The sequence below is a fragment of the Myiozetetes cayanensis genome, unplaced genomic scaffold (assembly GCF_022539395.1).
Source record: "Myiozetetes cayanensis isolate MyiCay16 unplaced genomic scaffold, myiCay2020 scf4, whole genome shotgun sequence".
Taxonomy (NCBI): domain Eukaryota; kingdom Metazoa; phylum Chordata; class Aves; order Passeriformes; family Tyrannidae; genus Myiozetetes; species Myiozetetes cayanensis.
Genome location: NW_026087631.1, coordinates 19,667,404 through 19,787,951, shown reverse-complemented (window position 1 = coordinate 19,787,951; position 120,548 = coordinate 19,667,404). Strand labels below are relative to the sequence as shown.

General features: G+C 38.5%; 1 protein-coding gene across 1 annotated transcript; it reads right to left on the bottom strand.

Moving 5' to 3' along the window:
- Nucleotides 1–22,292: 22,292 nt before the first annotated feature.
- Nucleotides 22,293–80,886, bottom strand: TMC1 (transmembrane channel like 1). The gene is made up of 20 exons (XM_050329309.1): nucleotides 80,853–80,886; nucleotides 72,520–72,582; nucleotides 72,017–72,386; nucleotides 70,410–70,550; nucleotides 60,796–60,886; nucleotides 59,579–59,660; nucleotides 57,632–57,738; nucleotides 53,908–54,006; nucleotides 47,786–47,928; nucleotides 45,050–45,194; nucleotides 43,178–43,372; nucleotides 36,169–36,348; nucleotides 35,704–35,856; nucleotides 34,311–34,439; nucleotides 30,743–30,810; nucleotides 28,480–28,719; nucleotides 26,579–26,704; nucleotides 24,791–24,869; nucleotides 24,566–24,695; nucleotides 22,293–22,561 (listed from the first exon to the last, which is right to left on the bottom strand). The coding sequence occupies exons 1-20, from the start codon at nucleotides 80,884–80,886 to the stop codon at nucleotides 22,293–22,295; spliced, it is 2,844 nt and encodes a 947-aa protein (XP_050185266.1).
- Between the last annotated feature and the right edge of the window lie 39,662 nt (nucleotides 80,887–120,548).

The window sequence follows — 120,548 nt, the reverse complement described above, 5'->3', positions numbered from 1 at the left end:
TGTGGGTGGTTGGTTCTCTTGTCTTCACAGCATCCTTTGGCTACACAGGACTGCAAATCCTGTCCTAGTTATGCTGCCTGCAACTGCAAGCCCAAGTAAAAAATGATTGAAATATAATACAAGGAAAGGGAAAACCCAGCATAACAGAGGGGTATAGAAGAAGGACCAACTCAACCTTTGCATGCATATATACATTCTGTTTAGAATGTCTAAACTATTTTAATGGTGTTTTCAGCAACATTGTAAAGATATGGTTTACTTTCTCTTTGACAGTCTTGGCAGGTAAAAGAAAGCTTGCAATGGTCTTGTTTTTCAATTTTGATGTTTCAGTATGATCAAAATGTAACATCTAGTAGGCACTTTTAAGTTCCCATTTTTTCAAATGCCTTGAGATTTGGTTCAATCTGATGACACACTGAACCTGTTCACAAGAGATGCCAGTGTAAAGAGATACATCCTTTGGCATCCCTTAAAACAGCACATTAGTTTGCAGTGCATGACAGTGACCAAACCAGAAAAAAAATCAGAATATGGTCCCACTTGTTCCGCAGCTGCCAGTTTATTGACTCAGAGTCGAGATCAGGAGGGGATTTCTCTCCACAATGCACACACTATTAGTAATAACACAATATCTCTGTGAGTTCAAGAATTGTCCTTTCAAAATTAAGTGTCTTTGTAACTATGTTCATAGTATTAAAGCCTCCATCTGATAGGGAAATATCTGCTATATGTCTTTCTTTGGATTACATCTGCACATGGTTATAGTGACTTGTGATCTGGACAGTAATAAATGAAGACTTAAACTCTGCAAGTATTACACAGGTAATTAAGGAGGCCCTTTCTTTCTGGGCTTTAATCATTATTATATTACTCCAGCTACATGCTAAAACAGTACCACTGAAATTTACTGGGACTAACCATAAGAGTATTAGTTGACCTTTTTATGAATATTACTTGAAGTGTTAGTAAAGTTGTAGTCGGTATTTCACAGAGAAAGAATTTTAATAAGAGAAATGAATTTGTTCCACAGCCTTTCAAAGTCCCTGAAAATGGACTACTAATAGCAGTAGCAGTTACTACTATGTTTGGATTGAAACAATTACATTTTTTCATATAGTTCTTGAAGGCAGTGGTTGACTAGGTAAATAATGTAGAGAAAAATTCCTACAGATTTAAGTGGGGCAATTTTTTTTCTAGTGAAAATCCCTTTAACACTATTGAAGATACAACTTTAATTTTCATGAAAGTAGGATGAAGGAGAAGATATTGCAGTCTTATTGGAAAATTGTCTGTTTCAAGGAATTTTATACTATATACAGAAGCAATTCCTAGAAACTTGGAGTCCTTAAAGTCATTGTCTTACCATCGGTGAGGTGATCCCTGCCCCGTCCCCTGCCCTGACACAGTATTTTTTTTTTAAAGAGGGGAAGCTTTTGAATAGCAACAGAGGGATAAAGAGACCCTTAGGCTATATTTCAGCCAAAATAGTGAAGTTGTAAGGAATTCTCATTCTATCTCAAGAAAGAAAATTAATTATAATCCTTGACTACTAGATATCCAGGTCTTAAGACAGACAAGAGAATATATGGAGAAAATATTCAGAGAAAGGAAAGCATCTGGCTTGGATAAAGAGTGAAAATTCCCTGTTGAAGTAGGTTTTAGGAAAGAATTTAAAAAGATGTGAGAACTTGGCAGCCAAAAGGATTTTGGGGAAGCAAGGTAGGCTATTCCATCTGGGACACAAAAGATAAGTGAAAGAAAAAAAGGGAGAAAGGAAGGGAGCAGTAACAGAAGTACAAGAAATATGACGAGGAATGAAAGCAAAGCTAAGGATCACCTTGAGATTCTGACAGATCTCACCATAAAAGCTCATTATAATTTTGTAAGATTTAACATGAAGGACTTTAATAGATGAACTGTGCTTCTCCAGCCCCTTTATCGTATGTTTGCTATCAGATTGGTTTTGAACTGCCTGATCCTTCTGCCCTCCATCTTGTCATTCAAGTCATGCTCCAGTTCTCTTGGTGTTAATATTGTCTTCCAAGTGAGATTTAAATAACTCATTATTAGGAAAAATCCACTTCAAATTAAAGTAGCAAAAAAAGGCTCTTTGAAAATTTGGAAATAATAGTTTTCTGTGAACCTAGTAGAAGGTCCTAAGGAATGAATTATAACCCTTATTATGGTGACAAAAAAACAGAGCCTTGATGAATATAGTGCTCTGGAAACAAAAATAAAAGATCTGGAAGCACAACATAAACTGACACAGTCAATAAAATGTTGCATGAAAAATTGGACAGGCATAATGAACTCATAAACGGAACTGAGTATTGGGTGATTTAACTGCTGAAAATTCACTTTGTGAAGTAATCCTCAAAGAGTAGCAACAGAGAGGATACATACACGGTATAGTAAATTGTCCATGCAAGAGGAAGACCATAGCTACACATTACTAGGAGGCGATGTAGTGAGATTTGGCAGAAGTATTAACCAAAATACCATAAAATTGCCCTCAGTGGAAGTAGAATATAAGTATCAACTCTCTCAAGAAAAATTACTTTTACTGAGGATTTTTTAGAAGTAAGCAAGCTAGAATAGAAAGCAGCAATGAGAGGGTTTGTTGTATTGTTTTAGTTTATATTCTCATACGGCTTATAGTTCCATGTGGGATATAATATTATAAATAAGTAATAAACTGACAATTACAAACTATCAATATGACCAATCCAAGATGTCTCTGGACATAAAGAGCAATATGACAAATCCTGACAAGCATTTCAAGTTGTTAAACAACACGCTGCACCTGGTCACCATCCTTTCACTGTCAGCACAGAAAAATTTCTTATTTTTCATGTACTATTATGCAGTTTTGGTAATACAGCATGATCCATATGGCACAAATCCTACTGCTGCAAATGAAACAATGATCTTTGATCATGAAACCTTGAGAAATGGTACAAACTGTCGAGGCCCTACCTATGGGCTCCTAACATGTTGATAATTCTGGTAATATGGATTCTACATTCATTCTGAACTCCGTATTACATGTAGTGATTACGCTTATGATGGAGGAGTACACTGTGGTGACAGCAGGAATGAGACTTGCAAAATTAGAGCAACATTGGCGTTGTATTGTCCTTGGAAGACAAAAATGTCTGAGAGGCAAATAAGTGAACCAAGTAACACTGTCCACAATTACCTATATTCAAGAACCAAGAAAAACTTTGTAGGAATGTGAAATGAAAAGTGTCATGTGAACATTGTCATCATCATGGCTAGGCTTCGCGAAGATTTGAGAAGGGCTCTACCCAAGCTTGCTACAAGTACACTGATGGCTAAAAAGGCCAACGTGAGATAGACAAGTCTGGTTGCAGAAGGCACAGCAGAAAGACTCCCCAGGTGATATCGACGAGACGCGATTCTTTCTGCGTTGTCTTTTCTCCTCGAGAGTGATCCTGCGTGTGTTCTCAAAAGCAGCAGCAGCGTTATAGATGGTGTGTCTCCAGGGCTCCCGACTGGAGGCCAGGGTAGACCATTGGTGGTGATCAACATGGCCAAGGCTGAGGGATTGTTTCAGGCAGTCCTTGGATCTCCTCTTCGGGGCTCCTCTCTTGCAGCAGCCAGTGGCAAGTTCCCCATAGAGCACGATCTCAGGGAGGCGGTAGTCCTGCATCCTGGAGACGTGCCCTGCCCAGCGCAGCTGTGTTCTCAGCAGCATGGCCTCAATGCTCGTGACTGCTGCCTGTTCAAGGACAGACGTGTTGGTCACATAGTCAGTCCAGTGGATGTTTAGGATTGTACGGAGGCAGCGCTGATGAAAGTGTTCTAAGAGACGCAAGTGGTGCCGGTAAATGACCCATGATTCAGATCCATATAAAAGACCAGACAGTACAATGGTTCTGTAAACACTGATCTTTGTACTTTTCTTCAGGTGTTTGTTTTGCCACACTCTTTTATGGAGTTTACGGAAAGCTCTGTATGCCTTTGCTAACCTGTTGTCTATTTCTGCATCAATCTTACTGTCTGAGAAGATGATGCTTCCCAGGTAATTGCACTGCTGGACTGATTTGAGCTCTGTTTCACCAGTGGTGATATGGGGATGATGGGAGACTTCCTGAGGTGCAGGCTGATATAAAACTTCTGTTTTCTTCAAGCTGACTTCCAGTCCAAAGAGCTCAGCAGCCTCTGCAAAGCAGGATGTTAAATGCTGCAGAGCTGCTTCTGTGAGGGCGATGAGAGCAGCATCATCAGCGTAAAGCAGCTCACAGACAAGATAATTTTAGGTCTTAGTGTGGGCCTTCAGTCACCTTAGGTTGCATAGGCTCCCATTGGTACGATATCGAATGTAGACACCGTTTTCATCATCGAGGTCTGCTGTGGCCCTTTGGAGCATCATGCTGAAGAAGATTGTGAATAAAGTTGGTGCAAGAACGCAGCCTTGCTTCACACCATTGGCTATTGGAAAGGGCTCACAAAGTGCATTGCCATATCTGACTTGACCACACTGGTCCTCGTGAAGATGATAATTTTAAGGAACTTGGGAGGACATCATAAACGTTCCAGAATCTGCCACAGACCTTTTCTACTCACAGTATCGAAAGCCTTGGTGAGATCAACAGAGGTAACAGAGAGTCCTTTGTTCTGTTCCCTGCACTTCTCTTGCAGTTGTCTGAGAACAAATACCATGTCTGTGGTACCTCTGTTGGCTCGGAAACCACACTGGCTTTCAGGTAGAAGATCTTCTGCTATGGTGGGTATTAATCTGTTCAAAAGAATTCTTGCAAGGATTTTACCAGCAATGGAGAGCAGAGTAATACCTCGGTAATTTGAGCAGTCTGATTTATCTCCTTTCCTCTTGTACAAGGTGATGATGACAGTGTCACGAAGGTCTGAAGGCAGTTCACCTCGTTCCCAGCAGCGCACCACAAATTCCTGAAACTTAACACAGAGTGCTTGGCCACCGTGCTTTCAGATTTCAGGTGGGATTCCGTCAACCCCAGCTGTATTTGGAGTTTAAATATGTCCCATGCATAGACACTTGAACACCTACTTTAGAACTCTTACTATAGACACACATCATATATTGCTAAGCACTGTGTCTGTGCTAACTCTTACAAAAATAATCTTTGGCCATTTATTATCCACTGCATTGATAGCAATCCTTAAAAAGCGTAAACCTCTGTGAGGGAGCAATCACACCTGAAATACCAGTAAGGAGGTAGAGGAGAGGAGCATTCCCAGTTCACATACACCAGTTCCATGTCAGAAAAAAACCCCAAACATAGCTTTGTTAGTCTCCCCTTACGACATCTATTGTACAATAGGAAAAGCATTAGGCTTTCCACTGCTTCAGTTTTCTTTGGTTGATGTACATACTCTCCCATGCTCAATTTCTATCTCTCTGTTAACATTTAAGGAGGTGTTTAATATGAAGTTAGTTGTCCATGCTGAATGTCATAATCATAGTAATTTTAATATAATTGAGAAATACAACTGTGAAGCTATTTACATGTAAATTAGCCATGGTATTACAGAGACAGTCCCCTCTATACAGCTGATGATACCTTGCAGTCTGATAAACATCTTGTTTCATACCTTGTATTTTGCTGATTTGATGACAAAAAGGTTATGTTTCATTATGTTTCTCTCTAGACCTCAGCAAACAAATGGGAGGTCACAATTGAACTCGGTGATCTTAGAAATCTTTTCCAATATTAGTGTTTTTATGATGCCTTAAAAAAAAACAAAACAAACCACCAAAAGGGTGCCATTAACTCAATTGAGTGGTCCAGCTCCATAAGAAAGTACCCTAGGAGCCTAAACCTTACACTCAGCAAAGCAAGATATGTTTCAGTTACAATAGGTTTCCTCAGCCTGCACTGTGTCACTGTACTCCTCTTCATAAAGGTCTACATTATCTTTAACAAAATTATCTTCAACAATAAGAAAAATGTCCCCATTACACAATTCACTGATGCAAGAAAGAATCTCAGGAATTACCTACACTGTTTCCTTTTCTGTATGTGGTGTACTAGCCAACACTAAGACAGCCCTTGTAAAACCTTCACAATTTTATCTTTGATTTTCCCCCTGCCTCTGTGAATATATAAGATTTGTAGCTAACCTTCACTGGCTTATTTACTGCTAGAAATTGGTGTACTTAAATATGTGGTTTTATGGACAGTGGAAGACACTTTTGAACTTTATTTATCCAAATGAATAATTTTTTATGAGGTGTGTTTTTTACACATGTTTACTGCCCATTTATTTCATTCTTTTTTCCAGTAAATACTTTGCTGACAGAAAAACCTACCTTTAAGCACTAATCCTGTGCAGCTGACACAAAAATATGAGCCCCTATGTAAGTCATTCTGTTATGGAGTAAATTTAAGAGAATATAACACAGAAAAATTTAAGCCATAAAGGGAGATCATGAAAATTAAACACCTTGATGGAGTGGACATATAGGTAGCAAGAGTCTACGGCTTCTTCTCACTGAACACTCCTGTCTGAGTCAAGATTACAGTGGTTTCATTGCCTCCCCCTGTGCCTACCTCCCTAGCACACAAGCAGCTGCCTGTAAGAAGAGTGGGTGAGTCAGTTTGATGCAGGGTTTTGTGTGGTATTATGGCACTATTGCAGGTGGAAAACATGTGAAAAGTTCATTAGGAGTTCCTTCATGTCATATGAAGAGCTGTACGGGAGAAGGTAGATCTGTATTAAAATGACTGATTTCTAACAGTCCAAAACTTTTCATAACCACCAACTATCAGAGTCTGATGTAATTTTTCACTGTTAAATCTTGCGTTCAGAATTGTCCAGGCTTTGTCCACGATAGAGACCAGCCTGAACACTCTATAGCCTGTACAAAAATTTCAGTCTCATCTACTAAAAGATTTTTTAAACAGAATACTTTTAGAAGTGTCAGCTGCCACTAGCATCAATTTTGACAGCTCCAGATATGCATATGATTCAGGTAAATATCTCCTATGAGCACTGATATGCTCTGAATAGAAAAGTCAGTATTCATTGTGGTCTGGTGCTTTACTGCCTCAGGGCTGCTTGTGTGATGTTACTGCTTTAACTTCCAAAACCATGTTTTCATTTCAAAGATGCACTTTAACTCTGTAATACTTAAACAAACCAAATGCACAACTTTAAAACTAATCCTTCTCTTGAATCATGCATGAAATAAATTATTTTGAAGGTGAGATTTCTAACAGTGGTATTCAACCAGGGAACTGTAAAACAAATACAGGGACAGAATAAAGACCACATCAGTTTAGAGAATCCAGAAGTAAGTTAAATATCTAAAACTAAAATTCTTACTGTGTAAATAAGACATTACATGATTAAACAAAAATATCTGCTTACTTTTTTTGTCTCTGTGTTCTCTCTGAGAAAGCTCGTTGCTATTAAATACTGATGCTCAAATCTGTAGATGTGTGTGGCAGTGAACTACAATCACCCAGCAAAATCCATAATTCCAAGATCAGTTTTGTTCATAATAATCAGATGAAGGCAGAGGGACCCCCGCAGACAAAGTGGACAAGATTTTGTCTTCCCAAAACTTTATGGGCTTATAAAGCAAAGCTCAAAAAAACAATTAGGAGCAAAGACATAAAATAAGTTAAGAATCCTTGCTTAGAAGGGAGAAGATATTTCTATGCCAACAGAAAAGCTGTGTTGTTAATAGTTTGATGCAGAGTAACAAACTGAAACTTTTGCAGACATAGGAAAAAAATGTCTCATCCAACAGGCTGCAAAATTAAAGCAATTATGATGTTTTAGCATTTGTAAGAATGCACTTTTGGTTAAAACATTTGAAAGTGATAACAAACTAAACATTCTATCCCAAGGTATTTTTCAACCATCATCTAAAAAGTCCAGTTCCTAAGCTTTATGGCTCTTCTTTATATATTTCCCTAAAGAATAAAATTCTAGAAAGAGTAGAGATGAGCATACACATATGAAATGCTAGTACTTAATGCTGAAATGCCTGCAGACATCAGTAATATTTACAGTGATACTTTGTAGCTAGCAAAGGAGAAGATGGCATTTGAGAACCTATGCAGAAAGGTAGAGGAAATATTTTATTTAATTTATGTTGTATCTTATTATATATTCTCCTTTCTTGCCAATGCTTATAAAATAGCTGCATAAAAGAGCAGAATAATCCACGGATAACCCGCTAATGGACAGATGTCATTCAGTTCAATCTTTGGTGTAGTCATTAATCTGGATTTCAAGAAGGTCTTGAACAAAGGCTTATCTGTGAAATTAATTCTATTGCCATGACATTTGTGACAGATGGGTCTTGTTTTCTCTTCACAGTAAATACATTTTTCACTTTCCATAGTGAAACACAAACACTTCCTCAACAGTAACATAAACAAAAAAATCTATATATGAAGAAAAATATACTGTCAAAAGAATACCTGCAGAAGGATGTATATAAAGGAAATGTTCCTAGCCTCAAGGAGGTAATTGCACAACAGTACTTCAACTCACCTCGTCTCTCAGTGCAATAAGAAACATGATGCAATGAACAAACAATGATACAGTTACTGCAGAACCAGGAAGGATCCTGTTTTAACCTAGGACTGAAATATTCTTTATTTCATAATTGACCTGGGAGAAAATCATAAATTTTATATCATAATCCCATATAAATTATATGTAGAGCTAAAGTACAGTTGAGTTAAAAGTTTGTGGGGTTTGGGTGGGTTTTCTGCCTTTTTTTTTTTCTCTTCATTGAAATCTCTCCTAGGAGACTGACAAAATAGCATAAACATTACCCTGCTCAGGACTGCAATCCAATTGGAAGGCATCCTTGTTGTCTGTGAACATCTTCAGGTTCTCTGAGCTCTTGATACTCAAGTGGACATATTAAGTGCATTGAAATGAAATCTGAAAAAGTTTGCATGCTAAACACCAAGCAAACAATTGCAAAACAATCATGAGTAATAGGCAACCAGTTTCCTGCATTTACAGGGAATATCCTCTAAAATCACTGGGCTCTGGAGTCTGTCTCTGGCACAAGGATATTTTGCTGCCACTAAAACAGTAGGTAAGGAGAAACTGACAGAGCAGGCTGCTGTATTGACATCTCCTGGAGAGACAAAAGACACGACAAAAAGTCTGGTATCAGAGATTTGTCACTGGAGTCCTGTACAATAAAATCCATGTGCCACCAGAACAGAAAAAGGGGACCACCACTCTAACTGTTCACACAGTGTTAGCCACGTTCTGCAATGCTTGCATCTGACAGGATTTAAACCTGAAACTGAATTTTTTACTCTCCGTATAATTTAGGCATATATGGGGTGACCCAGCTTTTGGTACTTGAAACAATCAAGTTTTAGGCAGGTCCAGGCATGCCCAAGCAGAAATATGTGTAGCAGGGTAACTTTGCTGGTGGAAAGATTTTTTCACAGAGATTTCAGATAATTTCAGACAAGGCAAGGGGAAAAGTTTTACTCTGATATTTTAAATGTATTCCACCATGAAAGCCTATCTTGTGGATTCAGGTACTACCCCTTATTTTGTATCTCTCAACTAGGTGGAGCTGACACAGTATCCACCAAATCCTTGACCGTTCAACAGAGATGTCTCAACAGAATCACTTTGGATGGTGGTGTATTTGTTTGGAGACTAACCTTAGCAAAAGAAGCCAAACTGAAAGATGAGATCCAAGCAGCCTTGATGGACTGTAACCAAAGCTCACCAAATGTGCATCACTTGACATGTGAAATGAGCAGTTCTGCTTTGTATCTTTGGCACATCATAAAACAGTATAGAAAAATAATCCTACATAAGTAGTAAAACATGATGCAGTGAAGAAAATTGTCATGATGATGACAATGAGGTGGGTTGAGAAGTGGTTGAATGGCAAATCCAAAAAAATTGTAATCAGTGGCAAGGTCGAGTTCGAGGCCTGTCACTATTAGTATCCCTCAAAGTTCAATACTGGACCCAGCATCAATGATGAAGGGTTAGATGCCTCCTCAGCAAGTTCCCGGATGATATGATATCCCAAAGGGTTGTGCAGCCCTTCAGAAGCATCTCAGCAGGCAGGAGAGATGGGCAGAGAGGAACCTTCTGAAAAATTCAACAATTTACAGAGTCCTGCACCTGAGAATGAAAAACCCCAGGCACCAGCATAGGCTGGGTGCTGACCTGCTGGAAAGAAGCTCTGTGGACAAGGACCTGGGGGTCCTGGGGGACAGTAAACTGTCCATGAGCCAGCAGTGTCTCCTTGTAGCCAAGGTCAGTGGTATCCTCGGGTGTACTAGGAAGAGCATTGCCGGCTGCAGGCTAAAGAAGGTGATTCTGACCCTTTACTCAGCCCTGGTGAGGCTGCATCTGGAGTGCTATGCCCAGTTCTGGTTTCCCCAGTACAAGGCAGACATGGAGCTTCTGGAGCTTGTCTAGGAAAGGGCAGCAAAGATGATTAAGGGACTGGAACATCTCACTTGCAAGGAAAGGCTTGAGGGAGTTGGGCCTGTTCAGCCTTGAGAAGAGATGACTGAGAGGAGACCTCATCAATGTATATGGGTATATGAAGGGAGGATGCAAAGAGCATGGAGTCAGGCTCTTCTCGATGATGCCAAGAATTGGACAAGAGGCAGAGGGCAGAAACTGATGGACAGGAAGTTTCACATGAATATGAAGAACAACTTTTTTACTGTGCAAATGACCATGCACTGGAGCAGGCTGCCCAGAGAGGTTGTGGAGTCTCCTTCACTGGAGGTATTCAGGAACCATCTGGACACAGTCCTGTGCAATGTGTTCTAGGGGACACTGCTTGAGTAGGAAGATAGGACCACATGACTCACTGTAGTCCCTTCCAGCCTTACCCTTACAAAACCCACTGATGATGCTGGATTTTGTATTCATACTTTCCTGGAGTTAATTTTCCTTGTTTCTTGTTGTAACATTCCCATACTATTTTAGTCTGCTTGTGAATTACAGAAGACAGAAAGAACTTAATGTGCATTGCCTAGTGGTAGCTGAAGTGTAGGTCATTTTGGTTTTTCCTGGTGCACTATAAGTTGTCTAGAGGTATTATTGTTTTCAGATGTACATTTATTTGTTGTAGTTAGTTGAAATAAAAAGTGGTGATTGGATATAACACTGTTGTGCATGGAACCTGGCTGTTCTGTCTTACACTGAGATGAAAACATGTTCCTTTCTGTGTTTTCATGCTTGCTTTTTGTTAGGGAATGGAAAGGTAAAGTCTGAAGTATTCTTGAACTTATTCATCCATGATGTTAAAAATGAAAGGATAGGTACCTGTCTCCTTCTGAAACAGCTTTTGAAGCTGTATTACATTTACCTACATGGGTAGTTTATGTGAGGCAGGACAATACTTCTGCCCTAATCTGTCACAGCTTATAAAGGCCATGGATTTCTCTTTAATCACATCTCTGTATGTGATCTCTGTCGTGGTATTTAGGCCATTACAGATTCATTATAATATGGATTTGATGAGTTTGCAGTTTGTCTTTTCTATATACTTATAATGTTGGAAACTGGCTTTTTAATAAGCATTTAACATTGTCATATGATTATAAGAGAATAGGTGGAGTATTTTGGTTTGAGAAGTACCTGTGGTTCAGACTATATGATTCAGCAATGCTGCTTTAAAAAGCAGAAAGCAAAAGACTTATTCCCAAACAGTTATACTACTACTTATTTTCTCTGAAAAAAAAAAACAAAAAACACACACAACCTAATATTGGAAAGGGGTTTTTTTCCCTGAACTTTTTCATGAACTATTTCAAATTGGCTAATAAATTCCTTGTTTCTTTTAGATAGCCACAAAACAGCAAAGCCTGTATCATTGGCATCAATTAAAATATACTATGAGCAGACTTCTGGCATTTCCATGAATTCCCAGTTGATTTGAAACTCAGCAGCCTTGGTTCTGTCACTTTTTACAGGATCAAATAGAAAGGATTTATTCTTTCTTAAGGCAGTTGTTCACATGGATGATGGGAAGTATCTTATGTTGTTCTGACCTCTACTGGAGATAAGGCCAAGGCACATGTAATTTTGGGATTTTTCCTTTTCAGGAAAAAGGAAGGGAAAGGAAAAAAGCACTTTTAACTTCACTGTAAGTTTTAAAACTATTTCTTATTATACATACAGGTAATAGATTCATGCATATTTGGTGACCCATATCAATATGAAACTAATCATTAAGTACTCACACCCCTGCATGTTCACTTTACTAGTAGCACTCAAGGATCCTAGTAAGTTTTGGAATAGGTCTGCAATGGGAGCCTCAGTAAAAGAAAAAAAATCTAAGGTACCTCAAAAAGTTTACATAAAGCTCAGGATATGATGCAGTCAGTAAATATGACAAAGTAAAATAGCTGAGAAAAAAATGGTTAGGTAGAAAAATGTAATATTACTTTTTCCCTATTTTCTTTTTTAATGATTTAAATTTAACATAAATTCAGCAGTTAATAAAGTGAGCACACCAGGAATCCATTTTTTTTACTAAATTCATATGTGAATGCTGGATTTTGATCTCTTTATCTATAGTTTGCAGTGATAGAGTGAATAGGGTAGAAGCTAAACTACAGATGAGATCCAGAGTTAGCAAGGAAAGGCAAAGAGCAAGATTTCAGGAGAGGGTTGAAGATCGAGAGAAAAACAATTACCTCTCTCAACCAGCTGGTGATGCTTTGCCTGATGTCCCCCAGGACACAGTTGGCCCTCCTGGCTACCAGGGCACTGCTGACTCATATTCAGCTTGCCATTGACAAAGATCCCCAGGTCCCTTTCCATGACACTGCCTTCCAGCATCTCAGTCTCCCATCTGTATGAACATCCAGGGTTGCCTCACACCAGGTATAGAATCCAGCACTTCACCTTGTTGAACTTCCTATGGTTGGTGATTTCCCAGTGCTCTAAGTTGTCCAAGTCTCTCTCCAGGACCTCCATGCCTTCAAGGGAGTGAACAGTTCCTCCCAATTTTGTGTTGTCTGACAATTTGCTTAGTATCCCTTCCTGTCCTGCATCCAACTCATTTACAAAGATACTGAAGCGCTCAGAGCCTAAGATGGAGCCCTGTGGAACCCCACTAGTGACAGGTCACTGATGTTACATCATTCACCATTACCCTCTGTGCTTGACCCGTGAATCAATTGCTCACTCACTGCATGATGTGTTTATTCAGATGTGTGCCAGATATTTTGTCCACAAGGACACTGTGAAAGACAGTATCAAAAACCTTACTGAAATCCAAAAGGATTACATCAACTGGCTTCCTTTGATCAGCTGTGTGGGTTACCTTGTTATAAAAGAAAATCAATTTTGATAAGCAGGACTTTCCTCTCCTGAAACTGTGCTGGCTGTGACAGATGACTGCATTGTGTTTCAGGTGTTTTTCAATACTTCCCAGAATAATCTTCCTAACTTTATCAGGCACTGAAGTGAGACTGACAAGTTTGTAGTTTCCAGGCTCCTCCTTCCTGGCCTGCTTGAAAATCAGGACAATGTTCACCAGCTTCCAGTCAGCTGGGAGCTCTCTGGATTCCCAAGACTACTCAAAAATCACTGAGAGAGGTTTTGTGATGACATTAGCAAACTCTTTGAGGATTCTGGGAAGAATCTCATCAGGTCCCATGGATTTGTAAGGATCCAGCTGGAGCAGCAGATCCTGCACAGTTTCAGGGTTGACTGGGAGTTGATCATTCTCACAGACACGATCCCTCAGCTCAGGGCACTGAGACCCCCTTGGTTCATCATCCATGCCGAAGACAGAGGCAAAGAAAGCGTTAAACATCTCTGTCTTGTCTCTGTTCCTGTCTGGGAGGTGACTATTCTCCTCCTGTAATGGCCTGATATTATTTCTACACTGCCTATTGCCATTAATATATTTGAAAAAACCCCTTTTTATTGTCCCCCACACTTCTTGCTAGCTGCATCTCAGCTGACCTTTGGCCACAAGAGTTTTTTCCCTACAGTGGCAAGCAGCATCCCTGAATTCATGCATTCATTCGCTTGGCCTTGCTTCCACAGGGCATAAGCCTTCTGTTTTGCCTTCTTGTTTCCAAAGAAAAGCCCTGATCAGACAAGCCAGCCTTCTGCCTTGTCTGCTTGACTTCCAACATTTGGGAATTGCCTGCATCTGTGCCCTTAGGAGGTGGTTTAAAAAGTGACCAGCACTGATGGACCCCAGCACATGTAACAGTTAAAAAAAGGTGAACTACTGAGGTAAACTATCTCCTAGTTCAAATACTCTAGAATATAAAAATGCAAAAAGGATTTTACCAATCTAATTTAATTTGGTTGAGAGGCACTTCAAATAAAGAGACTAAAGGTGGTTTTCAAAGATTTAATGAGTACATTTCAGAAAACACTAGAGTCATGTCAGAGATACCATATAATCTTTTAAAGTGAATTTATCCACCTCGTGTTTGCTCAGATAAAGGCCTAAATAATCCCAGGGGCACTTTTCCCTAATTATATTTTGCCAAATTGCATCATGGAAGCGAATATAAGACAGTGAGGTAAACTCATACATTAGGTAAGCAAATATAATTTTAACATCTGGCTCAATTAAATGTTGCTGTAAACTGTGAAGAGAAACAGCAGAAATAGAGCAAGAAGAATTCTGTGATTTCTCTCATCTGTGCATCAAAACAGGAACTAAACACTGGATTCTCCCATATGGGAATTACTTGAAGATCATTGCAGGCAAAGAAACCACTATCTGTGTGTGAGGGGGTCAGTGGATAGGGGGAAAAGGGAGTAATTTCTGGTTTCTTCACCAAAGTGGAATCAAAAAGAATCTCCCTTTGTTGTTGAAATCATAACCTGCATATGAAAGAAGGAGAAGAGAGACTTATATGAAACTATGTAAACAATCACTGAGCCCTTAGTGCTGATCCCATGTGTAAAAGAAGTCCTACAGTCAGAAAATGATTGCCTGGCTGGGCTGCACTTTCAACAACACTAATTAAACAAGAACACCTCCCCTCCTGCCTCAGTCACAGTATGACATAGTGTTATATGCGCACCTAACACACAGACATACATCTCATATTTCACAGAAAGCAGATGGATATGTTGTATGAACAGAGAGGATATATAAACATGCTGTGCCTTTCCTGTCCCAGCTACGGGGCATAAAGGAGCAGCAGTTGCAGGTCTGGGAAAGGGTGGGAAGCCTCTCACCTCTCAGGCAGGTAGATAGGATGGCAACTCACACAAAAAACAGATCCTACTTCTGCTGTGACAAATTCGTCCCATGGGACATGGCTTGTCACCAGGGTAATGGAACTACAGCCACCCATCACAGTGCTGCACAGAGAAGGGAAAGAAAGTCAAATCCCTCTTCTCATTAATATCTGTCTGCTTTAGCCTGCTACATCCTTCCACTGAAATATCACTGAAAGCCTGGCGCAAAGGGGAGCCAAGGTTAGAGACAGCTCTACACTGACCATTGACGTGTTCGTATCTCCACTGAGGCAATCTGCCAGGAGACAGCCCAGTGATTTAAGCCCTCCCTGATTTAAGGCAAAGGTGGAGGCCTGCAAGATGTTGACCAGGAATCCCAGTGCCATCAGCACCCTGGTGAGGAGGGATTTGCTGGCATAGAGGTGAGCTGTCTATACAACCTGCCTTAATCACAGGTTATTCAGAAAACCCCTGGGAGACCATACTGAAGCAGGAGAGAAAACCATATATAATAAGGCAACACATAAGGTGCTTTCTTTATTATAGCTGATGTCCATTTTCTAAGCTGTCACAGAACCTAGGGTATACACTGTATATAGATATGTACATAGACAGATAAATAGATAGATGGATAGATTTATTCCTAGTCCTGCCTAATGATGAAAGTAACATATAACAGGTAGGCACTCAGTTTCTCTGAAAACTGCTGTTTACAGTAAGTTGTCACCATATCTCAGAGTATCTCAATTCCAGTGCATATTATACTACACTCCTCTGTGTGAAAATGACAGAATACTTGCTTTGTACTGTGCAGCAAAGTTCATTTGGGGAAAGGAAATGCCGAACACCAAGGATCTTATTTTGGCATATAATATTAGACACCAAGTTTACAAACTGAGAATACGCATCTGCATGATGCTATTCAGCAAGCAAGAGCAGCAATGGCACAGACAGGGTTGTCAGTCTGCTATTGCATGGTAGGACTGAAGCCAATCTTGACAATAGGAAACTGCTTATCAGAAAAGAGAAGTACACTCCCATAACTTTATTCTAATTGCAGCTGGAACATAGCCGATTTATGCTTCACCAGCATTGTTCTTTGTGGTCATCGATGTTGCCTAAATGGCTGTGGGGAAAAAAAGACTCCAAGCCAAATTAGGTAGGAGATAATATAAGGATACAAAAGTTTTAATGAGCCCCCAGGCTTTTGGAATACCCCAGCACATGCTCTAAATACAGATGTCCACAGTTTTTATAGTGATTTTTGCCCAATCCCCGTCCTGTTACCACGCAGGTTCTGCCCCCGCCACGCCTCTTGGGAATTGGGTCTGGGGGCGTTTTGGGACCCCCTCTTCTTCATCTTCATCTTCCTCAGAGCACGTAATGTCCTTGGAGGCCTTCCAGAATTCTAGACCTGAAGGTTGTTGGGTCTATGGCTATATCTTGTTCCATAGGGTTAGGGTGTTCTTCTACAATTCTACCTTGAAAAAGAGACTAAACAGGCTATGGAATTTAGGGAATTGATATGGGAATGGGTAACAGGGGTTTGAGCTGGTGTGTTAAGGGTAAAGGGATAATATGCTGCTACTCTAAAATCTACATTTACTACATAACTACTTCTAAGGTCTACAAAAATAAAAAAATTAAAACATCAAAACTCCAAGGTATCATCAAAGACAGTAGAAGCTGTCAGAATGGTGTTATACATGGGCAACAAGTCTATGCTTTTAAAATTACATAAGACATTTTAGAGTTTTGGTTATTTACAACTGTAAGGACCAGAAGAGGTCAGCTGCCTGTCTCAAAACACTGTGAAGCCACAGAAGAAACTTGTCATGAGATAAGCCACCACAGATAAGAAATTATGACAGGACAGTGTTAATTCCAGGCCTGCTGAAATGAGATCTGATTAGAACATCCTGGTTAAAGTACCCAGACAAAAATTCCCACTGTGGCAAACTGTGGGAAAGGAATGAACTGCTTATACACATACCACTCCAAGTTATGGGAATGGCATCTGTTAACATCCTGTGGATACACAGAACTTGGACTGTATACAAGTGGTACCCCCACCAGAATGACACAGGGACCCTCACCACCACAAAGCCCAGGGTGAAGAAGGACTGATGGGATGCCGCTGGATCCACAGTTGGTAACTGTCTTCTGCTTAATCTGTCTCTCTGTCACTTTGTCTGCCTCTGTCTCTCTTTTCTATTACTTTCTCTCTCCCTACCTCGCATTTTACTGTTAAATAAGATTGGTACTATTGACTTCAGCATATGGTGTTCTTTGCACCTTAATTCAGGCATGGGCATCTGTTGCACTCTGGATTAAGTTGTAAACTGCCCAGAATGGTTTCATTCTAATTTAAGACTTTTTAAAAGCCTTTTATTTCATTATAATCTCTAGTTAGCATCCAGAGAAAGAGTCATACACTCTTCTCTAAGAGAAATTCTTTTTAAGTTAGTGGGAAAAATAAGGTATTTTGGCAAAAGGTCTTTACAGGAGTAAAATGCAACCCAGAAAAGGATTTCACTAAAACATTCATCAGAAAGACCCATTCCACAGGAAACACCCACTGAAGCCAATCCACATACCAACTTCAGTAAAACACAGTTCATTGGTTTTAAGCTATCCACAAGAGAAGGAAAGGAGTAACAGAAAAAACAACTTCAATGGGTTAAAGAAAGAGAGAAGGAGGGAGAGAAAGGAGAGAGAGAAAGAAGAGAATAGTTACCGACAAGATTCGAAGATTCTCATGATGCCGGCTGGAGAAGAAGGGAGACTGCATGGAGTCTCGTGTATTTATAGAGTTCAGTATTCCCTCCCAGGCAGGATATCCGGGCAGTGCCTCCATGCCAGAGTGAGCTGTGCTGTAGCAGTCACAGGCTGCAGGGGCGCAGTGTGGGTGGGCTGCCAGCCAGGTCTGCCTTGACCGACAGCCCGGCTGCAGGGCCTGCAGCTCTGCCCTGCCCTCTGTGTGGCCACCAGCCCTTGCGTTCAGCTCTGCCCTGTGTGCTCAGCACAGCCCTGATGTGCAGGTTTTACCATGTTGCTGCAGGTCCAAGGCCCAGCCCTTCCCCAGACACACACTCACAGTGAGTTGGTTCCAACACATATCCAGATCTCACAGTATCTCTCACTAATTGGATCATAACAACAAGCAATGCCATGGCTTACAAGGTGTTGGGAAAAAATGTCATCAATGTTTTTTATATGATTCCTTTAGACCAATGAATGCAACTTGCAGACTTTCTAAAAATAGCCTTTTTCCAAGATATCTGGACGCATGGATCTATTTGCAGAGTGGTCATTAGGTAATCGAAAAAAAAAGGTAGGCGAATTAAAGTTTTTGAAATATCACATTTACCTTCAGCTACCAAGAAATTAACCCCATGTTAATGAAAATGAAATTTTGCTACATGTTGTCACACTATAAGGATCAAATTTTTACTTTATAAAATTATGTATTAGATTGATATCATCTTATGAGTGGATATTGGTGTTTTCCTGGAGCACTGGTCTTCACACTCTAAGAACTTCTTAAATTATTTTATAAGATTTTGTTTCCTACAGTTATTACATATCACTTTTTATTTTTCTTCTACTAATTTTTCCAGGTCTTAAAAAGTTTTTATCTAGTTAGAAAACTAACTAGTTAGAAAACTTCCTTATCAGAGATGCACACTAATGGCCTTAATGCTTGTTTAGCCCGTTCTCTCTCTTTTGGTTAGCTCATTCATAAAAGTAATTTTTAGTTTGTGGATTAATCACTTGGCATAACTACCTGTACAGTTTTGTAGTCAGAAAGTTCAATATTTTAAAATTATTGTTTTCATGGGTAGAACTGATATTGATTGAAAACTATTGCTCTAAGATTTATGCAATTTTAATATCTCCAATGTTGTTTTGTTCCCTGCTCCAGTGTTTTGAGACAATTGGTAATAAATATTATTCACTACTAATTACATACTGGATTTTTTTTTTCTTATCTATTTGCAAAAAAAGAGGGAAAAAATGTTCTGGTTCTATTTTTTAGGAAGTTCTTCACAATGGATTAAAAATTTGCAATATTAAAACCTCTACAACTGTGGAGAGCTGGCAAGGACACAGACAAAGTCAAATGGTAAGCGATGAACATTATTTACTGAAAACCTCATTAGTTATGTATGATATCATTTATACATGACAACAATGAATTTAAGCAGAAAATCAACCACAAGTTTTGAAAATTCTCTTTTCTTTTGCAATTTCAAAATTAAGTCAACAATATTTTTCAAAATGTACATACCTGTGACATTTCCAGCACAGACAATACATGAACAAAACCAAATACAAATACACAAAACTTTTCAACAAAAAGTAAATGACAAAAAACCCCTCCAATAAAGTGTACAATATTCTTTTTTATTATTTTGCTAGCACTTCAACAGATGTGTTTCATAATTTTCTATGACCATGCACTGCAACTGAGATATTCTATCTCAAAGGAAAACAAAATATTCTGATGTCATATATAAGTTCCTTCCTTTAAATCTTCACACTAAACAGGATAAAATAATCAGACCCTTGAAGTGCAGTTCTCCAGACAAGCAGGAAGACGATATTCATTTCTACCTTGAATTATTATTAATGTCAAACATCTTTCAGCTCTTTAAACTAACATGAAATATTCTAATAATGTAAATACAAGCAAATACTCCAAGGGGAATGTTTACAGCCAAATACGACACTGTAGTGCTTTTGAGTTCTAATCTTAGCAACATTTCTGTTTCTATTCTATTTGCAGTCACAGTTTCAAGAAACGGAGTGATGAAACACCTTTTCTTATAAGTACCAAATAATAAGAATAATATCTCATTTTCAGTAATAGCAGCCTGATGAGCAACATCTAGTCTTGTTATTGCTATTCTTATTGGCTATTACATGCTCTTCACTGCATATACAAGTGTATTATAAGAACACATTGTTTGCTGAAAATCAAAGTTCTTCAGAATAATTTCAACTAGTGGATTCCTTGCTGTGTCTCTCTTCTATTCATGATAGAATTAAATACTAAACCTGTTAACAATGAAAAACCTTTAATATCTCCATATAATTTTCACTCCTGACAGAACAAAAAAGCCCTTATTAAGGTCTGTGCATGGCATAAACATCCCTCTACATTTCAGGGAATGAGACTGCACTAAAACTGGTTTACAAATCCAATTTACTCCAACACTTCTTAAAAAACTGAGCAGGATAACCAAGCCATAAAACATCTTTAAAATCAGTTTCTTCACTTGTTCTATAAACAATCTTCCGTTTCCTAAGGAATATCCAATATTTTCTTATTATGAAATTCTAAAAAAGAGTGAGCTAAAATCTCTGTGCAAATCACTGCTTAAGGGTAGATCAATCCCAGCTTGTAGGAAAAGATTTATCTTAAAAGCATGGAAACATTAGAATACGGGGTCTCATGTTTTACTTCAATAAGACTACTGACAGTCTTTTCTTTCTGGTCTAGAGACACAAGCAGTTCTAAAACTAATCCTATTAGAAGATTTCAAATAATACACAGTTCAAATTAATGTACTTTTCCCATATCTGAAGTCCATAGACAAGAAATTTTATCTAAGAAAAATAGAACAACTTACACTGCATTCATCTTTACTTCCTCTAATTTATAATATAAACTGCACAGCACCCCAGTTGCAGATATGTCTAGCAGACACTTAAAGAAGCAGTACAAAAGTCAAGTTAAGTATAAAGCTAACTTTCCTTTGATTTATCCTATCAGGCTCTCGCAATTCATTTAAAGACTATTTGAGCTGGAAGTTGGTTTTGGATCATTATGGTTTATGGGGATGCATATATGCTGGGGAGTTTTTGTAAGCCTTTTTTTAGTAAGTGCCATGATTTAATTAGATGGAGGTTGCTTTGTGATGTCACAGAATTTTTTATACTCAGATATGGTTAATGTTTTTCTACTATACAAAATGGACTCCCATTATACAGAAGGTCCTCAGTGGAATTACATTTATTTTTTAGAGGACATTCCGTTGACTAATTTTGTTGTTATTACAATTGTAAGTTATTAAACTTCTGAATTATCAAAATCCAAGTTCTGAAAAAGGAAATAAAATCAGAACATAAAAATCAACGTATCTCATTGGAATAAGTGACATCAACTCGCATACCTATCGTGTTTTTCCTCAAGACCTGTCAGACTACATATTTGTTTTACCTTGGACCCTGTGGAGGCCAATGCAAGTATCCAGTGCTAAATTTACAGAGAAGATTATACAGTAGATATTCTTATGCAATATTGAGTGTCTCTATGGCATAACACAATTCTGGTGGCTATTTGAGAGAAATTAGTGCATAACTGTCTTACCTCTATTCCCCACATATGTTTTTCTGCACAGGAGATATTCCTTTACCATTCTGATTTTTTAAATTTATTTCTAGTCTTTAAGAATGTATATAAACCAATGCTAGCTAAAATGATATTGTTATAGCAGGTAAATTTTCTTCATAGTAACAGGCAAAATATTTCTTTTATTTTTCCTTGTTAATACTTCCACAAAGACTTTATATGGAATCATGCAGCTTTCCCTGGGTTTGGTCCTAGTTTCCCCATGTACAATCTGAAATCTTTGGCCAAGAATATATGAACCTGCAGAAAACAAGATATATGCAGGGTTTAAACATAACTGACTCTCACAAATTTTATATACATCTGTGTTTTCAGTGAACTGCGCTTCTAAGAAAAAGAAAAAGATATTAGAGACACAGTTTCAAGCTTTTAAGGAAACAGTCAACTGAATACAAAATGCTTTCTGTTCTAAAAAATATCCCCCAATAAATATCCATAATTTGAGTAACCTGTTGACACAGATAACACATTTTCACAGTGTCTTCAAATGCAAGACATATGCAATGTTTTCTTCTGAAGCTTCCATGACACAAAAACTGAAGCACATGGGCTACTTCCATGTATATGAAGATTTGCAACAAACCTGGTCAGTTCTGCACTTGCAGGAGCATGTTTGGGTTAAGATCAATGCTTCTGTCCTTGATCCTCCTTCATCATATCACAGTGTGCTCAAGTCTCCTTATCTGCAGTTAGGAGGGCCCCTGGGCATTCCTGGTTGAGGCCCTGGGAAGCACGGATTTCCAGGTGGATAGCCTGGCACTCCATTCCTTCTTGGCCCTGGGGGCCTTGTCACAGCTATGGATGGGGGAGGAAGGTTTCCTGCTTGGCTCTGTGGGGGATAGTGGCTGCCTGGGGCAGGGCCAGGATGCTGGAGTGCCTGAGAGGAACCGGCTTCTTGTGGCTGTCCTGTCTTCTTGGAGTTGTTACCATCCTGTCCTTTCTTGTTGTCTGAAAGGTGTTTGGAGGACAGAATTAACAAAAAAGCTTACAAGTCAGAAATTCCCTGACAGGGAAATTCTGCAGCTGCCTGACCCCCCCAGAGTGCAGTAGAAAGTGTGGGTCTCCCCTACCAAAACCAATACATCTTCATGATCTTTTGCTGCATTTTCCATTCGGTTATTTCTGCAATTCTGTGAGAGACTGAAATGGTTAATGGCTTAAACATCATTAAAATCACTGAAGTATTTGTCCACTGTAGTAAACCATGAAAAGAACCAACTGTTGGTCTGTGACTAGGAGCCCACCTACCCAATATGCCTCCTAACTGGAGGACTTGAGCTAAGATAAAGGTGATATTGTTGTCCAGTTATGCCAGGTAAACAAGGTTGGGAGAAGAAGGATGTATTCACAAGGAAAGCCAAACTAAGCTGAAGTTGGCTTTCAACTCAGCTCAGCTGAAAATCAGCTCTGGCTGGCTTTGGCAGAGGGAGGCCATAGGCCACAAACTCATTTGCTGAGGCAGGGTTTACAAACTCTTCCCCTCCTGTGAGAGACAGGACTGTCAGTGGTTAATGACTCAAATGGTTCAAATGGTTAACAACTCTCCCATTGGCGAAGGCACCAGGTTGCTTTGCTGAGGCCAGGTGCACATGCCCCAGGGGAGGCTATAAGCCAGATAAGAAGGAGACCCTGCAGAGAGGGGATGATGCTTTTTATCGGTAATTTTCCCTCCATCGCACAACTGGAAAACGTCCCCCTCTGCCCAGTGAAGGTCTGATGGGGCATAACTGGCTCAACTGAGAGGCTGCTGTCGTGTCTTAGAAGGTGACATAAACCATCAAAGACCCCCAAAGCACTCTCCAGAGTCATTCTTGAGGCATTCCACCAAAAAAGGACTGTATATGACACAAAAGTGTTGCAATAAATCCCGGGTCTGTTCCAAGAGACAGTGTAAAACTTCCATCCCCCTCCCCAGGGGAGGTGTTTGGGCATTCTCACCTAGCCTGAATGTATATTAATCCATTGAACTCTGTGTTTCATGAGACCCTCAACACCAAGAAGACCAGAGGAAGAGGATCAATGGGACACCACTGGTACCCACATGGTAGCAATACTTTCTGCCTAATCTGTCTCTCTGTCACTTGCCTTCTGTTTCCCTCTTTTTTATTTCTTTTTATCTCTCCTTAGCTCACATTTACTGTTATAATGAAATCCACACTATTTCAGCATAGATCTTGTTTGCACCTTAATTCAGGTAGAGTTATCCCTCTAATAACTTTAATAATCAGATCATACAGGGAAAAGTGGAGATTTTTCCCAAGATGCACTTAAATATCATCTGTCAGTGGTGATAAAGGCAGTAATTAGACACGGCTCTTCCAAAGACAGTCATCTCTAACCTGGGTTTCCCTCCTAGGGTTGAGCCAGTTTAGCAGCTGTGTAGCATGCATGCATGATGAAGAAAAGGAAATAGATGTAGCATCATGCATGCATGATGAAGAAAAGGAAATAGCCAGCAAAATCCCTTAGGACAGACTGAAACCTGCCTGCCCAAGCTATATTTTCTGTTAAGGACTGCTACCATACTGTGTTCTGGCTACACCTTCTCCAGGTGGACCTGGCACAGAGGACCAAAGTATCCTGAGTCTTTCTGGGTCAACAAAATACAACAGAAGGGTACAAGATTTAGACTTCAAATGATTTGTGGTAGATAAGAGGCATCACTGACATTCAGACCATTCTTCAAGTGGTATTTTTCAGTGGGACTGGGACCTCCAATTCAGTATAGTGCAGCTTTTTACTTCGGTGCTGCCTGGTGTGAAATAATTTTACAATATTTCTTAAACAAGCCAAAGAAAGAAAAGTAGACTGGAGATTAGGCTAATATTTGTGATTCAGTATTGTGAAGATATTTCAGGAGTTTAAGGCAAAGGGAGCAGTCAAAGCAGAGAGGAAGACTAATATCACACATGCATGAATTCCTCATACTGAGACATTCAAACCAGTCCTTACCTTGGTTTGGACTGGATTCATCTTGCTTGCCTTCTTTAGGCTTTGGCAGTTCTGTCTCAAAAGGATTTTCTTCTTGTTCATTTGATTTTTGTGCCCTTTGTTTATTTCTTCTTTTATTTTCTTCTGCTTGCTAATGACGGGAAGAGAGAAGGCATCTTTCAGTAACCCAAATGGCTTCTCTAATATTTAGTAAAATAAAAAAATCAATAATTCTCTATTCCTTACACTTTGTAACTTCTTTTTAAGTTCCAGGTTAGCTTCCTTGTAAGATTTGGATGTCGCGTTGAGATAATAAATACTCAGGCTAAATTTAAAGAATAATAATTTCTTGTTAGACAAGGATTTAAATATAAAGGCTCAGAACATTCCTATATACAGTTGTGATCATATAAAGTCTATATCTTTTCCTTATGTATCGTGCCTAATCAGTACTAGTATTTTGACAATGAATAATGAACGATGTGTTTCCTTACAGTATGAAGGCACTGTTTTTTGAGGGGGAAAAATAAAAGAAATTATCCTCTCTATTAATACTCTACCTTCAACCTTACAGTACGTAAGGATATTCCATAAAGCAGTGCTTCACTGTGAAGTATCTCTTGAAGAATAACTTATAATAGTTAATTAATTTGTATGATATACTTTAAAAATTACTAAATTGTATTTATAAAAGCTATTAAACTAATGCAGTAGGCAATCTGAAATACTGTGAAAAAAAAAGCATAGTTTTTTATTTTTGTTTTTAATTATAACCTCCTTCTTCTAGTAAACAAAAACAATACTGCATAACATAATGCAATTTTCATTTGTTAGTGTATGGAATTACTGTTGTGATAACTAGAGAATTAGTAGTTTTCACCATCCTGATTTAATTAGAAATTAATTTGATATGCAGTCTTTTATTGACATAATCAGTACATAATTAATTATATATATACATAATGGTATCTTAAATATTGTATTATCAAGATAATATGAATATGTGGTATATATGGATATATAACATTTACATTTTTATATAATATAATGTTTATATTATATTTATATTTTCTATGTATATAATTAAATAATAATAATGATGATGATGTATATGCTGTTTCCTCTACTTTGTCTCATTTTGCCTTGTAATTTTCCTATGCTTTTTTTTTCCCCCCCTCTATTTATTTTTGGTGTCTTTGCCCTTTATAGCTAAGGGTTAAAATAGAATACGGTGTTAAACAAACTCTGACAAAATTTCATCTAGTAATTTCGTCTTGCTCATTCAAAATCCTTCTGCAAATTCCACTGTATTCTGTAATCATCTCTATATTTACTTGCAGTTCTAAAATGCAAAGTTAAATCCAAACTCATGTCTATGTAGAATTAACTTTTAGTTCAACTGTATGTTAAATAACCCAATACATATATATACACAAGGCAGGTCAAAATGCCTTTTTAAAGCAAAACTCAATACAGTCTCTGAGGACAAATATTCTGGGGTCATTTTCTTTGCCAGGTATTGACTGACTTACAAAAATCTTTACCAGCCCTATTTTATAAAGTCTCAAAACCCTGCCTCACACCTGTCCCAATAGCATAGAGTAGTCTTTATAAATAAAAGGTATCAAAGATCAGACTCACTGAAAGTTACTGAGAATAACTCTGCTCCATGGTGTTCTTGTTTCTATTGAACTTATTAAGGATATATGATGCGCTATTCTGTGTACAGGACTAGCTGATCAGTGTTATAACACTTCATAGCCCCTACAGCCTTTTTATATTTAACAGTTTTGTCATTATTGTGGCAGCAACATTTTTAAAAAGAATAACAAAACCAAAAAGAAAGCCATTGAACAAAAAAGAGATATCAAGGTTTCTGCAAACAGACATTAAGAATGATCAAATAAAACACTCACAAATTCTTCAGGTCCTGACCACTGGACAATCAGTCCTGTACTTAATTAGATATTCAGGCAGTGAAGATTCAGAGTGAAAGAAACTTAATAGGCCTTATAGTTAATATTCTATACATACACCATCAGTAGTATAAAGGGTAAGATGAGTCCAGGGTTAGAGGCATAGCCAAATACCTTCCCAAACCAGGAAGGGAAGTCATGCTCCAGAGTTTCTGATATGACTTCAAACATTCTAGTCTTCCCACTATTAAACAGAGAAGTTGACAATATGTCACATACTAATATTATGGCAACTATGAATATATATGCTAATCACATCACATCAATCTTGGGAAACGGACAATAAACTGTATGTTAACCTTATTTAAAACTTTGCACTCTGGAAGGAATAATATATTAAGTAATATTTATTTATTCTAGAGGGAAAATAGACACCAAAATTCTTATTGTATGCTAGTAGTTTTCACCTGCAGTTGCCACCAAGATTACTCCTCAAAGAATCAGTTGTGAACTCCTTACCACCAACCAATGAATGAAGTGAAATTTGTGCTCTGTGAAGAGGGAAAAAAAAACCAAACCCAAAGAGTCACAAACTTCAAAACAGATGAGACACTGAGCTACCAGCAGGAAAATGTTTTCCTTTTTAAACACAGAGCCGTGTCTTAGCAGTATTTATCCACTGGCTGCTCAACTTTGGCATTACCCATATGTAGTTTGAATGAAACTTCATTACTTTGAAGTGTTCCCCATTAACAGTTACACTGAAGGTTTCACATTTTTTTATGAAGAACAGCTTATCTCTCATATGACAAAGTGGCAAGCATCATCTTTCTCATTTTGAAGAGTAATCTTACCATTTCATTAATATCTAATTGAATAACTGCTTCTACTCAGATCTGACCTCAGATGTCTCCCTTTGTGGTTTTTTTGCTATGACTCCAATAAAATACCTTAATTTGTATCTTTTGCTCTGTTATAATTACTTCTGTAAATTCAAAGGATTCTCTGTTCTCTCAAAATTTTTGTCATGTCATGCAGTTCTCCCTTTTAGATACCTGTGGCTATTGCAGTTGTCTAGACACAATCTCATTTTGCCTTTGGCCAAAGTTAATGTGTTGAGACTTCTACTCCTTTACAAAGTGCACTGGAAATCATGCAGATGTCATTTGACTTTACTTACAACAGTAATGTATTATCTAAACCTTTCATTGCAAACAGAATATCTCTTTTACTATTCTTCTACTGTTGCTTTGTTAATGTTTTGTTTAAAACCAAAGAATAAAGACTTCTAAAATTTTTAATTTCATATCCTGTTTGTTGTTGTGTAATCATTATATATATATATACATATATATGTAATCATATAGTTGTATTTCATGCTACCTGGCAGGTAAAGATGATGAAAATGGTCTCAGGTAGTGTGCATAGCAGGAGAAAGTGTGGCAAAATCTAAACTAACTTGAATGCAAGGCATATGTTTGCATAGGTAGGGCAAGCCAAAGTATTTAGAAGGAACTAAGGAATATGGAGATCTTGAAGACTTCAGAAACAAATTCAGCTTGACAGTGGTAATACAGACACATGAAATTCTGATTTGGAGAGAGTCAGGACAGTCGAAGACTGAAATCCCAATACCTTTAGCACACCATCGTACATTCTGATATGCCCTTCCTACATGACACAGACATTTCCTAAAAACCATCTCTTTTAAGCCAACAGACTGATATTCACAGCAGGTCATTGCTCTACTCCTTAAGAATAGTTTGTCTTTAGTGCAGTAGTATTGATAATTTTTATATTAAAATTAATTAAAAGAAAGGATCTTCTGTTCTACACCTCAGATAAAATTTTCCAAGGAATTACTCAGTTTTCCAGGATTTCAACTTTAAAATCATAACACTCAGACAATCAGGTGCTAATGCTTATTATGGAAGCACTTCTTTACTGCATCATTCACTGTAATGTGACAAAGCAGTTCACTACATCAATTACAAAAAATGGTTGTAAAATGCAAAAAACCTGAAAGGACCACAGTCAAAAGATGGTGGGATGGAGACAACGGTGTAGACAACAGGCAGTGTGGAGAGAAAGAGGATGAAAAGCAGCATGGCCATGTAGAAGTTATTGGATCTGGAAGCTTTGAAGACCCTCTCTTGGGGGACATTGCAGCACATCACCGCCCAACACTGCAGGTACATCGATGTGTGGAGGCGAAACACATTGATTGCTGGGAGGCATGGTGCATAAAAAGATCCCATCCTAGAAAAGAAGCAAATAAAAAAATAAACACATTGTTATAGGACTTCTGTCTTCCTACATATGCCATTCACGGCGTGCTTTGTAGCCATACAAACTGTGCACTAAGAAATTCATAAAACCATCTATCTGGGGTTTTGTTACTGGTCTTTGCTCTTTTTTTAAGAAGGAGAGAATTCTCTATATGAACCTTTGGTTTCAAAGTCCTCTTTCTCTGCAAATTAAATGATCACTTGATGAAATATTATTCTCTCTTAATTTGTCCAGTAGCATTTTGCTTGTTTCATGTAAAAACTAAGTATTACCAACCCCAACAGCTAGGAATAAACAAAATAATTAAGTTTATACTTTAGTATTTTCTTAATATAGTAACATCATTTGAGGAAGGATATTTTTAGCTAGTTTAACTTTACGTACTCTGTCTTTATTTTAACTTCTGTTGTCATGGTCATTTAGCCCTTCAGACCAACATTATGTTTATAGATTCTGCTAAACACTGGTTTTTTCCCTATTATATGTGGTTGCATGACACTGTGGTTATATGTGGTTATGACACTGACACAGTTGGCACCATTTTACTTTTATCACACTTTGTTTCTTGTGTCATGCTGACTGAAGAGCAGTTACATTCATTTGCTTGACCCTTTCTTCTATTCTGTTTGAGATGAGAAGAAGTATGCAAAATAGAAATTTGACAAGCTCAAATAAAAGAAAAGCTAATTAATCTTACACAGGTATTAATGATAAATATGTTTTGGGAATGTGTGCTTATTATAATTCAGTCAACCTTTTTTAACTCATCTGATATGCTTGATTCAGTTTAAATCATCAGATAATATTTTGAAAAACAACACAGCTCTAGTGGCTTAGCCCTGCAAACATGAATTAGCATGAAAATGTGGTCCCAGCTCTGCAATAATCAGTAAAATGAAGGATTCTGTATCTAAATAGCATCACAAAAGCACAAGTCACAATTTATGTGTCAGACAGCATATATTGGAGCATGGCAGCTTAGAAGTACATGCAGAGTCTGTACATGTAATGAAGTATAAAAATGGTAGACGTGTATAGAATTTTTGTTGGGGAATAATCAGGAATCAATTTCCTCACCCAGTCTCCAACATCTGTCTGGTAGACAATGATTTTCAGCCTATCTTCAGAAGTGTTTATTATAGTAGTCAAAAGTATTAGTGACATCAATTGGCAAGTACCAAACGGAAAATAGAGTTTATGCTGCAGCCTCATCATTTTGAGGACCAGCAGCTTGAGAAATGTTTCCTACCATAAACTGGAATGGCAGTTCTAAGGTAGATAACAAGGTGCCAGTTGCAAAGCTGAGCTGCTTTTATGAGATGCAGGACACAATGTGAATGCCTCAGATGCTAACAACAGGGCTGGACTCCCTCCAGCCCTACTTACGGCGTGCTGCTGCAAGGCCAGGGGTGGTGCCATGCTCAACTCCAATGATAAATCCTCAAATCCTCCATGTGAACAAGCCCACAGTGCCACCATCAGGCTCCCAGTACAACAACCCCACAGCGGCAATTGGTTGCAAGGACTGCAAGATATTTGCAGCTCTTGTCTGTATTTCTGTGGTATTCTAAGATTCTGTAGCAGTAGCATTGTTTGCACATTCACATGCCTGCAGTTAAGAGTAACTACATTCGTTTTAAGGCCTTTCTCCACAGGAAACATGTGAAGAGAGTGGTAAGGTAGTTGGAAGGTTGAAATTCAAAGCAAACAGTACAGCAAGCAGTCAGACAACATAAGATTAATCTATGCAGGTTTTTACTGGTTGGTTTTACCAATTCAGTGCAAAATCCTGAAGTATCTGGTCCCACAATCTTAGCCCAGAACTAGTTTTGAAGTGTTCTCACTGATTGCAGTGTACCAGAGTTCAGTGTACATTTCATTATACTTCCATCAAACCAAAGAGATGGGACAAGATCAGGATTTCAGAAGGATCCTTCACAGAAACAGCCAAATCCTGCCATCCTGCAGATGCAACATGCATTGTCACACCTACCATATCATGCCTTGGTTAAAGATCAGTCCCAGCACATTTCCACTTATATCAAACTCAGAATATGATGGCTGAAAGAAATGATACAGGAGTTTTAATTAGGTTTGCAGAAGGGTTTTTAAGATGACTTACACTAGATTAAAACTCTCAGTTCCAACAGCAGCAGTACACTGGTATCATTTTACAAGGCCTCTTGTTGCATCTTATCAGTGAATCACAAAATAAATGTTATAACTCATATAACAGTCTTTTATGTAGTTTGCAGTATTTTACTGAAAATCTTTTTTGTATTTGTTCAGAGGAAAGTGCTAAGAGAGAATTAAAAAATATTCTGGTTACTAGGTAAATTTTAAAGAAACAATTCAGAAATTTTCCATTGGAGTGGCTAGTGGTGGTCATGTAATGTGTCTTCTAATATAGTACCAGACATGCTATTTAATGTTATTAATGTGATTTAATGTGATTGAATATCTGATTGAACTACTGCATTACTTTTCATATTTCAGCAGTTACACTGTTGAGGAATTACTTTTAAGCACTGATAGATGTTGCCAATCATTGTTTTCTTTGTTTAATACAAATATCTTATCTATAAATTGAAGGTGTTTGATTCTAATTTTTACTTTAAGATTCAGCCATGGAGTTTCGTTATTGATTTGTCTGTTGAAGAAAGCCCTGTATCATATATTTTTTATTTCTGGTGTAGACTCATGCCACAAAAATTATTTAGTCTTATATTTCTGAACTGAATCCAAAAAATGCAGTAAAAGAACTGTTCAGAAACTTTGAGTCTTTTGAGCAGCGAAGATATTTATTTGTTGACTTCGGGAGCAAGCGTGGTTCACACCACAAGGAACTTGCTCAACGTGGCACACAAAAATAAGAGTTTTTATACAATCCTTCCTTCATGATTCTTTACATATGATTTACGTATGATTGCATCATCTATCTATACATACTAACAATAGGTGGAGTACAGGCAGAGTTCAGGCAGAGCTTAGGGCAGTGCTTTACACGGCCCTCAATTTTGGTGGTACATCTGCTCCTTCAGCCTCTGAGTCTGGGGGCGCCCAGAAGCCTTCCTCAATTTGACCTTCCTAACTTTCCATTGTCTTTGCCCCAGTCACTGAAGCGTGGAGAGAGCCTTGGCTTTAGGCCTATTTCTCCTATTCAAACGTCTACTTTAGCTTACTTTACCCTAATTTATGGCCCCTAGGTCCATTGAATAATGTTTCTAGCATTCTTCTTAAGGTTAGGTCAAATGAACAAAACAGAACAAATTTTTCTTTAGCAACATAGACAGAGCAGGTATGAGGGGCCTTCTCTCTGCCAAGCAAGACATTCTGGTTAACTCTTTTAGGCCTTGCTCTCATTTCAGTGCTCTTCATTTGATCCCGTCATTCTGTTTTTCCAAAGCTTTCATCATTTCTACATCTGTTCTTTTGCCCTAATTATTAATTTTTTATTCATGAACATTTCTGTTTGCAAACTCTGAATACACTGAATTTAAGAAACAATTGAAATGCATCCATACACATTAGTATGTGTGCATATGCACCAGAACAAAACTTTCTGGTAAGAAATTGTGGCTGTAAGCTTCTTTGTTTGCACCTAAATGTGTGTTTCAAACATATCGTTTATATTATTTAGATCACAAAATCTTGTTCACTCACCTTTCTCATAAAAGAGTATTGCTACATCACAGCTGGTGACTTGCATGAATCACCATACTAGTGCACAAAAAGACCATAATGTGTGACTTCTAGATACCAATTATACTGATGACTGATAGAAGGAGTAAAGAGTACGAAATGCAAAAATAACTATTCCCTTATGGCTGAACAACAAAGTTATTCCATTGAAATCATCAATTGAAGCCATAATTTTTGACTTATACTATGTTATGGTGTTGGAATATTTGAAGTCCCTACAGGTTTTCTGTGTACTTTTGCGTATGTATACACATATATATGCATATATTTACGGTGATCTGCTATACTTATGTTGTGTGTATTTATGAATCTGCTTCCATACAAGGAAGAGTTCAATATTCAACTTGAAAAGCAGTTGACTAATAAGATCTATATTGGATATAATATCAAAAGCAACATGGAGAGAATTAATAGTATCACACAGAATCAAATAATGTATGACTGCTCATCATAACATAACATAGGGTCTAGAAAATAACTGGAAATCTAATTTTTAAACAAATAAAAGGGAGTAGCTTTCCCACACAATGTATAAGTTAATTTCTGGAATTCTTCTGCAAAGAATCTTCTTGATTGTCAAAAATTTTTGGGATATAGAAAAAGTCTAAAAATTGGATCCATAACCACTAACCACAGAAATGCAGATATAGCTAGTTTCTAAGAAACCTTTTAAAATCAGATATTTACAGAAATTCAGTGATTTCCAGTTTCAACTTCTACTTCAGGCTGTTGTTTCAAGCAGTTTACTGGCTGCCAAATAAAAATGTCAATTATAAGCTGGTTCCAGGATCCCCTACAAGCAAATGCATTGTCGGCAGTTTTTCTGCTCATGCTGTATTCAAACTCCTCCATTTGATTTTGATATTGCAAGTAGGTTATAATTTGTTTGTGCACAACCTGGCTGGCTGGCAGTCTTTGTCTCCAGCCCTATACCAGTACTATTTGAGACACAATGTAAAACCCTTAAATAATGCTAAAATTTTGTAGGAGCCAGTGAATAACAATGCGATTGCAGTATCAGATACCTGAGTTTTTTAGTAGAAAATACCAAAACTTTCTCTTTTTCTGAAAAATTAACATTTCCCAAGGTTCACTTTTTAATAAAGAAAGAAATTTCTATGTGTAGGAAGGTAAAATTTGGAGGGAAGAAGGGCATAATTATGGCAGAACAGCTACAATGACTGTTCATGCAGAGGTACCTATGATAGTCTTAAATTACTTAACTCTTTTCTGTTCTAAGGAGTCTTCAGGAACTTCACAAGCTGTTACAATACTATGAATACTATTTAAGAGATGAAAAGCAGCCTTAAATCTTACAGTGTACATATCTTAGCAGGAAAATTTAGCCTAGATCAGGTCAGAGTAAAAGAGGGAAAGTCTCAAATCCCAAGTGAAGAGTTCTATACCTTCTTATGTTACTAACTTTACTAAGTTAACAACCTTATGCTAAATTAATTCTATTAAAAATATATATATATACATAAAATAAGATTTCTTGAACAAGATTTTTCCTATTTTTCTCAACAAGCACTGTGTGCTAAAAGCCACTATCCAAACTCCTGTAGAAATCAAGGTGATTGTATTCTATGGAAGAGAGAATGAGTCTTCAAACTGTAAAAGTGGGAAAAATATGTACTCAATGTTCTTACACAATCAAATAACTTTTAAAACTTAAGTTACCAGAATCTAAATAATAAGACAAATATTAGAGCATATACGAATTCCAAGAAAAACTAACATAGTGATTTTAAAGATAATGTGACTAGCCACAAATTAACTGTAGGATTGAAAGGAAAATGCAATTTGTTACAGAAATGTGAAGTAATAAATAACAAAAACATTTAAAATCAGATACTTACGAATCCATACTCCAAGTCCCAGCACCAGCAGTAATTGAAAAACCTAACAAAGACAGCTCTCAAGAAATCGCCAATTAAAATTGTGATGTATGTTGTCATCGTGTCAGATACTGTCAGGCGCACAAATTCCTGTTTAGAGCAATATTCTCTTTTAAGAATACATTTATGCAATTAACAGTTACAATAATAATGAAATACTGGACTAGATGTGTAACTGTGGTTATCCTGCTTCAACATGGAAAAGACTCCAATCCTCCTCTACAACCACTTATTCTGTAATATGCTGAGAGAAATACTGCTCCTCATTTGCTAGAGGTATCCTTTGCTCTAATTTGTGCTCATATTTTCTGATGAGAGTTCCTGGGTATGATTAGACAGGGAAAGACTTCCAGCCAAGATTTTTGCTATAACAGAAATATTAGCTGACATCTTAAACTGCTTTTGGTGCCTTTGACTTTGAGAAGATTATTTAAAAAAAAAAAAAATGTGACTATCTTCTTTCTCAGGTTGTTACTGTGCCCAGTGAATATGAAGAGGAAAGAAGAAAATCATGATGCAAATCCTCATTCCTCTACTTTAATATTGGTATGTTCCACTAAAGCCTCTTGTAACAGGCCTAATAGTCCAAAGCTTGCCCCAATAGTCCAAAAAGCTATTACCCTCCCTGATCTGAAATTAAGGGGAAAGCTAGTTCAGTCATGAGCTCTTGGTGTTCACTTATTATTCAGCATCAGTGAAAGAATAGAGGGCCTGGTGATTTATTCATTAAGGAGGACAAATTGTCAGATAGATGGAGAAACAGCAAAAGTGATTCAATATTGAATTTGTTTTTGTGGATAAAACAATAACAGCAAAGTATGATCAAATAGAGGAAAAGAGTATGTTAGAAAATTGTTTTGAAACCACATTGATGGGTTCATATGAATAAATACTCAACTGAGTCAAATAAAATAATTAAGCAGATTGACCACTAAATCACTATTGTTCTTTTACATTATTTTACTTACACTAAAGACAGAGACAACTTCTCAAAATCATACTGCTGTAAGAGCTGACTAACACACATGTCCTTGTTTTTCAAAATTGCTAAACAGGTTTTGCAAGACAAGTTGAAATCAGGAAGAGGAAGATTAGACAAGAGAACAGTGAAAAGGAGCGGAAAAAAAGAAACATTTTCAATGCTGTCAACTAACAGAAGAAAGAATTCCCCACTAGACAGGGTTCAAAATAAAATAAAACAATTTTTAAAAAAAATTTTAGTTCAAGAAGAAGTCCCACATCTGCTTCTGTTCACCTTTTCCCACCTTAGTGACACACTAGCAGAAATAGAGGTTAGATATCATATTCTGTAACTGACCTATTTTCAAATATGAGCTCAAAGAAGATATATTACCTGTCCCACCATTGTTTCCCAGCATGGCCCTCTGGGGACGTCAGCAGGGTCCACTTGTATTGGAGGAGCAGTCGAATTTTCTGGAATAGTACCATTGTACAGACTGGCTTCCCATATTGTCATGTTATACTTGACTATCTTTTCTTCTTCCAACTAAGTAAAAAAAATAAATTGGGAGGAAAAACAAAAAAAAACCCACAAAACAACAACAACAACAACAAACAAAAAAACCAAAAACCAAAAACACAAACAAACAAACAAACAAAAACAAAAAACCAAAACAAAACATGAGCTTGTTACAAACAGTGTGTTCTGTTTCAAGATTCCCATGATAGTTCAGGTATGGATGTAATTTAAGTATAGAAAGAAAAGTATGCCTTGCGCTGACATGTCTGTGACTGACTGGAGGTCCTCATTCTTACCCAGCTACATGTTAAAAATAGTGAAGGGTAGTAAATATCTTGCCTTGAGGTTGATTTCATCCATTAGGGCGATAATGAAAGTGTAGAGATTGCCAAGAAAAAGCGCAAAGATTCGTCCCAGCTGCCATCTTAGAGCTATTCGAGGGTGGTAATTTTCCAGGGAACTGATTACATCAAACAAAGTTGGACAGAACATTCCTAAAAGTGACATTACCATGTTCACCTATGGAGAAAGGGGAGAAAAAAGTTTACAGAGAAATGTTAGAAACTAATTCTTCTGTTATTGTTGATTTGGATGAAGAATCTATTACTACTTTATATTAGGGTTTTAATTTAATAAAAACCAAAATCCACTCTTAATATCACAAGTTGTTTTCACAAAGGAGGAAAGGCTTGAAAAGTCAGTTGCAACCTTATTTAGATGGATTTTTTTTCATTTTCCATTTCACAAAAATTTCAAAAATATTGTGACTAGAACCTACAATTTAACTAAAATTCTACTATAATAGGACTTGACAAAAACCTATTTCTAGCACTGGTTTACTCTATCATCTCTACCACATCTTCCCCAAAGACAGACAGCTTTCCTACAAAAATACTGCACTAAATTCAATTTATCTGAGATCTCACCCAAAATCAATTCTAGATGTCACAGAATCGTAGAATCACAGAGTATCTCAAGTTGGAAGGGACCCATAAGAATCATCAACTCCCTGCTCTCCACAGGACTACTGAAAAGTAAGCCAAATAAATAAGAGTGTCACCCAGACACTCTTTGAACTCTGGCAGGGTTAGTGCCTTGACTACTTCCCAGGGGAGCCTGTTCCATTGACTCAACACCCTGTCTGTGAAGAACTTTTACCTAATGTCCAGTCTGAATTTCCTCTGATGCAGCTTCATTCCCTTTCCTTGTGTTCTGTTGCTGGTCCCCAGAGACAGCTCAGCGCTTAGTCTTCTGCTGCTCCCCTTTGACAGGATCACAACTCGGCCCGTTCTTCTCCAGCCTCAACAAGTCAAGTGACCTCAGCTGTTCCTCTTTAGTCTGGCTCTCAAGGCCTTTCACCATCTTGGTCACTCTGGACATGCTCCAGTATTTTGGAGCATGTGTATTAAAGCACCCAAACTGCACACAGGACACAAGGTGGGGACACACCAGTGCAGAGCAGAGCAAGATAATCACCTCCCTCGACTGGCTGGCAATGCTGTGCCTGATGCACCCCTGGACACAGCTGGCCTTTTTGGCTGACAGTGCACTGCTGACTCATATTCAACTTCCATCTACCCAAACCCCTGAATCTCTCTCTGGAGCTGCTCCCCTGCCTCTTATTCTTCTATTGGCACGTATACCCAGGACTACCCTATCCCATGTGCCAAATCCAGCACTTCTGCTTGTTAAATTTCATGTGGTTGTTGATTTCATATGGCCCAGCTCTCTATCTTATATCCCATATGAGTAGTTCATAATCAGTCCTTCTTTATTCCTGACTTTCTTAGAAATCTCTAATAAGAGTAACTTATCATCTTAACAGTATGGAAATGGAACAATTTCAGCAAAATGAAACAAAACAAACAAAAAAGCCCCACACAACATAACTAGCTTTTATGGAAAACCAAAAATACACATAGCTTATAAATGCTACAAATGAGTGAGTCATTCCAGTAATGTAACATTCCTAAGTGATTGCTGAAAGTTATTTCAGGTCTACTCCAATCTTTTGGTTCTAATTCATTTTGCCAGCCATAAATGAAAACATGGAAAAAAAGTTTAAGAGTGCAGTTATTCACCTTCAATGTGAAATAATACTGTATTACAAAAAATGTATCTTTAAGGCCTAAAATCAATAAACAAGAAACAGGAGACATTTTCTCAATCTAAGTCATAAAGGTTGTTAGAAAGCATAAAGATGTTTATTTGAGATTAATCATATTAGAACAACTAAGAAAAATTACTTGATTTAGTCACAAAAAAAAAATTGTTTATAGGACTGTAGTCTTCTAATTGCTCTGCAACAAGGTTTTCTGAGCCATGTTTGAATCCATTTTGCTAGAACAAGTATAAATTTTTAAAAATTTCTGATTTCTGCCATCAAGAGGGTTAGGACTGCGCTTGCTTCTCAGAAATAATAGGGCAGCAGAAAGGCATTGGACCAACCAATGTATTCACTCACTTGCAAATGTGTCTCTTCCCTCTACTAAAAATTTACATAGATTTGACTGGTGTTCTTAATGAATAGAATTAAATAGTTTTCTTTTTGTTGTTTTTATATTCTTGGCTTTTTATGACTTCTAGAGACAATAAATGTGTTTGTTGTTTTTTTTTTTTATTTACTAGTAGGCAATTAGTAGTGTTTTCCGTGCATGGCTTGTGGCACGCCCTGGGAAAAATATGTAGATATTTTATTAATGATTACAGGAATTCACTGATGTTTAAATATTTATTTACTTAGGTAGTATTTTTGTAATTAAGATTATCTTGTTAAAGTAATAAGTCACTGTTACCTCATAACATTGAAGATAGAAACAGCCAATCAAAAACTTGTAGCTACTGTCTGTTGCATCACTTGGATTTATAACTTCAAAAGACAGGATTTACATTTTAGTGACCTGCTACCTTTTACCTTATTATATTAACAACTCTATTGAGTTTCATAAATTAGTGCTTTGAATAAATTTTCTCTTAGGAGAATTATTGATATTCATAATTTTTTGGTATTTATAGTAGATGATAAGAGTTTCATTGTAAAAGTATTCATTAATTTCTCTTTGTACTGAACTGCACAAGCTTTTTGATCTTCAGGTCTTCAAAGTATCTAACATTGATCTTCAGGTCTTCAAGGTACCTAACATAGTTTATAACACATTGTCTCAGTCACCATCAGACCTAAGAATTTATGCTCAATATGGCCCAAACGGAAAAGTTGCAGGAGGCAACTGCAGACAATTTGACTAACCACGAGCTCCTAAAATTCAGACTATTTGTAACCAGATATGTATCCTGTTTATCAATAGAAACGTTGGATCTTGTTGGGGTGCTGAAGAGTCTTAAATCAAAATCCTCACTGACTCTGCTGTCTCGTATTCTCCTGAGGGAACAAGTCCCAGAGGCATATGTGTGCATAACAGGAAATGTTCTCGGTCATACCAAGGGCTGGTTGAGGTCAACAGGTACCCAGGGATGAGCAATAACAAGGAAAACATATATGAATAAGACATAGACTACAACTACATTAAGTTTGGGAACTTGTTCAGTCTAGTCTGGTCATTATGCATCAAGTAACATACAGATGATTTCTCTTTCATGCTTTATATAAATCTTTCTTCAGACAAAAGTGAATTTCGGCACCATAGCACTGGCATCCACTATTTACCACTCTTTCCCTTTTGCTTTTTCTGAACCTGGCTTCTACTTAATTTATTTTATGTCTCTTAGTTTTCATACTGGAATACATAGTAAACATGTACTTTAATAGAAAAGATGTGTCCTTTGGGCAGTATTATATATAGTACCAGTTAATTTTATTGAAAGTTTTCTTTTTGTTGCATGTGAGAGGAAGGACAGAAGGCACTGCTTTTTTTTTCTCTCAAACATTCACTTTCTATATTTTCATTCTTTTCTGTATTTTTTACCACTTATCTGAATCATGTATGTTTTTTCTCATGCACTTTCTATCTCCATTTTTCCATGCCTTGACTACACATGGTCCCCATCTCTAAAGCATTTCTAATTTTGGAAAACAGATGTTATTAAGATAAGAAGTGAAATGAGGCACAGCAATTTACGAAGTTTAAAAGTGAGAAATTATTACAAATGAAAATGCAGAGCTTTAATGAGACAGAATGCAGCATACTGATTTTTCAAAATACAAAAACCATGATGGGATTCTAAATTTCAAAAGTATAAATTTTCTCATATATTTTCAAAGATATAGTAACATTATACTTTTACTGTGAAGGGTTTAACTGGCTTGTGGAGAGCTTTACTGAAAAAAACATCATCCATTAATTTTACCCACTGTTCTATTTCTAGTTCAATTTCAGAGAAGGACTTGATTTATATTCCGGGCTTCTTGTCAACTTGATTCTCTGTTGCAGATTTTCTTCCCCTCATTTTACCACTGACAGTTTCGCTATTCTCTGTGGCTTAAGAATTGTGGAATGATGTGCCAGAAGAGGGGCATCATGCCATCATGCGTACAGGATAGAGTTATTGTTAACAGCCAATGTGGTTTTATATTCACTATCTGCTGAGTGAATCTCAAAAGCCCTCTTTGCCCTACTGAGGCAGAATTCTCTTTAGAAAGGCAACAACAACCAAGAGGCACCCACTGATTATTAAAACTGTAGTTTGAAGGACATTTTTTCTCTCTTTATCATTATCTAGTCTGGGTACCAAGTCCTGGTATTATATTCTGAAAGCTAGGAATTTACTTCTTAAAGGGGCTTTTCCAGCTGCTCTGAATCTGGTAAGAAATCCTGTCAGCATTTAAATCACATCTAAATACCAGCCCCACTAGTATATCAAACTGTGCCAACACAACATTAAATATTGAACAGTCACTGCTTGTTGGTTGAATGATAATTTCATTAAGAGTAAGCAGTCAAGTTAAAATAAATCATAATTTCCACTAACAGTGATTGCAGCGGTCATTGGTTTGTCTAAAAGCTCCTGCAGAACCATTTAAAATGCTTTTCCAGTAAATAATTTCAATTTTAAAAAGAAATTAATTAAGAAATTATATTTCATAATAATGAAAGCTGCCTAATTATTCCTGGAATTAAATAGATCATTGACAACATGGCAAAATAATTTAGTATAAGTGTACTCCATACCAAGTTCTAGGAACATTAAATAGCAATATATTTTTGATTCTGATTCTGATTCAGAGGAATCAGTCTGTCTACTCATATGTTTTCTCAGTTTTTAAGTAGATTTATTTTCAAAAACTACAATAACATATTTGAGGAAAAAGGGTACTCAGTACCAAAAAGATGCTCCTATTACCTATTAGCACTGCAAGCTGTCTTCTATCAAATGAGAAAAGTCAATGTCATTCGGCAAATTTTATTTAATTTCAGAACACTTTGCCAAGGGAATTGGTGGCTTTATTCTGCTCTTTACCAAAATCTCCAGAGTCATGGGAAAATTGGCACACAGTGCAGAATCATCATTCATCCATGACCAACCACCAGGCCACAGCCACACAGCAGCAAGGATGCAATGGCTGATGAAATCCACCGACAGTCCCAGCCTATTTCCACTAACTTCCTCCTCTCCATGACACACAATGAAATGGGATTTGGACTGATTTCTGATAGAACTAGGTACTGCCAATATGGAGAGGGAGTTAAAAAATTTACAATATTATGAAAGATGAGGAGAGTCAGAAAGAAAAAAGTCTTTTCCACAAAGTCATCAGCAACACTTTATTACAGTGTGAGCTTCAGGAACCGGCAACAAAAAATATACCCTGGATTGCCCCATGGACACAATAATTGCATGTAAACAGTTTTCAATACCTGAATGCATCCAGTGTGATGAAATTTCCTACAAAAGGAGCTTAATAATTTTATGAAGAAGGTAAATTTTTACATTCTGCCACTTTTATTGTATGTAAGAGCTGCACTTTCATTTACCCTAAGTAGTACAGTAAGTGTTAATGGGATTTTTTTTGATTAAAATCTCCGTCTATTAATGATGTGAACATAAGGAAACAATCTACACAATAAGAAGAATGTGTAAATGTCTGCTACATAGAAGCCAAATATGTTTATGTAATTAAATATTAATATCCAATCTAGTGCAATATTTATACCTCATAATTATGTTAATTACGTGTCAATAGGAAAAATTCTTTAGCCAAATAATGTCAGTGTTGCTGTAATGATTCTCCTCTAGAGACATAGCTGCTCTGTAGTTTTGTAATACAGTGTCTCCTTAGCAGTACTTTTTTGTTATACAAACAAAACTAAAGCAATGAACATAAATACACATTACCTGCTTTCCAGATTGCAGTATAAACTAATATAACAGCTTTTGATAGCACAGGTCTTGTTAGTACAAGTCTGTTACTACACCTTTCAAATGATAGAAAACTGAATTCCTCCTGAACTGTTTTCCTCTGCTAATCTGCTGACTAGCCTAGAGCTTGTGTCGCTTTAAAGCAGTTTTGCACATAATTTTTCTTCCCATCAAATCAACATGTAATAACACGTAACTTAATCCTGTCTCAACAACCCTACTTCTCTGGATTCCAGAGGTGGATTACTTCAGATTTTAATGTTACTTTCCCAGTCATCTTTTGGTGTTGAAAATCCCAGATTGATTTACTTTGTTCCACTGTTGGCCATCTTATCAGCTTTGTGAGGCTACCTTATCTTAAATCAAGTATGTACTTTACACTCCAGCTCAGAAGGTAAGCTTTAAGTAACAAACTAATTTTACAACATGCTCAGCAGTACCTTTACTAAGAAAGTAAAACTTTTCCAGGTTTTAATACGACAACACTGACTTCAGATGCATGCTGCACACTGTCATGGCAAATGCAGTCACTGTCATCATTATACAGGCAGGCTGCATCTGCTTTAGAAGGAAGCATTAGGCACAGATTAGGTAAAAAGAAATGGTATAGACCCTTGGACAGGGCAGATGGAATTGGAAGGCTTTAGTTTCAACCAGCTGCTACACTGCAGAATTGTATCCATGAGGCCCCAGATAATTTTGTGCCCATACACGAGTCACTTTACTTGGACCAGTCTCAAAGAAAAGCATCAACAAACTGGGTCCCTTGAAGAGGGCTTGTGAATCCATAGAGTATCTGGAAAACAATCTTAAGAGCAGGAAACATATTGGCCTCAACCGAAAACTAAATAAATTGATATTTGAAAGAAGCAACCAAGAAATTTTATTAAGCAGGAGTAAAAAGCAATTCTTTTGTTAGACATTTACCACCCACACTCAGAATATTTAAATTATCAGGAAAAAAAAGGCAACATGCAAAGCAGAGGAACACAGCTTCAAACCACATCTATTATAGAAATGTGCTAGCACGAACTTCATTTCTTTCCCACCACCCGTAGTTCTCCAGACCTTCCAAGGCAAATTGCTGGGATCTTCTGACAACAAAAAAGATGAGGTAGCCACTTCCAGCAAGTGTGCATAGGGCTAAGAAGTTAGCAAGAACCCTCAGAAATCGAGTCAAGTGAATATTTTCCTCTTTTCGACTCTCCTGCTCCTCCAAGATTGATTCCTGCGCTTGTTAGAAAGAAAAGAATATTATGAATACTTTAATGGTCAAGATCCCACATTACTTCCTAAATTTTTAGAAGTCAGTTAAATAAGTTACAAAGCTGTAAATGCACATCTGCACTTCACGTTTTGAGATGAGCCTATATTATGTCATAAAATCTTGTTTAAATCCTGGCAAATTCTCGGTTTTGGCTCCCCATGGTTTGCTTTGCCTTTGTTGTGTGTGTCCCCACTGAGTTTTGTTACACTTGTACTCATGTGCCGAAAAGAAAACGGTACGTTCTGTCTGCTTGCAAGGTGATATGAGGCTGAGTGACACAGCAGGATACATGTGTGATTATTTGTCAGCAAAGGAACTGTCACACTTCAAAAATGTGCACTTGTGAGAAAAGGGGAAAAAGTTTTATTCTGAAAGTCAGCAATTCGAAAGGAATAAAAAGATAGTCCAGGCATAGGAGTCCCAAAAGAGGCAAACAGTGCAAACCTTCAGAATAAAATATTTGCCCCACATTTATCCTTGGCCATGACTGATAAATATTAAGACTGGTGTAACTGTAGTCTCCAGTTTTCGCTGCAGAAGGAGCTTTTACTGTGGAGTGTCCTTATGAAAGGGAGTTTGGTTACAGAGATCAATTGCCCAGAGGGGAAGCTGAACTCCTGCACTGTAATAATTGCCCTGCATGACTCTGCTCTTTTTACAGCTTGTGTTTGTCACATAAATGAAAGGAGATTGCAACAGCTTTTGAACAGAACTCCAATGACCTCACCCAAGCCAAGACTTCACCCTTTATCTGAGGTTCTTTGCTCATTTGCAAGTATCACTGTTAATCTTCATGAGTTTGTTTTTCAGAATTAAGCCTGTGTCTCAATTGATTTGTTATCTTCCCCAAATAGCTTTCAGTATCTGACCCTAATAGGCACACAGGGCAAGCTGACACAGTTTCAGCGCTTTCAGTCCCTACTTCTTCAGTATTTGTTTTCCTAGGATCTTTTCTTCATGACTTATGCTGATTTTGAGTGCATTTGTTATTGAGTTGCGTATCTCTTATGCCTGCAGTTGAGAAGATGGGCAGGGTGTGTTGGTAAATTGGCAATATCAGTACTGCAGACAGGAAAGGTGGTGAGTGCAACTGAGCAGTGCAGCCCTCCAGCTCCCCTCATGTGCGTTGTCAGTGACACTGCAAGCTTAGCATCTTCTTGCTGAAAAGCAAGTATACGCTCAAAATTCTGAGGCCAATTCTTATGACATGATAAATAGCCCTTTATAGATGATTCTTTTACTTTATTTTATGATATTTCTTCTCTGTAACAAGATGGTAATGTGAGGTTAGCAATATATGAGCAACATTCAAAAAAAATTTTTTCAGACAAACACCATAGAAATTCGAAGCCATCAGAGATGAGAAAAAGGAAAATAGTATTTTTACATTAGAATAATCTTTCTAAATCTAGTACTGTCAGCATAGGGGACACAAAACATGGTAAACATTTTCTTCCAAAATTAAAATGAAAAAATAGGATGGCTAAGCGTAAGACTCAGATTCAGAAGGGTATAATGCCAGTTCAAGTTGAGGTTTCTAGGCCCCAGGCACAGCTTACACTTGACCTTAGTTCCATCTGATTCACATTAATGTGAAAGACAGACAGTGTTACCTCTCCTTACTGAGCTCTGTTTTACCTTAAAGCTTGTTGTGATGGAGGCAAACTTATTATCTGCTGTCTCAGGATTGCCAATCAGGTAGTCCCAGCTTGTAAACATTTTCCAACTGAAAACAAAACTAGTATCATCCCCACCACCATCTTCATTTGCATTCCTTGCCATTCTACAAAGGCAGAAAGACACAGGAAGACCTTGTTAGAACTAAGTTCTACTTTGTGAGTATGATTTTTAAATTGCTCGTAAGTTTTAGCATTTTTCTGGAAAAAACCAAACAAGCAAACTAAGTCCTATATCGTTCTTGCTGTCAGTTGTTACACTAAATCTTTTCTCAAAGCAAAAACAAACAAGAGAAAAGGATGGAGGTTTTCATATTTAGACAATTTATGACCTCACAACACACAATTTGATAAGGAGGAATGAATGTACTTCATTAGCACCTTGACAAAACTCTGTTCGATAAGAAACACAGTAGAAAAACAATATCAAGAAATCTCTTAAATAGAAAGCTGCAGAGCATCCTGAACAGAAATAGATTTTATTAGAGACTTTGCAAAGAGAAAAAAGAGAAAAATTTTCATAAATAAAATATTCTAAAATAACAATAAACAAAACAAACAAATACAAAGCCCCAAAATAAATAAATATATATAAATAAATATATAATAAATATAAATATATAATAAATATAATAATAAAAATATATAATAAATAAAATAAATAAATAAATAATAAATAAATAAATATAAATAAGAGGATAATAAATATTCTAAAATAATAAACCAGAACAAAATCTTGTTATAGCATATAAAATACCACTACTAGAGCTTTCTGTGTCCTATACACATACAAAAGAAATTTATGATACTATGTAGAAACATCAGATTGTTTCTTCAGAGAAATATTTTTTTCAAATTTGACTTAATCTGAACTACAAAATTCTCTATTTCAAAGAGTTTTCATTCAGGTAATAACCATGGTCTTGCTTCTGCCTAGTTTGTCACCTAATTCAAATCATTATGCACAAGGATGGAGTGAATTAGTAGGGTAAAAATCACTTAGCCTTCAGTAATGTATTTATTTATCCGGGACGAAGAGTCAATATCTATTTTACAGCTCACTAGTGCAACAGAGTTACATTATTAATACTAATGTTAATGCATTCTACATACCACATTTTTAACAGTCCACATACCCTCAAATCCAGGAGGAGAATAATAAGTAAATAATACAGAAAATCCTTTTGAGCTGCTGTAAATCAGTAGCAGGGTTGGTACTATGCAGAAGGGTCAGAGATCATGGAAGATTCTTGGTAGAATCTGCCCTGTTTCTAGTTTATAGACCAAGAAAATTCCTTCTCAAGAGTTTCTAATTAAATAATGAACAATCTTGTGGTTAGAATATAATTACTTTGAGACCAGAAATATTTCAATTTTATGTTGTGCACTTTAAGAGCTGAAGAGAGTAACCTTTTATGTAAATATTTCCCCTAAACAGAATCATAGTGTTTATAATCCTCACTGTCTCTTTCACACAGATATTTCCTTTCCCAGTTCTCAGTCAGCAGCAGAAATATGGTAACACCTCCTGCTACACTGCTCTTAGTTTCTCTGCCCACTGCGCTTCTTTCTGGAAAAAGAGAAGAGAGCAGAAGTCTGCAAGAAATCTATTATGATTACCTAAATGTTGGTCAGGATTAGTGCCATAAGGCCAGACGGAAAATTAGCACATACAATGTATTTTTGACTCAAGGATATTCCTTTGTTTGGGCTACAGGGTTTTTCTGCTAGAAGGCATTTATTTATTTTTGTCTGAGTGACAGTCATTGAAATAAAATTGTCTGAGACTAAAACTATTCTAATCATTATAAAAAATATTTTAAAATATATTTTTGAGCTAAACAAATTGCTCTTTTATTGTGGTAGTCTATTTTTTCTCCAAATATACATATATGTGACTGAAGACTTTTTTTTTCTTTTTTTTTTTTTTTACTGAAATGCTTCTTGCCCTCTATAGGAACCAGTTTGAAAAGCAGAATATGAATTAACCTAGTGCTCATGCAAATGAAAAATACTGCCTTCAGCATGAAAGAGTGGAAATAGATTAACTGCATTTTTCTCTATATTTACAAATGTCTTTGAATCTTGACCTGCAATGCTCTGATTTTTTTTCACCATAGGCATTTTGTGAAGCCACCACTAGGGCTAACCATATTACTATGTTAGGTGGTCATTTTGGTTGAATCAAGGGTACTAAAGACTATAATAATTGGCAGCATTTACCTCTGACCGTGAGCTACACACAGAATTATTTGCCATATGCTTCTTTCTTGCTTTGTAAAGTAGTTTAGCTCACATAAGGTATCATTAAAGGTAGAACGATTGAATTTCCTGGATGTTAGCTGACAAGTATCATGAAAAGATGCCAAGTATTATGAAAAGATGGGTTGACAGCTGACAGTTCTTTCCCTTACTTTATGCATCCATTTTTCATTCTGAAGTTCAGGAGAGAAGTGGGTTTTTTATTTCATTAAAGATTTATTCCCACTTTCACAACACTGTAACACAAGCTTGTGGTGCAGAACAGCAGATAAATAATATAGGTTGAAGGAATCTTACATAACTTTGGCCTTGCACTTGATCTTGCATTGCCCTATCCTTACAATTACCATATTTTTAAAAAGACAGTCTCAGGGGTCCACAGCGGAATTATCTGCTTCTTTGAATATACTTTATTCCAGAGCCAAGGAACACTTACGTTCGAATGACAATCATAAAACTGTAGCCAATAGTCCCAACCCCAACAAGGAAATACGAAAGAGGCATCCTGAACTTCAGCCATCCAATTGTTCTCTGATTATTGTAATAACCATAAAAGAGTACAGAATACTGTGCAAGGCCCTGAAAAGACAACAAAAATTATAATGTTACATTTCTTAATTATGCTCATAGTCACCAACTGTAGCAATAGCAATGTACTGAAGCACTCATTTCAGTGAAATCAAATCAGTTGTAAGCAAAGCTATAATAAATCTCACAGGATGAAAAAGGTCTCCTTTTTTAAAAAAAAAAAAGATGTAAAATATTTCATAGCAACTTCAAAATCTTTTATCTTTAAAACTCTTTGTGAACACTCCATCTACAATTTAATGAGTCAAAACTTTTTCATCCACAAACTTCTTGTAAAGACAAAAGCATATTGGTTTACATAATTTATTTTTCAAATTTTGTGCAGATTAAATGCCAGATTTTTAACTTAATATTCACATTCCTAAAATTTACTTGCATAGCCTATTTGATATGGAATCCTTATATCTGTTCATTGTCTGCTGGGTGATCACTCAACATATATTATCCAATAAGTGTTTGGATTTTATGGGTGATTATTCAGTAGGTAAGGTTTTTACACACTTAGAGTAAACTCCAAGGCTATAAAAATAGAAATATGAGTGTACTGACTTTCTCAGCAATTATATCTTCTAAGTATCTTAATATGATCTGCCCTCTCTTCTACAGCTCAGACTGCTGATTTTTCAGAATAATTTATTATCTTATTATATTATTTATTATAATTTATTATCTTACTAAGTGTAAGAAATTGTTGGTAACTACATGGATAAAATATCTAAAACTTCTTGATAATTCTCAGAGTAAGAACTCACGGCCTAGAAGAAGACAAAAGTCAGAGCCTTTACAAAGGCTTAAAAAAAAACTTAGCTCAAGCAAGCAAAGGCAAAGCTCCAGCTGGATGTGAGGATTTTAAGTCAAATACATAGTATTTGAACATGTAATTGGAGGATGGGCTATGCATTATTTTGATAATAAGATGTGGGGGGTTGTGAATTAAAAGCCATTTGCTTCCCTTCTGTTTTTCAGTTGCCCATTTTCCTTAAAATGAATAACATCTTTCTCTTATATATTGTCATAGAATCATAGAATCAGCTGGGTTGGTAAGGACCTCTGAGATCATCAAGTCCAACCCTTGATCCACTACCATCATGGTTACTAGACTGTGGCACTCAGTGCCACATCCAGTCTCATCTTAAAAACCTCCAGGGACAGAGAATCCACCACCTCCCTGGGCAGCCCATTCCAATGTCTGATTACCCTCTCTGTAAAGAATTTGTTCGTAATATCAAACCTAAACCTCCCCTGGCAGAGCTTGAGACCATGCCCTCTTTATCTTACCAATACTTGCCTGGGAGAAGAGACCATCCCTCCCTGGTTACAGTCTCCTTTCAGGGAGTTGTAGAGAGTGATGAGGTCTCCCCTGAGCCTTCTCTTCTCCAGTGTAAACAACCCCAGTTCCCTCAGCCTCTCCTCATAGGACTTGTGCTTGAGTCCCTTCACCAGCCTGGTTGCTCTTCTCTGGACCTGCTCCAGCACCTCAATATCCTTTCTGAACTGAGGGGCCCAGAAATGGACACAATACTCAAGGTGTGGCCTCAGCAGTGCTGAGTACAGGGGAGAAATCACTTCCCTGCTCCTGTTGGCCACACTGTTCCTGATCCAGGCCAGGATGCCATTGGCCTTCTTGGCCACCTGGGCACACTCTGGCTCATGTTCAGCCTCCTGTCAATCCAAACTCCCAGGTCCCTTCCTGCCTGGTTGCTCCTCAGCCACTCTGTGCCCAGCCTGTAGCGCTGCAGGGGTTGTTGTGGCCAAAGTGCAGGACCCGGCACTTGGCCTTGTTGAACTTCATTCCATTGGAATCAGCCCAACTCTCCAGCCTGTCCAGGTGCCTCTGTAGAGCCCTCCTGCCTTCCAGCTCATCGACACTTCTCCTCAACTTGGTGTCATCTGCAAATTTACTAATGGTGGACTCAATTCCCTCATCTAAATCATCACTGTAATATTCATACATTATGAACTTTTTAAGTTGCTGTGTTCTGAAAAGTTAGAGATAATTCCTTCACTGTATGTCATTCAGTGTGTTGATTCCTGGGCTTTGTCAATTGCATTTCACCATAAGATTTGAAAAAACTTTATCTCTGTAAAGGTGGAAATGCATGGAAGACATCTTTCACTCCTTTCTGAGCCAACTATGAAAGAGTATTGATCAAATATTTTATTTTAATATGCTTTGAGAACATATCTCAAAAACATATGTTAAAATTAATTCCAATTAATTCTATTAAAAGTTGAAAGTGTTTCTCTTTACCATGTCAATAATATGAATACAATTTCAAGAAAATAAAAGGCAAAAGACAGGCTGAGCTTATCTTTTATATACTGTCTTAGAGACTAGTGGGGTTTAGGGTTTTTGCATTTTTGTTGGGTTTTTTACAGGAATGAAATTATGATTGGTAATGTGTGTTCATATATTTGTAACTTACATGGTAATATCCAAGTACTGCTAGCAGATGAAAGATATTATCTCCTGTGCTGTTTAAAATAATGTCATTGTCTTAAGGGAATATTTGTCAACCCATTATGCTTCAAGAAAATTCTCTTTTTCTCCTCAGTATTTCAGGGGATCCATCTCTTTCATTGATTGCCTTATTCTGTGTTTATTGCATATGCATTTGCTCCTTGTGTAAACTGTTACTTTGTTATTTTTTATATGTTGTTTTTTCAGAGCTCTTGTGTTCTGTTTCTGACAATTGTTATGAACTTCACCTGTCTTTCCACAGTGTCTCCATTCATGTTTTCTCAAACACATTTATTTAAAAACATTGTTCCGATTTTCTGTAAAAAGTACTTCTAGACTCTATGCTCTTTAAAAAATGTTCAAGTATGTCCTATTTACTCCGATATCTCCCTGACATTTTAATTTCTCATTTTACAATTTCATTGTCATTATTTAACTTCCTGGCTCCATGTCTAGATTTAATCTTACTGTCACTCAAAAATAAAGCTTCTTATGTATTAGATGCAATATCAGTTCATGAAGCAGCCATTGTAAAATGTAATATATGCAGCTTTTTAGAAAGATCTTTCTATCCTTTTTTATTATCGTAGAAGAGTCCATCACTGGCACGTAATAGAAGGGTTAGAATATATGGAACCTACAGGTGGCAATGGCACAGTTGAGAGCCTCTGAGTAGGAATCAAGGGACAAAAAAATGCAGATGTATTATGGGAGTCTGCCATAGACCTCCCAAACAGGATGATGATGCCAACAAATTACTCTTTGAGGAACTAAGGGACATTTGCAAGTCAACTGACCTTGTCCTTGTAGGGGACCTCAATCAGGAGCATCACACAGCTGGTACAACCCTTGCCAGAAGATTTCTAAAAAATTTGGATAACAACATTATGGAACAGGTCCTAAGGGAGCTGACTTAGAAAGATGGCCTCCTTGATCTGCTGCTTGTCAACACACAGGATCTTGTGAGAGAGGCAGAGACTGGTGGCAGTCTTGGCCACAGTGACCATGAAGTGATCAAGTTTAAAATCTCTGTTGACAGGAGGAGAAGTACCAACAAACCCTCAGCTCTGGCCATGAGGAAGGCAGACTTCAGGGTGCCCAGGGAATTAGTATGGAAGGTCCTCTGGGAAAATGTTTCTGCACCTGCTGAAATCCATCAGTGCTGGTCACTTTTTAAAGCACCTCCTAGGGGAACAGGAGCAGGCAATTCCCAGATGTAGAAAGTCAAGCAGGCAAGTTAGAAGGTCAACTTGGCTGAGCAAGGATCTTCTCTTGGAGATAAGGCAAAAAAAAAAAAAAAAGGGTTTATACCCAGTGCAAGCCAGGTCAGGTGAGATGAGGAGAATACAGAGAAGCTGAAAGGGAAAGAAGGGAAAATTTGTGTGGCCAAAGCTTGACTGGAGCTACAGCTGGCCAGAAATTTGGGGGACAATAAAAAGAGTTTTTTCAAATCTATCAATGGCAATAGGCAGTGTAGAAATATTATTGATCCATTACAGGATGAGGATGGTCACCTCACAAAAAGGGACAGAGACAAGGCAGAGGTGTTTAATGCTTTCTTTGCCTCTGTCTTCAACATCGATGATGGATCAAGGGGGTCTCAGTGCCCTAAGCTGCAGGACCATAAGTGCAAGAATGATCAACTCTCAGTTGACCTAGAAATTGTGTGGTATCTGCTGCTCCAGGCGGATCCCTACAAATCTATGGGCCTGAGATTCATGCCAGAATCCTCAAAAAACTGGCTGATGTAATCACAAAATCTCTGATGATTTTTGACAGGTCTTGAGAATTCAGAGACGTCAAGAAGAGCAAGAAGGAGTACCCTGGAAACTATAGGCCTGTCAGTCTCACTTTAGTGCCTAGTAAAGTTATGGAGAAGATTATTCTGGGAGGTATTAAAAGACAGTTGGATGACAACCCAGTCACTGGTCACAGCCAGCATGGCTTCATGAAAGTCCTGCTTGTTCAACCTGATTTCCTTATATGACCGAGATGATCAAGGGAAGCTAATAGATGTAATCTTTTTGGATTTCAGCAAAGATTTTGATACTGTCTTGTACAGGAGCCTTCTGGACAAAATGTTCAGCATACAGTTGGATAACTGTGTTACATGATGGGTGAGCAACTTCCTCACAGACACAAAGAGTTACAGTGAACAGGGTGACATTAGGCTGGTGACCAGTCACTAGTGGGGTTCCACAGGACTCCATTCTCAGCCCAGTTCTCTTCAACATCTTCATTAACAACCTGGACTAAGGGCTGGAAGGAACACTAAGTAAGTTTGCCAATGACAATAAATTGAGAGAAGCTCTCAACTCTATCAGGAGTGGAGAGGCCTTTCAGATAGACTTTGACAAGTTGGAGAGATGGGCAATCACCAACCGTATCAAGTTCAACAAGGGAATGTGCCTGATTCTGCATATGGTACGGGGCAACCCTGGCTGTTAGTATAGACTGAGAAATGAGATCCTAGAAAGCAGGGTCATGGAAAGGGACCTGGGGGTCCTGGTCAAAAGTAAGTTGAATCTGAGTCAGCAGTACCCTGGCTGCCAGGAGGGCCAACTGTGTCCTGGGGGATGTCATACAAAACACTGCCAGCCTGTCAAGGGAAATGATTGTCCCACTCTGCTCTTCACTTGGGTGGCCTCACCTTGACTGCTGTGTGAAGTTTTGTTCACCACAGTACAAAAAAAGACATCAAGCTATTAGAGACCATCCAAAGGAGGACCATGAAGATTGATAGAGAGTCTGGAGGGGTTGCATGTTTTCACAGATGGAGTACCCTAGGATGACATTGACTGCACGCCACAGAGAAACGTAACTGTCTTCTAAGCAACATATTGTAATACCAAATTTATCACCATCTGACTTTATGAAAAGTTGTACCACCTTTATATAAAGACGTCAACTGTAGAGATTTGCCACAATAAGATAAATCTGTTATTTTCAGGAAGAGAAAACGGTATGACATATTTAGAAGTATACCATTAGCTTATCAGTACAGGTTAGACTGGGAATCACATCTACAGTAAAGAATTATAATATGCTTCTCAATTCAGCTAAAATATCTACTTGTTCTGTAAGACTTAGAAGAAACTAAAAAGGCATACTTTGTTTTAGAAAAAAGAATACAGATGGGTTTCTTACACCCCCCCCAAGACACACTGCATTTTAAAATTCAGGATTTTAGTCATACAAAAGCAGAAGACCATTTTCATGCATAAGAAATGGAAATTCAGTACCCAGAGATAGCAAATCAGCTTTGAGATATTTCCCCGTGTGTCTTTGGATTGCTAGATATAATTGAGCTTATGAACATACAGCATCGTTATGTGCTTTGTCTGAAGTAAACATGTATACAGAGAGTTTGTGAAAAAAACATGTAAACTAATTCTATTGCCAATTATCTCTAGAAATAATTCATATTAAATCACTGAATATTAAACAATGAAGTATTTATGAATAAAAGAGTTATACGAAAATGAAGTATTGCAAGATTATGCACTTACACTAAAATCCCAGAGAGTAGCAAAGTTCATAGCAGTTGCTTCTTCAGCTCTTGGAACAGTTTTTCTAGGTAAAGAGCCATATGGCTTACCCATCAAAGCCTGAAACCAAAAAATGAGAGTAATTTACATTTTAAGGCAAAATATTAACAAAGGGAAGGAAGGGACAGTGATCTGTCATTTCTTAGGAAGAATTGTTTTATTCTCCTAAACTCCTTAGTGATAATGACCTATTGGTACAATTCCTTCCATGGATCCTCACATTATTGATTCAAACTGTGCCTAACATATACACTCAATTTAAATTTTCTAATTTCTAAATTTAAAGTTCCACTAGTATCAATGGATTGTCAAACTATGCCTCTTACATTTAAAGGCAACACAGAAGCCCAGATCTCTCTGATGAATGGGGTTTTTCTTGCAGAGAAGAACAGAAGATTAATTTTTCTTACATTATGGATTTTATTGGGTGATTTTTTTAATTGAAATAAATGGGAAGATGGCAGGGAATCAGTTTTCGGATTCTGACAGTCCCATTGCTACTGGAAAGATGCTTGCTCAGGCACAGTATATGTCCTTTTCCAGGGTTACCCTGAAAACTGTTGGGTGTTTAGTTTGGTTTTGGCTTCTAAGGAAAATGGATCATGCTATTGAAATGCTGTACTAGGAAGTTGTTGGAAATTCTCACCTAATCGTTTCCCATCTGCTTACTAGAAAATAAGAAAACCAAGAGGATATGGAATATTCAAATCAGGGAGATGGCACGTAATTTTAATTCCATAAAAGTCTGCTTTTAGGAGGACAACATGGTGGTTCAAAGGAACCCAAAAAATATTACATTTCATAGCAGTAATTTCCCTTTGAATTATATCTGCTCTAAGTACAATTAGTAACGGTAATTCTGCAAACAGTACAAAGCATGGTAGGTCTCGCGTGAATTTACAGCCTAACTGTGCCATCACCATGTGAGTATTACATCTGAAAATATCCTCTGAGCCCATAAAGAATCCTTTTACTGCAATGCACATTGCAGTCAAGAAACTCCACGTAGCTTCTTCTTAGTTTCAGTTCCTCTACTTAGTTCTCCATAAAATAATCACCCAAAAAAAAAAAAAAAAAAAGGCAAAACCAACCAAAAAAAACCAAAACAAAGAAACAAAACCATACCTGTGTCATCCCAGACACAGGAAAACACTTTCATCAGTAAACCCTATATACATTTTACCTTTTTCCGTCATGTCTATTTCAAGGCATCTCTCTGTAGAGACAATTTTCCACAAGGAAAGTACCTCTTTACAGGCTTGGTACACCTTAATACTTTCAAATGGATCACAACGAGATTAAAAACTTATTTAAGGGTCCAATCCTATGAAATCTCACAGAATCTCAGGATACACTGAGTTGGAAAGGACTCACAAGGACCATCAAGTCCAACACTTAACCCTACACAGGATCATCCTCAGGAGTCACACCAAATGTCCAAGAGTATCATTCAAACACTTCTTGAACTTTGGCAGGCTTGGTGCTGTGATCACTTCCCTGGGGAGCCTCTTCCAGTGCCCAAACACCCTCTGGGTGAAGAACCTTTTTCTAATATCCAACCTAAACCTCCCCTGACACGACTTCAGGCCATTCCCTCAGGTCCTGTCACTGGTCACCACAGAGAAGAGATCAGTGCCTGCCCCTTCTCTTCCCCTCATGAGGAAGTTGTAACTTCAAGGAGGTCTCCTCTCAGTCTCCTCTCCTCCAGGCTGAACACACCAAGTGACCTCAACCACCCCTTATTTGGCTTCTTCTCAATGCCCTTCACCATCTTCGTTGCCCTCCTCTCAACACTCTCTAATGGCTTAATATCTTTGTTATATTGTGGTGCCCAAAACTGCCGCAATATGAAAGGTGAGATTGCACCAGTGTAGAGCAGCGAGAGACAATCACCTCCCTTGACTGGCTGGGGATGCTTTGCCTGATGCCCCCCAGGACACAGTTGGCCCTCCTGGCTACCAGGGCACTGCTGACTCATATTCAACTGGCCATCTACCAGGACTCCCAGGTCCCTTTCCATTACACTGCTTTCCAGCATCTCATTCTTCAGTCTATACCAACAGCCAGGGATGCCCCATTCCAGGTGCAGAATCCATCACTTCCTCTTGTTGAACTTCATATGATTGGAGATTGCCCATCTCTCTAATTTGTGGTGGTCTCTCTGCAGGACCTCCTAGCCTTTGAGAGAGTCAACAGTTTCTTCCACTTTTGCACTGTCTGCCAACTTGCTCAGTATCCTTTCCAGTCCTGTATCCAAGTCATTTATGAAGATGTTGAAGAGCGTAGGGCCTGAGATGGAGCCCTGCAGAACCCCACTAGTGACAGGTCACCAGTCTGATGTTACCCCATTCACCATTACCCTCTGTGCTTGACCTGTGAGCCAGTTGCTCACCTACCACATGATGTGTTTATCCAGCTGTGTGCCAGACATTTTCTCCAGAAGGATACCGTGTGAGACAGTATCGGAAGTTTTACTAAAATCCAAAATTGTTACATCAACTGGCTTCCTTTGATCAACTAAATAGGTGGGTTACCTTCCATAAGACTAAATCAGGTTTGATAACCAGGACTTTCATGAAGCCATGCTGGCTGTGACCAATGACTGCATTGTCTTTCAGGTGTTTTTCAATACCTCCCAGAATAATCTTCTCCATAACTTTACCAGGCACTGAAGTGAGACTGACAGGCCTGTAGTTTCAGGCTCCTTCTTCTTGGTCTACTCAAAAATAGGAACAATGTTCACCAGCTTCCAGTCAGCTGGGACCTCTTTGGATTCCCACGACAACTCAAATATCATCAAAAGAGATTTTGTGATTACATCAGCCAGTTTTTTGAGGATTCTGGCATGAATCCCAGGCCCATAGATTTGTAGGGAACAGCAGATACCACACAATTTCTAGGTCAACTGGGAGTTGATTGTTCTTGCAGTTATAGTCTTCCAGCTCAGAGTACTGAGACCCCCTTGATCCATCATCAATATTGAAGACAGAGGCAAAGAAAGCATTAAACACCTCTGCCTTGTCTCTTTTTGTGAGGTGACTATCCTCATCCTGTAATGGGTCAATAATATTTCTACACTGCCTATTGCCATTGATAGATTTGAAAAAACTCTTTTTATTATCCCCTGCATTTCTGGCCATCTACAAGTCCAGTCAAGCTTTGGCCACACGAATTTTCTCCCTGCAGTGGCAGGCAGCATCTCTGAATTCGTCTAGTCTCACATTGCCTTGCTTCCACAGGGCATATACATTCTTTTTTTGCTGTCTGTCCAAGGAAGATCCCTACCCAGTCAAGCTGGCCTTCTGACTTGCTTGCTTGACTTTCTACATCTGGGAATTGCCTGCTCCTGTTCCCCTAGGAGGTGCTTTAAAAAATGACCAGCACTGATGGATTTCAGCAGCTGCAGAAACATTTTCCCAGAGGACCTTCCATACTAATTCCCTGGGCACCCTGAAGTCTGCCTTCCTCATGGCCAGAGCTGAGGGTTTGTTGGTACTTCTCCTCCTGTCAACAGAGATTTTAAACTTGATCACTTCATGGTCACTGTGGCCAAGACTGCCACCAGTCTCTGCCTCTCTCACAAGATCCTGTGTGTTGACAAGCAGCAGATCAAGGAGGCCATCTGAGTCGGCTCCCTTAGCACTTTCCTATGGCAATTTTCAATGGAAATTTAAAAGATTCCCACCTCAGGCACCATTACAAGTCCAAAGGTCAGTCCAAAGAGAATCATGTTTATTCCATACATCCAGCGCAAGAATATGAAATAAGATGCTACTGATGAGCCAAAGTGACCTGTGGAAACATCAGATGTGATAAAAAGGCAGAAAAATTAGCTGTTTGAAATTATTTTGCCTAGGGATGAAGATGCTCAAAGTTTATTTAAAATAAATGAAATCAGTGGAGGTTTTTAATCTTCTTTATTATCATAATTCTAATAGCTTTTTTTTTGAAGATTGCATACTAATATTCACAGACCCAGCTGAGAAAACAGAAATGAAAAATATAAAAGTATTAGTTATATAGACTACCTGGGATCATATAAAAGCCATGACACTTGCTACTGTTAAGTAACCTCTGTAAATACAATTCAGTGCTTTTTATTCTTTTTTTCTGTCTGATGTGGATTTTAAGCATTCTTGACATGTTAAGCCAGCACCTGCCCAAATTTAATAGGAAGCAGTACAGAATTAACCAATGGTGATAGTGTTTCCAAGGCCACAAGATAGTTATCAGTGCTCACCAGACTTTTTCACAAGGGAGGAACAATATTATCTGCAAGTATTTGTATCCTTTCTTTCTCTTACTTCACTGTTTATGTGTTCTACCAGTACGCAGGTGTGAAGGCAGTCCCACCACCAGCTGAAGGCTTTCTTAAATTACTGGCATTCTGGCAAATGATCCTTTCTGCAAGTAAAAGCAATTGCAGCTTTCCCTAGTAATATATTGAACAGAACAAAAACTTAAAGAAAAAGAGTAAACTTCGCAATCCTACCCTTTGAGATTACGAAACTATTCCATTGTGATTTTGGGACCCTTCAGCAAAAACTGAACTTGTTTCAAATGAAAAGATAAATAGATACAAAAGCAGGTCTGGAAAAATAATCTTGCTCCATTTTTGCATTCTTATTTTAAAAGGAAAGAAATGTGCCTGTTGGAATTATTAGAAGCAGAAGAGCTTATGCAAGGATTACTCCTTTAAAGAATCTTGTAGAACCCTTACTCTTATAAATCCTCAAGATATCTATTATGTATCCATAATAGATTACATGTTCTAAACTCCACCTCAAGTGGGTAGATAATCTGTTACACAGTCTGTAGACCATTGTTTAAGTACATTATATAAGTTCTCCTCAAAGGTTTTTTTTTCAGTCCAAAGCCCCATAAAATTCGCAATTTATCATTTTCCTGTTTTTCTAGTGTTCTGGTTATTCCTTTTGATGCAACTCACAGATCCTTTCAAATGCAGCTTTTCTAAAATCAGTTTCATTGCACTTTCATCTGCATTTCATCAGTGGCAGAACCTCACTCAGGTATCTATGCAGTTGAGCCAAATATGCTCCAAATAAAGGGCTGTAATTTAAATTAATCACTGGAACTGCAATGCAAAACTGACTGGTGACAAACATCTACTACAAACATACCTGTAGAACTAATTACATTGCCTTGTTTATACTTATGCCCAATACATGTGGACATCCAAGACCGCTATCATTTTTTCTGTGTTAAATTATGTGGCTGAAAATGGGAGAAGTACATCTTACATGAAGATCAAGATAATGAAAAATGGCAAAAATAATTACAATGTAGTCTGGACAGTATAATCTGTATATTATAAATACAAACAAAATAAAATGAAGGTAGGAAATAGCTAAATACCAATTCCATCTTTCCAAGATCAACACTGGCTGTTGAACTGTTACCTGTGAAATGAGGGTTTTTTCCATAAAGTGACTAATACTTTCTCAGGGAAATTTTCAATTAGCTATAATATCAAGCTCAACCAATATTAATGAAAAAATAAATACTCACGGATTTTAAACTATGCACTGAATACTGACACATATTCTGAAGTAATTTATCATTTTAGCAGACACCAGAAATATGATAATCGATACTATTCTTATTTACTTACTTTCAATCTCCTTAATTTTCATTTCCCAGGGTATGCAGGCTGTCTTAAAATTCTCAAAGTCTCTTTGAAATTTCATCCATTTCTGAAAAGAGTTGCAGAAAAAGAAAATAAAAACCAACACACCATCCTCTCAGTGTCCAGATGCTCAGTTCTCCCTTGAGCTAATGTAAGTCTTTAATCATGCACAGCATCCTTTGTCAGAGTCTACAAAGTAATAGCTTGTGAACAAACATCTCCTTTTGTTTGTTCTGAATATGTCTCCTATTGGCTTTGCATGAAGTTTCTACTTCTTTTTTTTTTCTTCCACAATAATTAACTAATCACTTCCTTTCATGTAATGCTTTCTCTTTTTTCTTTTTCTCTTTCTTTTCCTTTTACTCCTTCTTTTCCTTTTTCTCTTTCTTTTCCTTTTACTCCTTCTTTTGCTTTTTCTCTTTCTTTCTCTTTTCTGTTTTCTTTACTTTTTCTTCTTTTTTAGAAATGTTCCTGAGACTTCATTTCTTATTTCCTTTGCTATTCAACATTTAAATCTGGAGTTTAAGCTGTGACATTTACTTACAATTACTCTACCCAGTAGTTTATCTATTAATGAGTTTAACTTCTGTAAGTGACCTTCCTGAACCAAGCTGAGTTTGAAAATCTGATATTTTTTGTGACCATCAATGCTTAGGAGATGTGATCACACAGTTGCTTGCACAAAATCCAGTCTAACTAAGGGTAAACCTCGCCATAACAAGTAGTCCTGACAAATATTTTTAGCCTTTTTCTGCATCAGCACTTTAGTTTAGGGCAAAAGTGTGCTTTTGAAGTGAATCTCCCAAACCATTCCAATTCAACATAGTTAAATTTGTACTGTAAGGGAGTCTCAGAACATAAAACTAAGTCAAAATATGTGTTTGGGAGCATGCTAATCTCAAAAGAAAGACTAAACTTTAGATTCAGTCCACACAAATACCCAATCTACTCCAAGAGAAATTAACATTTACAAGATATTAAATTCTTGAAAACTCCTGTAAAACAGTTGATTTTTGTTTTGATTACAATATCCACATGTGAGCTTTCATCAGAGATACTTTCATGCAAGGGCAGTGGAAATAAAAGTTTTAAAATGCAAAGAAAGACAAGGAACTCTACTTTGGAAAATGAGTACCTACGGCAATAATTTACAAAAGGTTCCCCATTAGCTTTACAGTAAGTTAGTCAAACAATCAGTTTACCTTGGTCATCATCACTTTGTATGCATAGAATTTTTTTCCTTTTCCTTTTCCCAGAGCACCTTCAAACTTTTCAACAAAAAGCTGGGCTTCCCTGGAAAATGACAGCAAAAGAGAGATATAAAAAATGGTACAGTAAATGTTATGTTTTCTCTATTGTATTAATTTAATTTTTTGTGTTTCAGCTCCTCACAGAGTTTTATAAAATCTTATCCCCTTAGTGATGTTAGGAAAGAAACTCTCCGAAATTTTGCATTTCATAGAATACTAATCATATGTAGTGCAAACAGTACCAGCAACTTCAGACATCTGCTCTAATGCAAATGTATTTGGAGATCTGAGATCTGTCTACATCCAGTCAATGTTATCAAATATTTTTAGTCATAGTGAATTTAGCAGTTCAGCTACTGCCCATTTGTGTGATGCACAAACTGTTATTTCTCCTGGTCCCATTTAATATAAATTGTTGTCCAGCTACCTAAGGGAAATCTATTTTCATTATTTGTTTTGGAGATATGTATACACTAGAGCATTGGTTCTTTTGTGTCTATGCTACTTAACTCTTGAGAATTTCTGCATATATCTTCTCTAGCTGTACCATTCCCAGAATCATTCTTAGAAGTGTAACTTTGCTAGCCCCCAAAAGACTAAACTTTTGCTTACAAATACATGTAAGTTAAATAATTCATTTCATGGCTAGGCTTCACGAACAAAGATTTGAGAAGGGCTCTACCCAAGCTTGCTACAAGCGCGCTGATGGCTAAAAGGGTCAGTGTGAGATAGACAAGTCTGGTTGCAGAAGGCACAGCAGAAAGACTCCCCAGGTGATATCGATGAGACGCGATTCTTTCTGCGTTGTCTTTTCTCCTCGAGAGTGATCCTGCGTGTGTTCTCAAAAGCAGCAGCAGCGTTATAGATGCTGTGTCTCCAGGCCTCCCGATTGGAGGCCAGGGTAGACCAATGGTGATGATCAATATGGCCAAGGCTGAGGGATTGTTTCAGGCAGTCCTTGTATCTTCTCTTCGGGGCTCCTCTCTTGCAGCAGCCAGTGGCAAGTTCCCTATAGAACACAATCTTAGGGAGGCGGTAGTCCTGCATCCTGGAGACGTGCCCTGCCCAGCGCAGCTGTGTTCTCAGCAGCATGGCCTCAATGCTCGTGACTGCTGCCTGTTCAAGGACAGACATGTTGGTCACACAGTCAGTCCAGTGGATGTTTAGGATTGTACGGAGGCAGCGCTGATGGAAGCGTTCAAAGAGACGCAAGTGGTGCCAGTAAATGACCCATGATTCAGATCCATATAAAAGAGCAGACAGTACAGTGGCTCTGTAAACATTGATCTTTGTACTTTTCTTCAGATGTTTGTTTTGCCACACTCTTTTTACTGAAAGCTCCATATGCCTTTGCTAACCTGTTGTTTATTTCTGCATCAATCTTACCGTCTGAGGAGATGATGCTTCCCAGGTAATTAAACTGCTGGACTGATTTGAGCTCTGTTTCACCAATGATGATATGGGGATGATGGGAGACTTCCTGAGGTGCAGGCTGATATAAAACTTCTGTTTTCTTCAAGCTGACTTCCAGTCCAAAAGGCTCAGCAGCCTCTGCAAAGCAGGATGTTAAATGCTGCAGAGCTACTTCTGTGTGGGCGATGAGTGGGTGATCACAAAACAGACACCTACAATGCCCTTGTCAGAGTCAGCAGGTTGTTGGTTTCCTCAATGCAAACGGGGGGCAGAGGGATGCAGTTAAATCACACAGATTTTTTTTATCAGCTTCATCATGTGATTTAAATTGCTCCCACCTCAAAATCCAAAATACTTGGAAACACACTGAAGGAAAAGTAAAGAATGAAAGAAAAAGTGGTGACCAAGAGCAGCACAAATGCATGGCCCGGCTTCAGTTTAAACAACACTGGTTTGGGTGGATACTACACAAAATAACATGAGATTGTCTTTGGTTTCATATGTACATTAGTTAAAGTATTCTAAAAAACTTCTATTATTCTTATGCATCATCAGCATAGAGTAACTCATGGACAAGATGATTTAAGGTCTTAGTGTGGGCCTTCAGTCACCTTAGGTTGAATAGGCTCCCATTGGTATGATATCAAATGTAGACACCATTTTCATCATTGAGGTCTGCTGTGGCCCTTTGGAGCATCATGCTGAAGAAGATTGTGAATAAAGTTGGTGGGAGAACGCAGCCTTGCTTCACACCATTGGCTATTGGAAAGGGCTCACAAAGTGCATTGCCGTATCTGGCTTGACCGCACTGGTCCTCATGAAGCGAGATGATCATTTTGAGGAACTTGGGAGGACATCCTAAACGTTCCAAAATCTGCCACAGACCTTTTCTGCTCACAGTGTCGAAAGCCTTGGTGAGATCAACAAAGGTAACATAGAGTCCTTTGTTCTGTTCCCTGCACTTCTCTTGCAGTTGTCTGAGAACAAATACCATGTCTGTGGTACCTCTGTTGGTTCGGAAACCACACTGGCTTTCAGGCAGAAGATCTTCTGCTATGGCAGGTATTAATCTGTTCAACAGAATTCTTGCATAATACAGCCCACATATTCACCACTTCAAAGTTGTTCTTTGAGGATCGAGTCAGTGTCATTTCAGGGGTCTAGATTCCTTGTTCCCAGTTCTGTGCTTCTGACTGAATGTTTCTTATTCTCCAAGCCACTCTGAGTCCTTCAGAGATTTTAAGGTTCAGTGGTCACAGATCATTCTTTCATTTTGATTCTCAAAAAAAATCTACACTTAAATTTCAGCCCTCCCAAATTAGTCAGAGAAAATAGATTGGTTCAGCTTCAGGAAACCAATGTCCAGGAGACTATTTTAAATCCAAGAGTCAGGATTTGAAATTTTGATGTAGTCAGCAGATATAAGGCAGTCCTGACAGCAGGTGGCAGCTTCGTCCTAAATTCAGCAGCCAGTGCTGGAACACTGCCATAAAAGCAGCCAGAATCAATAAACTGAACATATGCCAATCTCCCAGGTCAACATATCATATTCTGAACTAAAAAGGAAACCCTTTTACTATCACTTCTAGGTAATCCAGACTTGTTCATGAAAAATTTCTGAAATCAAAACCTACAGAGCTGTAGAAAACTCATGTTTTCAGTCACTAATTATGTTATGTTGCAGAATACAAAGATTTCAAATTGTAAGCTGAGGGTTTTTTTACAGTGAAGCAGTAAATTAGAAATTTAAGGAGATAATAAGAAAACAACCATTAATAAGTTAAAAAATCCTCTGTAGCAAGTATGAGCACACCTTGCCTCTGTAGATGAACACTAAAGCTCCCCACAAACTTGTTCTGCTATAAATCAAAGCTGAGTAAAAACAGGACAGAATTTTTCACAATGAAATTCATAAAAGCATCTATTTTAAATGCCTAATTCAAGCCGTCTTCTGACTTGTTTTAAAATATTTTCGCAATGCATTCTACTAAAACTAGGGGGGGGGGTTATCCTACTCTGCCTCCTTTACCATCTGTCAAGCAATGTTTCAAGTTGGATTGTCATCAGTATTTTAGTTTTTTCTTCAGGACGAATCCAAACATTGGTTTTTGAAGGTAGTTAACTGGACCTAGAGGTTTATGCTGCTGACTCTCCTAGATGCTTCCCTTTATTTTGCTTCGCCAGTGCCTGAGGTTTCATCTCTCTTTGCATCCCTTTTTCCCCAAATGTTTCTGCTTTATAACCTATTATTCTCTGATTTTTGTTTTGTTTCTGTGCATTGGACTAAGTTCATTGCTGGATCACAAACAAACCAGTTCCTTCTTGCTAGGTGGTTATATATGCATCTAACTCAGTTTCCAGTGTAGGGCTGGAATACAAAACCAGCTGGATTCATGAACAATATTTGTGAAACTACTTTCCTGTTTCATGAAAGAAGTATGAAGCAACTCCTTTCATTCTTCTTAATAATTGTTTTCCTATACTTATAAATTTGTTATATAAACCTGGGAGGAAGTCAGCTAAGTCTAAACAGTGGACTTGGAGTATTTCATTTTCCACTTACACTGAATTTTGTTCTAGTCAGTAATAATGCACTTTGATTTTTTTAACTAAGAGAACTGTTGGCATAAATGCATATATCACACTGACCATGAGAAGAAGATGTTTCAAATATGCATCAAAAACTGTGTCCATATTTCCCAATCTTGAAAAGTAATAGCCAAAATAATCACATAGTTAATAATCATCACATAATTAATAAAAAAAGTAGCACAGGTTAGTAGGCCCAAAGAGTGGTGGTGAATGGAGTTAAATCCATCTGGTATTCAGTCACAGGTGGTGTTTCCCAGGGCTCAGTACTGTGGCTAATCCTGCTTAATACTGATGATCTAGAGTAGGGGATCAAGGACACTCTCAGTTTGACTCCTGAAAGGAGATTGTAGTGAGGTGGGAGTCAGTCTTTTCTTCGAGGTACAAGCAACAGGACAAGAAGAAACAGCATCAATTTGTACCAGGGAAGGTTTAGACTGGATATTGGGAAAATTTTTTTAATCAAAAGGGTTGTCAAGCATTGGAACAGGCTGCCCTGGGAAGTGGTTGAAGCACCATCCCTGGAGGTTTTTAAAAGAAAAGTAAGTAGATGTGGTGCTGAGGGACTTGGTTTAGTGATGGACTTGGCAGGGCTGGTTGAATGGTTGGATTCAATGATTGTAATGAATGGCCTTTTCTAATCTAAATGATTTTATTACTCTAAATTTCAAAGGATAAAAATAAAATCAATTATTGTGGGAAAGAAAAGTTGAAGTCTTCTTCCACTCTTGGAATAAATGAAATCAAGTTACTTTGGATGTCCTACAAGCATGTCTTATGTTTTGGTTTGTGATGGATTTCACCAGTAACATTCTAAATAACATGTTCATATTGCTGTTTTAGAGATGCTAAGTCTTACAAGAGAACCTCACCACATACCAATATACAGAGGAGTTATTAAGAGCCCCCTGTCAGTTAGTTGCATCCATGAATATTTACATCACTTATGGATCCTATTTAATTGGTAATTAAATGCAACACTCAATAACAACTTGATACTATTAAAAATTCCCACCAGAGCTTTAATAATATATCTGAAAAGCAAATTCAGTGCAGAAAAAAAGTTTAATAATGGCCCTATGACTAATGAGGCAGAAACATCTGTACAGTTACGTGCAAAGAATTAATACAGAAAGCATAAGTACCAGATGATGCTGAAGCCATCAAACAGAACGTATTTTAGTTCTACTCCTCATCTTTCCTTTCCCCACCAACTCTGCAACAAACTAGTCCCACTGGGTTACTCCTGACCTCTGTGATTCATGGGTTACTTAAGCTTCCTGGCCTTAGAGTTCAGCAACAACTTGGCATCAGTTAGGGACTTCAGTCAGGGACCAGGCTTGCCATGTCCTTTCCATGTCTGTGACATATACTCTTTTTTTTGTTAAATATAATTCAATAGATTACTCAATTACGGTTTATACCTTGATGTCTGAACTATCTCACTGAAAGATCTCTATTTGAACATCACTGCAGCCTTTTGTCACACTTTGTCCTTTCCTCCATTTCTTTTTTGCTATAAATAAAATGTGAAGACAGGAAGAATGATCAAGCAATAAAAAGTAGCCTTGGAACTACTTTAGAAACCACAACGAAACCAAACAGCACATACATACATACATGCATATTCACTCCCACTTGAAAGTAATGAGACTTCACTAACATGAGGATGTGTCAAAATCAACACAGAGCAACAAAACTGAGCTTTGTAATTACTGGTATCGTGTTATAGCTAAATTATCTATATCACAAGATAGGCCAAAGTGTGCCCTTTTAGCTAGCTGTGAGTTTAAAGAAGCTTCAGGGAAAGCTTATTAAGTGAATTACAGATGCAAGAACTAGTAAATGTTTCATGGGGCCAGGCATTATTGTCCTGGAGAAGCCTGAGTTAATTATTAATATTAGGTGTGGAGTTACAGCTTTCTAAGTGCTAGGTGTACAGTACCTCAGGCACTTCTGTGTTGCAGAGAGAGGATGAATTACAGCTCTCAGAGGTTGTTGCTAATGAATTGGATTCAAGTGGATTGATCACATCTTTCACTAACAGGTCAGGAAGGTTTCAGACTGTAAGATCTAGAAACTCATTAAAAAGAAATGTCACATTAATACTGATCATCCAGGACTTCTCCAAGTCTTGAAAAGATTGACTAAAAACATATCTGAAAAGAAGTGTTGTCAGGCATAGATCACCTGAAAACCTGTTCAGCATTAATAATGGGCAAATTACAGTGTTATTTAATATCCAGCTGGCCTCCAGGACAACCAGTCTGGCCTCCAGGACTGCCAGTATGACCACAGTAAGAGACTAATGGGAGTACAAAGAGTGCATCAAAGATGAGAATTTTTCACCGTCTCATACACACATCTTATGTATCTTTGGGGTTTGCGTGTTTGTCAAAATAATCGTATTTCCAATTCATCAGTCTTGATGGGTAATCTGAGTCCTGTAATAAAATAAATGATGCAAAAAAATAGTGAAAAATCACCATAATATGTTCTGTCCCAAGCATGTGGCCTTCTGTGATGGAGTTACTACACCTGTGGACTAGGGAAGGGTCACCTGGACTTCTGTAAAGTCTTTGACATGGTTTCCTACAACATCCTTCTCTCTGAATTGTAGAGATATGGATTCAATAGGTGGACTGTTAAATGAATAAGGAATTGCTTGGATGGTTACACCCAGAAGGCAGTTGTCAATGACTCAGAGTCCCAACAGACATCAGGGATAAATGGTGTCCCTCAGAGGTCCATATTGGGATTGGTGCTATTTAGTATCTTCATTAATGACATAGATGAAGGAATCAAATGCACCCTCAGTAAATTTGTAAATGACATGAAGTTAGTCGTCCTGTTGACACATCTGAAGGACAGGATACCATCCAGAGGGACCTGAACAGACTCAGTTTTCATGAGAATCTCATGAAGTTCAACAAGGCCAAATGCAAGGTGTTGCATTAGGTTTGGAGCGATCAAACAGCCTGGAGGACAAACAGGTCAAGAGTAGACCTCTTGAAAAGGACTTGGGTGTGCTGGTGGATGAGAGGTGCACTCACAGCCCAGAAAGCCAACCATGTCCTGGGCTGCATCAACAGCAGCATGGCCAGCAGGGTGAGGGAGGTGATTCTGTCACTCTAATACACTCCAGAGAGACCCTATCTGGAGTGATGCATTCAGCTCTGGAGTCCCCAGCACAGGAAGGCCATCAAACTGTTGGAACAAGTCCAAAGGAGGGTCACAAAGTTGATTAGAGAGATGGAGAACCTCTCCCCTAAGGAAAGGCTGAGGGAACATGGTTTGTTCAGCCTGGAAAAGAGAAGACTTTGGGTTGATCTAAGTGCAGCTTTCCAGTAAAAGAAAGATGGAGAGGGACATTTTACAAGAGGATGTAGTGACAGAACAAGGGGGAATGGCTTCAAGCTGAAAGAGAGAAGGTTTAGATTAGATATTAGGAAAAAAATTCTTTACTGTGAGGGTGGTAAGGCACCGGAAGAGGTTGCCCAGGAAAGCTGTGAGTGTTCCAACCCTGGAAATGTTTAAGGCAAGGTTGTATGGAGCTCTGAGTAACCTGGTCTCTAGTGGAAGTTATACCTGCCAATGGCAGGGAGTTGAAACTAGATGATCTTTAATGTCCCTTCCAATACAAACCATTCTGTGATTCTATGTAGACTTTGTACTGCTCTGATTTCCTTAGGGGAAAAAAAAAAGAAACAAAAAGTTCTCATGTCTTTCTTTATGGTCTGTGTTTACCTGGAAGTCCTTAAAAAAGCCTAAGCTTGACATTGTACTGTCTTTTTATATAAATATACATTTTACTTTTTTATTTCTATTTCACATATTTTCACAGTTCACTAACCGGCTAGTGGTAGAACTTTAAAGAGAGACCACTGTTGGCACATTTCTGGATTCCTGTGCTCAGTTCTCTGGTTATATGGTACCATGATAAGCTTTGCTGTTGGATATAAACTACATACTTACTAACAGACTTTGTGATTTTTATAGTACAAACTTTTGACTGTCTAAAGTGTATGAGCATTAATAAGGGGAGTGAGGTGAGTGTATCAGAACCAAATACAGTAGCACAGCATTTAAACTCACCCTTTTCCTTCATATTGGTGCAAAACCCAAACAGAAAAAATGCACACACAGGGATGAAGTTCCCAAAAGCAGACCCTCAGTGGTAGTTGAGATAGCTTTCCCTGGTTGTTTACCAATTTGCAACAGCTGAAGTTGTGACCCATGAGCTTTATATTTTTGTACCTTTTAATCAAAAACTTAATAGAATCATAGACTGGTCAAGGTTGGCAGAGATGAGATCATCCAGTCCAACCATCAACCCAACACTACCACTGTAACTCCTAAACCACTAAGCTGCATTACCCAGTGCCAGATCCACACACCTCTTAAACACCTTTGAGGTGGTGCCTATGCATTCAACAAATGATGGAGACACCCCCGACTCTCCTTCTCTTGTCAGGGTATTTATAGAAACTATTTTGTTGTCTTTAACTGCAGCAGCCAAATCAAATTCTAGAATTACTTTGGCCATTCTAATCTTCTCTCTACATGACCTCATGACTTCCTTGCAGTCATCCCAAGTTGTCTGACCCTCCTTCCAGAGATGATAGATTCTTCTTTTTTTTTAGGTTTTTTTTGCCTTCATTCAATTCAACCCTAGGTTCTCCATTTAACCAGTCTAGTCTTTCACCCAACAATTTGTCTTCCTACACATGGGGAGAAAGCCAACTCCTGAATATTTTACAAGCCTGGTCCTGAATATTTAAAAATTTGTTTTTAAAGCATATCCAGCCTTCCTGGATGCCTTTTCCCTTCAGGACTGACTCCCAGAGGAGTCTGTCAATCAAATCTTTTCAATAGTTTACCTCACTCTCTAAATCTCAGGTGTGTAAGTAATGATTGCTGGTCATTATCGTCTGATGGTTCTTCAAGAAATTTTGTACTGACCTGAATGGGCAGTGACAAGAAGAAATGTGCACAAGTTGTCATCTCCCATAGAAAATATAAAACAACAGCACTCACAAACCATATAAACCAGTGGAAGGAAAATTAATAGATCAAGAAAACTCTCCTGAAGGAGAATATTTTTCTTGGAATTAATAAAAAGTCTTTTTCTTCCAAAAAGTTAAACTAGAGAGAGAAGTCCTCTTTTCTCTCCCAGTAATCTTGAGGTAATAATGAAATTTCTCATTTTTATAAGAGATATTAATGAGATATCAATCTTACCAATGGAAGAATTTACCAACATCAACCTAACCAAAGAAAAAAAAAAAAAAAGGAAAGATTTTGCATGGAGTTATAATGGAAATTCCAAAACCAAAAATACATTAGCTTTTCGTATTTGATTTCAGCACTACAGGGACAAGAAAGCACTGATCTGTAATACCATTTACCTCTACTTATTGTGAAAACACCTCCTGAGAAAGAGAGATTAAAAATGCTTTGAAATTAATTTTGTGAGTAGGTTGAAAACTGAAGTAACAATTCAGAAAAGCAGTGCAAAATGCAAAGCAGGATAGCAGATATTCATTATGGAAATCAAACCATACTTCAGGACAGACAACTTCTTTTTCATCTTCCATGGCTTGTTTCGTAGTGTGGCAATTAGTTTCTTTTTTTCTTCTACCTCTTCTTTCAGCTTGGCCAATTCCTCCTCTGTAATTGGCTCCTCCTCAGAGTCAGAACCAGAGCTTCAAACAAAAGCAGGAAAAAAAACATCATCAAAACTCAGATAGAACAGAAGTTTTCACAGAAAAACATACTTTGCGTTAATTTTAGTTAACTTCGAGACTAGATAAATGCCTTCACACTTGCACAGAAGGGAGGACACACTTCATTTGGACATGTTAATGATTTAAGTATGAAAGGCGAGGCCCGCACATGAAGTGCAGAGCTGCAGGTGAACCAGCACTACACCTTCAGCATTCCATGTAGAGCAGGCAGAGCTCTTGGGGAAGCATCTGACAGCCACTAATTGTTCCTGCAAGTGTGACCGGCTTCCTAAGAGTTCAACTGAACTCACAGGGGTCAAGTGATGACACTAACTGCAGCCATAAGATTTTAGGCACTCTTGTAGGGAAAGAAAATGAAATAGAAGTATATAGAAATGGGATACCAGAGAAATTAATATAATGATATATCTCATTGTATTTTTTTCTTTCCTTTTACTCCCACTGTGCTCTCCAGTAATGTCTCTGGGAACAGAAGAAGTTGTAGTAAGTGCTGAATGTGGGATGGGATTTTGTCTCCCTTTCCACTGAGATAACCACGCCTAGCTCCATTTGCTGTGTTATCCACCATTCCCAGTGGTTGCTTCCTTTCAAAAGCACAAGGGGGACAAGGAGCAAAGGAATCCTAGGATGGCAGAAAAATAGAAATGATTTTCTGAAGTGCTCCATGTCAATGGGATCTTCCAAAGACCCCTGGTTGCATTAGATGCTTTGGAAAGCTGAACAGTGATACTTAAGAGGAAGTGAGTGAGATAGAATGGAAAATCCCATCTCAGTCCTTGGTTCTGGGTTTTTGAAATTTTGGCACCAATCTTTAATAAAAAAATCTGTCTCAAACCTGGCTGGGAAAAAAAGAACATGAGAAGCATCAAGATTTAAATTCTATACTGGAAATAAAACTAGACCCTGGGGGTTTTTTTTTGGGTTATCAGCTTGGAGTTTGGGGGATCTTAGTTTTCTGGAAAGGAAAAAATAGGAGAGATCTCACCTGTTATCACCTCTCTCTGTCATTTTCTTCTGTAATTTTCACTCTTTTTCTCTAGAGAACAACTCATAAACTTTGGATCTTTAACTACAATACAGGTGTGCCCAACATAAGTTCCCATTCAGCCAGACCAGATTTGACCTAATCCTCAGAGTATCAGCAGTCCCAGAAGGGTCTGGTTGGTCATTTCCTGGGGTCCCACCATGGACCTGTGACAAAACCCTGACTTAATTCCACTGAATTAGATATGATTCTGTGGAAAGTGTTCATTTCACTCAGCCAGTGCTTCCTTACTGCAGGAAAAAAATACCTATCTGGCTCTAGTTTGGCTGTAACAAATAAGGGAGTCATACTGGCTCTTGGTATTTCACATCTGTAAATGAAAGTAGGTTTTATGCAAGGTAACCACGGTTTTATTGTAAGAAAAAAATTACTGAATTACCCAGATCCTGATTTCTTTTTGTCTTTTTTCTTCTTATTTGCCTTCTCCTTTTTCCCTTTCTTATCAGTCTTTTTGTCTGCTTTCTTCTCATTTTTACCTTTCCCACTCTTACTCCCCTTCCCATCTTCTTCTTCTTCATCATCTTCTTTGGATTTCTGGTTTGCCTGGTTCTTCCTGGCTTTTGCAGCTTCCATATCAGAATCATTGCCCTCATTTCCAGCTGCTCGTCCTCTTCTACGGTTTCTGTGCCTGCGATGCCCAGCTCTTCTTGTCCCATCTTCATCATCCTCATTCTCTTCATCACCATGCCTGGCTCTTCCCCTGGTATGTCTCCTTGCAGTTCTTGGTGTTGCTTTCTTCCTCCCTTTATTTGTGATCAGTTTAAAAAATTAAAAACACATGAGAGAAGGTAGTATGTTAGAAGCAGAGCTTTCCTACTCTTTCATTCGTACTGATAATCAGAAAACATCTGAGTCTGCCTCAAAATAATCCACATTACTGACCTATTCCTTTGGCATTTTCTTCATTTTCAGCTGCACTGCCTTCTTCATTGTCACCACTGCCATCTGTGGAGTGAAAACAAAGGCCAGTGCACATGAAGTATGGATTGGTCATTAGGAATGAGGAGGTTTCAAGAAGTTCTTGGCAATTACTGCTTTGTACTCCTTTACACCATTTCACGAATCCAGGTTTTTGGAACATGGCAAATAGTTTTCAAGAAATAAGATGGAAAAGAAAAAATAATTACCCTTTCCTTCAGCACTCAAATATATAAGTCTCAAAGTGATGCCATGAACTCTCTCTCATGGAAGAAATAAGTAGGACAGGAGGATGCTAAAAATATCCTACAATTTGAAGAAGAAAGAGGAGGATGAAAATACTTCTCAGAAAATTCTCAAAGATTTTCTTAAACAGGAAAGTAAAAGGACTGGCTGAGATTAAACAAGAATAAAAGAATCATTTTCTGATTTGTCTGACTGGAGGATTTGAAGATTCATAGCAGCAACATAACTGAAGAAGGCAGTTCCAGAAGAAAGAGGAGATTTACACTCAGTTCCAGCAACCAAATCTCTAAGCATAGTGACAAAACTTGACCTAGCTCACTTGTATGCTGTACCACTGTCCTACTCTACCACTCATGTAACAATAAAAACATTGAAGGCTTTAGAGAGATAGGCTGTTTCTGAAGAATGTAGTGTTTCTCCATAGAAACACCTTTGGTTTGGAGGGGATCTCTTGCTTAATTTTTTCAGTCTCAATAAATTCAACAAGAGATGATGTCTCTGCTGCCCATCAATAAGCAGAAAATTATCCAAAGTGAAACCACACATATATAGGGAATAAATTAAAATACTCATCTCATTTGTATCATATCCATCATAATATCCAATTGATATCTAATTGATATGCTCTCCAAAAACATTGGTATGAACATATTACTCAACAGGCCACTTAAACTGCTACAAAAATTCCTTAGTGATGTTTCTTCAGAAGCAACACCTGAGAAGTCAAGTGCTAATGGACTCTTTTGAGGTAACTTTGAGTTTGTACATGTGGGACATCAGCTTAGACACATCTATAGAATTAATAGAAATAGATGGTAGTAGGAAATTAATGAGAAGAATAAGAGATACTACCATGAAACAGTAGAAATAGGTAGCAGTCATTCCACTCCTACACACTACGCATGTTGCATGTGTATGTTGTCTAATTTCCCCTCTGTACAGAGAGGACAGGTGACATGTAATAATCCCTGTAGTCACATTTTTCATGCAAGAAGAAGCTACAGATATCTTCCTTTTTCTTTCATCTATGATAGTTCTGAATTCTTCTTTATATTCTTTCTTCAGCCATTCCCTAGTTCCCCAGTTCCTTTCACAAATTTTACTAAGCCACTAGTGATTCACTGAAAATTTATATACAACTGGATTTATTTAGGGACTGCTGTAGACAACTGTGAAGCACAGCTTCTTGGTTTTACTTAATATCAAAGAGAAGTAGTAAAATATGTAAGGCTGCAAACAAGAAAGAATCTAGAGAGTTGTTTCACTATGTGCAGTAACAGGCAAATATTTATTATCCAGAATTTGACTGGCGTTTTACAACTGTAATATATGTATTTCCTCTACAAAATATTCAATTGTAATTAACACTTTATATCAATTCCCCAGCGTCTGCACCACAATTTTAAAGATTATGCAAAAATATTATCATTCAATATCATCAGTGTAATGTGACAATTAATGCTCCTTTGTTGTTACTGGACACATACCTTCTGCTGCTGACAGTAATAGGATCACCTTTTGATAAAGATCATTGTGTTGCTATTGAAAGCTTACAAAGATGAAGACAGACATCCCTGAATAGATACTTCAAATGCAACAGTAGGACACTATCTTTTATTGAAACTAATGGTTTTGCTGATCTCCTACAGCTGAACAGAAATTCACAGAAAAGCACTTTAATGGTAAAATACTGGCCTCAATGCAGAGTCTGATGAGCTTATACAACTAGCAAACACATGGAGGTTTATCATGTATACTGAAACATGCACTAGCAGTGAAGTGTACTACACTTTAGCTGACATTATGTTAACATTGTATTCAGCTAAGAGAGAAAGTGACAAGAGACTACACAACTTAAACAGGGTAGAAGATTGCTGCTGGAGTCTGTTTAATTCTAATAGCATAAGGAAAACAAATTTACTCCACTGAATCCAACATTTGAGATAAAGTCCTAAGCTAATTTACAGATTTCAATCTGCTTGAAGAAAGTATTGAGAACACTGCTACAGAGGAGTGTATTTGAATATTAACTTATGTGTAGTTTTGGTTTTTTTGCATCTAAATGATCAGGCACATGAGCGATAAAGAGGAATTTTTAAAGAAATAAAGAAAACACATGAAATCAAACAGAAATAGATACAGTCAAAAAACAAACCTAGAAAACATGGCCAGTGATTATATGGAATCATGCAGCTAGAAGAAAAATAGGTGCTATAGACACACCCAGTAAGAACAGATGCAGCTTAAACTGTTTTTCTGCAAAAACTTCAAATTGTATCTCCAACCTGAACTTCATAGAAAGATGAAATGTGTTGATATGAACATTAGATGTGTGCCCTTCTCCTTCTGGTGCATCTACAGAGTAAGAGATCTCTTCCAGGTCTTTGGGTATGATGCAGATGCAGAAAGCATTTTACTGGAATTTATTTTTAAAAGGAACTGGAAGCAAGGACTCTCCAATCCTCCAGTATTCTAGCTCTCTACTTTATTCCATGAGCTGTGTCACCAGCATAAAAGCTTAAGCTCAGGATAGAACTCAAAGTTATTCACTTGTGACAGCTGTGATAGCAGTTGGTGTTCTACATGAGGAAAAAAAGTCTCTGAGGAGAAGGCATAGAAGAGCTTTACGACCCTGAGATCTGTCCTTAACAGTGTATAGGCATGAGTTCATATAAGTTATATCACCACCCCATACAACAGCCACATTGCAGCTGGAAACTTGTATTTCAAACAAGAGGTATTAATAACTGCCTTTTTTTGTCTGTCTGTTTTGCACTTACCAATAAAAGACCTGTTGTTATTTGGTGGGGTATTTTTGCAATAAGAGATACGAAACATTAGTGTGCTTAATATTATCATCATTATTAGAAAACTACTTCAAGTAATAAACTCCGTGATACTTCTCAAAGAGGAAAGGAAGAGGCCAGACAACTCATAACTCAGCAATTTAGGTGCTTGTGGAAAACCCTGTCTTACTGAATTACTGGAGAAGCATTTCGACAATACACAAATTACATTTCATGGCCACACTATATCTAAATGCAGTGCAGCACTTAATTTAAATACTCTGTTATAAGCAACGACATAGAGAAACAATAGAGTGCATTTCTCAGGCACTGTATTAGAATGCTATAGGAAACCAAATAGTATTTTTGATGCTCTGGCTTGTTAAAGTTAAAACGTAATATTTGATGCAGGAACAAAATCCTTGCTATAGGGGAAGTTCATATACTGGTCTTGGGATTTTTTGAACAGATTTTCACATGCTTCCACTTAGCAAAAGTTTGTTGAATCCTCCAATAAGATTAACTAAGTCTCACAAAAGCACTGTCTAGAATTACTCATTTTTCCAGAAAAGGGTTGATGAGACCTCTTATCTTCACAGTATTAATATTCATAGGGGTAATATCAGCTTTATTAGCCTTTGACTCACCTAATTTGAGTTTATGTGACTCAGAGCAAAAGCTCAACCGCTACATCTTCCAGGATACATCATCTAGTCCTAATGACAGTATATTTCTATATATCATTAAGTGTATTTGAAGATACACTCCAGAACTCTTTTGCTCTAGGAAATACAAACACTTTCTTTTTTTCCACAGTAGTTTAAGGGAAACTTTCTCATCTTCCTAAATTAAGGGCAATGACAGTGTAATCTGAGTAAGCTATCATTTTACCTGAAGTCTTATTTAGACTATAGCCACAAATGAGCCAACAAGGCTAAAAGAGGGCGTCCTGAATAAGGGCTCAGACTAACCTGCATGTCACAGACACAAGGCAGAACGTCAAACAGCTCAGAAGAGAGCTCCAAGCATTAGCGTGTTGGCTGTTGACAAAACTAAGGACAGAAAAAAAATTAGTAACACCATAGTCTTTGCTCTGTGAGGTGTCTGTTTAGCAGATTATGTGGGCTGGTTTATCCTTGTTTCCCAAGTTGTTTGTACACCTTCTATCAGAGGCTACGACTCAGACTTCATGGTGTGGATCTTTTAAAAACTTGTTCTATACTGACATAATTTTCTTGATTTTCTCTGTGAGAGGTATAATAATTCTTGGAACTACCTCATATAATGTGACTCACTGATATAATACTCCTGCTCCAATTACTTCTGTGTAAAACTGACTGCTAATCAATTCTGCATTTTGGTAGTATAAAAAAAATCAGCACTACTCAAAGTAATCTGTTATGAAGAAATGCTGTCAGAGTCTTTGTATATGTTATAAAATAAGTTTCTATTTTATTAATTGTTAAGCCAATGAGATGGATGGTATACCAATAGAGCTGTGCAAGTATTTACTGTGTACTCCTCTGGACTGGACCATGCTGGGTATTTTTCACTGTTGGAAAGACATCAGCCTAGATACATAACAAACTGACTGTCCAACATGTGGAAATTTCAGCAATGCAAGATTCTATTAGATGATAAATGCATGTGACATACTAGTGAAAAAGAGGAAAGAGTTGCATAATGTTCAATTCTACATATTTACATACATTTCCATATTTTTCTTTCTGATCATGTAAATATGAGAGTATCTCAGAACACTTCAGGGAGAGTAAATATCACTAGAAGTATGAAACACACCAGAAATAATACACTAAGCTCAGACAAGAAAGTCTGTTGCAAGAGTGAATTAGTGTAGACTTCAGCATCCGAGATTTGAAACCTTAACACTAGAGATCTCATCCTCTTAATCTCTTTCCATCGACATTGGGAAGAAAACCTTAGCCCACCTCAGGCCTAAAAGAAGGGAACTTGAAACACTGAAATTTCAAACAAAAGTTAACTTTATAGAACAACTATTTATTTCACTCTTGAGACCATGCTTGATTTGTCCTCTTTTTTTCCCCACTTAGTGACGCAATTTTTTCTGCCAATGGACTTAAGCAAAAATCACAAAACCCAAAAAATTTGTCCTGTCCAGCAATAGCTGTGAATTTATAAAGTAAAATAATTCCTATTCAGCTACACACATAGCAGCTAATATCATGCTTATCTTTCCCACCTGAACTGGCAAGATCATAAATACTAAAGTAGGCAGAATATTTATACTACAATGTTGCAAAGACACAAGGGTCTTGGAAGACTTTCTAGTCTTAGTGTATATGCTGCATCCTGCAGCCTTATGCACACAAAGAATTTCCAGGAGTTGGAAATTTCACGGGCAATAAGCTTCCCTCTCTGTAGACTGCCAGTGAAGGGAACTTGCACAGCTAATTGTAGCATAGTCAAAATTTGAAAATTACAGACGCAGACCACAGGAAGCAAATGGAATCCATTCAATTCACAACCATAAATGTCTCATTTGCTCTCTATTGGTAAGGAAAAATTACTGATTACTGATGTTCTGCTAAAATGACAGAGACTGAGCTCACATAGGTCATGTTGACACTATGGCTGACATTGGATACATCATCTGATTACACTCTCCTCTTTCCAATTTCCTTCTGGGCTGTACTTACATATACCGAGGTTTGAAAACTTTCTCTTGGTTTGTGGGTCAGGACTTCTCCTAGACAAATTTTCTCTTCAGGGATGAACAAGTTTATTGCACAATTTCAGTGCAAAAATTTTGGGCCAAATCTGATTGTATTGTTATAAAACCTACAGAAGGTAGAGGAGGAAGATAATTCAGTGCAAAACCCCTTATATTTCACCCCCTTCAGGAAATCATGCATAAAAGTTTCTGTACCTCTATATCTTACATCATCTCTGTGTACACGTCTGCATTTCCCTACCTCTGCCCACAAAGATCTAACCATGTAGTGCTGTGCCTTAACCAAGACTAGAGAACTGATGAGCTTGCAGGACCCATTGGCTACTCTAATTAAAAAACAAGGAGACACCACACTTGTATTGTGTCTTCACATTGGATTGTGCCATGGTGGGCAATTTTTCATTCTCATTGCAGTCTTTATTGCAAGAATTAGGATCAGAATAGTAAGTGTTCAATGCACTCCGAGAAGCCTGAGACTGCAGTAAATCACACCAATCTGACCTTTTCAGGTTCTCAAACAGGATTTACTTAGCTTATTGTCATGCATTAATAGTACTGTTAAAATGAGAAGAATACATGATAATATGAAGGAAAGAGTTTATGTTCAAGGAACAAATGTAGTGTTCTTAGTGGATCTGAAGTCAGTTGTAATTTTTACAATCTCATGAGAAGAAAGTTCTTTTAAGGTGCATAACTAGAGCTGACCAGTTCATCACATATTCTCTTTATAATATTTGGAGAGTAATAGGCACTTTCCAACTACTCCTTTTCAAACATCCACTCTGAAGATTTTTTTCTTTCGTTTGTTTTTCCTGCATGAGATGACAGAAACAATGAATTCACAGTTGTGAATTCAGTGTAATGAACCATACATTTCCCACTATCATAGATTTTGTAGAAGACATACCATGAAACAAGAATGGCCAAACCAAGAATGGCTTCACTAGAGGTATCAAAAAAACCCAAAAGTGTATGGCTTTAGAATGCATTTTTTGCATATGTTGCAAGAATATTCCTCAGGACTGTCAGCAGTGATGAAGACAAATCTATTGCAAACAAAGCCACAGCTAGATTAGCTCCTTGGCCCTGTGCTACAAAACTCCAACCGTTGGTACTTCTTAAGTCAGAAGTGGACTGAGAACTACATTCTGAAAGTACCTCATATTTACTTGTAAGGGAGCTCCAGCTTTTCAGGTGTTCTAAAATCAGTCTTGACTTTACTCACATGATCTTATCTCCAAATATTACCCATAACAGTAATTAAGATAATTAAACTTTGTTATACATTACATATGTAGCATAAATTTCATGCAAAAAAGAAACAAGTGTCAAAGAATGATCATGATTCTGCATATAAAGATGTCCAGCTTCTCCAGTTACAAAGTAACTCACCATAGGAATGCCATCCTCTGCAATTTGAATGAACAATAAAGTCACTGATAAGTCAATTCAGTCAGACATTTGCAAGTAGAAGGCAGATGTTTATAGTAAACTTAGAACCTCAATATTCTTAGAATTTTCTTATTTGAAATGTTTATAAAAAACGTGCATGTTCTGTCATCATGCTTATATTGTTTCTTACTCAGAAATTCTGTTGAAGCCATTAAGTAGTTTCTTACGCTGCATTAAATTTTTTGCTTGTCTCATGTTGAAAATAACTCCATTATCATGAACTGCTTAAAAATTAAATTCATCATTAAAGGGTCTTTTAGTAAAAAAACCGAGGCGAAGAAAAATAACAGAGCTCAGACAACAAAAGGGAAAAAAATAGGATGCTGCCAAAAATGCTAAGCAGTCCCTTCTGATGTTTTCTATAGAAGCAGAAAATATTTTATTACTACTGTGTGTTACAACTATGGATTAAAAATATAGAAAGCCCTATTTAGTAGTAACAGCCCTGTTACTTATCAAGACCCAATGAATTCATTCAGAGACCAGTCTAGAATAAGCTCCCTGACAATTTTCTTCCATGCTGAAGATAATAAATGTCATGCTTGTTCATATGAAAAAACCCTGTATTTTAGAAAGAGTATTGCCCATGAGAACTAAAAGCACTTCCCATATTAAAGAGTTGCCTTGCACATTGCCAGAATAAGCCCTTGGGCATTATTTTCCTACAAAAAACATTTCTTAAATCCAGAACAGGGTAGTATCAGTATTGAAATATTATTAATCTTACTGTCAAGAATGTTTGATATTTCATACCAAATATTGAAAGCAGTAAGAAAAGAAAGCATTTCTTTTGTGAAGCTTACAGAAACCACAAAATACATCTGTTTTTTCAGTTTTTCCTATGAATTACATATGAATGTAAGATAGGTAACAGGGCTGTGGTTGCACTCTTTTGATTTACTAACCAGTGGAAAGCCACCCTCCCACGCTGCAACTAGCCAATTTCCACAATAAAACACATTTCTGAGCAAAAGACAGGGAATTACTATTAGCTAGATTTTATATGAAGAAGAAAAAGAAGGAAACACAACTTGCACACTGTTGAACTGCATGCAGAAAATGAATATGTGCTTCAGTTGCATAATTATAATTGTAATTACCATTTTCTTCTGTTGAGTTTTCATGTTTAGACATCGTGACTATTTCACAGGGCTGCTGCAGGTGCTACCTATTCAGGAGAGCGTCTGAAGGTTGAGTGGTTCAAGATGAAGTGTACCACAGCATCATCCTGCCTGTCCCTGAACGGATGGCGCTGGTGAAGTTTCACTCACTGAAATATAAGAAGATACTAATTTCCTAAGTGATTAATCTTTCATGAATGTTTAGCTTACTATTTAGGGTTGGCATGTTAGGATCAAAAGAATCAAATATGTCGTTCACCTTCTTTATTGTGATGCCTTAGAGTTTTTGAACTTTAAATTTTAGTAGATTTTGGAAGTAGTTGTATGGTGAAGGTAGATTTTAATGTATCTGTACTTTCCCACACTATCAGCTGTAGCCTAATGTTTACACATACTGTGTAAACTGCCCTATTTCATATCAATTCCTCTAGCATGCTTTTGAGATAGAATAGTGGGAAAACATCCTGAGGCCTCTACCAGGAGATATCACACAGGCACAGTGACCTTCAGGCCCAGAACTTGGAGGAACTCCAAAGACTGCGCGTGAGGTGAAGAAGATGAAGATGAGGAAGAGGGGGTCCCAAACACCCGCAGACTCAATTCCTGAAGGGGCATGCTGGGGGGGCACAACGGGGCAGAACTGGGAGGTGGACAAATTGGGATTGGATGGACATCATTATAAAACCATAGAACCTGTTTTTGAGGGCACATGGCAGTTTGTATTCCTGGGGCCTGGAGGCTCATGAAAGCTTCTGCTCTCTTTATCTTATCTCCCATACTAAATTGCCTCGGAGTCTTTTCTCCATGGTCTTTTAGGCAACAGCTATTATTGCTGAAAATAACAAAATTCCCCTGAAATGTACTTACTTATGACTAACACCAATATTTAAATGCTTAAGTGTCTTACTGAGCAAGGATGTTGCACAGTGTCCACAAGGGCAGGCTCTTATATTGTATATGGGTCTCCGCTTCTACGTGTGGGGGAGGATACAGGGATTATTTTTTTGTCAGGGAATTCAGTCTATACCTTAGACATATTTAAATTGCACAGCTTTAACAGAACAGTATGACACTGACTTAAAAAATCTTAGTAAATGAGCAGGATGCTGTTTTATGTTCTATTAAGACTCTGCCTTTATCCAGATATTACATCCTAAGTTTATCAGTTTCACCCTGATTGACTTTTTTCTAAGTTAATGGTGAGAGAAAGCAAAAATGTAGTTAACAAGACAGGTGAGGCTTGGAAGTAAAAGATATGAAAGAACATATTACAAGTAATACAATATGTTAGAGATAAAACAATATAAAATGTAATTCTTGATCTGCATTTAATTAGATTATTCCATAATAACTTCCCCATACTCTTCATCTGAATTTTTTTCAGTGTGACTCAGTTGAAAAAAGTGTAAGCATCTGCAGAATACTCTATATTCTCAAAAGCTCCTGAGTGGTTTCTGAATCCTTTTACCCACACAATTATGAAAGCAATTTTTTTTTTTTTTGGAGCTTTTGTTCAGATATCTGAAGGAAGTTTATCTGGATGTTAATCCAGTGATGCTGGCTACCTTACCTTTTAATTTTCAAGTTCGGGCTTTTGGGTTGGGGCTTGTTTCATATTGTTTTGTTTTTGTTGAAATGCATTCCTATTTCTGTTAGAACACTAACATTCTGTGTTTGAAATATTTCCAAAGAAATTAAGCTTAATATACAATTATAAGAATTCCTAGGCAAAGGTTTTCTGAACTATTATTTCCTTTATTGCATTCTCATATTAGTCATTACAAAACATCTAGATCCTGCCCTTTTAGACACTTGGGAAAGACTTCTAATTCAAACAAAGAAATGTAAGAAAACATTCAAATCATCTCTGAATATCCATAGTTGGAACTATGTTTCAAGGTTCAGAAAAATAACAGTCAGGCTCTAAGAATCCAGTTGGTAGACTTCTGTACTTTAATAACAGAAAAAAAGAACATCCTGGGAAGAATGGTGAGCATGGAATTCAAGTTAATGGTTCTGCAAGCATTTACAAAAAGAAGCAGTCAAAAAATTCTAACAAGGTGTTTTGCAGTTGCAGTCAAATCAGGACCATAGAACTGATGGAACTGCATAAGCCTTTGTCAGAATTTAAAGTTAATAACCCCTCACATCTATTAGCCACATTGGAAAATATTTTATGGATATATGAAAAGAAAAGAGACATATATTGACGGTTGATTTAATAATCTTGCCTGAAAAACAAAATTTTAAAAAAATTATGAAAACCAAGGATGCACCTAAGTAAAGACACCTAAGTAAAAGAATTTAGATCATATATGCAGTGTGAATGTGGTCTCTGGGTGAATATTTGTTATAATATATATGACATTATAATATATATGACTATTTTATCTGTTGCTCAAGATGTCCTGACTCAGTCAGTGATCAGATTTAACTAAATACTTTTATCACAGTACAACTTCTTAGTGTAGACAAGCCAGATCCAGTCCGGTTTGTGGTTTATATTTGTGGCTGAAGGAGTTAAGTGTTTCTTTGAGTTCCACTACTTTCTCCCCTCCACAGTGTGCCACTAAAGATGTCCATGGGTCTCCCCTGAAGACTATGTCACTAATCAAAGCAAATAATCAGTTTCTTAAGTCAGTTTAGTGCAGTGATCCCATCCACAGTACAGTCCACAAACAATCATATTAACACAGAAGACATAATCAAATTGTGATGTGATGTGGGAAAGAGCAGCCAGGGTCAGGAGACAGAAAGAGACAAACTTATCACTGTATATAACATAGCAAGGAGATAGGTACTGTATTTCTCTTTACCCTTTGAGTTCAAATAGTATGCAGAATTGAGAACCAACTGTACACTTTTCATTTACACAGTTGTCTTTACAGCACACCAGGCTTAAAAGACAAAAAACACCCCAAAACAAACTACTAAACAAATTAAAAAAAAAAAAACAAAAACAAAAACAAAACACTCTTAACCTAATTTAGCTCTATTTAATAGTAATAAAGCCAGAATATATAAACATTACTAAAATTGCCTCAGTGCAGATGGGTTTAGAGAACTGGTCTTATTCCTAACTGGGTTTGTTGAACACTGCAGAAGTTTCCATTAGTGGTAAATATGTCGTATTTTTCTTTCTTATATTCCAAGAGCTAAAGCATTCATGGTATGCAAAAGTTGAGGATGGAAATACACAATTATCTCTTTACCACAGCTGAAAACCCATAATGAAGAAGAAATGGAACATATTGGTCCACATACCCTTCCACATACTGCTAAAGTGATGAAGCATTTGATAACCGTCTGCCAAACAGATAAGTCCACCCAGGAAGAATAATAATGACACCAAAGAATGTCGCCATAACTACATTTGGTACAAACATGAGTGCCTCAATAAATCTGCTAGCACCAATTTAGCTTGTAGTCAGCTTCTAATTTACAGTGTCACAACCTGTGCACAAAGAACCATTATAATTTCTTTCCTCACACTTCCGCACATCAGCTGTAATCCCTTTCTACAACAACAAAATGCACTGAACGTTGATTTTTCCATGTTTCAAGGTGAATTTTTCCTTGGTTTCTAAACTTACTGCAAAACTTAGGGCAAGAAATCATCTTCTGATGTTTTTGCTAAAGGTGACTCTTTCAAGGACAGGATTTTAAAATGCCATTTTTTTTAGAGGTATACAAAATGTATATTCTGCCCTGTTGAAGGACGTGATAAAATTAGTCAGTTCTGGAAGTAGGTGTGTAAAGAAGCTGAAGTCATGGCACTGCAACCATACTAACAAAAATGTCTTTTTCATTCTAATGTGATACTTAACTTTGATCTTTCACGAAACTGCTGCATTCAAATGAGTCAAATGAGTCTGAACAGCATTAGCTGGTAAGTCTGTGCCTACCACCTTCATTATTCCACATCTTTTCACAGCCAAGTGGGTGATTTTGCTGATCAGGTCTGGGAGAAGCGGGAGGCTGCACAAGCAAGGGCCTGAGGCGGGATGGGGGTCAAAATCTCCTTTAGGGGCACCAGCCTGCAGCAGTGTTAGCAGAGCAGGGTGGTGACACTGGCACTGGGGGGACCCTGGTGAGGGTGAAAAAGCACAGTCAGATGACAGATCAGACTGATTGATTTCATGCCAGAAACTTTCAAAATCTGGCTTGCATCCTTTTCAAATATTAACTCCCAAGTCAACAAGTTCAGGTCTTGAACATTGATTAGGGAATGCCATGTAACAGAAACACAAGTATCATTGTTCTGATGCTGCACTGGTCTTCACAGAGAAAATCGTTACAGCTTAAATCTACTTGTAGACAAAATTTTATTTCTGCAGAGATCTCTGAGCCCCTCACGAAAAGGAAGGCTAACAATCACGTAAAAAAACTACATGACATTCTGAAAATACTATATATTAAGCCATTTGTAACTTTTCTGATGTTTCTGAAATATTATATTTCAAGTTTTTCTGAAAAACTGGAAATTAGGCTGGAAGTACAGCAGGATGTAATTTTCATTATACTCAGGTTCCTTAGACTCTCTTGGTAGACACAAGCACTGGGTTCAGAGAAAAAAACATCAGAACTTACAGGAAAAAAACAATTTAAAAAATTTTCTGGTCAATTAACCTGAATCACAAGAAATTAAGGTAATATATATGATTTAGAGGAATTTATCCAAATTTGCGTTGGTCATTGAATCCACCCTGCTATATCAGTCATCAGAATGCCTTATTAAAACTCAAAACCAGCTTTAAAATCCTAAACATTCATTTAAATTCTGTAAAATTATTTCTTTTTATTAGAAAGGAAAATATTTAGCAGAGTTTCTACAGATCCATGTGCTCTGTTCTTCAGACTCCTTCTGAAAATTTGTAGTTGGGAGCATTTGTGAAATTTCTGTGAAGATATGACTATATATATTTCCTCTAGTAAGCACTCTACTTAGAATTAGATAATTCTACTTAGAATCATATTCTTGTCTTTATCCTAGCCAAAATGAAGAATTGAGGGATCATTAACAGAACTGGTTTCTTTATTAAGATCCAATGTAACACTCTGCCAGCTACATCTGACTGCTTACAGCATCTGCTAGGCTGATGAACAGGCACACTGCTCAGATAATGGCATTTACTACTTAGTTGTGGTTGCGTCTAGTGGACTGACTGCAGATTTACTTCCGTAACTGGGAAAACACCAGCATGCTCCAACCCTGGACACACAAGCTGAGGCTTAAAATACATGCTTGAAACCATAAAATCCCACTCTCTTTAAAATCAAAGCTATAAAGATAAGTACCCTTGAAAGAATTATTTGTAACATCAAAAATCCTTAGAAAAAATATAATAAATTTACTGTGGAATGACACACAAACCTTTTTTGGCTGTTGTTTCTAACAGTAAATGGATGCTGGATGTACAAATTGCACCTCTCAACAATGCAAACTAGAGAAGAAAACAAGATTATCTGTATTCTTTAATCCATCTCCTCTTCCATCCAGAAGGAAAACAAATGGGGGGGGGACTTGTTGGTTTTAGCAAGACTTTTGATATTGTCTCTCACATTATCCTTATGGATAAATTAGCCAGCACATACTTAGACAAATCCATAATACTTTGGGTGATCAACTGGTTGATGGGTCAGGCTTAAAGGGTTATAGTAAATGGGGTTACATCAAACTGGTGTCCAGCTATCAGTGGGGTTTCCAATGCTCACCTTCAGGACCAGTGCTCTTTGATACTTTTATAAATTTTCTGGACACAGGAATCAAATGTAAATTCATTCAGTACCATACTAAACTAGGAGGAACTGTGGAATATCTTGAGGGTAGAGAGGCCTTACAGAGACATAGATAGAGCTGGACAATCACCAGCCATATGGAATTTAACAAGAGCAAGAGTTGGATTCTGCATCTGACATGGAGAAATTCCAGGCATTTATGCAAAATGAGAGATGAGAGTCAGGGGAGCAGCCCCACAGAAGGTGATCTGAGGGTTTGGGTTGGTGGCAAGTTGAATATGAGTCAGCAGTGTACCCTGGCAGCTAAGATATCCAACCATGCCCTGGAGTACATCAAACATAAAATCACTGCTTAGTTGAGGGAGGTGATTGTCCCACCCTACACTGCACTGGGGTGGCCTCACCTTGAGTCCTGTGTGCAGTTTTTGGGTGCCTCAATACAGAAACATATAACTCTAGAGTCTGACTGGAGGAGGGTGACCAAGCTGGTGAGAGGACTCAAGTGCAAGACTTATGAGGAGTGACTGAAGTCCCTTGTTCAGCTTGGAGAAGAGAAGGCTGAGGGGGAAACCTGTGGAAGGGCAGCAGCGTAGGGGGACGTACTGGTCTCCCACCTCTGGGCACGATTGATAGGATATGAGGAAAGCAAATGAAGCTGCATCAGGGGAAATTCAGATTAATATTAATGAAAAGGTTCTTCACTGAAAGCATGTCAGTCACTGGAACAGGATCCCCAGAGAAGTGGTCACCAAGCCTGTCAGAGTTCAAGGAGGCTACGGGCATTGCTCTTAGTCATGTGGGTTTTAGATAGTCCTGTGAGGAACGGGGAGATGGACTCCCTTTCAATTTGAGATATTCTATGATTCTGTGATTCTATGATCAGCTGTTTTGCAATTATCTGTGTGTACATTGATTGAATGCCTCAGTGGAGACACATGAGCTTCTGTCCCAAGATACCTTCAAAGGCAGCAGAAAGGGTAAGGAGTGGGAGGAACCATTATAAGTGAAGAACTAGGATGCTGAGATATGTATAGTTTGTCTGAGTACCATCATGAAGACTTGTAGGTCTAGGAGTTAGTTGCAGGTCTCCGGGCGTCTGGGTCCTGGATGCAGTGGAAAATGCAAGGGTCCTGCTAAGGATGCAACTCACCCTATAGTGCTGGATAAAAGTAACACACACGAGTAAAGCTGGCAGTGAAAGCTACCATGAAGGAGCTAATACAAAAGCTCTTGAAAGTGAAGCGTGACTACTTGTAAGTACCTATTACATAGGAAAAGAGCCAGTAGATGGCACACAAGTATACGTATCACTCTTTCTGGGGCTGACAAGGAGATGTAATGCTGTTTTACTTGGCTAAAGGTTGTTGTGTGCTGTTTTTTACACACAAGAGGAAATTTGATTCTCTTAGTGATGTTGCAAATGCAGGTACAGGAATGAGGCATCTCCTTAGCAATCAGTGTGAGTGCTCCTGGCATCCTCCACAGTCCCCAGGGTGCTGAGGGATCTTGTGGTCTCTACACTGAATCACAAAAGTTTTCCTGCTTCAGCAGGACAAGCTACAGATACCAGTTAATTAAAGTTTACATGCAAACTAGAGTTGGCAAGAGCTTAATGGAGAGGAAAGTGTTTTAGAAAACAATGAGCAGAGAATCTTTGTGCTGTGAATGCAAGTCCCTTCTTGTCTTCTGAAAGGATTTAACTTTTTAAGTGCTTCTTTAAGGGGTGCTCTTTTACAAACAGCAATAACTTCAAAATTACAGCTGAGCATGTTTTTTTCTGCCTTGGAGCAGCACTGGAGTACCTCAAGCACAGAATCCACTGGTCTTCACAGTGGCCAGTACAGGTCTATGTTTTGCATTTGTGCTGAACACAGGGTTGATAATATAGAGATTTTTTTGTTATTGCTGAGCAGTGTTTACACAGAGCCAAAGGGCTCTGCTCTTCATACTGCCATTCTGGTGAGGAAACTAGGGGTGCATGGGAGGCTGGGAGGAGATTCAGCCAGGAGAGGTGACCCAAACTGACCACAGGGCTATTCGAAACCTTATGACATCAGCTGGGGGGGAAAAGGAGGAAGAGGGGGACATTTGAAGTGATGGTATTTGTCTTCCCCAGTAATCATTATGTGTGATGGGGCTCTGCTCTCCCAGAGAGGCTGAACAGCTGCCTGCCCATGGGAAGCAGGGAATTCATTCCTTCTTTTGCTTTGCTTGCATGAGCAGCTTTTCCTTTCCTTATTAAACTGTCTTTAACTTAACCCACGAGTTTTCTGGCTTTTACCCTTCTGATACTCTCACTGATCTTGCTGATGGGGGAATGAGCAAGTGGTTGTGGGGGGCTCAGCTGCTGGCTGGGCTTAAACCATGACAGCATTTATGACAAATTTTGGGACCTTTTATGATGGAGGATTGATAGATAAGAAAAGAACAACAGATATAATGTACCTGGACTTGTGCAAAACATTTGACACTGTCCCACATTACATCCTTGTCTCTGATTTGGAAAGACAGATTTGACAGATGAACTACTCAGTGTATAAGGAATTAGCAGGGTGGTCACACTCACAGAGTTGCTGTCAATGGCTTGGTGTCCAAGTGCAGAGCAGTGATGAGTGGCATTGCCCAGGGGTCTGTATTGGGATCAGTGCTGTTTAACATCTTTCTTGGTGACCTGGACAGTGGAACTGAGCACACCCTGGACAACTTGCCAATGACACCAAACTGTGAGGCTGTCATGGTCTGATCCGGCCACTGCCTCTCCGGGTAGTCTTTGCCCGTATTCTCTACTGAATATGTCATGCGTTTGCTCTCGGCCAATTTCTCTCACCCCCCCACACAACTACTATAAGTTGAGAGAAGGTTTATGCAGACAAAAGAGATCTGATTGGGGAGAATAATATTAGGATTTATTACTAGCAAGATAAAAACTAAAGAACTGTATCTACAACAATTCTAATTAGGCAAAAAATACTATGTGTTTACAAAAATACTCCTTCCCCCTTTGTAGTAGTTCAGGAAGAGAAGTAGTCTTTGTTCCATTTTTGGAGCTCCAGGTCATTTAAATAATTTTGTAGCACTCAAAATTTTTCTTCTATTATCTCTAGGACTACAACTCCAATTCGTTGCAGCTGGAACAGTTTCTCTTTCTCTCTCTCTTCTATGTCAGCCTCAGGGCTGGGCCTACCCCCCTCCTGGGCTAAGACCAGAGGCTGTGGGGTTACCCATGTCCTGTAGGGTCTCCATGGACTGCAAGAGGACACTTGCCTACCATGGATCTTCACCACAGAGTCACAAGGGATAATGGCTTTTGAGTCCACCTCTGTTTCCTGTGGGGTTCCTTCCCACGGGAGAACAATCCTTGATAGACTTCTCCGACGTGGGTCCATCCCTCGGGCAACAGTTCTTCCATTCTCTGCTGTCCCTCAGGGTCACAAATTCAGCTGCACTAGCATGGACCCCCCACTGAGATCACAGCATCCTATCCTTGCCCTTTCACTCCAGCATAGGTGTCTCTCTCTCTCCATGGGCCACAAGTCTCCAGCAGGACTCTGTTTTATTGTAGGCCTTCCTACAGAGGAACACCTTCTTCAAGCACTCTGCTTTCAGCATGGGCTCCTTCATGAGCTGCAGAGGGTCGTCTCTGCTCCCCAGTAGTTTTCCACAGGTGGCAGGGATTTCAGTCTTTTCCCTGTTGAAGGGAGAGAAAGAGGGAGAAGGGGAGAGGAGTTCCCCTCCCCTCCTTCACGGTTTTTTTTCTTCTCTCCAGCTGCCAGCTTTGACCTTGGAAGCCCGTTATGCCTGCCTGGAATTCTTTCTGTGGTATTTTCTCATCCAAGTTCTTTCTCTAAAGTTTTTTTCTGTCTACTCTGTTATATGTGTCGGTTAGCAGGGCTTCAGTGCCATGCTTACTCCCAGACCAGGGCCGGGGGGGAGGGAGGCCCGACCCCGCTTGGGGCCTGCCTCTCTCCCCCTACATGGCTTACTGATTTCATCTGCGCAACAACTTTCCCTTCCATTTTCTTAAATATGTAATTGGCAGAGGTGTTACTAAAACTTTTGATTGGCTTTTCTCTGGAAAACCACTGGAAAAAAACTAATTTCTGGCTCAGGGGGAACTGGTTGGTTGGCAAACCCATGACAGTGGTGTAGTCCACATGCTGGAGGGAAGAGATGCCATCCAGAAGAACACAGACCAGTTTGAGAGTTGGGCCTCTACCAACCTCATGAAGTTCCACTAGGCCAAATACAGGGTCTAACACTTGGGTCAGGGCATTCTGAAACAGAAATACATGGTGGGTGGAGAATGGATTGAGAACAGCCCTGAGGAGAAGGACTTGGGGCTGCTGGCAGAAGAGAAACTCAACATGAGCCCACAATATGTTCTTGCAGCTCACAAAGCCAACCACATCCTGGGTTGCATCAAAAGCAGAATGGCCAGTAGGTTGATGGAGGCAATTCTACCTCTCTACTCTGCTCTTGTGAGACCAGCGGAGTGTTAGGTCCAGTTATGGAGTCCTCAAGGTAAGAAATGTTGAGAGATACTGGTTGTTTATTTATCAAGTTCAAAGTAGAATGACTTATAATACTGTGTGGTTTAGTATGTTGTTTGTTTAAATATAATTTCTTACAATGAGTAGCTGAATTTGCTGAATCCTTAGGCAGCAAGCTCTGCACATTCACCAAGATATGTTGTCATCTGGAATAGAGCTAATTTTCTTAGTAATTTTCCCAATAGTTAGTACAGTGCTGGGTTTTGCCTTTAGTGTGAGAAGACTATTGATAGCACACCGATGTTTTAGCTGTTTGTGAGTAATGTTTATCCTAAATCTAGGGAGAAGGACAAACCTGATGACAAGGAGACTACAGCATCAGCGGAAGCTGCAACTTGACAAGAACAGTGAAGATCCCACCTGCAAGGACATGGAAAAAGATGATCCAATAATTGGAGTAGCTCTCCTATGAAGGCAGGCTGAGAGAGTTGAGGCCCAGAAAAGACTCCAGGGAGACCTTAGAGCCCTTCTCAGTATGTAAAAGGGGGCTATAAGACAGCTAGAAAGGGACATTTTTACAAGGGTACACAGAGATAGGATAAGGATGACCAGCTTTAAACTGAAACAGGGCAGGTTTATATTAGATATTAGGAAGAAATTCTTCACTGTGAGAGTGGTGAAACAGTGGTACAGGTTGCCAGGAGAAGTTGCGGATGTCCCATCCCTGGGTGGAGCTTTGAGCAACCTGATTTAGTGTAAGGTGTCCCTGCCCATGGCATAGGGGATGTTTAAGGTCATTTGGTCTTCCAACTCAAATGAGTCTTTGTGTCATAGTTCTGATTTCAACAAGGAATTTTTCTTTCCCTTCCCCCCTGGGTGTATACTCTGTGGATGAGCCATCAGGTGAACAAAAGAATCGGCTGAGATTAGTCTCCTTGACAACGAAGGGGGAGGAGTTGGCTGGTGTGTGACTGGAAGGGGGTGGAGGCTGGGGGGAGAGCGCAGTCTCTCTGCCCTGAGGGGAGCCTGCTGCGGGCTGGAGACACTGTCGGGTTTCTTTGTCTCTTTCCTGTCGGAGGGGAGCTTTTGCTGCTGCTCTCAGCTCAGCTGTGGCTGGCTGCAGGCCCTGCTTACAACGGACCCTAATCAGCTGAAGTTTGTGAGTTTTCTTCCATTGGGAGAACTTTCTGTTTTATTGCTGTTGTTTTTTCCTTCCCCTTCTTTCCCCCCACCTCCACCTGGTGGCAGCCAAGGATCTCACAGCGCTGCCTGGTGACGGGCACTGGACATTACAAGTTCTGCTCCTCCAGTGATCCAACAGCGCCACCTGGTGACTATAATAGGACACTACAAGTTCTGCACCTTCAGTGACCCAACAGCGCCACCTGGTGAATGGTACAGGACATTACAATTTTGCATCTCCAGTGTCCCGATGGCGCCCCCTGCTGACTGTGGCTGGAAATGCACCAAAGGGTGCTAAAAATTGAACTATTTAAATTTTCCTTTTGCCGGTTCATCGGTTTTGTTCTTGAAGGGGATTATTGGTGGGTATGGGAGTATTGCTTGGTTGTTTTACTTAGTTTTTTTCGTATTCCTGTTAATACACACATACCTTTTAATAAAGGTTATTTTTTTGTTTTCCCTCTTCCATAACTTGTTGTCCTTCAATCAGAGCCTCTTAATTTCGGATTTATAATTGCTTAGAAAAAGAAGTTTGGGTCTTTTTCTCCTAATTCATCCTCAGCAAAAGACCCTTGTCTCACCTAAACTGGGACACTATGATTTAATGATAAGTCATTTAAACTAATCTGTGTTTGAAACAGGGTTGAAAACATTCAGAGATTCAAGATATTAGATCTGAGGAACTTTCATTTACACTGATATAAATTCTATGCATTCTAAGAACATACCCTAATACGTAAATCAATGAGACGTGACAGGACATTGCATCCAAACAAGCTTTCAGTATACAACCTATAGTCAACATTCCTCCTCCAGCAAATTTTCAGCCTGGCTAGGCTGGTGTAAGGTAAAAGAATATTGTGATCATTTTCTTTCTTCCTCTATTTCTATTTTTGTATGTTTTATTATTATTCCATAGTGAGTTTTTAAGAATTGACTGAAGCATACATTGATGCATTTTTCTTCCTGAGACTCTGTGAGCATAAAATGAAATTGCATCAACCTTCTCAAGGACTAAAAAGAGCCGTTGTTGACCAGACCCAGCAGACTGCAGTAGAGGGTGCCCAGAGGACTAGTGGAGACCCTAGTTCAGGTGAACATCGAAGCACATGCTCATCCATGTGTCTCATCCACAAGAACAATTAAATATTAGGTGTTTAAGTGACTAAGCATGCTTCTGCTTATCATGCAGCATAAACATGAGGTATGTGATTCTCAGTAAAGCCAACGGCAAACCCCCTATTGAAGGATAGACCTTATCAAGGTCAGTGACTCGAGGTCATCCCAACCACTTTCATCAAAGAGTTTCCAAATTAAACTGTGGAGGTTTGTGGAAGTCTTCCAACAGATGACAGAACACTGCTGAAATTCACCATTTCATTCTTCTGGCTTTGGACATGTAAATCCATTAAAAACTAGTTTTGAACCTATAAAAATTATGTGATTCAGCAGTGAGCAAATCTCAAATCTTTTGTGCAATTATTTTTTTCTTTATCTTAACATTTGTTAGAATTAATGATGAACCTAAAAGAAATTTCTCTCTCAACTCATCTTCAGCTTAGTCTCTTATAGGAGATTGGGCTCCCCTTTACTCCTTTTGCTTTCACTCCTTTTTCTTTACCTCATAATTTAGTTTTAAAAAATACTACATGGATCACATATTTTCAACCAAAGAGATTGACTTCTGATGAGATGAAATCAGAATAGATTTCATTACTGTATTCTTGTATTAATATGCTACCTTTTTATACTGATTTTTAAAGTCAAAATTTTATTTATGAAAAGAAAAAAACATACAAAACTTGATTTTTGTTGCTGACACCGCTTAGCTACTCTGGGTAAATATATGACTGAAATTTCAGTAACTATATTAATGAGCTAACATGATCAGTGTATTTTCCTGTGTTCTTTCTGAGGGATAGAGAGCAGAAATGGTCCTCCATCAGCAGGAGACTAATTGGTATATATAAGTATTGGTGATAGTTTCTCTATTAGTTTGTTTTATACTGATCACTAAAAAAGAACTTATTTATGTACACACACTATTTACAAGGGTATACACTTGGATTCTGTGCCTGTCAGAGTAATTAAATCATTACTGTGAGTTAGTCAATCAAGCCAGTGTGGAACACACAGATAGTATAAGATTGCCAGTGGCCAGTGCTCAGTTGTTTTTGTGGAGGGCATAGTCAAGAAAAATCTATGACTCCTAATTGGCAGGCAGACCCAGAACAAAACTGTAACCAGAAGTTATGATTGTGCCTTTTTACTATTTTGTACAATTTAGACAGCAAACAATTCAGCACTTGAGTTTTGTTTTGTTTTGATACAACTAAAAAAACCCCTGCATTTTATATCATCGATTTCTTTATGTGTACTGGTTTATTGTGAGTCACTACAAAGAGAACAACCATGGCAAGATGTGTTTCAGACTAATTACCAGCTTGTGGCATCATGCCACATTGTTTAATTGCACTGATCAGTGCTAGATATAATAAGCTCACACGTGCTAATGTTTATGCAGCACTCCATGATTTAAAAATGGAAGCTGACCTTCCTGTTTTTAAACACACTGATCTGTCATGTGAGAGTTGTGCCACTCTTTGTAGGTGATGCCAAGTCTAGCTAAGTTACTCATTGCCTTGTGAGCTAAGAAAACCTTGCACTGGACAATCCCCTGCCAAAGACCTCACTTAAATCAATTTTTTGTAAGCTGAGTTTGTGGGATCATAAGGACAGTTTCTATACCAGAGGCATGTGTGAGGGCAAATAAAGTCTTTTAGACACCTTTGTTTGTCCCAAGGACAGAGCATAGAGCACAAAGGAAGATATTCACTAAAATGCAGTAGAATAGCCAGTGAGATTCACAAAGGATGTTTATGTAGTGCGACTCATAACACCCACTGAAGTTAATGAAAGTTAATCAGAGGCAGTTCCCAATGACATCTTCATCTGAGCACCCAAACACAGAGCCACACTAAGTCAGTGGGCTCTCATGAAAGCACTGGCATTAACAATAAACATCATCCTCCATGGTGAGTCACAAGTACTAAAACGTGTAGGAACACTTGCTGCAAGACAGAGACTGCCCTCTGGAAACCATTCCAGCTATATTTTGTAATTTCCTTCTACCTCACGGAATTCTTAAAAAATAAGGTATGACTATACACTTATGACTAACACTAAGAGCCTATACAAAAATTCTGAGTTAAAATATTTCACCATGATAAGAGGGTAAATCATCCATTCATGATCAACACCCCTCTGCTCCAAGTAATGTCAGTATCCCTGACTACACATGAACATTTTAGAAACATTTTAGATGAGTGGGTAAAAGCAGTATTTTAAAAAAGCACCAGAAAACATCCCCTGTTGTTTTTGTCATCTTCAAAAATATTTCTAGGACATTTTTCAAAGTAACACTCCACTCTTTTAATGGCTTGTTATTTCAAAATAGGTTGTGAACTTTTGTACAAATGCAAACAAGAACAGCTCTTCTGGACTGGGCAAAGGTCCCTCTTGCCTGTAACACTGGCCATGAGCACCAGCTATGGAAGACAAGTGTCTCCAGCTCTTCTCTCTAGTGCCCTCCTCACAGCTTTCACCTTTTTTAGTTCATAGACCTTCTGAGCCTCTGCATTAAGCAGTCCTCAGGGGACTTCTTTGCCATGAATTTGTCCCTCAGCCCTTTCACACCTTGAACCCTATCAGCCTGTTGGTCCAGCATCTCTGATTGTTGGTTCCTCACTCCTTTTGAAAGAGTCAGCAAACACATGTCCGGCCTGATGTATTGCATTCATGATTTGATAGATTCCTGAGGAGAAGCCTCACTGGCCTGATATCTCAGACGTGGCCTGTCTCTGCCAAGCCCTGCCACTAACCATGCCATACACGGACACCTGAAGGTTTACCATCCAGGAATCACTACTACTTTTTCTTGAGGTAGTAACAGTGAGATCCCGTGGGGACATACTATAGGATAAGTCACCACAAGGTACAGTCAGAGATCCCTACTGAAAATTGGAGCAGGGGCAATTTGGACCCTTAGAATCTCTGTGTGGAGACAAGTGTGATTCCCAGAGTAAAATCTATGCATTGCCACTGGGATTTAAATAATCTGTGTCTTGTTTGTTGGTTTTGTTTGTTCGTTTATTCATTCTTGATACCTTTAGGCTTTCAATGACTGCTAAAAAGTGAAGAAAAAATCCAACACCTACAGAGACTATTGAGAAATGTTCTTTTCTTCTACAAGAGGAGAGGGGGAGTTTGGCTTTTTACATGATGAAAAAATGGCTTAAACAATCTGCTTCACCTTGTGACATTCATGTGCCTTCAATAAGATTTTTCAAGTTTCGTTCTAACATCCTGAGTCAGAGCATGAATACCAGAAAAGATCCTGCTTGATAGGGCCTATGAAATTTTCACTTCCTGCTCCTGTCCTTGTCTCTCTACCTTGGATGGTCTCCCAGCTGAGACTCAGCAGCAAGGTACAAAAACAAGTTCACTGCCTCTTGTATGCATAGATGCTATCTCGTTGGGTGCATGAAGACCACAAAAGTATTTTTGACACTCCAGACAAAGGACCACTACACCACACACAAAAAATCCTTCAGCCACCCTAGAGACTAACTCTACTCTCAAACACACAGAGTACTGTTTCTATTTGATCAGAGCTGTTGTCTGTATTAACTCCTTAAATCAACTGTTCAACAATACCACATTTGTTTTTAAAACCAAGTCATCATGGAAGAAGGAGTAGCCATGTGCTCAAATCTGTGTCAGAATTTCAAAATAAATATTGAGCAATGTAAAAAGTGACTCATCATCATCATGGTCAGGCTTCGCAGACAAAGATTTGAGAAGGGCTCTACCCACACTTGCTACAAGTGCACTGATGGCTAAAAAGGCCAATGCGAGATAGACAAGTCCGGTTGCAGGAGGCACAGCAGAAAGACTCCCCAGGTGATATCGACGAGACGCGATTCTTTCTGCGTTGTCTTTTCTCCTCGAGAGTGATCCTGCGTGTGTTCTCAAAAGCAGCAGCAGCGTTATAGATGGTGTGTCTCCAGGCCTCCCGATTGGAGGCCAGGGTAGACCAGTGGTGATAATAAAAAAAAAAACCTCATTCATGTCAATAAAGGGTTTCTCACTGGTATAGTTGGATGAAGTGAATGAAAACAGAAAGAGAAGCATGACCTGATACGACTTTTTTACCCAGAGACAATAGGAGTGTCTACTCCATCACCCCTAAAGCTGCTATCACAACCACATTTCACAGGATCTTCTGTACCAGCAAGAAGCTAGAGTCTTCAACCAGCCACTTCCCCTCTCTGCTCTGGATTACACAAGAAATTAAGCAGATGCTTATAACACCATGACTGCAAAGCCTAACAGTCATTCGTTCTGGGGGAGGGAGGGGGAGAGGAAGCAGTAAATGAATTTAGCCCAATGAGGCTTTCCAGTTCCTTTGACACTTTTTTATTTGTCATTTCCAGGCTTGGACTTGCAAACACAGCAATCAGATAGCCAAAGAAATGTCAGGTTTCCTCCTGACCTATTTTTAAACGGGAGATATTTATCCCTGGAGCTGATATCAGATGGTGCTCTCAATTAGTCTGCATATTAGGTAAACCTGGGTGGGAGCACTGAAAATATCTGCTTTCCAGGCACTGTTTTACTACTTAATATGTCTTTGCTAGCAAAATACATCTTCTCATGCTCTAAATTACAAAAGCTCAGTTTTATAAGAGCTCAGAGTTAGCCTGAGGAAAAGTATGGTAACTGCTGTCATCTCTCCCTCCCCCTCTTCACCACATCACACAGACTCCAGGCACTCTGGGAGCACTGAATAGGGCAAGGCAAAAGCACCAGTCATGTCTCCCTGCTTTGTATCGGGGGGGGGGGAGCAGAAAGTAAAGCTGAATGATGAATGCAGAGCTGCCTCCAAAACAAGTTATTCATTGGTAGCTGAAAGAAGGGAAAAGGCTAAGACGCTGTACTACATGACATGGGTAAGAAGAGGGCTCTGATGAAGTCTGTAATATTGGTACAATTTGTTTAGCTAAAAAGTGAGTCTAGCTGAATTAAGCAAAACTAAGTCATTTTGCAGGAGCTGAAGATGCTGCTCATGCAGTTATCTGTCACTCATTCCACTAAGCCTGGTACCACAGAGCAGGACATGACAGGCAACCAGGGCTCAGGCCCTAGCTCTTGGTCTCAATACAGCTGAGCCTGAAAATTCTACACTGTGAAAAGACCATTTTCAGTTCCCTCCTTTTTAAATACTCATGTTGAACATGCCTAATGTATCTGTGGTCATCTGATGCATGGTTCTTGTGTCCTGTTCAGTATGACTCTTCTAGACTAGCAATTTTTGTTTGGAGGGTGCTACCATTTTAATACATAATTTTTATAATGTCTGAAGGACCCATATGTTTTTGAGTTTAGATCAGTAGATCTTCAGCTATCTGATTTAGACACTCTCTTTGTTAAGATAAATGAGGAATAGTAGTTTGTAATGTGCCAAATGTTATGACACAGAAAACTTCCCTTACAAATATGCCTGAAGCAAATCTTCTCATAATGTTCTTAATATACTTTCTTGTTTCACTGAGATAAAGCTCTTAGTTCTTAGGCAAAAGACCAAGTGCTTAGGTTTTATGCTATAGAGTTATACATAAGAAATCACCACCTACACAACACATTAAAAAAAAAAATTAAAATGAGGGTGAAGTTGAGATCTTTACAATATTGTTGAGATTTTGTGGTGATGGGAAGGACATAAATTGAAAATTACAGCAAAACGGCGTGTGGTGCTCAGGCATAGGCATGAGGAGCACACAGATATGTCCTGGTTACCTGTATAGTCCAGAATCTGCCTTATCCTTCAGACAGCTTTTAGTTGATCCTCATCATTTGCCTTGGAAGAGCTGACAATAAGACCAGTGATTGACATTCCTGAGTCTGAGAAAAAACTGTATTGAGTTTCACCTCACGCTGTCCTCTTTCAATAGAAGCAAGAAAATACAGAAATTACCTACTTTTCGGCTTGAAATAAATAAACCCTTCCACTGTAAATAGAGTATGGGTTTGGCTTTCCTCTCAGTCACCCACCTTCCTGAGGAAAATATTTCTTTCTATTAGAAAACAAAAAAATCATCTTTTCTGTGTCATATCATTAAAAGCCTACCTATAGGCAAACCTACTCTATGAGCTCAGATGTCACAAACCAAAGTGGGTCTTTTTTTTCTTGGTTTTACCACATCTGAGCTAATGTAGGAGAAATTATCCACAAATTTTAAGTCTGTTTCAAAACTGGTTATAGCTGTAGCTCATGGAAACCTCCAGTGCGTACAGTGTTCATAAAAACAACTTGTCAAATTTCCCCAAACAGGATTTCCCTGAAATCACAGCAATCTTTAAAGCTTTATCTCTTTTGCAGAGCCAGACACACAAGTTGCACCTCACCGGGACACTAGGAGAGCAGAGCAAGTGCTCTGTGGTGACTGTACAGCAGACCTGAGGAATACTGCATGATAATTTCAACTCACCATGCCAAAAAGCACAACACAGGGAAGGAAGCCTTTCACACCCAAACACTATATTTATTTAATACCAAAGCAGCTCATCTCTTCCCCATCATAGTACAATTGCCAAAGAATTCACATTAAATGGGACCCAAAACTATGTATTTCACTTAACTTCATTTAAAAAACAAAACTTCATCAGAAAGGAGAAAGAAAAGGCCATAACCATTTTTTAGTGAAGAGTAGTACTGGATCAAGATACACTTTGTATTAGCAAAGTCAGTAGAGAAGAACAAATAAAACTAAAAGGTAAACGTGCAAATTAGGAAGCAGAGCAATTTTTCCATCTTCTACTGTCAAGAGCCATCTGCAATGCTTTCTTGTATATATAGCTTCTGAAAAGAAAACCTTTAGAAACTCATTTCACCTGTGACAATGCAGGGCAAAGCTAAGGTTATGCAAGTGTATCAAGATGAGAATAAATGAAAGGGGTAATAGCCTCTAACACAACACCAATGCTAAAAGAAATGCTCGTCAAGTCACAGTTTGAATTTCTTTATGAAAAGTACCTTTCATTAAATTATATTTTTCCTTTATTTCCAATGACTATTTATGAAAAGTTCTTGCTATGCAAATGTAGTCATGATCAGCTGGCAAAAGAACTAAATTATATATTTCTATTGTCAACCGGGAGACCGTAACAGGTGGTTTTAAAAAAAGCAATACAAAACTTGAAATGTAATATTATTTCATACTACAAAACAACAGCAGTTATAACCAGTTCCAAACAACAACCTGAAAAATATGCTGCATGTCTTCTGAAAATGTTTTCTCAAATAGCAAAACTGAATATTCTAACGGACTTCAGGGATATGACTCTCTGGAAAAAAAAATAATAGACTATTTTTTAAGTTGAAAAAGCAGTATAAAGTTACTGAGGTGCTTAAGCTTCTTCTAAATACTACATACAGAACAGAGAGTTTATACTCCAGATGGTCATTTATCTACTCTGCAGGAAAGAGAACTGTAAAGAAAAAAGTGATAAGGATCACATTAGGAAAGCAATAAATCAATGAGTAGCATCTTAAAGAGGAAAAAAGCCACACAAACTGGCACTACAAATTGAGGGTTTGACCTCAATTTCTGTCTCTCTACTGATCAGAAATTGAACATAACCCTATAGGTTCAATAGTAGACAAGATGGGTGCTTCTTACACCGGGTAACCTGGAAAATATAACAAAGTAAATTAATTGGTTTTCTATTGTTTGGCATCCAAAAAATCATCTGCAGAAGTTAAAAATGTCCTCATGCATTATAGTTATTTTTCTCCCTGTACATTGGCAGTGCAGTGATGACCGTCGTCAGCCGCATCACCCTTCCTGTTCTAGATGAATTATGTTTATCTTCCTCGTCTTTACTCATGCTTTCAACACCAGCTCCTTCTGATGGCACACTATTTACCAGGACCATTCATCTACTTATTGACATTGACAAGAAAAGTGATGGTAACAGAAAAGGCCTGATTGGGTACAAATTTAAACTATTTCTTCTACTGTTTATTGACCTGTCCAGATACTCAGCAAACCCAGCCTTGACTGTGATGGCCTTTGAGTTAGTGGTTGCTTGATAAAAATACGTTTGATTGCATTTGGACTTTAGCTCTTATATCTCTCTTTCCATCATTCTTCTAACATTGTAAGGGAACAGATTATTAGTCTGTATTTACTTTATGCAAGCATCATTTTGGCAACCAAATCCATTGTGACCTAATTGAGTGTTTAAACTCATTCCTTCCCAGCTTACCTAAATATGGTAAATGCAATTAAATGCAAATAAACTGTCATGAAGACTGCAGAAAACTCAAATCATAGGGGAATAGTTCATATACAGAAAGCTTTTGTTTAGTAGTCCTGACTCACATATCCCTCAGAGAAAGCTAAACACCCAAACTAAATATTCAAGGGGTTAGACAGATGCCTAGCATGCAAATGGGTGTTCTGGCTGATGATTGGTTGTTACCATCCTCTGCCAACCATAACTAGTGTTGTAAAATGTTTTACAGGATCATGCCCTTGTCCATGTCAAACTTGGTTTATCCAGCCAGGTTGTTTGAGAGAGAAATGTTCAGAAGAGGGCAGTCTGCATTTTAGATGATCCAGAGCTTTTGGGGGTACACTCAGCAAGTGCTGGCCAAAGTACATTAGTGCCAAGAGAAAGCACTAGTAGAAAAAGAGATCCCCTGTGACCATATAAACCTCTTTCTTTCAGACCTTTATTGATGAGTCAAGTTCTTAAACAAGCATTTTGAAATTAAGAGGACATTATACAGCAGGCACCTCCAGTATCAAGTAAAGCTGATCAGAGCACTACCATAAAATATAACAATACAAAAATACAAGGAGGTAGGGTTAGCAGTTACTTTTTTTCATTATCTAAAAAAATGTTAACAGTGTGTTCCATTCTTTTGTGGGAGATATAATAGTCCTCAAGGCTGTGAATCCTGAACACTGAACTCACTACAGAAAAGAAGTCCTTCCCAGAGGGGGACGTATTTTTATGGTAATTTTTAAGATATCTCAGACATTTAATAGATGGAATTCTTTGATGAAAAAAGGCTCATTAAGCTAAAAAGATAGTATTATTATAATTGTTTCAGTAGCATCACAAGTAAATATGCTGCTCTGTAAAGACTTCTTTAGGCAGGCACTGCACAAGCTATAAAATCACTGCCTTGAGGAAACTACAGTCAAAGCTCACTTACTCTTGAAAGCAATTGTAATACGCTATCATTCTTTACACAGCTTAAAATAAGTGTATCCTAACAATCATACTCAATAAACGTCTAGTTTGTCAGTCCTTTCTTGTTCAAAAAGTGATAGAGTTGACTGTTAGGATACATAACTTAGAAATATAATGGGGTGCACTAAAAAAGCCATTAAATGCTTTCACACGAGTTTAAGAGTCTTACTAAGGTTTAATTAGTTAGAACTAACATTTTTCCCTTACCTCATTTTCTCTCTCTCCTTTCCCCCAACATCTTTATTATTATTTGTTCAAAAATAATAATTCCTCTCAGGAGATATTTATAAGAATATCTTAATACTTCTAGTAGATTCTACGATTTTTTAAAAATAATTTTTAAAATTAAAACATGAGGCTAGTCTTAGAGTCAGTCAGTTAATCCAGGAATCCCTTTCTGCAACACTTTTTTTAGTGGAAGTAAGTCCACCATGGCAAGATGCAGTGAAATCACTGCATGATTCTTGGCAATGATTCTTCAGTAGGTCCTACTCCCCATTCCTCACCACTCTCACTGAGGCACCAAAGGGTTTGCAGTGTTTTTTCTGTCAGTGCTTCTTACCAACTGACATGATCTCCAGTCCCATATCTCTGCTGATCTCCCATGATGGTGAGTCTCTTTTCTATATCTTTAACTATTATCTTGAAGTATTGGAGGAAGGCAGACTGCTACACTGTTGTCTTTTTTCTGATTATGTCTGAACAACAAAACGTGTTTCAAGCCTCTCTTACACTCACTCTGTCCTTCATTACCGAAAAATTGTTTCCCTGGTTACAAATGTAACCTTCATGTTACATTTGTTTGAAACTTGAGGCTATGCTGTATGATGTTCAAGTACTTGCATCCCTCACTTTCTGTTCTTTTTTCAATTTGCTTTTATACCCTTTTTCCATTTCATCTCAGGTAGAAAGGGATTTCTACTCTGATAACTATTCCATGGTCAGCCCCTTCAGGCTGCACAAAACATTTTCTCTCGCAGATTAGATTGCACTGAATGGTGCTGCTTGTTGTTGCTGTTACTGCTGCCACTGCTTATCATGGAAGTCATGACAATGTGTGTTGTATAAAATTTCCAGGAGTAAGAGGACAGAAATAAACTCTGCTCCTGCACCTATGTAGGCCATAAAGAGTAGGATCAAAGCAGCTGAACATTGCACGGGTTCATACTCCATCCAGACTCCACCTCATGCTAAATAGCTAAAAATTTTTGAAGAGAAGTAAGGAAGGATGCAAAATAGAAGGAGAAAAAAGTAGGCTGGAGACATCCAAAGAGTACAATCAACAGCCTCAGCCTTTGGAAAAGCCTTTGTCCCTAGCTGTTAGACTTTTTTTTTCCATTTTCAAGGTTCTATAATTGTGTCTCTCAACATTCATTGTCTCTCATGTCACTCTTCTAAGAAATCATCTGTGTCTCTATGACTGGCAGGTTCTCACAGGGTCTTTTCTATACTTTTGTTGATAGCCCTCCCCCAGCCCATGCATTAATTTGTCCCCAGGCCAACATTATTTCCACTTTTAATTCTGTCTTTAAACCCCAACATTAAAAACACTACTGGGCTCTTTAGGGTCTTTTGTTAATCTTGTTTTTTCTCTTGTGGACAGTCTTGTTTGTTTCAACAGCAATTACCTTTTGCTGTTCTACCTCCTTCTTCTGTCACTTTCCCTTCCTCTTAGATGTTGACCTATTGTGCTACAGACTCTTCTGTGCATTTGGAAAGTACTTTGCATGTCATTGTCCCTGTATATCATTGTCACTACTGTAAGACAAAAAAATCTTAATTTATTGCTCATGAAATATCACGTCACTTTATTTCTTGAAATTTGTACAATTATGTGGTCACCTGAGTCTTACCAATCAAAACGCTAAAACAATTCAGAGGAAACATGTAAAGGACAATTTATATTTGTAGCCAGTTCAGTCAGCAAACAAAAATCTTAGTATTATAACCATCTGCACTTGGTATCAGGACTCTAGCTTTAATAATTCACTTTTAAGTTTAGAGTATCCAAACAGAAATTATAAGAAATATCAGTGTTTCTACAGGGACATGCCCTAATCTGTCCTTTTTTTTATTTTACACAGATTTATTTGCAAATGAGATCCAAGAAACAGTTACTAACTGTACTTCTTTATTTGAAATAGGGTAGATGCCTGTCAGAGGTAACTTATCTGAAGAATTCTAGCCTTGGGTTGGAAGAGAGTTGTGCACCCTCAGTTTAGTTGGGACCAAAAAATTTTTCCTATATTGGATCATCCTTACTACGAACACCCCCTGATAATAAGTCAGTAACATCCCAACTCTTCATTCCCTCACTTGGTTCTTCTACAGGAATTGTCTTTAAAGCAAATTAATTGAGGAGCCACCTGTTCTGTCAACTTTTTCATGTGTCTGAGTAAATCACAGAGTCAATAGAATCAAAGAATAGGTTTGGTTGGATGTGACATTAAAGATCATCTCGTTCCAACTCCCCTTCCATGGGTAGGAACACCTTTCACCAGATCAATTTTTTTGAATCTCCATCCAATCTGGCCTTGAACACTTCCAGGGACAGGGCACTTACATCTCTGCTGGGTAACTTATGACAGTGCCTCACCATCCCCACAGTAATGAATTTCTTCCTAATATCTAATCCAAACCAACTCTCAGTTTAAAGCCACTACCCATTATCTAGCTCTATGTGCCCTTGTAAAAAGTGCCTCTCCAGCTTTCTTACAGCAGTCCCTCTTTAGGTACTGGAACACACTACTACCCTTCTAAAACCTGATCCAGCTTCTTAAGAAATCCAGCAAGTGATTCTTACCACTGAATGACTTGGTAGAAACTGATACCTAACAAGAACATCACTCCTTTTACTGCTTATGTCCCATCCTCTTGCCAGCTCACCAGCTAGTGCTTGCTGGACTGAAATGGCCCCAAATGCACAGCAGGAGATGAGGCTGGGCTCCTAGCAGCCAGCAGCTCTGGAGCAGACTACAGGGCTCACCCAGTGCCTCCCATCATGTCATTTAGAACCCATGTTTTTTCTGAGCAGCTCACACAGTTTAACTGTAGCTGGAAAATGGTGAAAGGATAGTGTGGAAGTGTAATACATTAGTATCTGTCTACCTGGGTTCACCCACACCTCATACACATATTGATGTGTATTGTCTCACATGTTCAGCAAAAGGTTACTCACAGATAACTTCAACTTGTCTATACTCATATTTGATGGGATTTGGAACCATTTTTAGGAAGAAAATTTTATCCTTCCATGCACAAATGTGTGCTAACTGGAGGAAGAATGTGCTGGATAAGGAATCTAACTGATGAGCCTGTTGATTCTAGTGTGGGTGTATCTTTGCCACTGTGACTGATTAAGTACTTCTCATTTGTTCAGGTTTTGGGTTTGTGGGGTATGGGGGGATGTTGTTGGGTTTTGTTGGTTTTTTTTTCATTGGTTGAGTTTTTGTGTTTAAATAATGCTTGGGAATAGAAGAGGAAAAAATCCCTGAACAATTTGTTTTTTATCAAGTACAATACATGTTTGAAGCAGCATGTACTAGTGTTACTTTATCACACTGTATGGAAGAATATGTACTTCCTTTACTGTTTAATGTGTAAAATTCAGTGAAGGAAGTCTTAAAAAAAGATGAGTTTTTAAATACCAATTGAAACACACAAACAAGAAGAAAAATTCTTTCCCCTGACAAGGAAAATGTTATAAAAACAACTACCTTCATATTGATCTAAATCAGAGAAGTATTGGAAGTATCGGTCTTTAAAATATCTGGGGTATGACTTTCAAATATAAAACATAACCTAATTAATATCAAGGAGGATATCTACCTCACTTTTTTTTTTTTTTCCCAGAAAGTGACATAACACTGTTATCAGCATCTGCGGTTAGATGTGGCAGAAACTTTATTATAGTTCCCTTTTTGTGAATACTGGCTTTCAATATGTTTTTTCCAGAGAGCAGCTGAAGCTTCATTTGCTTTTATCAGTGTTTTCTTATCAGTTCTATGATATCTGTAAAACAAGAACTGAAAAGTTTAGCTGATTAGGTCTTGTCAGTTGCAATGCAAAAATCGAAAGGAATTTACCTGCTCATATCTTAGAATGAGAAATGATAGAACAGCACCTGAAATAAAGGAGGTAGAATGGTAAACATTCTTGGTGTAATTGAGATTTTTGGACTGAGATTTTTGTAACTGAGATTTTTTGGATCTCAGCAGGAGCAGAAGTGTTCTTTTTGTTAAGTACATGGACTGCCATACTCTTTAAAGAAGTTAGAACTTAGAAAACTGTGTGAGAATTGTTCTTACACCAAACTAAAGTATATGTCCTGAATTTCAGCAAAGACTTAGGACCTACCCTAATGTCAGCAGCATCCTGCATGTACAGGGCTGTGTACATGAGTCTTATCCATCTTCCAGCTGAGGTTCCACATTAAGTTTCTTTCTCTCCTGTATTCATGGGATCCTCCCTGGAATACTGTATCTTCCTATATTGTGATATTAAAGAGAAACAACACAGAAGTGCCCTTGTTTTTCTAGATGAATAAGTGACTTTCAATACATTATTGTTTTGTGTTGAAATTAATAAATTTTTCCACATACTGTGAGCACAATACCTATTTCATAACACTGTGAACCTCCATGCAATCCTGCTAATGGTTGTGTCTCTGTGAAGAACTCAGCAAGGTCTCAATATCTTTTGGGGTGACATGGCGGAAAAATATAAATACTCATGCACATGCTGGATGCAGAAAGATTCTCACTTCTGCCAAGTACAAGAGAGTAGAAGAAGAAGAAGAACGTAAAGTCCCAGTGACCTCTCCAGTCCATGATCCTGAATTCCAGCTTAGGTCACACTTATTCACATCCACCACCCCATACCCCCAGGAGCCTCTCCAAGGGTTAAAGGGAGTTCAAGGGCTCCTTTGCACTTCCCCAAAGGCCTCCTACCAGTTACTCAGCCCTGTCAGATCCCAGCCTCCCCTTTCTGTTGGACACAGATGCAAGATACACAGCTGGCCATTTTCCAGTGTTGCAGCTTCACTTCTGTGTCTGCTTGGGGTAGCTTTCCTGCACCACCTGTCACCAGTTTACCAGGGAGAAATTAATGGTATTTCAACCACTGATTAAATAACTTTATTTTCCTACACTATAAAGCTTGAGCCTCACTGTAATGAAGCTGTAACAGTGGTAAAACTCTTGATAAATGCTAGCCTAGACAAGCGTAAATGAAACAGAAAATGTTGGGGAGTATTCTGATGACTGATTTACATTCACTTGCAGAAGGGTTCAGTCTTCCATTTTAAAACTCAATACCACGATTCTTTAATCTTCTTCACTGTTTATGTAGCTGAGCTCTTATCTTGATGCCCATCACCAAACCATCTGACATCCCACAAGGATTATATTAACAATAATAAATCTCTCATCTTTCTCATCATGTAGTAGTTGGAACTTGATTAGGAATAATTTTAGGCATTGTTACTCTTGTGTTCCCCTCAGGGAGCAAACACCTCTTGCTGACTGGAACATTAGTAAACAGGAATATGATGAAACAAATTACCAAAGTAAAAGAGCTGGGGTGTGAAGCTCAAAGCATTTATAGAAATTTATTAGTCATACCTTGGAAATTGATCAAGAATTTGGGGAAGGAGGGGGCAGAAATCTAGTGAGGTCAAGAGGCAGGCAGAATTAGCTGTAAATAACTTCCCTCCAGATAGCTGACTAACACGTAGGGTATGAGCTGAAACTTGTTTATTTGAACCCGCTGAACCCAATACATGTTTCTGCTAGTTAAATATCTTGGAGCTGGAGGCAAATATAGGTGGTGAAGGTTACTTCTTAGTTACCACCATCAAAAAGCAACATACTCTCCTTCACCTCTCCACCCAGGGCTGGAACAGGGATGACCAAAGAGACCCTTAAACCTCTGGGGAACACAGGGGTGACAGGTGGGAACAGCACTGGAAAATTGCCTGCACATCCAGCCCGGATCATGTTTAGGCACCTGATGTTTGGTACAGCCCAGGAGTAAACAAGGAGAGTAAGGTAGGACAGGCTGCTCTGGGTTTTCCCATTTATTTACTTATTTCCTGAAAATTCTCAGCTACTCAAGGGTAAAGAAACAAGGGGAATTGGAAGGGTCCTTATCTCCCTCAGCATGTCTCCTCCCTCCTGTTTTCCTTCTCTGCCCATGTCACTTTATCACATTGACACTTATGTCTTCTGTTGCTGGAAACATATATTTCAGCAAAAACTGCAGAAAAATAGCACTGGGCACCAGTGAAACCACTCTCAATAAATGTGGTAAAAAAACCAGACCAAACCAAAAATACCTTCCTAGAAGAAAAGCTTTAAACAATCTCTAAAACTGTAGGAATTGATTGTTTTATTATTCTTTTGCCAGTCGACTTCTGGGTAGTTAGCATTCAAAACTCTCATCAATTAGATTCATTCCTCTGCAGATATTGTATATATTGTAACATGTTCCATGATGAATTTTAAGGAGAGAAATATTAGAAGTGGGCACAAACAGAAAATTATTTCACTCCATTAATTAACTTCTCAAATCCCAGTACTAAAGCTGAGTTGAAATGAGCATGTCAAATTACTTAAAACTTCTGTAGTGTTCTAAACCCACTTCATGGTCTACTGTTGCTTCCAGCAACCTGAGGCAGATCCTTCCTTCCTGAGATCAGAATATCTCAAGACACTCCTGTTTCACTGTTAGAGTGAAAATATTTATTCATATATTCAAAATCTTGTTGAAACTTTAACAGTAGGAGGATGAAGGCTGTATGTAATTGCTAACTGAAGTAAGAATAGTTTTTGGGTTCAGTTCACAGCAAGGCCACTCCAAAACCACCTTTTCACAAAAACATTCCTATCTCTATGTTAGTATCTGCTTCCATTTACTTTCATAGTTATGTGTATCAACGGAAAGAAATAAATGCTCCCTGATGCCTATTCTTCACCGGAAGGGAAGGAGAAAAATAGTAACTTTGCCATTTATGGAGCTGATCTAAATTTCCTTCTGAAACCCTCACATGTTAAATACATAAGTTTAATTAGATTTATCTCCAAATAAAAATACCTAATTTTTCCAGAAGAAATGCCAAAATGACATTATTCTGTTTAAACTGCTATTTATATGTAATCTCATTTGGGTATATCCAAATAACAATTTGCAGGAGTTTCAGTACAGCAAAAGTTATAAAGCTATAAAGTCAGCTACAAAAAAAGAAACTGTTTCAGACAATGAACTGGTTCTTCAACAACACCAATTGCAAATTAACATTCATCACAGGACTGGAACTTTGTTATTGTTATTTCAAGGGATGATATGAGCATTAGAGAAGTAATAGGTTAATATCTGTAATAGGTTAATATCTATAATGTAGGATAATTCAATAAGCCTCTTCAGGAGGAATATTCTAAGGCATAAACCGGTTTTGACTAATTATTAACTAGGTTAACATAACATTGTGAGTGTGTGTGTGTTTGTGTGTGTTGGATGAAAATACTACTCTTACAAAGTATTGTGAATGTGTCATATCTGCAATACTGATTACTCACCTCTGCTTGCAGACAGACTGAAAGTACTTGCTGTGTGCACCAATTTAGTCATAGAATCACAGAATATCCTGCACTGGAAGGGACCCACAGGGACCATCAAAGTCAAACTCTTGGCCCTGTACAGGAGAGCCCCAAAAATCCCACAATGTGCCTCAGAGCACTGTCCAAATGTTTCTTGAACTCAGACAGGCTTGGCTCCATGACCAATTCCCTGGGAAGCCTATTCTAGCAGCCAGTCCTCCAAGTTGAAAAACGTTTTCCTAATATCAAACCTAAACCTCGCCTGACATAGTACCCTACTGGATTAAGTGGAAAATAGAGGGTGCTGGTGATTCAAGTATTGCTGCTTGCAGAATAAATGTTGTTTGGATTTTTTTAATAATGTTCTGTTCCTTTGTGTTACAATAGCTTTGCCATCTTAAGTAAACTAGAAAACCATGTCTACAATTTACCTAGTATTAGCCCAGTATTACACCAGAGGAGTTCTGAGTTTCCCCCACCGTGATTTTTGTGCAAAGTTCACAGAATACTTGGCCTTGACTGAGCTCACAATAGCTCCTTCAGTTCTACTTTCTGGCATTTAATCCACAAAGGTCAAGTGACATCATACATCTGCACTCACTCTTGGCCAATATATAGCTCTATTATACTCTTCTGCAGCTACTGAGCTAAACCTAAGCCCCACATGCAACACTCCCAGTCATATCCTGGTGATAGGCCAGACACAGTTCCTTTCCTGGCATTACTATCAGTCAGGAACTACAACTGGATACAGATCATTATACTCACAGTTTTAAAAATGCTTTCCCCTTAACATCCACTAACAGTTTGAGGAACCACAGCAATTGGTCCATAGGATGTATTTGTATTATCTGTTACAGGGAAAACATCACACTTCTACAGCATTGTTTCAGAACAAATGGAACATTCTTTTTAGAGGAATTATGCATAAAATGAAGGCAGCAACCCTAAGGGTCTTCACAGGGTGCCATATTTTGTTGACTTTCCTCTTACTGACAGCCTTATAGGAGTGAAAAAGCCATATTCTTAAAAAATGTTGGCATTTATGAATTAATTAGCAGTGTAAAAGTTTTGAGAGCCTCAGGTTTATACCTACAAACCAAGAGTCCGAGGTATAAGCTGAAGATACCATTTCCAGGGCAGAAAGTTTCTGATGCCTCGCATTTGGCTGACGCAAATCATGGCAAGAAGCTGAGGTGTTCCAATTCCAAAGCTTCATCCCAGGAAACAGGAGAACAGTGCCTTCAGGTCCCAAGCCCTCAGACCCCCTGCACACATGGTCAGGCTACAATGCTGTTCATCATTTTTACTACAACTATTTAAAGAGGAAAATTCATAGTCTAATTAGCTGGAGATGACAAATAATTCCTACCAAGCAGTGAGCTCTGTTTACTGTTAATAAGTTTGTTTTAAAATAGTACAACCTTGCTTTTATTTTAAACAGAAAAGCTTTGGATTTGAGCAGACTTCTAAAATATTTAGAACCTCAAAGAATGCTTACACTGGTTGAAAATTACCTCTGAAGACCCTAAATTTTTTTATATATATTCCAAATTAAATACTCTAAATTTAAAAGTGGAAAGAGATAACTGAAGAGGTTTTGTTTCAAATTTTATAATACTTTTCAATGTAGACAAAATATTGAAAAAAAAAATGATCGCTGGCCTAGTGTTTTGTTTTTCCACAACCGGTTTTGTAAAGCCCAGTCAAGACTGGGAAAAAAAAAATCCAAAAAACCTCTCTTGAATTTTCAAACCTCAAAGTGATACAGCTGTAGTACTACTGGGATGAAATTTTCTTTTTCTTCATTCTAACCAGAACTTGTTCAAAGCAGGTCTTAAGACTGCACAGCTACAAAACCCATGCCATAGAGTGCAGTCTGTAGTCAGTACTATGAGCCTACTTTATCCATGCAAGTTATCTCATTGACTTCAATGGGACAACTCATTTTCTAGCTTGATCTATATTCTCCTGTGTTTGTACAGTTTGTGTTAAAAATACTTATCGAGGAAGAAATAAATTATTAATGAATTTTGAGCCTCAATATGCCTTCTATATTTGACAAGATCTGGATTTAAAAATTTAGCCTTTCACTCTGCTTGTGTAAAATGTATATTCAGGACTGTAGCATGCAGAGGACAGCCTGCCACACATGAAGGATAGAACAGGGAGGAAAGAAACCCTCTTTGTTGTGGAAAATGAAATAACATTCATACAGATCTTAGCTAGTGATTTAATGAGAACTTTTGTCCCCTATGCAGTAAAGTTTCCTCATGCAATTATATTCACCTTTTGCCAGGTCAATTTAATTACAAGTTTATAATTTTAAATGCCTGGAGAGTATAGCTAATATCCAGACCAGTTCAGCCTGTAATCTATATACACAGGAAACAGGGACAGGAACAAGGCAGAGGTGTTTAATGCTTTCTTTGTCTCTGTCTTCAATACAAATGATGGATCAAGGGGGTCTCAATGCCCAGAGCTGGCAGAACATGACTGCAAGAATGATCAACTCCCAGTCAACTCTGAAATTGTGTGCCATCTGCTGCTCCAGCTGGATCCCTACAAATCCATGGGGCCTGATGTGATTCATCCCAGAATCCTCAAAGAGCTGGCTGATGTCATCACAAAACCTCTCTCAATGATTTTCAAGTGGTCTTGGGAATCCAGAGAGGTCCCAACCGAGTGGAAGCTGGTGAACATTGTCCTGATTTTCAAGAAGGCCAAGAAAGAGGAACCTGGAAACTACAGGCCTGTCAGTCTCACTTCAGTGCCTGGTAAAATCATGGAGAAGATTATTTTGGGATGTATTGAAAAACACTTGAAAGAATGCAGTCATTGCCACTGCCAGCTTCCTGAAAGAGAAGTCCTGCTTATAAAAACTTATTTCCTTTTATGACAAGGTAACTGTAGCAGGTTTCTGGCTGTGTTTTGGTAGTAGGGTAGGCTACAGGGGTGTCTTTTTTTAAAAGCTGCCAGAAGCTTCCCCTGTCCCTGGAGCCAATGCCAGCCAGCTCCAGGACGGATTTCCTGCCCCTGGCCAAGGTCGAGCCAATCAGGAGTAACAGAAAGGCCTCTGTGATAACATATTTAAGAACAGAAGGTTGTGGCACAGAAAGAATTCCAGCCAGGGAAGAGCAGAGTGAGAACATGGGAACAACAAGGCAGACACCAAGGTCAGTGCAGAAGGAGGGGCAGGAGGTGCTCCAGGTGCCGGAGCTGTGCCCCTGCAGCCCAGGGAGGGACATCGGGGTGCAGAGACCCCCCTGCAGCCCATGGAGGAGCCCATGCTGGAGCAGGTGGATGCACGAAGGAGGCTGTGACCCCGTGGGAGGCCCAAGATGGAGCAGGGTCCTGCTGGGGACCTGCAGCCTGTGGAGAGCGAAGCCCACACTAGAGCAGGCTTTTCCTGGGTAGGATTTGTTGCCCCTGTGGGGGACCCACACTGGTACAGCTCATTTGTGAAGGACTGCATCCCATGGAGGAGTGACCCACAGGACAGCAGTTTGGGAAGAGCTGCTGCCCAAGGGATGGACTCATGCCAGAGAGGTCCATCAGGGACTGTCTCCATGGGAGGGACCTCACGGGAGCAGGGGAAGGACTTCTCTCCTGACCATAACCCCCATTGCCTGTCCCCCTGCACCACTGGAGTGAGAAGGGAGAACATGGAAGGAAGGAGGGGTGGGGGAAAGGTGTTTTTAAGACTGTTTTATTTCTCACTCTTTGGCTCTTATCCTGTTAGGAATAAATTTAAGTACCATCCCCACTTTGAGTCTGTTTTGCCCGCGAAGATAACAATAAGTGACCTCTCCCAGCTCTTATCTCTACTCGTGAATCCTTAGTCATTTTTTCTCTCTCCTCTGTCCAGTTGCAGAGGGAGTGTGAGAGAGCAGCTTCAGTGGGTACCTGGCATCTGGCCAGGGTCAACCCACTACACTAACCCACCTAACTGATCAAGGGAAGCCAGTTGATGTAATCTTTCTGCGTTTCATTAAATCTTTTGATCCTGTCTCTCACAGCATCCTTTTAGGCAAAATGTCCAGCACACAGTTGGATAAATACATCATGTGGTAGGTGAGCAATTGGCTCCTGGGTCAAGCACAGAGAGTAATAGTGAATGACCTGTCACCAGTGGGGTTCTGCAGGGCTCCATCTTAGGCCCTGTGCTCTTCAACATCTTCACAAATGACTTGGACACAGGACTGGAAGGGATACTCAGCAGATGACACAAAACCTCATGGGAGCTGTTGGCTCCCTCGAAGGCAGAGAGACCTCAAAACTTTAAAGGACTGGGCAATCACCAATTGTATGAAGCTCGATGTGGGGAAGCGGTGGATTCTGCATCCAGGATGGGGTAACCAAGGATGTTTGTACAGATTGGAAAATGAGATGCTGGAAAGCAATGCCACAGAAAGGGACCTGGGCATCCTCTTGGTCTATGGCAAGTGTAACATGAGTCAGTAGTGCCCTGGCAGCCAGGAGGGCCAATGTCCTGAGGCCATGTCCTTAAGAGCATCAGGCAAAACATTGCCAGCTGTTCAAGGGAGGTGATTGCCCTGCTCTGCTCTGCACTGGAGCAGCCTCACCTTGAATATTGTGGCATTTTTGGGTGCACAATGTAAGAAAGATATTAAGCTACTGGAGAGTGTTCAAAGGTGGGCAATGATAATGGTGAAGGGCTTTGAGGGGAAGCCATATGAGGATTGGCTGAGGTCACTTGGTGTGTTCAGCCTGGAGAAGAGGACCAGGAGGGGAGACCTCACTGCAGTCTACAACTTCCTCACAAGGGGAAGAGAAGGGGCAGGCACTGATCTTTTCTCTGTGGTGACCAGTGACAGCATTTGAGGGAATGGTCTGAAGTTGTGTCAGGGGAGGTTTAGGTTGGATATTAGAAAAGGTTCTTCCCCCAGAGGATTGTTGGGTGCTGGAACAGGCTCCCCAGGGAAGTGGTCAAGACAGAGTTCAAGAAGCATTTGGATGATACTCTCAGGTGTATGGTGTGACTCTTGGAGATGGTCCCATGCAGGGTTAAGGGTTGGACTCAGTGATCCTTGTGGGTCCCTTCCAACTCAGCATATTCTGTGATTTGTGATTCTGTGAATACTTGGGCAGGTGTATTTGCTTCAAGATTAATAGTAGAGATAATACATGGACATTGGGTCTTACAAGAGTCAGTTAAAAAATTTATTTCAAAACCTGGAAAGCTGGCAGCTTGATGGAAGGGTAGAGCAGGAATCGTCACCACCTTAGTGACACTGATGGCTTTACTTACTTCCTTGCCTGCTATTTATTGATTTAAACACCCTCTCACTGCCAGATTATTTTGCAACAGAGAAACTCTGGATCTGCTGAGAAAGTAAACACTGCTTAGACATGCCTATTTCCTGAATATTAACAGACCAGAATTTCAGGACACAAGTGAATGACATTGCATGGGAGACAATAAATTATTACAATACACTTATCTCTCTTGCTTTTTGCCTCAAAAGGTGTAACACTACCTTGCTGTCTGGCATATCATGATCATAACCTGACAAGCAAGCTGTTGACACTGGGCCAGCAATTTAGCCACCTAGGCGTACAGAACCCAAGTCATGTCACACAGCACCTCCTCCAACAGGACTGCATCCCCAGCTGACCATCAGGAGTATTTCTTCAGGTCCTTAGCAAACTGTGGTTAGACTCCCAATCCCATGAGGTGTCATGCAGATTAGTGTGGGGTGACAATGGCTCCTCTTTTTTGAAGTGAGGGTGCAAATTTAGAAGTTCCAACTAACTCTATACACCCCTGCAGACTGCCATCCATCCCGAGACTTAATTCTTTCTTCCCTGTCCCCCAGTGGGCCTTGGGGATCCAGAATAATGCTGTTCCTCGCCATCAGCAGAGGTTAGAATAACACAGATTGAAGAGGTTGACTGCAGTCCATGTTCAAAACTACAAATCTTTCTCTGCATTTCCAAATCACTCAAAAGTCTAAACCGGGGCCTAATTAGGCCTAAAAGTATCATTTTCATTAATGCAGGTAAGTAAATTGCGAACACAAAACCACATCTGATTTTATGATGGATATTTAGTTCCTGGTGTGTGCACTTATTACAGGGATCCTTGCTATTTCTGAAAGAGATTAGGCTTTTTTTTTTTTTCCCTGAAGGAGAAAAAAATCCAAAAATACTGTGAACACTAAGACTTTAAAGCTAGAAGAAATGCTCAAAAAAGCTAGCGTATGTTACAGATGTACCACTGCTAAGAGGTATTCTGATTTTTGAATGCAAAGAGTCAACACTACAGGGCTGGCACAACCATTCTGCTCACAAAGTGCATCACTGTCCTTCAGGAAGGAGAACGATGAATTCTCAGAAAGGTGGATTTTTTTTTTTTCAGTTAGTATAAATGAGGCACTGCAGGCCCAAATGTACCCATGTCTGATGGGTTAAGAACTTTATTCAAGTGGTTCTTGGCAGATGTGAAATAACTACTGAAAACAATTTCATCTGTAAAACTGCACTTATCTGGCTACACCATGTTTCCTCTCCTTATACCGTGTGCTAACTGGTAGAATGTGAATCATAAGGACTAAAGACAGAAGAGATCTATTAACTCCTCTATCCTTCTACTGCCAGGCCAGTCTTATCCCCTGACATATATTCAGTATTGCTTTCAAGTCCTTTTATAAGCATAAAGACTTCCACCAACTCTTTGCCATTGTGCAAGCCTAATGGTTCCCAAATGAGAAAAACTATCTTAAAGTGTAGTTTTTGCCTAATTTCATGGCAATACCTCTTTGGCCCTCCCTTGGTAAACTCTATGTATTTTATGTCTCTTTTCTTTCCACTTCTGCCATATCATTCCTGTCAAATGACACAGCAAGAAGCAGATTTGTAAAGGTTATAGCTTTTACTATCCTCAAAATTTTTCAAAGCGGCCCAATATTGAACCACTTGGCTGCTGGGGTGAATGTCTGGTGAGCAGCTATCAAAAGGGAATGCAGACTCATGCAAAAGCACAGCAACAGACTTCTGCTAGTAGGGCCATGACCAAACCCTTACTGACAAGCAGCATGCTTTCCTGAATGTTGCTACATCTCATGCAGTCCGTTTACGAAATGCTAGCAAGAATGTATAAAGAAAATACAGTAAATTAAAATTTGAGGTTTCCTCTTGTGTTTAAACCTTCTTGTAATGGAAACTGAAGGATTTCTGTAACTGGGCAACTCTTCTGCATTCTTAAAATGTCACTTTCACTCATGGGTAATTGCATGTGTTGGCTGCAAGCACACAGCTTGCTGTATAATGTATTTTCTGTTATGTTTTCTACCTGTTCTTCAGATTGAAATTGCATGCCTTGCAATAAATATCCTACTTAGAGCATGCCAGTTGTTCAGTATGCTGAAGCCCCAAATAAAGGAAGAGGCTCTAGATTGCCTTCCAACCTGAACTTCTTTCCTCCCACTACAAAGGTGACAAAGCCATAGAAACTAGACGCATCTGTATGGTTTATCATTTGCCCTGAGGTGATTTGATTTAACTGAAATCTTCAGTTGCCTCTATCCTCCTTCTTTATGGAAAAAGCTGCCCTACCCAGCAAACAGTAAGAAAATCTTACTACTCAGTAATTATCTTCTAAATTACATGGTGGGCTGGGGGCAAAGCTCAGAATGGTTCTGACAGTGGCAGATCACTGGCAGCAGTCTGAGACTGAGTAATACCCCACACATTGCCAATACTGAATACAGGGCTGGAAATTGATGGTGAGCAGTCAAAGCAATTTTAATGGCTTAAAAGTACATAGAAAAGGGACACAGAATCAGAAAAATAAAGGATAGGAAAGCCATTTTTCTTCATCTAGTCTTATGTTATCCTGTTCCTTAAAACATATTTTCTAGATTGTAGCTGTCCCAAATCAGTTTCTTCCACTTTCTCTGAAGTGTTATATCCAATCTATGATCACCATCAAAGTTCTGAAAATACAATTGTCATCACTAGTAATGAGTAGTGGTAGTTTTATGAAGGATTTTCTCTTTTTTATTCTTTTGAATGGCAAAAAATCAAAAATTTCAACATTCTTCATGAAGGAAATTCAAGGACCTAGGGAGAATGGATTTGAATGATGAAAACACCTTCAAATTATTCTGTATTAATGCCAATTTTTTAGGTTTTTTATTTCATTACATATAACATAAGCTATATTATACACATACTTAATACAGAAAATTGTTTATTAAACACTGTAAATGTTCCACTTAAATATTGATAGGGAAATCTTCATGTGATTCAAGTACTTTCCTATTCACTTTGTTTAATAGAAGTGCCAACCAGTAAAATAGCTTGATTTCTTCTGAATTTTGATATTAACACACTTTTGCTGCACATTTTCCCACAGAATGCCTGTCTGGCACTCATTATGTTTGTTTTCTTCAACCACAGTAAATGAAACCTAGACAGACGACAAACACATTTTTACTTTGTTCCTTTTCTGTAAACAAAAGTACATATAAGGTACACCTCTCAGTGAACTGCAACACTCTGAACATAAGTATAAATGTTTTTGAATTCATCACACACATTAACCTGTTGCACACAGCTCCTTAAAATAAATTTTATTCAAGAGAGAGAAAACCATATTGTGTTCTAGTTCAAAAGAAGAAAAGAGGTGTAGAAGGAAGTATTCTAATCAATTCTGAATGGAAGAAGGAGAGATACTGTGCTGTTGTTCAAAAGACACTTGTGCAAAACTGCCTGTAATTTTATAGTTTCACAGAGACTTGTCACTGTTCCAAGTGTTCAGTAATGCTTTTTTTTTAAAATACAATTCTCCAAGGCATTGTGACAACTGCTAGAGTTCACTGCACTGACAGCTGTAGGAAATGTTCAGCAATAGCATGGAGTCAAACAGGGCTGATATTGCATTATTTCTATTCATCTGTATTTTAGGAATGATGGCAATTGCCATCCTCTCACCACACACAGAGAAAAGACACACACATGCACACACATAGTCTTCTTTCATGCAGTTTGGGGGAGGATTGAAATTGTGGCCTTACATATTGTACACCTAATAAGTAAGCAGCAGCTATGTGTAAGACAAAAAGTAATTTGGTCTCAGTCAAAATGAGTAAATAGGGGTTCTCTTTATTGGATGTTAGTCTTCCTTACAAAGAAACCTGGACAATTAAATGAAGACGAGAAAATTGTGAAAAGAAGAAAGGAGTTTGCTCCCTGTTGTTACTCTCATCTCAGCATTGTCTCTATCAGTGCTTAGAGTGGCAGCTTGGTTTTATTTTCATACACTTAAATTAATGCTTCCCTCACTCAGCTACTGAAGAAAAAGAACGGCAACATTTGTACAGCAATAATGAAGCAGTGGGATAAACCTCCTCCATTTACCAGCCATTTGCTGATAGACTTTCTGAATTAGTGTTCAGGGAATTTGCAGTCTGCTGATCTAACAGCATCTCTAAATACAGCAGTCTTCAGTGAGCCTGGCACCTCAACCTCCATACCCTGACACAGTTGTAACTCTGGTCTGTGGCATTTTATGGCAATATACAGATGTTGCCATTTTGTAGTTAGGTCATAACTTGGAAAAGAATTAGGAAGATAACACAATTGCTGTTTAGCATATTTATTCTGGGATTGGTAACCAATCTAGGTAGTTTTTTTCTGAGATATTTCGTTAATGAAATAATATTGAAGGATTTCACCACTAGCTCTAGAGCCTTGGTGCAAAAATGCAGGAGTATGCCCAGACTGTTGATTGCCTATATTATATTACTATCTAAGAGAAGCTAAATACTAGTGTCATGGCCAGAATTATTCTAGTTTTGGGATCACATCAAGTGAGTCAACAAAGTCTCTAAAAAGCAGTCTAGAGCAGTTGCAATGAATACATACAGCTCACTTGTGCAAGCCCATTTACTTCAGTGATACCAACCCCAGACAGGAAATGACACAGAGCTTGTCTGCTTTGTTTGGGTTACATCAAGAATATGTAGTTCATGCTAAGTGTGCCATCTGAGCAGGCACATAGTGGCCACACTCCAATAGCTTTCATTTTACAGTGACTTAGTGCTTTCAGACAAGGAAGATTTCCTCTGATGGTTTCACTTGTTTATAACAGTGCTGACCTCCACTCCCTGTGGCATTTTCCCAGCATGTGGGTGTGGGCCATGGAGCAACTTAAACCTTGTATGTCCCACCTTGGGATCACACACGAAAAATTATGAGATGTTCTCCTGCCGTCTCATGATCTGACTCTTTTGAACAGCCAGTTCCAGCAAACAGCCAGAACCACTGTAAGGCAAGTCCCACTTCAGTTTGATAGTCAGACAGATGCACTACACCCA

Excerpts from the sequence above, each read along its gene's own strand:
- TMC1 (XM_050329309.1), bottom strand. The coding sequence starts at position 80,886 with ATGTCTAAACATGAAAACTCAACAGAAGAAAATG. Across the intron at positions 47,929-53,907 it reads CTACTCTCTGGGATTTTAGT|GGCCTTGCACAGTATTCTGT; the intron begins GTAAGTGCATAA and ends TTGTCTTTTCAG. Across the intron at positions 26,705-28,479 it reads TTTGACTGTGGTCCTTTCAG|TGGGAAGACTAGAATGTTTG; the intron begins GTTTTTTGCATT and ends TCTGTTTAATAG.